At 46.0% G+C, this 144,179-nt stretch overlaps 1 protein-coding gene across 1 annotated transcript in view; it reads left to right on the top strand.

Moving 5' to 3' along the window:
* Positions 1-138,665: 138,665 nt before the first annotated feature.
* LOC109768824 (nuclear matrix constituent protein 1b) overlaps positions 138,666-144,179 on the top strand; it is a 6,014-nt gene continuing 500 nt past the window's right edge. The window contains exons 1-8 of the mRNA XM_020327549.4: positions 138,666-139,026; positions 140,116-140,325; positions 140,612-140,865; positions 141,055-141,325; positions 141,415-141,498; positions 141,581-143,259; positions 143,347-143,560; positions 144,121-144,179. The exon at positions 144,121-144,179 is cut by the window's right edge and continues 500 nt beyond it. Coding sequence (XP_020183138.1) covers positions 138,877-139,026; positions 140,116-140,325; positions 140,612-140,865; positions 141,055-141,325; positions 141,415-141,498; positions 141,581-143,259; positions 143,347-143,560; positions 144,121-144,179 — 2,921 coding nt within the window. The 5' untranslated portion in view covers positions 138,666-138,876. The remainder of the gene's footprint in view (positions 139,027-140,115; positions 140,326-140,611; positions 140,866-141,054; positions 141,326-141,414; positions 141,499-141,580; positions 143,260-143,346; positions 143,561-144,120) is intronic.

Genomic DNA, 144,179 nt, shown 5'->3' with positions numbered 1-144,179 from the left:
CACGGTGAGCTCCTCCGCCTCCTGCTCCTCCTCGTTAGGCCCCTCGCGCACCGTAGCTACCTCGTCGCCGTTGTCGTGAGCCCGTCGCCGCGGATCGCCTCGTCGCCATGGTCATGCTCTCCGTCGTGCTCGCCTGAGCACGGCATTGTGTTCCTGGTGCTTCCAGGAACCCAACGCACCAGCGCACGCGCTTCCCCGTGGCCCCTAGCCCCTAGCTCATTGAGTGCCCAAACGCGCCGCCGCCTGCGCTCATCGCCGGCATGCCTCCGGTGACCAAATGGTCATGGGCCAGCGCCCGTTGCGTTCGCCGCCTCGCGTACGACTCGCGTGGCCTCTCAGTTCACTCGCTAATGTGTTGCGTCGCCGTTTCCTCTCGCGCCCGACTCCGGCCGTCCGCCGATGAGCTCGCCGCGCTCGATTCCGGCCACAGCTGCCCGCGAAACCACCACCAACCGACGCGTCGTCGTCTTGCCGTTCTAACGCGCCCGGCCGCGACCAAAATGGTGCCCAGTGGGCGATTTCTGACAATGGCCGAGGACGCGCCGCCGCGAACGAGCTCGCCGGCGTGATTCCGACGAGTCGCCGGCCGTCGCTGAGCTGGCCTGACGCGTGGGCCCCCTTGTGTCGCTGGCGGGTGGGCCCCGTTGAACCATTGACCCGGTCAGCGCTGAGGTGGCTCCCCTGTGTCTACGACATGCGGGCCCCACGCCATAAACGAATAAAAATAAATAGATAAATTGCTAATTAATTAAATTAGTTAATTAAAACCCTAATCTCTCACTGACTACTGGGCCCCGCCCGCTAATTAACCCATTTAGTTAGTCTAAACCCCCCTGTTAGTGCCCCTGACAATGACATGTGGGTCCCACTGGACCCACCTGTCTAGTTTGACTGGTCAACCGACCATTTGACCTGCTGACATCACTCTGATGTCATGCTTGCGTCATCGTTCACTGTTCTGGATAATGTTGGATTTAAATAAATAATTAAAATCAGAAAATGATTAAAACTTTAGAAAATCATTTAAAATAATCCGTAACTCGAATGAAAATACTTTCTACATGAAAGTTGCTCAGAACAACGAGACGAATCCGGATACGCAGCCCGTTCGTCCGCAACACGTCCCTAGCATGGTGAACCTGCAACATTTCACCTCCGGTTCATCTATCCGGAAACGCGAAACACCGGGAATACTTTCCCGGATGTTTCCCCCCTTCGCCGGTATCACCTACTACCGCGATTGGGCACACCTAACACCGCTCATTGTCATGTCATGCATTGTCATGCTTATGTTCGCATTGTATTTACTATTTCTTCCCCCTCTTCTTTCTGGTAGACTACGAGATCGACGCTGCTGCTGCCCAGTTCGACTACAGAGTTGACGACCCCTCTTTCTTGCCAGAGCAACCAGGCAAGCCACCCCCTTGATCACCAGATATCGCCTATTCTACTCTTTACTGCTTGCATTAGAGTAGTGTAGCATGTTATTGCTTTCCGTTAATCCTATCCTGATGCATAGCCTGTCCTTGCTACTACTATTGTTACCTTACCTGCAATCCTACATGCTTAGTATAGGATGCTAGTATTCCATCTGTGGCCCTACATTCTTGTCCGTCTGCCATGCTATACTATCGGGCCGTGATCACTCGGGAGGTGATCACGGGTATATTACTTATATACATCACATGTGATACTTGTGGTGACTAAAGTCGGGTCGGCTCGTTGAGTACCCGCGGTTGATTCACGGATTGGGGGATGAAAGGACATACTTACCCGACGGCCCTCTGTGTGGATCTTTGTGGTGGAGCGACAGGGCAGGTTGAGACCACCTAGGAGAGTGGTGGGCCTGGCCCTGGTCGTCGTCCGCGGTTACTTCATAATAACACACTTCACGAGATCTTGGTATTTGATTTGAGTTGGGTCGTTGACCTTACACGCTCTAACCGCCACGTGGGACAAGATATGGGCAACCGGCGTCGTGGTATCAGCCGAAGCCTTCGTGACGTCAGCGACTGAGCGGCGCGCGCCGAATTGGACTGGAACGCCTGCTCTTGTATTAGGGAGGCTAGGTCTGCTTCCGGCCGCCCACGCAACATGCAGGTGTGCAATGGGCGATGGGCCCAGACCCCTGCGCGCATAGGATTTAGACCGGCGTGCTGACCTCTCTGTTGTGCCTAGGTGGGGCGGCGACGTGTTGATCTTTCGAGGCCGGGCATGACCCAGGAAAGTGTGTCCGGCCAAAGAGGATCGAGCGTGTCGGGTAATGTGGTGCACCGCTGCAGGGAAGTTTATCTATTCGAATAGTCGTGATCTTCGGTAACAGACGACTTGGAGTTGTACCTTGACCTTATGACAACTAGAACCGGATACTTAATAAAACACACCCTTCCAAGTGCCAGATACAACCCGGTGATTGCTCTCTCACAGGTCGACGAGGAGAGGATCGTCGGGTAGGATTATGCTATGCGATGCTGCTTGGAGGAATTCAATCTACTCTCTTCTACATGCTGCAAGACGGAGGCTGCCAGAAGCGTAGTCTTCGATAGGACTAGCTATCCCCCTCTTATTCTGGCATTCTGCAGTTCAGTCCACCGATATTGCCTCTTTACACATATACAAATGCATATGTAGTGTAGATCCTTGCTTGCGAGTACTTTGGATGAGTACTCACGGTTGCTTTGCTCCCTCTTTCCCCCTCTTTTCTTTTCTTCTCGGATGCCGCAACCAGACGTTGGAGCCCAGGATCCAGACGCCACCGTCGACGACGACTCCTACTACACAGGAGGTGCCTACTACTACGTGTAGGCTGCTGACGATGACCGGGAGTAGTTTAGGAGGATCCCAGGCAGGAGGCTTGCGCCTCTTTCGATTTGTATCCCAGTTTGTGCTAGCCATCTTATGGCAACCTGTTTAACTTATGTCTATACTCAGATATTGTTGCTTCCGCTGACTCGTCTATGATCTAGCACTTGTATTCGAGCTGTCGAGGCCCCTGGCTTGTATTATGATGCTTGTATGACTTAGTTATGTTTTAGAGTTGTGTTGTGATATCTTCCCGTGAGTCCCTGATCTTTATCATACACGTTTGCGTGCATGATTAGTGTACGATTGAATCGGGGGCGTCACAAGTTGGTATCAGAGCCGACTGCCTGTAGGAATCCCCCTTCCACACTCCTTGGCCGAAGTGGAGTCTAGACATTGCAAAACTTTTTACTAACATGGATGTGTGTCTTACTGGCCCACGTCGCCATTGGGTGGTACTAGGATCTTTTACTCCTCGACCTTTACTCTGGGGCTCTGGACTCTCTCCTACTCGGGTTAAACGATTTTACTAACTCTAACATTAGGATCCCGTTACCACGTTCACCCCAAAGTTGGATAAGCCATAGTTATTCTGTAGGATAGTATTTTGAATAATACCCACATTGTCATTTGACTCCATTGAAACATCTTTGTTTTCAGATGGAACCCACGAGGCAGGTCGTGCGCCACACGACGGCCATTGGTGCCTCGGGATCACCTGTTGTGCTAGCTGGGATGATGACCTATCTAGGTTATTGCTGGCACCCTGAGTACACCGTCTACGAGGAGTACCAGGAGTTTAACCAGGAGCAGTATCGTGCCATCGTCCACCTCTACTCTCGGGAGTATGACTCCACTACTGTGCTGCACACCGCTCATGGTGTTGGAGTGAACATCGATATGGTAGTCCACGATGCTGCTTATGCTGCTTTGACACGTCTTCGTGGAGAGTATCAGGCGTTGGACACTTCCCCTTTTAGGCACATTGCTATCGCATCTGATGTTGGTGCGGAGGGATACTACATTGCTGCCTACTCCACTGTCACCCGCGAGCCCTTCTACCATCAGAACCTGGTTCTGCATGCTAATGGGCTGGATCGAGCTAACCGAGCTCTTCGCCACGAGTTGTTCACCACCCGTCAGCACCTTTACCGTGCTCTGACGCTGTTGCACCCCTTTGTCCGATCTAGACAGCTACCGCGTTCTGCGATCTACCCAGCCAGGACCGTGATGCCCCACGGTGTCGGTTGGTCAGAGGTGGGAGGCTACGCTCCCGCACTTGGTCCTCTTCTGCCCCCTGAGCGTCGGGTTCTACACCAGAGTATCCGCGGCCCCCAGGCCACTGACGTGGAGGACTATCTGTTGCCTCACTACCAGCTGTCAGGCTACGACTACCTCCACAGTTCCTCCTGGGACTGATGTAGTCTTGCTTATTAGTATTAGATGCATTCTCCGCGAGCCTGCGTGCCGCCTATGATGACTTAGTCTATGTACTGAACTCTGTGTACTGAACTCTATGTCCGACCCCTTTTGTAAGTTATGCCAACTACTATGTAATATATATCATGGTCCTTTCATTATGCATGTTCCATCATGAATGATTCTTGTCTATGCAAATTTCTCAATGCTGAACTACCCCTGTTATATATTAGCAGGATGGTTAGACCAGGTGGTCGTGGTCGTGGCGGCAACGCCCCACCACCGCCTGAGTACATGGCTGGTATGATCCAACAGCTCGAGATGAATCGCCAGTTCATGGAGAATATGATGGCTCAGTTCCCTCGCCCTAATATGAACCAGCAGCCAGCCCAAGTGACTCTGCAGGATTTCATGCGCCTCAACCCATCTGTGTACCACAGCTCAACTCAGCCTCTGGATGCTGATGACTGGTTCCATGACATCACCTATGAGATGGAGTCCCCTGATGTAGCCCCTGCCCGCTATGTCACCTTTGCTTCCTTCTTCCTGAAGGGACCCGCAGCTCAATGGTGGGACAGCCACAGGCGTACTCTGCCAGCTGGAACAATCATCACCTGGCCAGATTTCCAAGCTGCTTTCCGGGCCCGCTTCATTCCTCAGGGAGTCATGGACCGGAAGAAGCGTGAGTTCCGCAACCTCACCCAGGGTAACAAAACTGTTGAAGCTTATCAGCGGGAGTTTCTGGACTTGTCCCGCTATGCTGAAGAGGACATTGCAACTGATGCACGCAGACAGGAGAAGTTCCGTGACGGCGTTCAAGCTGACATCAAGCTCGCACTTCTAGTGCATGACTTTGCTGATTTCGCCACCTTGGTGAACAAGGCCATCAATGTCAAAACTGGTCTGCAGGAACACCAGAGCTCTCACAGGTGCAACCGTGACGCGGGCTCATCTTCGGGGCCGCCCGCACAGAAGTGTAGGATATGGATTCCCAACAGTATGTACCAGCCAATTGCACCTGCTCCAAGACAGTCCTATGCTGCACCATGTCTGCCTCCCCCACCATCTAGGCAGCCAAGGCTTCCAGCACCACCACCCCGAGCTCCTGCTCCCGCTCCCAATAATGGTCTGTGCATCAGGTGTGGTCAACCAGGACACCGTGCTAGGGAATGCAACCAGAACCAGAACCAGAATCAACTGGCCCTTCCAGCAACTGGCCGTGGAAGCAACCAGCCCCGCAACAACAATGCCAAGCCTTATGGTCGTTTTCATGCCAACCATGTTGATCTGAACGAAGCTCAAGACCAACCTGCTACTGTGATGGGTACACTCCTCGTAAATTCAGTACCAGCATCCGTTTTATTTGATACAGGTGCATCACATTCATTCATGTCAGAAGATTTTGCATGCTTGCACGACATTAAATGTGAGGACATGAACGCTTCGCTATTAGTGCACACCCCTGCGGGCCAATGTCGAACCTCCATGATTTGCAACGACGTCCCCGTTGAAATCGAAGGACTGGAATTCCTTGTCTCTCCCGTCGTACTGAAGTCCTGTAGCATTGATCTCATTCTGGGAATGGATTGGTTGAAAGCGCATACTACTTCTATAGTTTGCGCCACTAAGACCGTTCATCTGCTACACCCTTCCGATGAAATAATAAGTTACAATGCTCGTCTGGTTCAGAATGCCGAGGCAAGGCTTTATGCGTTGAAAGCATTGAACGCTGCACCCCTCGAGGGCATTGAAAACATTCCTGTCGTTCGCGAATTCCAAGACGTCTTCCTTGAAGAACTTCCAGGGATTCCCCCTGCTAGAGCTGTCGAATTCATCATCGACTTGAAACCAGGCACCACTCCTATAGCCAAACGCCCCTACAAGATGCCGCCACATGAACTCATTGAGCTTAAGGAGGAAATCGACAAATCTCTACGAAGTGGTTTCATTCGCCCAAGTTGCTCTCCTTGGGGGGCACCTTCTCTCTTTGTTAAGAAGAAGGATGGGACAAACCGATTGGTCCAAGACTACCGCCCTATTAACCAAGCTACCATTCATAACAAATATCCTCTTCCTCGGATCAATGATCTATATGATCAACTGGCTGGTTCATCAGTGTTCTCCAAACTCGACTTGAGGTTGGGTTACCACCAGATCTGTGTTCGTGAAGAGCATAACCCAAAGACCGCCTTCGTGACTCGATATGGTTCATACGAGTACACCGTCATGTCTTTCGGCTTAACCAATGCTCCAGCCACCTTCTCTCGTTTGATGAACTATATATATTCATGGAATACCTTGACAAGTTCGTCGTGGTTTATCTGGATGATATCCTGGTATTTTCCAAGAATGAAGAAGAACATGCTGAACATCTTCGTCTTGTTCTGGAAAAGCTTAGAGAGCATCAACTCTATGCCAAGTTCTCCGAGTGCGAATTCTAGCTTCCCGAAGTAACCTATCTTGGGCATGTCATCTCCAAGGATGGTATCGCCGTCAACCCCGAGCGAGTTGAGGCTATTCTCGATTGGACTCCTCCGAAGAATGTCAAGCAAGTCAGAAGTTTTCTCGGAGTCGCCAGCTATTGCTGTCGATTCGTCGAGAACTTCTCCAAGATCGCTAGACCTCTGACTAACCTGCTTCATAAGGGCGTCAAGTTTGAGTGGACAGGAAAGTTTCCAGGCGCTCAAAGACAAGTTGACTTCTACCCCAGTGCTTGCTCCTCCAGATACTAAGAAGGACTTCGTCATTTATTGTGATGCTTCACGTCAAGGCCTAGGCGCTGTCCTAATGCAGGAGCATAAAGTGATTGCTTATGCCTCTCGACAATTGCGCCCTCATGAAGAGAACTATCCAGTTCATGACCTCGAGCTTGCTGCTGTTATACATGCACTGAAACAGTGGCGACATCACCTTCTCGGTAATCATTGCGAGATCTTCACCGACCACCAAAGTCTGAAGTATCTATTTACTCAACCAGACCGAACCTCCGTCAGCAGAGATGGATGGAGATTGTTGCAGATTTTAACTTGGGTATCTCCTATACTCCAGGCAAGGCTAATGTAATGGCTGATGCCTTGAGCCGCAAAGCTTGCTGCAACCACCTCCACGTTCACAAAGTTCAGCCCTCGCTTGTTGAAGAATTCAGAAAGCTGAACCTCCATATTGTTCCTCCGGGTGCACTCGCTCCCCCTCCCGAAGAATTCCCCAAACTGAACCTCCATGTTGTTCCCGAGGGTTCTCTCAATACCCTGGTTGCGGAACCAGATCTTGTGGACACCATCAAATGGATACAGAAATGTGACGATGAAGTGGAGAGGATTAAACGTTATCTCGCAGAAGGAAAGACCTCATTCTTCACTGTTGCTGATGATGGCACTTTATTCTTCAAAGGTCGCCTAGTGGTTCCGAGTAAGAGGGAAAACCTGGATATGACTTAGAAAGTTATGAAAGAAGCTCAGGATACGCCTCTGTCTATCCATCCCGGTAGCACCAAGATGTACCAAGACATTCGTCAGAGATTCTGGTGGTCTAATATGAAGCAAGATATTGTTCGATATGTTGCTGAGTGTGACGTCTGTCGTCGTATCAAAGCGGAGCATCAAAGGCCTGCTGGAACTCTGCAACCTATCTCTATTCCTGAATGGAAATGGGACCATGTTGAAATGGACTTCGTCACTGGATTCCCCAAATCGCAGAAAGGTAATGATGCTATTCTAGTCGTCATTGACCGGCTTTCTAAGGTTGCGCATTTTCTGGCTGTCGAAGAAACGATCACTGCTAGTCAGCTGGCAACCCTCTACATGTCCAGAATTGTCTCACTTCACGGTATTCCATTGGTAATCTTCAGACCGTGGCAGCTTATTCACTTCAAGATTCTGGGCAAGTTTCCAAGAAGCTATGGGAACTCATCTGTCATTCAGTACCGCATTTCATCCTCAGTCGCAAGGGCAAGTTGAACGCGTCAATCAAATTCTCGAAGACATGCTTCGAGCTTGTGTTATTTCCTTCGGCAAGAAATGGGAGGAATCTCTACCGTATGCTGAGTTCTCTTATAATAATAGCTATCAAGCTAGTCTGAAGATGGCCCCCTTTGAAGTGTTATATGGATGAAAGTGCCAAACCCCTCTGAACTGGTCAGAAACTGGGGAACGTCCACTCTTTGGTCCGGATATTATCCAACATGCCGAAGAACAAGTCCGCATTATTCGCGAGAATCTCAAGACTGCTCAGTCACGTCAGAAGAGTCAGTATGACCGTCATCATAAAGACATGGTCTATCAACCTGGCGAAAAGGCCTATCTTCGAGTTACACCAATGAAGGGTGCTCACCGCCTCGGGATCAAGGGCAAACTAGCTCCTCGCTATATTGGCCCATTCACTATTCTGGAAAGTCGTGGAAAAGTGGCATATCAACTGGAGCTTCCGCCGAACCTTTCTCAGGTTCACGATGTGTTCCATGTGTCACAGCTCCGCCGTTGCTTCAAGGACCCAATCCGAGCAGTGGATCATGAAGTGCTCGAATTGCAACAGGACCTCTCCTATAAAGAACATCCGGTCCGCATTCTCGACCAAGCTGAACGCCGCACACGTTAGAAGGCGATCACGTTCCTCAAAGTCCAGTGGTCGCACCATTCTGAAGATGAAGCCACTTGGGAACGCGAGGATCGCCTACGTGATGAATACCCCGCACTGTTTCCTTCTACCTCCTAAATCTCGGGACGAGATTTCTTGTAGTGGAGGAGATTTGTAACGCCCAGATAATTAGGCTACAGTAAAACTCTCCTAATGATGCCATGTCATCTCTGTTACTGTTGCTAATCAAGTGTTAGTTCAAAACATTTCAGATTCAAAAATCAATTCAAAATATGGCAAACAACAAAAGTTTTCAAACATTGAAACAAAAATGTTCGGTGGGTGCCAAATATTGCACTGGTAATTATTGTGGAGAAAACATTTTTTTTGAAAGCGCCTAAATATTTTAAAGTGAAATAAAACAGAAAAGAAAATAAATAAAAGGAAAAAGTGAAAATAAAACCAAAGGAAAAGAACCCCCCCCACTAGACCAGGCGGCCCAGCTCACAAGCTAGACCGGCCCACCTGGCCCAGCTTACCAACAGCCGGCCCAGCCCCTTGCCTCGTCTCCCTTCCCTGTTCCCCCGACCCGGGTCGGAACAGGGGCGCGTCGCCACCGGACCCCCTCGCCGGCGTCGGGGAGGGGATAAGATCGCCAGCGCCCCCGCCTCCTCGGGCCCCTCTCCCACTCACCCTGCTCTCCTCCCAGATCTCCGCCTCTCCCTCTCCCCTCAGATCCACCTCGCTCTCCCCCTCGTTCCCCACCGCGTTCGAACGCCGCCATGGAACCGCCGTCGTGAAACGCGCGGCCACAACCACCGCCTCGCCTCGCCAGCGTGTCCGTCGTCTCTGCCATCGTCTTCCTCGTCGACCGGTGGCCGTAGCTGGAGCTCGGAGGCGCTGCTGCGACGGCCCCCTTCTTCCACATCTCCGTTCGGCGCCGTTCTTCACCAACTCCGGCAAGCCCCCTGCTGCTACTAAACCACCACGGGCCATCTTGCGTGCCGCACGGTGAGCTCCTCCGCCTCCTGATCCTCCTCGTTAGGCCCCTCGCACAGCGTAGCTACCTCGTCGCCGTCGCCGCGGATCGCCTCACCGCCGTGGTCATGCTCTCCGTCGTGCTCGCCTGAGCACGGCATCGTGTTCCTGGTGCTTCCAGGAACCCAACGCACCCATGCACACGCTTCCTCGTGGCCCCTAGCCCCTAGCTCGTTGAGCGCCCGAACGCGCTGCCGCCTGCGCTCGTCGCTGGCGTGCCTCCGGTGACCAAATGGTCACGGGCCAGCACCCGTTGCGTTCGCCGCCTCGCATACGACTCGCCTGGCCTCTCAGTTCACTCGCTAACGTGCTACGTCGCCGTTTCCTCTCGCGCCCGACTCCGACCGTCCGCCGATGAGCTCGCCATGCTCGATTCCGGCCACCGCTACCCGCGAAACCACCACCAACCGACGCGTCGTCGTCTTACCGTTCTAACGCGCCCGGCCGCGACCAAAATGGTGCCCTGTGGGCGATTTCCGACGATGCCCGAGGACGCGCAGCCGCGAACGAGCTCGCCGGCGTGATTCCGACGAGTCGCCGGCCGTCGCTGAGCTGGCCTGACGCGTGGGCCCCCTTGTGTCGCTGACTGGTGGGCCCTGTGGAACCATTGACCGGTCAGCGCTGACGTGGCTCCCCTGTGTCTATGACATGCGGGCCCCACGCCATAAACGAATAAAAATAAATAGATAAATTGCTAATTAATTAAATTAGTTAATTAAAACCCTAATCTCTCACTGACTACTGGGCCCCGCCCGCTAATTAACCCATTTAGTTAGTCTAAACCCCCCTGTTAGTGCCCCTGACAATGACATGTGGGTCCCACTGGACCCACCTGTCTGGTTTGACTGGTCAACCGACCATTTGACCTGCTGACATCACTCTGATGTCATGCTTGTGTCATCGTTCACTGTTCTGGATAATGTTGGATTTAAGTAAATAATTAAAATCAGAAAATGATTAAAACTTTAGAAAATCATTTAAAATAATCCGTAACTCGGATGAAAATACTTTCTACATGAAAGTTGCTCAGAACGACGAGACGAATCCGGATACGCAGCCCGTTCGTCCGCCACACGTCCCTGGCATGGTGAACCTGCAACATTTCACCTCCGGTTCATCTGTCCGAAAACGCGAAACACCGGGAATACTTTCCCGGATGTTTCTCCCCTTCGCTGGTATCACCTACTACCGCGATTGGGCACACCTAACACCGCTCATTGTCATGTCATGCACCGTCATGCTTATGTTTGCATTGTATTTACTGTTTCTTCCCCCTCTTCTCTCCGGTAGACTACGAGACCGACGCTGCTGCTGCCCAGTTCGACTACGGAGTTGACGACCCCTCTTACTTGCCAGAGCAACCAGGCAAGCGCCCCCCCTTGATCACCAGATATCGCCTATTCTACTCTCTACTGCTTGCATTAGAGTAGTGTAGCATGTTACTGCTTTCCGTTAATCCTATCCTGATGCATAGCCTGTCCTTGCTACTACTGTTGTTACCTTACCTGCAATCCTACATGCTTAGCATAGGATGCTAGTATTCCATCTGTGGCCCTACATTCGTCTCCGTCTGCCGTGCTATACTATCGGGCCGTGATCACTCGGGAGGTGATCACGGGTATATTACTTATATACATCATATGTGATACTTGTGGTGACTAAAGTTGGGTCGGCTCGTTGAGTACCCGCGGTTGATTCATGGATTGGGGGCTGAAAGGACGTACTTTCCCGACGGCCCTCTGTGTGGATCTTTGTGGTGGAGCGACAGGGCAGGTTGAGACCACCTAGGAGAGAGGTGGGCCTGGCCCTGGTCGGCGTCCGCGGTTACTTCATAATAACACGCTTAACGAGATCTTGGTATTTGATCTGAGTTGGGTCGTTGACCTTATACGCACTGACCGCCACGTGGGACAAGATATGGGCAACCGGCGTCGTGGTATCAGCCGAAGCCTTCGTGACGTCAGCGACTGAGCGACGCGCACCGGATTGGACTGGAACGCCTGCTCTTGTATTAGGGAGGCTAGGTCTGCTTCCGGCCGCCCACGCAACGTGTAGGTGTGCAATGGGCGATGGGCCCAGACCCCTGCGCGCATAGGATTTAGACCGGCGTGCTGACCTCTCTGTTGTGCCTAGGTGGGGCTGCGACGTGTTGATCTTTCGAGGCCGGGCATGACCCAGGAAAGTGTGTCCGGCCAAAGGGGATCGAGCGTGTCGGGTAATGTGGTGCACCGCTGCAGGGAAGTTTATCTATTTGAATAGCCGTGATCTTCGGTAACAGGACGACTTGGAGTTGTACCTTGACCTTATGACAACTAGAACCGGATACTTAATAAAACACACCCTTCCAAGTTCCAGATACAACCCGGTGATCGCTCTCTCACAGGTCGACAAGGAGAGGATCGTCGGGTAGGATTATGCTATGCGATCCTACTTGGAGGACTTCAATCTACTCTCTTCCACATGCTGCAAGACGGAGGCTGCCAGAAGCGTAGTCTTCGATAGGAATAGCTATCCCGCTCTTATTCTGGCATTCTGCAGTTCAGTCCACCGATATTGCCTCTTTACACATATACCCATGCAGATGTAGTGTAGATCCTTGCTTGCGAGTACTTTGGATGAGTACTCACGATTGCTTTGCTCCCTCTTTCCCCCTCTTTTCTTTTCTTCTCGGATGCCGCAACCAGACGTTGGAGCCCAGGATCCAGACGCCACCATCGACGATGACTCCTACTACACAGGAGGTGCCTACTACTACGTGCAGGCCGCTGACGATGAGCAGGAGTAGTTTAGGAGGATCCCAGGCAGGAGGCTTGCGCCTCTTTCGATCTGTATCCCAGTTTGTGCTAGCCATCTTATGGCAACTTGTTTAACTTATGTCTATACTCAGATATTGTTGCTTCCGCTGACTCGTCTATGATCGAGCACTTGTATTCGAGCCCTCGAGGCCCCTGGCTTGTATTATGATGCTTGTATGACTTAGTTATGTTTTAGAGTTGTGTTGTGATATCTTCCCGTGAGTCCCTGATCTTGATCGTACACGTTTGCGTGCATGATTAGTGTATGATTGAATCAGGGGCGTCACAATGATAGTGCAACATATTTGTGGCACTGCCATTTAGGTAATATTAGTGTAAAGTGCATGAAGAAACTCCATGCTGATGGATTTTTGGAATCACTTGATTAATGAATCATTTTGATGCTTGCGAACCATGCCTCATGGGCAAGATGACTTGAACGCCGTTCTTCAGAACAATGGAGCAAGCTACTAACTTATTGGAAATAATACATTCCGATGTATGCAGTCCAATGAGTGTTAAGGCTCACGGCAAGTATCGTTATTTTCTGACCTTCACAGATGATTTGAGCAGATATGGGTATATCTACTTGATGAAACACAAGTCTGAAACATTTGAAAAGTTCAAAGAATTTCAGAGTGAAGTGGAGAATCATCATAACAAGAAAATAAAAGTTTCTACGATATGATCACTGAGGTAAAATATTTGAGTTACGAGTTTGGCCTTCAGTTAAAACAATGTGAAATAGTTTCACTACTCACGCCACCTGGAACACCACAGTGTAATGGTGTGTCCGAACATCGTAACCATACTTTATTAGATATGGTGCGATCTATGATGTCTCTTACCGATCTACCACTATCATTTCGGGGTTATGCATTAGAGACATCTACATTCACGTTAAATAGGGCACCATCTAAATCCGTGGAGATGACACCGTATGAACTGTGGTTTGGCGAGAAACCTAAGCTGTCGTTTCTTAAAGTTTGGGACTGTGATGCTTATGTGAAAATGTTTCAACATAATAAGCTCGAACGCAAATCGGAGAAGTAAATCTTCATAGGATACCCAAAAGAGACTGTTGGGTACACCTTCTATCACAGATCCGAAGGCAAGATCTTTATTGCTAAGAATGGATCCTTTCTGGAGAAGGAGTTTCTCTCGAAAGAAGTGAGTGGGAGGAAGGTAGAACTTGATGAGGTAATTGTACCTTCTCCCGAATTGGAAAGTATTTCTTCACTGAAATCAGTTCAAGTGATGCTTACACCAATTAGTGAGGATGTTAATGATGATAATCATGAAGCTTTGGATCAGGTTACTACCGAACCTCGTAGGTCAACCATAGTACGTTCCGCACCAAAGTGGTACGATAATCCTATTCTGAAGTTCATGTTACTTGACCATGACGAACCTACGAACTATGAGGAAGCGATGATGAGCCCAGATTCCGCGAAATGGCTTGAGGCCATGAAATCTGAGATGGGATCCATGTATGAGAACAAAGTGCGGACTTTGGTTGACTTGCCCGATGATCGGCAAGCCATAGAAAATAAATGGATCTTCAAGAGGAAGACGGACGCTGATAGTAGTGTTACTATCTACAAAGCCAGACTTGTCGAAAAAGGTTTTTGACAAAGTTCAAGGTGTTGACTACGATAAGGTTTTCTCACTCGTAGCGATGCTTAAGTCTGTGCGAATCATGTTAGCAAATTGCCACATTTTATGAAATCCGGCAAATGAATGTCAAAACTACATTCCTTAATGGATTTCTTAAAGAAGAGTTGTATATGATGCAACCAGAAGGTTTTGTTGATCCTAAAGGTGCTAACAAAATGTGCAAGCTCCAGCGATCCATCCATGGACTAGTGCAAAGCATCTCAGAGTTGGAATATACGCTTTGTTGAGTTGTCAAAGCATATAGTTTTATACAGACTTGCGATGAAGCCTGTATTTACAAGAAAGTGAGTGGGAGCACTACAACCTTTCCGATAAGTATATGTGAATGACATATTGTTGATCAAAAATGATGTAGAATTTTCTGAAAGCATAAAAGGAGTGTTTGAAAGGAGTTTTTCAAAGAAAGACCTCGATGAAGCTGCTTACATATTGACCATCAAGATCTATAGAGATAGATCAAGACGCTTGATAAGTTTTTTCAATGAGTACATACCTTGACAAATTTTTGAAGTAGTTCAAAATGGAACAGTCAAGGAAGGAGTTCTTGACTGTATTGCTAGGTGTGAAATTGAGTAAGACTCAAAGCCCGACCACGACAGAAGATAGAAAGAGAATGAAAGTCATTCCCTATGCCTCAGCCATAGGTTCTACAAAGCATGCCATGTTGTGTACCAGATCTATTGTATACCCTACAGTGAGTTTGGCAAGGGAGTACAATAGTGATCTAGGGGTAGATCACTGGACAGTGGTCAAAATTATCCTTAGTGGAATAAGGATATGTTTCTCGATTATGGAGGTGACAAAAGGTTCGTCAAGGGTTACGTCGATGCAAGTTTTGACACTGATCCAGATGACTCTAAGTCTCAATTTGGACACATATTGAAAGTGGGAGCAATTAGCTAGAGTAGCTCCGTCCAGAGCAGTGTTGACATAGAAATTTGCAAAATACATACAAATCTGAATATGGCAGACCCGTTGACTAAACTTCTCTCACAAGCAAAACATGATCACACCTTAGTACTCTTTGGGTGTTAATCACATGGCAATGTGAACTAGATTATTGACTCTAGTGCAAGTGGGAGACTGAAGGAAATATGCCCTAGAGGCAATAATAAAGTTATTATTTATTTCCTTATTTCATGATAATTTTTTTATTCATGCTAGAATTGTATTAACCGGAGACTTAGTACATGTGTGAATACATAGACAAAACAAAGTGTCCCTAGTATGCCTCTACTTGACTAGCTCGTTTGTCAAAGATGGTCATGTTTCCTAACCATAGACATGTCTTGTCATTTGATGAACGGGATCACATCATTAGGAGAATGATGTGATGGACAAGACCCATTCGTTAGCTTAGCATTATGATCGTTACAGTTTCATTGCTACTGCTTTCTTCATGACTTATACATGTTCCTCAGACTATGAGAGTATGCAACTCCCGAATACCGGAGGAACACCTTGTGTGCTATCAAACGTCACAACGTAACTGGGTGATTATAAAGATGCTCTACAGGTGTCTCCGATGGTGTTTGTTGAGTTGACATAGATCGAGATTAAGATTTTTCACTCCGTGTATCGGAGAGGTATCTCTGGGCCCTCTCGGTAATGCACATCACTATAAGCCTTGCAAGCATTGTGACTAATGAGTTAGTTGCGGGATGATGCATTACAGAACGAGTAAAGAGACCTGCCGGTAACGAGATTGAACTAGGTATGAGGATACCGACGATCGAATCTCGGGCAAGTAACATACCGATGACAAAGGGAACAACATATGTTGTTATGCGGTTTGACCGATAAAGATCTTCGTAGAATATGTGGGAGCCAATATGAGCATCCAGGTTCCGCTATTGGTTATTGACCGGAGACGTGTCTCGGTCATGTCTACATAGTTCTCGAACCCGTAGGGTCCGCACGCTTAACGTTCGGCGACAATCGGTAATATGAGTTTATGTGTTTTGATTTACCGAAGGTAGTTCGGAGTCCCGGATGAGATCGGGGACATGATGAGGAGTCTCGAAATGGTCGAGACGTAAAGATCGATATATTGGACGACTATATTCGGACATCAGAAAGGTTCTGAGTGGTTCGGGTATTTATCGGAGTACCAGAGAGTTACGGAAATTCGCCGGGGAGTGTAATGGGCCTCATGGGCCTTGGTGGAGAGAGGAAGGGGCGGCCAGGGCAGGCCACGCGCCCCCTCCCCCTCTAGTCCGTATTGGACAAGGAAGGGGGGGCAGCGCCCCCCTTTTTGCCTTCCCCCCTCTCTCCTCCTTCCTTCCCTCCTATCCTACTCTTGGAAGGGGTGGAATCCTACTCCGGTGGGAGTAGGACTCCCCTTAGGGCGCGCCTAGGAGGCCGGCCTCCTCCCCCTCCTCCACTCCTTTATATACGGGGGAGGGGGGCACCCCATAGACACACAAGTTGATCAGTTGATCTTTTAGCCGTGTGCGGTGCCCCCCTCCACCATAATCCACCTTGGTCATATCGTAGTGGTGCTTAGACGAAGCCCTGCGTCGGTAGCATCATCATCACCGTCATCACGCCGTCGTGCTGACGGAACTCTCCCTCGAAGCTCTGCTGGATCATGAGTTCGAGGGACGTCATCGAGTTGAACGTGTGCTGAACTCGGAGGTGCCGTGCATTCGGTACTTGGATCGGTCAGATCATGAAGATGTACGACTACATCAACCGCGTTGTCATATCGCTTCCACTTTCGGTCTACGAGGGTACGTGGACAACACTCTCTTGCGTGTGCATAGGAAATCTTTTGAAATTACTACGTTCCCCAACATTAGCCCCCAAGTGCCAAGTACTCTTTGAGGGAGTCCTGGACTAAGGGGTCCTCGGGCGTCCGGCCTGTTAGCCATGGGCCAGACTGGTGGGCTGTGAAGATACAAAGACCGAACACTCACCCGTGTCCGGATGGGACTCTCCTTGGCATGGAAGGCAAGCTTGGCGACGGAATATGAAGATTCCTTTCTCTGTAACCGACCTTATGTAACCCTAGGTCGCTCCGGTGCCTATATAAACCGGAGGGCTAGGTCTGTAGAGGCAAAGACTCATAACCATAGTCATACAGGCTAGACTTCTAGGGTTTTAGCCATTACGATCTCGTGGTAGATCAACTCTTGTAATACCCATATTCATCAAGATCAATCAAGCAGGAAGTAGGGTATTACCTCCATAGAGAGGGCCTGAACCTGGGTAAACATTGTGTCCCCTTTCTCTTGTTACCATCGACCTTAGACGCACAGTTCGGGACCCCCTTCTCGAGATCCACCGGTTTTGACACCGACACTCTTGCTTTCAAAGTGCTTGGGACTTATTTATATTTTTCCATTTGTATGAAGAATGTTTCCGTACGCATTAGCCCCCAAGTACCAAGCATTGTTGCTTGCAAAAGGCTTGGGACTTTATTCTTGTAACCCAAATATGAATATGACTTCAATTCTGTGCATACACAGGACGCCACTGCTCAACTTCAATCAGAATTGGCTGATGTGAAAACTCGACTGGAACATCGAATCTGAGACCCGGAAAGCCGACTCAAAGTTCAAATTTAGTCTGGAGGAGACAGAAAAACTGAAGACCAGTTTTGATGCTGAAAGAACCGCCTGGGCTGAAGAGAAGACTGCTCTTACGCACCGGGCTGAAAAAGCGGAAGCTGATCTTCAAAAGGTGACCATTGAGCTTACCGGTTTAAAACACCGTGTATCCCAGATGGTTTCTGCTATCTTTGGTGAGTCGCCTTGCCAGCATCAACATTGAATCTCTTCCTTAACGGTACAAACCGCCTCTAGTCAATCCATAATTATTACTCAGGTCCCAGGAGCATCAATCTTAGCCAAGAAATGCTTGTGAAGCTCAAGGCTGTATATACACTTGTTGAACAGTTATATACTGGAACTCAGTGCACGCTGGCCACGATTTCTCCAACTAATAAGGCACCCACTCTTTTGAGTGATGTCTTGAAAAGGCTTTCTGTTTTGCCTGCTAGGATTGAAGAAATGAAGTGGTCCTTTGCAAGAGCCGGTGCCATTACGACTTTAAGCTGGGCCAAGGCATGGCTAGCAGAGCTAGACCCGGCCGAGCTAGCTACTGGGTATCCAAGTTTAAAAGAGGATGGCACTCCCTTTGATAAGAAAGACTTCGCGGCCTGCGTGAAGGAGATACGTCCCCTGGCCAGTCTGATTGCAAATGAGACGGATCTTTCCAGATATCAACCGGCTTAGGACATGGAGAATCAGAAGATGCCTACGCCGGCTTATAAAGTGATGGATCTGATCCCCCCAATCCGTAAGCACACTTTCGCCCCTGAAGTTGATCCGTCCGAACTTATAGATGATGAAGCTGAATTCCAAGCCTTGTGTGGCATCGATTGGTCATCACCAAACTTCCAGACGGCGGAGGAGGACGAAGAACCGGAGAAGGATGATCCAGAAGCTTCAAATCGTCAAGGCCAAGAAGATTGATCCGCTGGGCGGTTCATATATTTGATCTTCTGAAAACACTTGATCTTTTTGGCTCGCCGAGTCATGTAATAGACTTAATGAAACTTTGATCTGTTGTGCCATCGTGCACGTTTTTTGTTTTGCTCAACACTGCTTGATCCGCCAGTGAAAAAGCTACTTTATGCTTATCATAACGTCGATTTATGCAGATGAGATTTAGCATTACCCTGCACATAAACAAATCACAAGTGTCCTGGCGGTTTACCGCTGGACGGGTCATAATACCCCATATAAAACCACTGGTAACTAAAACAGTTCATAACCAGGGCCGATTTAGTCATAACGAGATATAATCAAAAAATATCATACCTGTGATATTTGATCATACTGCCGGTTTATTATACCAGTGCAGTAAAGGTGGCAACCCAAGGATTGAATATATAATGCCCAGTTTAATTGTCACATACATAACCAGGGCCGATTTAATCATAACGAGATATAATCAAAAAATATCATACCTGTGATATTTGATCATACTGTCGGTTTATTATACCAGTGCAGTAAAGGTGGCAACCCAAGGATTGAATATATAATGCCCAGTTTAATTGTCACATACTGCCGGCTTACAACGCTTTATACAGTGAGGGGTAATATCCGAAAACTTATAATGCAATGCTTCCAAGTATCATATACTGGCGACTTATAGTCTGCCATCATGGCGGGTTATATAAAAAACCCAAAAGATGCTCAAATATGAGACAGACAGGGCTGCTTGGCCCGATTTATGAAAACCATACGGTGAGAAAAAAGGAGTGATATAAATCCAAGATAAAACCCATAAAAAGCAAGGCTGTCGTAAATTGCCAAAACCAAACTTTAAACATAAAACTTCAATGAAACTAGCATGATAGCCACTGGAGTATCCTCGCTTTCTGTAAGCTGTCTCTCATGTGACCCAATCGATGTTTTAACCTGGATAAGTTCAGGGTCTTTTTTAAAGATTGACTTATCGAGAGTACACGAGGTCAGAGTAGCATCAAACGAACAGGCAGGTTTAACCAAGTTTCAATGAAGGCGACTTAGTAGCATGGGTTCATCCTTGCTATCTGTAAGCCGTGCCCTCACATGACAATCCGGCGTTTTAACCTTAACGAGTTCATGGTCTTGTTTTAAAAGATTGACTGTTAAAAGTTTGGCGGGTCAATCAGGATTACCTGATGGAGAAGAAGCTGACCTATAGGCAGGATGACCCGAAAGGGTTACATCCTCTTTGGTGAATACACCTATGTTTGAACAAGATAACCCCGTCAAGAGGGTAGTAATGCTATGTTCTCTTTGGTGGATACACCTATGTTTGAAAAGAAGCCCCCAAGGGACATATTCGGCCAAGAGGGTAGTAATGCTATGTTCTCTTTGGTGGATACACCTATGTTTGAACAGGAAGCCCCCAAGTGACTAATGTGTGAGCTATGCTCGCCGGTTACCTATGTTTGAGATGTGCTTGTGCAACAAAACTCTCTTTGGTCCCGGTAAACCGGGCGTCAAGCCGCGGAAGTTAATCATATGTCATGACAATAATGACTCGGATTCTGAGATTTGAAGACAAGAGAGGCCCTGAATTATCAGGGGTGCTCATTTTATAATATTTCTCATAGTATATACACTGATATAAATATGTACATCATGAGAGCCGGTGACTCAAGTGTAGTAAGGCCGAAGATGAGCAATATTCCACGGCCGCCGGGTCTCCTCCTCCGATTTGCGTGAGTCCTTATGGTCTCGAACAATGATAAGATAATATGACCCATTGTTTAGATTTTTGCTGACCATGAAAGGCACTTCCCAAGGTGGGGATAGCTTGTGCATATCAGTCTGACCCTGGATAAGCCGGAGGACCAAGTAACCTTCTTGAAAGGTTCTGGCCTTAACCCGGCGGCTGTGATAACGGCGCAGATCTTGTTGATAGATCGCTGAACGAGCCGCCGCAAGGTCACGCTCCTCATCTAACAGGTCAAGTGCATCCTGACGTGCTTTTTCATTGTCAGCTTCAACATAAGCCAGCACACGGGGCGAGTCGTGACAGATGTCACTCGGGAGAACCGCTTCTGCTCTGTAAACCATGAAGAAAGGCGTGTAACCTGTAGATCTGTTGGGGGTAGTATTGATACTCCATAATACTGAGGGTAACTCCTCCACCCAACAACCCTGCGTCCTCTGCAAAGGAACCATAAGCCGGGGTTTGATGCCTCTCAAGATCTCTTGATTGGCTCTCTCAGCTTGACCATTAGATTGGGGGTGCGCCACTGATGACACGTCAAGCTGGATATGCTCACGTTGACAAAATTCTTTAATAGCACCCTTGGATAAATTAGTGCCATTATCAGTGATGATGCTATGGGGAAAGCCAAAACTTTTTGATAAACTGAACCGCCATCGCTGCATCACACTTACTAACCGGCTCTGCTTCAACCCACTTTGTAAACTTGTCAACTGCCACCATAAAAAGCGAGGCTGTCATAAATTGCCAAAACCAAACTTTAAACATAAAACTTCAATGATACTAGCATGATAGCCACTAGAGTATCCTCACTTTCTGTAAGACGGCTCTCACGTGACCCAATCGATGTTTTAACCTGGATAAGTTCAGGGTCTTGTTTAAAGATTGACTTATCGAGAGTACACGAGGTCAGAGTAGCATCAAGCAAACAGGCAGGTTTAACCAAGTTTGAATGAAGGCGGCTTAGTAGCCTGGGTTCATCCTCGCTATCTGTAAGCCGTGCCCTCACATGACAATCCGGCGTTTTAACCTTAACGAGTTCAGGGTCCTTTTTTAAAAGATTGACTGTTAAAAGTTCGGCGGGTCAATCAGGATTACCTGATGGAGAAGCAGCTGACCTATAGGCAGGATGACCCGAAAGGGTTACGTCCTCTTTGGTGAATACACCTATGTTTGAACAAGATAACCCCGTCAAGAGGGTAGTAATGATATGTTCTCTTTGGTGGATACACCTATGTTTGAACAGGAAGCCCCCAAGTGACATATTCGGTCAAGAGGGTAGTAATGCTATGTTCTCTTTGGTGGAAACACCTATGTTTGAGTAGGAAGCCCCCAAGTGACTTATCTGTGAGCTATGCTCGCCGGGTACCTATGTTTGAGATGTGCTTGTGCAACAAAACTCTCTTTGGTCCTGGCAAACCGGGCGTCAAGCCGCGGAAGTTAATCATATGTCATGACAATAACGACTCGGATTCTGAGATTTGAAGACAACAAAGGCCCTGAATTATCAGGGGTGCTCATTTTATTATATTTCTCATAGTATATACACTGATATAAATATGTACATCATGAGAGCCAGTGACTGAAGTGTAGTAATTAAGGCCAAAGATGAGCAATATTCCACGACCGCCGGGTCTCCTCCTCCGATTTGCGTGAGTCCTTATGGTCTCGAACATCGATAAGATAATATGAGCCATTGTTCAGATTTTTGCTGACCACGAAAGGCCCTTCCCAAGGTGGGGATAGCTTGTGCATATCAGTCTGATCCTGGATAAGCCGAAGGACCAAGTCACCTTCTTGAAAGGTTCTGGTCTTAACCCGGCGGCTGTGATAACGGCGCAGATCTTGTTGATAGATTGCTGAACGAGCCGTCGCAAGGTCACGCTCCTCATCTAACAGGTCAAGTGCATCCTGACGTGCTTTTTCATTATCAGCTTCAACATAAGCCGCAACACGGGGCGAGTCGTGACAGATGTCACTAGGGAGAACCGCTTCTGCTCCGTAAACCATGCAGAAAGGCGTGTAACCCATAGATCTGTTGGGGGTAGTATTGATACTCCATAATACTGAGGGTAACTCCTCCACCCAACAACCCGGCGTCCTCTGCAAAGGAACCATAATCCGGGGTTTGATGCCTCTCAAGATCTCTTGATTGGCTCTCTCAGCTTGACCATTAGATTGGGGGTGCGCCACTGATGACACGTCAAGCCGGATATGCTCACGTTGACAAAATTCTGTCATAACACCCTTGGATAAATTAGTGCCATTATGAGTGATGATGCTATGGGGAAAACCAAAACGGAAAATCACCTTTTTGATAAACTGAACCGCCGTCACCGCATCACACTTACTAACTAGCTCTGCATCAACCCACTTTGTAAACTTGTCAACCGCCACCAAAAGGTGGGTCTTCTTATCCTTTGACCTTTTGAAGGGCCCAACCATAGCAAGCCCCCAGGTCACAAACGGCCAAGCAATTGGAATCATCCTTAACTCTTGAGCCGGCACATGAGCTCGTCGTGAGAACTTCTGACAACCATCACATTTACTGACTAGATCCTCAGCATCAGCGTGAGCCGTCAGCCAATAGAACCCATGACGGAAAGCCTTGGCTACGAGAGATTTAGAACCAGCATGATGACCACAATCTCCTTCATGAATCTCTCATAGAATCTCACAGCCTTCTTCAGGAGAAACACAACATTGAAACGCCCCTGTAACGCTGCGATGATGCAACTCCCCATTGACAATAGTCATTGACTTAGACCACCGGGTTATCTGCCTGGCCAAAGTTTCATCCTCAGGTAACTCGCCCCGGGTCATATAAGCCAAATATGGAACCGTCCAGTCAGGAATAGCGTGAAGAGACGCCACCAATTGTGCTTCCGGGTCAGGAATAGCGAGATCCTCCTCTGTAGGAAATTTGACAGAAGGGTTATGCAAAATATCCAGGAAAGTGTTAGGTGGGACCCTAACCGGCTTAAGGCATCAGCCACCTCATCTTTCCTGCAATCAACGTGTTCGACGTGATAACCCTTGAAATGCCTAGCAATAGCATCAACCTCTCGACGATAAGCCGCCATGAGTGGATCCTTTGAATCCCAAGTGCCAGAAACTTACTGAGCTACCAGATCTGAGTCGCTGAAGCACCTCACCCGGCTTAAGTTCATCTCCTTAGCCATCCGAAGATCGTGGAGCAAGGCCTCATACTCAGCTGCATTATTAGTACAAGGGAACATCAACCGGAGAACATAAGAAAATTTATCACCTCGTGGGGAAGTCAATACAACTCCAGCCCCCAAGCCTTCCAACTGCCTGGACCCATCAAAGTGAATAGTCCAATATGTGTTATCCGGCTTCTCCTCAGGCATCTGCAACTCTGTCCAATCATTGATAAAATCCACAAGTGCTTGAGACTTGATGGCTGTACGAGGCACATACTTCAAACCATGAGGTCCAAGCTCAGTGGCCCATTTGGCCACCTGACCTGTGGCTTCTCTGTTTTGAATGATATCCCCTAAAGGGGCAGAACTGACCATAGTGATAGGATGACCCAGAAAATACTGCTTAAGCTTCTGGCTAGCCATAAAAACCCCATACACGAGCTTCTGCCAATGCGGATACCTCTGCTTGGTCTCAATAAGTACATCATGATGTAATAAAACGGCCGTTGAACCGGATACTCCTTGCATGGCTCCTTTCTTTCCACCACAATGGCTACACTGACAGCTTGGCTATTGGCAGCCACATATAACAACAAAGGCTCCTTATCAATGGGAGCAGCGAGAACGGGCGGCTCAGCCAACTGCATCCTCAAATCCTCGAACGCTTGATTAGCAGCATCACTCCAAACAAAGTGATCTGTCTTCTTCATCATCTGGTAAAGAGGGATAGCCTTCTCACCCAACCGTCTTAGGAACCAGCTTAAAGCTGCAATACGTCCCGCCAAGTGCTAAACATCGTTAATACATGCCGGTTTAGCCAGAGAGGTGATAGCCTTTATCTTCTCCGGGTTAGCTTCAATCCCTCGTTCAGAAACCAGAAAACCCAAAAGCTTACCAGCTGGTATGCCAAAAACGCACTTGGCCGGGTTAAGCATCATCTAATAAACCCGAAGATTGTCAAAGGTCTCCTTCAAATCATCAATCAGTGTCTCTTTCTTCTGGGACTTCACCACAATGTCATCCACATAAGCATGAACATTACGCTCGATTTGATTATGAAGGTAATTTTGCACACACCGTTGGTAAGTCGCCTGGGCACTCTTGAGCCCAAAAGGCATGGACACATAGCAGAAGGCTCCAAACGGAGTAATGAAAGTTGTCTTCTCCTGGTCCTTAACTGCCATCTTGATCTGATGATAACCAGAATAAGCATCCAAAAAGCTCAAACACTCACAACCCGCCGTAGCATCAATAATTTGATCAATACGAGGGAGAGCAAAAGGATCAACCGGACAAGCCTTGTTTAAGTCTGTGTAGTCCACACACATACGCCAGGTGCCATTCTTCTTAAGCACCAGCACCGGGTTAGCCAACCACTCAGGATGAAAAACTTCAACAATGAACCCAGCCGCCAAGAGCCGGGCCACTTCTTCACCGATGGCCTTACGCCTCTCTTCATTAAAACAACGAAGGAATTGCTTGACTGGCTTAAACTTTGGATCAATATTAAGAGTGTGCTCAGCGAGTTCCCTCGGCACACCTGGCATGTCAGAAGGTTTCCATGCAAAGATGTCCCGGTTCTCACGGATGAACTCGATGAGCGCGCCTTCCTATTTCGGATCCAGATTAGCACTGATGCTGAACTGCTTGGATGAATCGCCAGGAAAGAAATCAACTAGCTTAGTGTCATCTGCTGACTTAAACTTCAAGACCGGATCATGCTCTGTAGTTGGCTTTTTCAAAGATGTCATATCCGCCGGGTCAACATTGTCTTTATAAAACTTCAATTCCTCTGTCGCGCAGACAGACTCAACATAAGTAGCGTCACCTTCTTCACACTCCAAAGCTATCTTCTGCATTCCACGCACCATGATGGTCCCTTGTAACCCAGCATCTTGAGCTGCAGATAAAGATAACAAGGCTGTGCCATGAACTTGGCATAAGCCGGCCGTCCAAACAAAGCGTGATACGGGCTTTGAATCTTGACCACTTCAAAGGTTAGCGTCTCGGCCCTGGAGTCATGTTCATCCCCAAAAGCCACTTCCAAAGCAATCTTGCCTACAGGGTACGCCGACTTACCAGGCACTACTCCATGGAAAACAGTATTGGACGGCTCAAGATTTTTATCAGTTAGCCCCATATGACGGAAAGTATCGTAGTAAAGGATATTAATACTGCTGCCTCCATCCATGAGCACCTTAGTGAACTTATACCCTCCAACCTGAGGTGCCACCAACAAAGCCAATTGACCCAGATTATCAACCCGAGGCGGGTGATCCTCACGAGTCCACACAATGGGCTGCACAGACCATCGCAGGTAACGGGGAACCGCCGGCTCAACGGCGTTGACAGCTCTTTTACGGAGCTTTTGATCCCGCTTGCATAAACTTGTGGTGAAGACGTGGTATTGCCCACTATTCAGCTGCTTCGGATTATTTTGATAACCAGATTGGTGCTGCTGATTCCCCTGACTAGACTGTTGATTATAACCACCTTGACTGCCCTGATTGCCTTGGTTGCTTTGGCCTTGGAAACCGGAATTAGAATTGCCACCACCGTAACCCGGACCATGAGAGCTGGAACCTGAGCCGCCATTCGGCCCATGATTGTTCTGGAAAAGATGGGATTTCCTGATTTCTTTCATGATATTGCAATCCTTCCATAGATGCTTGGACGGCTTCTCACGAGATCTGTGCTTCGGACACGGCTGATTCATCAACGCTTCGAGGTTGATGTTTGACCCTTCAGCCTGAGCCGGCCCTCCTTTGCGCTGCTGGTTATAATTCCGCACGCCTGTGTTAGCCACGAAGTCCAAACTCCCCTCAGCTCTGCGCTTACCATTGCCACCTTGCTGCCCTTTCACACCGCTACTCTTTTTCCCCTTACCCGGCCTTTCCTCATCAGACTCGGGGTCCTTGGTACTATCAGAGTCGGCATATTTGACAAGAGCCGCCATGAGCTCCCCCATATTGTTACAGTGGTGCTTAAGCCGCCCAAGTTTCTGCTTAAGGGGCATAAAACGACAATTCTTCTCTAACATTAAGACTGCAGAGCCAGCGTTGATGTGATCTGATGAGTGCAGGATAGCCGAGACCCGACGCACCCAATGTGTTGTTGACTCGCCTTCTTCTTGGACACAGGCATCCAAATCCACAATTGACATAGGCTGCTTGCACGTATCATTAAAATTCTGGATAAACCAGGCTTTTAACTCGGCCCATGATCCAACGAAGTTAGCTGGCAGCCCTTTCAACCAAGTACGGGCCGTTCCTTCCAACATCATGGTGAAGTACTTAGCACATGCATCATCATCAACATCCAATAGCTCCATCGCCATCTCATAGCTCTCAACCCACGCTTCAGGGGGTAAGTCAGCTATGTAGTTGGGCACCTTACGAGGACCCTTGAAATCCTTGGGCAAACGTACATTACGTAGAGCCGGCACTAAACATGGCACTCCCAAGGTTCTGGAGGTTACACCTATGTCCACCGAAGTCGCCGGATAAACTGGAGGAGGCTGATGAGCCGCTTGTTGAATCTCTTGCTGAGCTGCCAGCTCAGCCTCTCGACGTGCTCTGCCCTGGTCCACCAAATCCTGAGCACCATCACGCGCCGGGTCATGCCCACGAGGCTGGTTACGGTGCCTGTCACTGCTTGAAACGGCCGGTTAGTCAATGTGTCTGCTATAGCTCCGGCTTGGGTGAGGGGTCGAGTGAATCCTTTCACGACTGTAAGAATAAGCCTCCCGCTGCACCAATGCTATCTGAAGAAGCTCTCTAGCCCTCCTTGTTTCAATTGCAGCTGGAGACTTGCCTTCAACTAGAAGAGTCGCCAATCGTGTCGCCGCAGCGATCATATTATCCAAAGGGTTAGAATAATGACCCGGTGGCGTCGGCACATATTGTGGTGGGATAGTATTCAGACGAGGCGGATCCGTCTTGCGTGGTTGAAGAGGTTCCTGCACCAGGCCCAGGCACGGCTGCCACCCGATTTACCCCTGGTGGGTCACTAGTTCCTGCACCAGGTGTGTTGAAGAGGTTCCTCGCCTTGTAAACCGGAGGCAGACGACTCCGGTGCCTTCTCCTCATGACTTTGTTTGAAGCGTTCTGATCCAACGAGAGCCGGAAGGAATCAGCCTGGATCCGTTGTGCCTGAGCATCCAGAGCCGCTCGCTCAGCAGTCATCCTAGTGTTCTCAGCCGCCAGATCTTCCTTGGCTTGCGCTATCTCGTCACACAATTTTGCAACCTCCGCGTTATGCTGATCTTGATTTACCGGGTTAACATTTGCTGCTAACAATGTTGTCAGATTGTCCAGCAAGTTATTCAAAACCTGAGCTGGTGGGCGCACAGGGCCTCCTGCCCCGGCCGCCGTTGCTGTTGCTGACCCGGAAATCATCGCCGCTGCACTCGTAGAATTCTGCGCTGGCTGTGTACCGGCCATGAAAATTGCGACCCTATTCGGCGGCTCATAGGGGTTCGGAATACTGTCGCCATTGGAACAGCCCCCAAGCCGGCCGTCTTGCAGCTGATACATTGAATTAGTCTCGCCTGTGGACGAGTCGCCATCAGAATAGATGGCTGTCTCACCGCCAGACACGGATCCTTCCTCCAATTCCGCCCCATGGATGAATCCAACGAAGGCGCGCTTCATGGCGGGTTGAACCCGGGCAGGTCGTGCACGCTGAGCCATCTCGATGATGTCGGTGTAGATGTCCGGCTCAGGGCCTGGTTCGCCAATCTTGCCGATGAAGACGTGGATTCCGCTGAAGGGGACCCGGTACCGTACTCGATTGAGCCGGCCTCGGGGCCCCAGCCCGCATCGTCGATGTAGAGCTTGCCACGACGACTCTTGGTCATCCGGCCCACAGTGTATCCCTTGATCCCTTCGAAGTTGCCCTCCAAGAACTCGAAACCGCCGTGCGATAGCCCCACTGTGGGTGCCAACTGTCGTGGAATTGTCACGACATATGTCCTAGTGTGAGGACTTAGTCGTGGAGCCGTCGCAACGAGGTTAGCTTAAAGGGGTTAAACGGGATAAAGGACACGAGGAGTTTATAATGGTTCGGCCCCTTGCGGTGAAGGTAAAGGCCTAATCCAGTTTGAGGTGGTATTGCTGATGTTTCGATTACCAGGGAGCGATTACGCTTGACCTAGCTTTCGATCTGTTCCCTCTTGCCCTAAGCCGCCGCCGGGTCGTCCCTTTATATACACAGGTTGATGCCCAGCGGCTTACAGAGTCCCGGCCGGCTCATCAACAACGTGTCCGGCCTGGTGACTAATTATGCTTGCCTTACAATGCAAGTTATACATACATGGCGGTTTACACTTATGGGCTTTAAGCCGCCTTTGGGCTCTGGGCCCTTTAACAGGTCTGCTTCATGAACCACCATCTTAACATCTTCGTGGGCTTCGTATTGATGAACCGCCATTGGGATAACCTGGCCCCTCCTGGGCGGGTCATACCCAATAGTCATATCCCCAACAGCCGTGATTCCACTATTGGTGCCCTTGGAGGCAGCGACCATTTACAAACATGGTTGGGGCAATCTCCACAACTTAATTGGAGGCTCCCAACGACACCATGAAGCTTCACCACAATGGAATATGCCTCCGCGGTGGCCTCAACCGTCTAGGGTGCTCAAACACCTAAGAGTAACAAGATCCGCAAGGGATTAGTGGGGGAATCAAATTTCTCTTGGTGGAAGTGTAGATCAGGGCCTTCTTAACCAATCCCTAGAAAATCAACAAGTTTGACTGGCTAGGGAGAGAGATCGGGCGAAAATGGAGCTTTGAGCAACAATGGAGCTTGAGGAGGGAAGAGGTGGTCAATTTGGGGAAGAAGACCCCCTTTATATAGTGGAAGGAAGGATCCAACCGTTACCCACTTATTCAGCCCGCGACATGCGGTACTACCACACATACCCACGGTACTACCAGAAGGGCATGTGGTACTACCGCTAGGCAGTGCGGTACTACCGCTCGCACGGCAGGGGCCAGACGAGGCCCTGTTGTGAAAAGCAATGAGCGGTAGAACCGCCGGAGCGGTACTACCGGGCGCCCTTGCGGTAGTACCGCAAGGCAGGGTTCAACTGGGCTGAGAAGGCACAGACTAATAAAATTACATCCATGGCTACTTCTGTTGAGTTTCGGTCTGTGCAAAAATCCGGCATGGTACTACGGCTCACAGGGAGCGGTACTACCGCGTAGGGCGCGGAAGTAAAAAATTACTTCCGCACCTACTTCCGTGAGTGCCAACGTTCTGGGCTAGAGGCCACGGTACTACCGCACGCGAGGAGCGGTACTACCAAACCATGCGGTACTACCACTGCCCTGGGCGGTACTACCGTGGCCTGCTGCGGTAGTACTGCTCCCTTGAGCAGTACTACCGCACGCCACAGAACGATAGCACTTGGAGGCCCTCATCTCCGCAAAGACAAGGGAAAATGACTGGTGCTCCAATGAAGTGAAGGAAAGGTGGTGCAAAGGAACAGATGTGTATGTGTTGATTCCGCGCTAACCTTTCCGAAGCGGACCCCCTCTTAATAGTACGGCTTTCATATGACTGAAATCCACTGAAAAGAAACGTAGAGAAACACCGTCTTCGATAGGCTCCGAGGGGCACCGAATCGTCTTGTGCCAAGACATGAGATATCTGAAATACTCAATGCACACGATTAGTCCACAAAAGCATTGTGATCAATCACCAAAACCACATAGGGAGAAATATGCTCTTACATCACTGTTATCATGGTTTATGTGACATAGGTGCTAGCGTGAGTGGTATTCCCTACTCCTCATACCAAGAAATTATGAATGACATAGCACCCACAGAGATAGAAGACATAGATGCTACTATTAATCTTGCTAATAGAGATACTTCATCACCAATTGGGTTTGTTAGAGATGTTGAAGTCTTGTGTGGGAAAATAAAGTACCCTACTGATTTTCTTGTTCTTGGTTCCCCACAAGATGACTTTTGTCCCATTATCTTTGGTAGACCTTTCTTGAACACCGTTAATGCTAGAATAGATTGTGAGAAACAAACTGTCGGTGTTAGTTTTGGTGATGAGTCTCATGAATTTAATTTCTCCAAGTTTAGTAGAAAGCTTCATGAAAAAGAATTGCCTAGTAAGGATGAAAAAATTGGTCTTGCTTCTATTGTTGTGCCTCCTACTGATCCTTTAGACCAATATTTGCTAGACCATGAAAATGATTTACATATGAATGAAAGAAATGAAATAGATGATATTTGCTTTGAACAACGTCCTCTGCTTAAACACAATTTGCCTGGTGAAACTCTAGGAGGTCCTCCTCCACCTAAAGGTGGTCATGTGTTTGAATTAAAACAATTGCCAGACACTTTGAAATATGCTTATCTTGATGAAAAGAAGATATATCCTGTTATTATTAGTGCTAACCTTTCAGAACATGAAGAAGAAAGATAACTGAAAGTTCTAAGGAAGCACCGAGGTACTATTGGGTATACTCTTGATGATTTAAAGGGCATTAGTCCCACTCTATGTCAGCATAAGATTAATATGGAACCTAATGCTAAACCCGTTGTTGATCACCAACGTCGGTTAAATCCGAAGATGAAAGAGGTGGTAAGAACGGAAATATTAAAACTTCTGGAAGCAGGTATAATCTATCTTATAGCTGATAGTAGATGGGTAAGTCCTATTCATTGTGTTCCTAAGAAGGGAGGTATTACTGTTGTTCCTAATGATAAGAATGAACTTATTCCACAAAGAATTGTTACAGGCTATAGAATGGTAATTGATTTTAGAAAATTAAATAAAGCAACTAGAAAAGATCATTACCCTCTGCCATTTATTTGTCAAATGTTAGAAAGATTATCTAAGCACACACACTTTTGCTTCCTTGATGGATACTCTGGCTTTTCACAAATACCTGTTTCTCAACCTGATCAAGAAAAGACCACTTTTACTTGTCCCTTTGGAACTTATGCTTATAGACGTATGCCTTTTGGTTTATGCAATGCACCTGCTACCTTTCAAATATGTATGACTGCTATATTCTCTGACTTTTGTGGAAAGATTGTTGAAGTTTTCATGGATGACTTCTCTGTTTATGGGAAGTCTTTTGATGATTGTTTAAGCAATCTTGATCAAGTTTTGCAGAGATGTGAACAAACAAATCTTGTCTTGAATGGGGAGAAATGCCACTTTATGGTTAATGAAGGTATTGTCTTGGGTCATAAAATTTCTGAAAAAGGTATTGAAGTGGACAAAGCTAAGGTTGATGCAATTGAGAAAATGCCATGTCCTAAAGACATTTAAGGTATTCGTAGTTTCCTAGGTCATGCTGGTTTCTATAGGAGATTTATCAAAGACTTCTCTAAAATTGCTAGGCCTCTCACAAACCTTTTGCAAAAGGATGTCCCTTTTGTTTTTGATGATGATTGTTTTGAAGCCTTTGAAACACTCAAGAAAGCCTTAATTTCTGCACCTATTGTTCAACCACCTGATTAGAACTTGCCTTTTCAAATTATGTGTGATGCTAGTGATTATGCTATTGGTGCTATTCTAGGACAAAGAGTTGGTAATAAATTGAATGTCATTTATTATGCTAGTAAAACTCTAGACAGTGCACAACGGAATTATGCAACTACTAAAAAGGAATTTCTAGCAGTGGTGTTTGCTTGTGATAAATTTAGATCTTACATTGTTGATTCAAAAGTTATTGTTCACACCGATCATGCTTCTATTAAATATCTTATGGAAAAGAAAGATGCGAAACCTAGACTTATTCGATGGGTTCTCTTGCTACAAGAATTTGATTTGCATATCACTGATTGGAAAGGAGCTGAGAACCCCGTAGCTGATAACTTGTCTAGGCTTGAAAATGTGCTTGATGACCCACTACCTATTAATGATAGTTTTCCTAATGAGCAGTTAGCTGCAATAAATGTTACTCATAATACTCCTTGGCATGCTAAATATGCTAATTATATTGTTGCTAAATATTTACCACCTAGCTTTACATACCAACAAAAGAAAAAATTCTTCTATGATTTAAGACACTACTTTTGGGATGACCCACATCTTTATAAAGGAGTAGATTGTATTATTAGATGTTGTGTACCTGAGCATGAACAGGGACAAATCCTTCGGAAATGTCACTCCGAAGCATATGGAGGGCATCATGCTGGGGATAGAACTGCTCACAAGGTATTGCAATCTGGATTTTATTAGCCTACTCTCTTCAAGGATGCCCGTAAGTTCGTCTTATCTTGTGATGAATGCCAAAGAATAGGTAATATCGGTAAGTGTCAAGAAATGCCTATGAATTATTCACTTGGTGTTGAACTATTTGATGTTTGGGGATATGAATACATGGGACCTTTTCCTTCCTCTAATGGGTATACACATATTTTGGTTGTTGTTGATTATGTTACAAAATGGGTAGAAGCTATTCCAACCAATAGTGCTGATCACAAAACCTCTATTAAAATGCTTAAGGAAGTTATTTTCCCAAGGTTTGGAGTCCCTAGATATTTAATGACTGATGGTGGTTCACCCTTTATTCACGGTGCTTTCCGTAAAATGCTTGCCATGTATGATGTTAACCATAGAATTGCATCACCTTATCATCCTCAGTCTAGTGGTCAAGTTGAGCTTGGCAATAGAGAAATAAAATTAATTTTGCAAAAGACTGTCAATAGGTCCAGGAAGAATTGGTCTAAGAAATTAGATGATGCACTTTGGGCTTATAGAACAACATATAAAAATCCTATGGGTATGTCTCCTTATAAAATGGTTTATGGAAAAGCTTGCCATTTGCCTCTTGAATTAGAACATAAGGCATACTGGGCAGTCAAAGAACTCAATTATGATTTCAAACTTGCCGGTGAAAAGAGGTTATTTGATATTAGCTCATTAGATGAATGGAGAACCCAAGCTTATGAAGATGCCAAGTTGTTTAAGGAAAAGGTTAAAAGATGGCATGATAAAAGAATCCAAAAGCGTGAGTTCAAATTTGGAGAATATGTTCTTATGTTCAACTCTCGTTTCAGGTTCTTTGCAGGAAAACTCCTTTCCAAATGGGAAGGACCCTATGTTATCGAGGAGGTTTATCGGTCTGGAGCTATCAAAATAAATAATGCTGAAGGTACTAACCCGAAGGTTGTTAATGGGCAACGAATAAAACATTATATCTCAGGTATGCCCATTAATGTTGAAAGCAATATTATCCAAACTTTGACACCGGAAGAACACATAAAAGAGTCCTTCCGGAACACTCCAGAATCGTGAAAATAAGGAGGTACGTGATACGGTAAGTAAACGGACTCCGAAAAATCCACAAAAATATTTTTTGTCAGTTTTGGAATATTTAGAAAATTAGGAAAATAAGAAAATTCCAGGAAGCGTACCCTGGTGGGCACAAGACACCAGGGTGCGCCTAGCTTGTGAGGCACGCCCAGGTGGGTTGTGCCCACCTGGGGCACCTTTCGGACTCCGTTTTTCTTCCGTTTGCTTGTCTCCCAAGATAAAAAAAATCTTTATATACTCCCCGAACCTGTTAACCACCGTATCACGGAGAAATCTTCGGTTCTCTTTTCTTGTTGTTTTCCTGTCAGATCTGAAATTATGTCATCCCAAGACTCCGAGGGTGAAAGTTATGCTGCTGATTTCATCTCGAACCCCAAGTCCTATGGGGATGTAGAGCACTATGGCTGGACCATGGAGGAAGAGGAAGATTATTATCCTAGGGAAAGGGAGGAGACGAGCTCAGATGAGGACGAACCTCCATTACCTCAACCTGGGGACATGCATGTGGAATTGAAGAAGTCAAGCCTCCCAAAGAAACCAAAGAGGCCTAAGATTCAGTTCATACCTTACCGTCTTTTGCAGGAGAATAAGCAAGATCTATGCAAAAAGGTACTGGAGCTTGAACAGGAGGTCGGTGGATTGAAGGAGGAAAATTCCATCCTCAAGCATAAGCTAAGAAAGAAGGACAAACCCTCTACATCATCACCCACCATATTCTTCACCACCAAAAGAAAATTGAGTTTCGGGTATGGGCACTCCCCTTGGCTTTCGCCAAGCTTGGGGGAAGTGCCGCGGTATCGTATCATCCCCACTATCTTTTTGCCTTTACTATTTTTAGTTCGATCTTTTGCTTTAGAATGAATAAAAGTTTAGTTCGATCCTTTCTTTTCAAGCGCTTGCTTAGTGATCTATCCTTGTAATCGTGTGTAAGATATATAATAAAGTTTAGTTTGAGTTTTTGCTTTCTTTACTTTCATGATGCAATAAAAAGAAAGGATATAAATAAAAAGAAAGGATATAAATAAAAGGAAAAGATCATATGCTAATCTTATGGTAGGTGATGGCACCACATAAGGAAAAGTATAAGTAGAAAATTTTATTAGAGATTGACAAACATAGCATGGGTCAATGATGCAACTCATGAAAGAATTAATAAGGGAAGAGAAGATTCACATATAAATATACTATCCTAGAAATCTTTTGTGATTGTGAGCCCCCATCAATATATTATATGCCAAAATTGTTGACGTTGGACAAGGAAGACAACTTAAAGGTTCATGTTTGTTCATATTCACATAGAAGTCATATTGTCATAGATCCTTTAACACGTGGTGCTTGCCCCTATCTTTGCTAGCCAGAAATTCTGCACTAAGTAGAGATATACTTGTGCATCCAAAAACCCTTAAACCCAAATCTTATTTTCAAGAGTCCGCAATACCTACCTAGGGATTGAGCAAGATCCCTCAACTAAGTTGTCATCGGTGTAAAAGGGCAATAAAAATTGCTTCTAAATGTGTGAGATCATTTAGTGTAAGAGAAAATTGAGCATTGCATGAACTTGTGATGGTGAAGAATAAAAATGACAGACTGCATAATAAAGGTTGCTATCACAAGGGGCAATGCAACGTGACGTTCTTTTGCACTAAGGGGTTGAGCATACAAACAAATAAGTGCATGGCAACCTCTGCTTCCCTCTGCGAAGGGCCTATCTTTTACTTTTATGTATTTACTTTTATGCAAAGAGTCAAAGTTTCTTCTCTCTATTCCTTTTTATTTTCTCCTTTGGCAAGCATCATGTGGTGAGGAAATATCTAGGCACATATGTCCAGTTGAATATGGGCGGCATGAGTTATTATTGTTGACATCACCCTTGAGGTGAATACGTTGGGACGCAAAACTATAAGCCCCTATCTTTCTATGTGTCCGGTTGAAATGTTTTGCTCATGTGTATGCGGTGAGTGTTAGCAATCATAGAAGACTATATGATGGTTGAGTATGTGGACTTGCCTAAAGGCTCCGATATGTGACCCTTCTTGAAAAGACGATGAATTGTAGCTGTAAAGTTGACCGAGAACACAGTTTGTTGGTTTCTAATAGAGTTTATGCTTTATACTTCGATTGTGTGATGAACTATTACTTATTCATGAGAAGTTTATGATAAAAGCTCTATGATAAAAGTCTTATGTTTAAAGTTGTTGTTGTTATAATAATCTACATGATGCTACCTTGTCCGTATTGTGTTTTTATCGACACCTCTCTCTCAAAGCATGTGGACATGTTTTACGATTTCGGTTTTCGCTTGAGGACAAGCGAGGTCTAAGCTTGGGGGAGTTGATACGTCCATTTTGCATCAAGTTTTCTTACTGTTATTTATGATGTTTTTATCCATAATAATGCTTTTTGGAGTAATTCTAATGCCTTTTCTCTCATAATATACAAGGTACACACAAAGAGGGAGAATTCCGGCAGCTGGAAATCTGGACCTGAAAAAGCTACGTCAGGCTACCTATTCTGCACAACTCCAAACAAGCTGAAACTTCACGGAGAATTTTTTATGGAATATATGATGAATATTGGAGCAAATAACTACTAGAGGGGGCCCACCAGGTGGGCACTGTTGGGGAACGTAGTATTTCAAAAAGAATCCTACGATCACGCAAGATCTATCTAGGAGAAGCATAGCAACGAGCGTGGAGAGTGTGTCCACGTACCCTCGTAGACCAAAAGTGGAAGCGTTTAGTAACGCGGTTGATGTAGTCGAAAGTCTTCGCGATCAAACCGATCAAGTACCGAACGTATGGCACCTCCGCGATCTGCACATGTTCAGCTCGGTGACGTCCTCGAACTCTAGATCCAGCTGAGACTGAGGGAGAGTTCCGTCAGCACGACAGCGTGGTGACGGTGATGATGAAGTTACCGGCGCAGGGCTTCGCCTAAGCACTACGACGATATGACCGAGGAGTAAAACTGTGGAGGGGGGCACCGCACACGGCTAAAGATCAACTTGTGTGTCTATGGGGTGCCCCCCTCCACCGTATATAAAGGAGGGGAGGAGGAGGCCGGCCGGCCACAAGGGGCGCGCCCAAGGGGGGGGGATCCTACTCCAAGTAGGAATAGGTTCCCCCCTTTCCTAGTCCAACTAGGAGAAGAAGGAAGGAGAGGGAGAGGGAGAGTGAAAGAGGGGTCGCGCCCCCTTCCCCTAGTCCTATTCGGACTCCGCTTGGGGGGGCGCGCGCCACCTCTTGGCTGCGGCCCTCTCTCTCCCCTAAGGCCCACTAAGGCCCATACCTTCCCGGGGGGTTCTGGTAACTCTCCGGCACTCCGGTTTTATCCGAAACTATCTGGAACACTTCCGGTGTCCGAATAACATGGCCCAATATGTCAAGCTTTATGTCTCGACCATTTCGAGACTCCTCGTCATGTCCGTGATCACATCCGGTACTCTGAACAACCTTCGGTACATCAAAACACATAACTCATAATACAAATCGTCATCGAACGTTAAGCGTGCGGACCCTACGGGTTCGAGAACTATGTAGACATGACCGAGACACATCTCCGGTCAATAACCATTAGCGGAACCTGGATGCTCATATTGGCTCCTACATATTCTACGAAGATCTTTATCGGTCAAACCACATAACAGTATACGTTGTTCCCTTTGTCGGTATGTTACTTGCCCGAGATTCGATCATATGTATCCTCATACCTAGTTCAATCTCGTTACCGGCAAGTCTCTTTACTCGTTCCGTAATGCATCATCCCGCTCATTAGTCACATTGCTTGCAAGGCTTATAGTAATGTGCATTACCGAGAGGGCCTAGAGATACCTCTCCGATACACAGAGTGACAAATCCTAATCTTGATCTATGCCAACCCAACAAACACCTTCGAGACACGTGTAGAGCATCTTTATAATCACCCAGTTACGTTGTGATGTTTGATAGCACACAAGGTGTTCCTCCGGTATTCGGGAGTTGCATAATCTCATAGTCAGAGGAACATGTATAAGTCATGAAGAAAGCAATAGCAATAAAACTATACGATCATTATGATAAGCTAACGGATGGGTCTTGTCCATCACATCATTCTCCTAATGATGTGATCCCGTTCATCAAATGACAACACATGTCTATGGTCAGGAAACTTAACCATCTTTTATTAACGAGCTAGTCTAGTAGAGGCATACTATGGACACTTTGTTTTGTCTAAGTATTCACACATGTATCAAGTTTCCGGTTAATACAATTCTAGCATGAATAATAAACATTTATCATGATATAAGGAAATATAAATAACAACTTTATTATTGCCTCTAGGGCATATTTCTTTCAATCTCCCACTTGCGAGTCAATAATCTAGTTCACATCGCCATGTGATTTAACACCAATAGTTCGCATCACCATGTGATTAGTTCACATCGCCATGTGACTAATACCCAAAGGGTTTTACTAGATTCAATAATCTAGTTCACATTGCTATGTGATTAACACCCAAAGAGTACTAAGGTGTGATCATGTTTTGCTTGTGAGAGAAGCTTAGTCAATGGGTCTGTCACTTTCAGAGCCGTATGTATTTTGCAAATTTTCTATGTCTACAATGCTCTGCATGGAGCTACTCTAGCTAATTGCTCCCATTTTCAATATGTATCTAGATTGAGACTCAGAGTCATCCGGGTTGGTGTAAAAGTTTGCATCGACGTAACTCTTTACAGCGAATTGTTTATCACCTCCATAACCGAGAAATATTTCCTTAGTCCTCTAAGGATATTTTTTGACCAATGTCCAGTGATCTACTCCTAGATCACTATTGTACTCCCTTGCCAAACTCAGGGCAGGGTATGCAATAGGTCTAGTACACAACATGGCATACTTTATAGAACCTATGGCTGAGGCATAGGGAATGACTTTCATTCTCTCTCTATCTTCTGTCATGGTCGAGCTTTGAGTCTTACTGAACTTCACACCTTGCAACACATGCAAGAAATCCTTCTTTAACTGTTCCATTTTGAACTACTTCAAAATCTTGTCAAGGTATGTATTCATTGAAAAATCTTATCAAGCATCTTGATCTATCTCTATAGATCTTGATGCTCAATATGTAAGCAGCTTCACCAAGGTCTTTCTTAGAAAAACTCCTTTCAAACACTCCTTTATGCTTTCCAAAAAATTCTACATCATTTCCGATCAACAATATGTCATTCACATATACTTATCAGAAAGGTTGTAGTGCTCCCACTCACTTTCTTGTAAATACAGGCTTCATTACAAGTCTGTATAAAACCATATGCTTTGATCACACTATCAAAGCATATATTCCAACTCCGAGAGGCTTGCACCAGTCCATAAATGGATCGCTGGAGCTTGCACACTTTGTTAGCACCTTTAGGATTGACAAAACCTTCTGGTTGCATCATATACAACTCTTCTTTGAGATATCCATTAAGGAATGCAATTTTGACATCCATTTGCCAAATTTCATAAAATGCGGCAATTGCTAACATGATTCGGACAGACTCTAAGCATCGATACGAGTGAGAAAATCTCATCGTAGACAACACCTTGAACTTGTCAAAAACCTTTTGCGACAATTCGAGCTTTGTAGATAGTAACACTATTATCAGCATCCGTCTTCCTCTTGAAGATCCATTTATTCTTAATTGCTCACCGATCATCGAGCAAGTCAATCAAAGTCCATACTTTGTTCTCATACAGGGATCCCATCTCAGATTGAAGGAAATATGCCCTAGAGGCAATAATAAAGTTATTATTTATTACCTTATTTCATGATAAATGTTTATTATTCATGCTAGAATTGTATTAACCGGAAACTTAGTACATGTGTGAATACATAGACAAAACATAAGTGTCCCTAGTATGCCTCTACTTGACTAGCTCGTTTATCAAAGATGGTTATGTTTCCTAACCATAGACATGTGTTGTCATTTGATGAACGGGATCACATCATTAGGAGAATGATGTGATGGACAAGACCCATCCGTTAGCTTAGCATTATGATCGTTGATTTTTATTGCTATTGCTTTCTTCATGACTTATGCATGTTCCTCTGACTATGAGATTGTGCAATTCCCGAATAACGGAGGAACTCCTTGCGTGCTATCAAACATCACAACGTAACTGGGTGATTATAAAGATGCTCTACACGTGTCTCCGAAGGTGTTTGTTGGGTTGACATAGATCGAGATTAGGATTTGTCACTCCAAGTATCGGAGAGGTATCTCTGGGCCCTCTCGGTAATGCACATCACTATAAGCCTTGCAAGCAATGTGACTAATGAGTTAGTTGCGGGATGATGCATTACGGAACGAGTAAAGAGACTTGCCGGTAACGAGATTGAACTAGGTATGAGAATACCGACGATCGAATCTCGGGCAAGTAACATACCGATGATAAAGGGAACAACGTATGTTGTTATGCGGTTTGACCGATAAAGATCTTCATAGAGTATGTAGGAGCCAATATGAGCATCCAGGTTCCGCTATTGGTTATTGACCGGAGATGTGTCTCGGTCATGTCGACATAGTTCTCGAACCCGTAGGGTCTGCACGCTTAACGTTTGATGACGATTTGTATTATGAGTTATGTGATTTGATGAGAGAAGTTTGTTCGGAGTCCCGGATAAGATCACGGACATGACGAGGAGTCTCGAAATGGTCGAGAGGTAAAGATAGATATATTGGAAGGCTATGTTCGGACATCGGAAAGGTTCCGAGTGATTCGGGTATTTTTTGGAGTACCGGAGAGTTACGGGAATTCGCCGGGGGAAGTAGTGGGCCTTAATGAGCCATACGGGAAAGGAGAGAAGGGCCTCAAGGGGTGGCCGCACGTCCCCCCATGGGCTGGTCCGAATTGTACTAGGAGGGGCGGCGCCCCCCTCCTTCCTTCTCCCCTCTTCCTCCTTCCCTTCCTTCTCCCCTCTTCCTCCTTCCCTTCCTTCTCCCCTCTTCCTCCTTCCCTTCCTTCTCCTAGTTGGAATAGGAAAGGGGGGCCGAATCCTACATGGACCGGGAGTCCAAATAGGACTCCCCCCTTGGCGCGCCCCCTCTAAGGCCGGCCTCCTCTTCCTCCCTCCTTTATATATGTGGGCAGGGGGCACCCCAAAGGCACTCCAAGATTTGTCTTAGCCGTGTGTGGTGCCCCCCTCCATAGTTACACACCTCGGTCATATCGTCATAGCGCTTAGGCGAAGCCCTGCGCCGGTAACTTCATCATCACCGTCGCCACGCCGTCTTGCTGACAGAACTCTCCCTTGGCCTCAACTGGATCAAGAGTACGAGGGACGTCATCGAGCTGAACATGTGCTGAACGCGGAGGTGCCGTATGTTCGGTACTTGGATCGGTTGGATCGCGAACAAGGTCGACTACATCAACCGCGTTACTAAACGCTTCCGCTTTCGGTCTACGAGGGTACCTGGACACACTCCCCCCTCCGTTGCTATGCATCTCCTAGATAGATCTTGTGTGATCGTAGGAATTTTTTTGAAATTACTGCGTTCCCCAACACGGATTTCATGGCCTCAAACCATTTCGTGGAATCTGGGCTCATCTTTGCTTCCTCATAGTTCGTAGGTTCGTCATGGTCTAGTAACATGACTCCCAAAATAGGATTACCATACCACTCTGGTGCGGAACATATTCCGTTTGACCTACGAGGTTCGGTAGTAACTTGATCTGAAGTTTCATGATCATCATCATTAACTTCCTCACTAATTGGTGTAGGCATCACTGGAACTGCTTTCTGTGATGAACTACTTTCTAATTTGGGAGAAGGTACAATTACATCATCAAGTTCTACTTTCCTCCCACTCACTTCTTTCGAGAGAAACTTCTTCTCTAGAAAGGATCCATTCTTAGCAACGAATATCTTGCCTTCGGATCTGTGATAGAAGGTGTACCCAACAGTTTCCTTTGGGTATCCTATGAAGACGCATTTCTCCGATTTGGGATCGAGCTTATCAGGTTGAAACTTTTTCACATAAGCATCACAGCCCCAAACTTTAAGAAACGACAGCTTAGGTTTCTTGCTAAACCACAGTTCATATGGTGTCGTCTCAACGGATTTAGATGGTGCCCTAATTAATGTGAATGTAGCTGTCTCTAATGCATAACTCCAAAACGATAGTGGTAAATTGTTAAGAGACATCATAAATCGCACCATATCTAATAAAGTACGGTTACGACGTTCAGACACACCATTATGCTATGGTGTTCCAGGTGGCGTGAGTTGCGAAACTATTCCACGGTTTTAAATGATGGCCAAACTCGTAACTCAAATATTTGCCTCCGTGATCAGATCGTAGAAACTTTATTTTCTTGTTACGATGATTTTCCACCTCACTTTGATATTCTTTGAACTTTTCAAATGTTTTAGACTTGTGTTTCATCAAGTAGATATACTCATATCTGCTCAAATCATCTGTGAAGGTCAGAAAATAATGATACCCGCCGCGAGCCTCAACATCATCGGACCGCATACATCGGTATGTATTATTTCCAATAAGTCAGTGGCTCGCTCCATTGTTCTCGAGAACGGAGTCTTAGTCATCTTGCCCATGAGGCATGGTCCGCAAGCATCAACTGATTCATAATCAAGTGATTCCAAAAGTCCATCCGCATGGAGTTTCTTCATGCGCTTTACACCAATATGACCTAAACGGCAGTGCCACAAATAAGTTGCACTATCATTATTAAACTTATATCTTTTGGCATCAATATTATGTCTAACACTGTGATCGAGATTCAGGAAACCATTTACATTGGATGTAAGACCATAGAAGGTATTATTCATGTAAACAGAACAACAATTATTCTCCGACTTAAATGAATAACCGTATCGCTATAAACATGATCCAAATCATATTTATGCTGAACGCAAACACCAAATAACATTTATTTAGTTCCAATACTAATTCCGATGGAAAAAGGGAGTGTGCGATGGTGATTTTATCAACCTTGGAATCACTTCCAACACACATCATCACCTTGCCCTCAACTAGTCTCTGTTCATTTTGTAACTCCTGTTTCAAGTTACTAATCATAGCATTTGAACCAGTATCAAATACCCAGGGGTACTATGAATACTAGTAAAGTACACATCAATAACATGTATATCATATATACTTTTGTTCACTTTGCCATCCTTCTTATCTGCCAAGTATTTGGGGCAGTTCCGCTTCCAGTGACCATTTCCTTTGCAGTAGAAGCACTCAGTTTCAGGCTTGGGTCTAGCTTTGGGCTTCTTCATGGGAGTGGCAACTTTCTTGTCATTCTTCTTGAAGTTCCCTTTCTTTCCCTTGCCCTTTTACTTGAAACTAGTGGTCTTGTCAACCATCAACACTTGATGCTTTTCTTGATTTCTACCTTCGCTGATTTCAGCATCGCGAAGAGCTCAGGGAATCATTTCCGTCATCCCTTGCATATTATAGCTCATCACGAAGTTCCAGTAACTTGGTGATAGTGACTAGAGAACTCTGTCAATCACTATCTTATCTGGAAGATTAACTCCCACTTGATTCAAGCGATTGTAGTACTCAGACATTCTGAGCACATGCTCACTGGTTGAGCTATTCTCCTCCATCTTGTAGGCAAAGTACTTGTCGGAGGTCCCATCCCTCTCGACACGAGCATAAGTCTGAAATACCAATTTCATCTCTTGGAACATCTCATATGCTCCGTGACATTTCAAAACATTTTTGAAGTCCCGGTTCTAAGCCGTAAAGCATGGTGCACTAAACTATCAAGTAGTCATCATACCGAGCTTGTCAAACGTTCATAACGTCTGCATCTGCTCCTGCAATAATTCTGTCACCTAGCGGTGCATCAAGGACATAATTCTTCTGTCCGGCAATGAGGATAATCCTCAGATAACTGACCTACTCCGCATCATTGCTACTATACAACTTTTAACTTAGTTTTCTCTAGGAACATATCATAAATAAAATAGGGAAGCTATACGCGAGCAATTGATCTACAACATAGATATGCAAATACTATCAGGACTAAGATCATGATAAATTTAAAGTTCAATTAATCATATTACTTAAGAACTCCCACTTAGATAGACATCCCTCTAGTCATCTAAATGATCACGTGATCCAAATCAACTAAACCATGTCTGATCAACACGTGAGATGGAGTAGTTTTCAATAGTGAACATCACTATGTTGATCATATCTACTATATGATTCACGTTTGACCTTTCGGTCTCAGTGTTCCGAGGCCATATCTACATATACTAGGCTCGTCAAGTTTAACTAAGTATTCTACGTGTGCAAAACTGGCTTGCACCCATTGTATGTGAACGTAGAGCTTATCACACCCTATCATCACGTGGTGTATCGGCATGATGAACTGTCGCAACGGTGCATACACAGGGAGAACACTTATACCTTGAAATTTAGTGAGAGATCATCTTATAATGCTACCGCCAAACTAAGCAAAATAAGATGCATAAAGGATAAACATCACATGCAATCAATATAAGTGATATGATATGGCCATCATCATCTTGTGCCTTTGATCTCCATCTCCAAAGCACTGCCATGATCACCATCATCACCGGCTTGACACCTTGATCTCCATCGAAGCATCATTGTCGTCTCGCCAACTATTGCTTCTACGACTATCGCTACCGCTTAGTGATAAAGTAAAGCAATTACATGGTGATTGTATTTCATACAATAAAGCGACAACCATAAGGCTCCTGCCAGTTGACGATAACTTTTACAAAACATGATCATCTCATACAACAATTTATATATGATCACGTCTTGACCATGTCACATCACAGCAAGCCCTGCAAAAAAAAGTTAGACGTCCTCTACTTTGTTGTTGCAAGTTTTACATGGCTGCTACGGGCTTAGCAAGAACCATTCTTACCTACGCATCAAAACCACAATGATTTTTCATCAAGTGTGATGTTTTAACCTTCAACAAGGACTGGGCGTAGTCACACTCGATTCAACTAAAGTTGGAGAAACAGACACCCACTAGCCACCTGTGTGCGAAGCACGGCGGTAGAACCAGTCTCATGAATGTGGTCATGTAATGTCGGTCTGGGCCGCTTCATCCAACAATACCGCGGAATCAAAATATGACATGCTAGTAAGCAGTATGACTATTATCGCCCACAACTCTTTGTGTTCTACTCATGCATATAACATCTACGCATAGACCTGGCTTGGATGCCACTGTTGGGGAACGTAGTATTTGAAAAAAATTCCTACGATCACGCAAGATCTATCTAGGAGAAGCATAGCAACGAGCGGGGAGAGTGTGTCCACGTACCCTCGTAGACCGAAAGTGGAATCGTTTAGTAACGCGGTTGATGTAGTCGAACGTCTTCGCGATCCAACCGATCAAGTACCGAACGCACGGCACCTCCGCGATCTACACACGTTCAGCTCGGTGACATCCCTCGAACTCTAGATCCAGCTAAGGCCGAGTGAGAGTTCCGTCAGCACGACGGCGTGGTGACGGTGATGATGAAGTTAGCAGCGCAGGGCTTCGCCTAAGTACTACGACGATATGACCGAGGTGTAAAACTGTGGAGGGGGGCACCGCACACGGCTAAAGATCAACTTGTGTGTCTATGGGGTGCCCCCCTCCATTGTATATAAAGGAGGGGAGGAAGAGGCCGGCCGGCCACAAGGGGCGCGCCCAAGGGAGGAATCCTACTGCAAGTAGGAATAGGTTCCCCCCTTTCCTAGTCCAACTAGGAGAAGAAGGAAGGAGAGGGAGAGGGAGAGGGAAAGAGGGGCCGCGCCCCCTTCCCCTAGTCCTATTCGAACTCCCCTTGGGGGGCATGCGCCACCTCTTGGCCGCGGCCCTCTCTCGCCCCTAAGGCCCACTAAGGCCCATAACTTCCCGGGGGGGTTCCGGTAACCCTCCGGCACTCCAGTTTTATCCGAAACTATCTGGAACACTTCCGGTGTCCGAATAACATGGTCCAATATATCAATCTTTATGTCTCAACCATCTCGAGACTCCTCGTCATGTCCGTGATCACATCCGGGACTCCGAACAACCTTCGGTACATCAAAACACATAACTCATAATACAAATCACTGGTACGCGTCGGTCCTAAACAAACGGTTTTTAACCCCTTTCCGCGACGGCATTTGGAACCGTCGCCAAGTGAGTGTGGGAGATTGGGGGGTCCTTCCCACAGGACCCAGAAATCGTTGGGATAGGCCCTCCTGGGACCCAGGCTGGGGCCGTGTGCAATCGGGCGAGGCATCGAAACCCAATCATTTCCGTAGGTATGTACATCCCACACGGTGAATCCCAGAAATCATTTCCGTAGGTATGTACATCCCACACGGTGAATCCCAGAAATCATTTCCGTAGGTATGTACATCCCACACGGTGAATCCCAGAAAAACATTTCCGTCCGTATGTATATCACACATATTCAATCCAAGGAATACGTTTCCGTTCTTATGTATATCCCACACAGTCAATCCAGGGAAAACGTTTTCGTTCGGACGTACATCCCACACAGTTTTATGTGTAGGCTCATGTGTGAAAGGTGTAACTATCACACATGGTCTGCCTTGGTTAACTATTTGCTTTTATCAACTATATCACACACGATTTGATGAAGAAAACTGTGTGTCATTGGGCTATCCATCGCAAGCGCTTTTACTGCTAGAACCGTTTGCAAAGGTACATGACACATTTAGCAGGTTTATTAGTTTACAATTAATAATTCCAGTATTACACAAATTCACATTTCATATTGAACAACTGTTTGCCAATTTCATATCAGGCACATAAATATATTATAACATCACAGTACGGTAGCTACATGAAAATAGCACAGTACAACATATAGCTAGTTCAACTTAATAAGAACAATATATTCATTTCCCTAATCAAGATCATCCAGACTCGTCTTATCCACCTCTGCTTTCATTTCAGTAAGAACCCGTTTTGCACGGGCCAACTGGGAAAGTGCCTCCTCCTTCGCCAGCACCATCTTAGCAAAGTCTGATTTAAAAAAATCTGAGCTCATTCTCCACCTTCAACTTTTTATCCCGCATCTTGAAATATGCTTCGGCATTGACAACAGTTTCTCTAAGCCTATGTGTGTTCTCTTCCTCATTCATGCTCCAGAGCTTCGCTAGGCACATCTTCAAAGACTGTGGCTACTCTTGATCAACCCACTCCAAGTAAGAACACATCCGTTCATCCGATAATATTTAAAACTAGATCAGTAACAATTGTAGGGGGAATGGGTTTATAGCAACATAGAAAATCACCAATGCTTATTTTGAAAAACTGAAGAAATATGTTAATTATGACATATCTTCTCAAAAAGATCAATGTGCAAATGAAATAATTGGTATTGAGACAACAACCAAATTCTGGAACATCAGAACCTATAATTAACTACAACGACGCTACAAGTTCTTACTCATGTACAATAAATAACAACTTGAACATTTTATGAGGAAGGTAAATATAACTGCAATAGCCTAGCGACAGTGTTTGGATGACAACAAATTGATACTAACAGGTGTGTACATGCACAAATTTAGTAACATAGAACTAATTGCACAAAGGCCGTCCACTATGTATGCCAAAATTGGGGTAAAGACAACTGCTGCTACATCTCGCACCGGTGCCCTGCACTGGCGAGCCGATGCAGCGAAAAAAAACCAGGGACCCGGACTCTAGAGCACGTAGTTGCTCCAATGCCCAGTTCCTTCGTGCCATAAAGATTTAGTATTTTACTAATTGGCTGCTCGGATGTGTGGACCAAAGTTGGCTGCACAAACTACTGAAGCGGTGCCAAATAATTTTCTAATGGCACCGCTGATGAGATGGCAACAATTTAAGATACTAGGTACAAACTGTGACACTGTCTTAGGATGCGTTTGGTTGAAGCTGTGGTATGAATGGATTGGGACCGTGACAGTGTCTGAATCACATCTAACAAATGATTTGTAACAACGAAAGAGGGTCTAACCTTCTCTGCACAAGCCAAAAACTTCCTCCCACTGTCCACAGAATCAAACGCAACTAGCTTCACGCATGGAGATTCATGGTGACAACGAGCAGATAGATCTTCAGCCACCCCGCTCCATTCGTTGCCATTGATGGTCCTAGGGAGCTACAAGAGGAAGAAATGACTCAAATCGACCGCCGGGTAAAAATCCTTCATTCCAACTCATAGCCCAAGAGAGAGAAGAGAGGCATACCCGGGTGGTGAAGGAGTAGTCGCCGGAGGAGGAACCGCTGGAGAGGTCTTTGAAGAAGACCATGGCGACCCCGGCGGTAGGATGCGAGACGGTGAGAGCGAGGAAGCGGCAATAGCTTAGCAAGGAAGGAAGGAAGGAGGAAACAGGGGAAATGTGACTTATGGTCGGGAAGAAAAGGGGGTGGGGAAGGGGGAAGGGGGCGGGGGTAGATATTTTGGCGGCAGGCCAAAATTTTGGAAATATGGAGGGAAACTTTGCACGCGGTGCCGCCGGACCATTCACTTTGAACGATTGTGTGCATCGCAAACTATTCTTCAGCTTTACGCGCATGGGATGAGTTTGATAATTCAAATTTTGGTGGAAATTTCCCCGAGTACGTACAGCGGATAATTTAACATCGCTTGCTAATTTGGGCACACAAAAGAGCGTACAGCGGATAGACCACACTTACTGAATTGAGGAATTTTAGTAATTAAACAAAGCCAGTTGACCTAAACATTGCTCTAACAAAAGACCAGCATTAAAAACAAAGCCTAAGTACGCATAATTTTAACAAATCCGTCGCCGCGCCGGCCTATGCATCGCCGGTGTGAGATGAGACGTCGATGACTTGTCCTGGCGACATGCCGCCGTTGGTGGACTCCGCGTCCCCCCTGCTGAAGTCGACCGCATCCTCGTCCTCGGCGCCGCCCTCTAGGTTGTAGTACTCATAGTAGTGGCTGCGCCAGAGCTCGCGTTGGTACTCCACCGCCGATTCCTCGACGGACAGACTCTTCTCTACCTCGACCTCGGCCACGCGCAACTCCTCCTCCTGGCGCTCCTCGATCTCCGCCGCCTCCTGCATCTCCATCTCCCGGCGCTCCTCGTTCTTGGCATGGATGGCCTCGACCCAGGCCAGGGCGACATCAGCGGCACAGACAGCAGCTCGAGCGCTCTCGGCGTTTGCAGCCGCCGTCGCAGTAGCAACTGCAGCCGTCTCGACTGCTGCAGCTGCCCTGTCGGCTGCCGCAGATGCCCTCTCGGTGGAAGCGGCCGTGCTTAATGCGGATGCAGCGACACTCTCGGTGTAGGCGGTCGCGCTCTCGGCGCAGGCGGCGGCGCTCGGGGGGACGCGGCCATCGTACGGGCCTTCATGAAGCGTTTCCACGGCGTCATCTTCGCAAGAAGGGGGTGCGGGAATGGGGATCGGGATTCATGGATTCGGGGGTTGCTGGCACTAGAGCAGACGAGCTGGCGAAGCTTAAGGAGGGACACTTAAATAGACCCAGATATTTTCATCACAAACAGTTCCTAGAAAACAACTGTGTGTGATGTTGTAGATATTTTTTATTAGCTGTGAAAGACGAATTTGGAGCAAAGTGCCAACGGATGGTGTTTTAAATGAACGAGAAATTTTGTAGTACTAATACAACTGTCATGTCAAATTTTGGAAAATTTCAGGGGTCATTTGACCTTTTAAGACATTTAAGTGATTTTCTAGCCATTTAATGATCGTAATTGAAATTTGAACTACATGTACATGCAACAGCTAACCATAACAGTTTGAAAACTCATACTTCTTGTACTTATGTGCGATTTAATTCCATGTGCAGTAAACTGGAAGCAATTTTCAAACATATTGGTCTAACGGCTATGACACAATTAAGCATGGAGTGACATGGCATTTTAATTCCAAAAACACATGAAACCTTGGTTGATGTAATGTCATGCCACCAAGATGATGTGGTAAAAAAATTCGCATGTTTTACGAAAGTTTGGACACACACCCCTCACAAATCATAGCAACTCACTAGAAGGCTCGTGGTTCCGAGAGGGAACAATGCATGTTTGATGACGAACGGGAGATAGCTTCCTTTTACGGCCTTGAAGTTTTTTCTACGTCTAACGTGCACTACTACAACTGTAATTTGAAATTTTTGAAAATTCTAGGGGTCATTTGACCTTTTAAAGACATTTAAGTGATTTTCTAGCCATTTAATGACCGTAATTCAAATTTGAACTACACCTACATGCAATGCCTAACCAAAACGGTTTAAAAAAAATCATATTTGTGTACTTGTGTGCGAGTTAATTCCATGTGCAGTAAACTAGAAGGAATTTTCAAACATATTTGTCTCACGACATGGACACATGCATGCATACGTATGCATGGAGTGCCATGGCATTTTAATTCCAAAAAAAATCAGAAACACATGAAACCTTGGTTGATGTAATGTCATGCCACCAAGATGATGTGGTAAAGAAATTGGCATGTTTGACGAAAGTTTGGACACACACCCCTCACAAACCGGAGCAACTCACTAGAAGGCTCGTGGTTCCGAGAGGGAACAATGCATGTTTGATGACGAAAGGGAGATAGCTTCCTCTTACGGCCTTCAATTTTTTTCTACGTCTAACGTCCACTACTACAACTGTAATGTGAAATTTTGGAAAATTCTAGGGGTCATTTGACCTTTTAAAGACATTTAAGTGATTTTCTAACCATTTAATGACCGTAATTCAAATTTGAACTACATCTACATGCAAGGCCTAACCAAAACGGTTTGAAAATCAAACATGTGTACTTGTGTGCGAGTTAATTCCATGTGCAGTAAATTAGAAGGAATTTTCAAACATATTGGTCTCACGACATGTACACATGCATATGTATGCATGGAGTGACATGGCATTTTAATTCCAAAAAATAAAAAAAATGATCAGAAAAACATGAAACCTTGGTTGATGTAATGTCATGCCACCAAGATGATGTGGTAAAGAAATTGGCATGTTTGACGAATGTTTGGACACACACCCCTCACAAACCGGAGCAACTCGCTAGAAGGTTCGTGTTTCCGAGAGGGAACAATGCATGTTTGATGACGGACGGGAGATAGCTTCCTCTTACGGCCTTCAAATTTTTTCCTACGTTTAACGTGCACTAATACAACTGTCATGTGAAAATTTGGAAAATTTCAGGGGTCATTTGACCTTTTAAAGACATTTAAGTGATTTCTAACGATTTAATGACCGTAATTCAAATTTCAACTACATCTACATGCAACGCCTAACCATAACGGTTTGAAAAATCATATTTTTGTGTACTTGTGTGCGAGTTAATTCCATGTGCATTAAATTAGAAGGAATTTTCAAACATATTGGTCTCAAGGCATGGGCACATGCATGGAGTGCTATGGCATTTTAATTCCAAAAAATAAAAAAATGATCAGAAAAACATGAAACCTTGCTTGATTTAATGTCATGCCACCAAGATGATGTGGTAAAGAAATTGGCATGTTTGATGAACGTTTGGACACATGCCCCTCACAAACCGGAGCAACTCGCTAGAAGGTTCATGGTTCCGAGAGGGAACAATGCATGCTCGATGACGAACGGGAGATAGCTTCCTCTTACGGCCTTCAAATTTTTTTCCTATGTTTAACGTGCACTAATACAACTGTCATATGAAAATTTGGAAAATTTCATGGGTCATTTGACCTTCTAAAGACATTTAAGTGATTTTCTAACCATTTAATGACCGTAATTCAAATTTGAACTACATGTACATGCAACGCCTAACCATAACGGTTTGAAAAATCACATTTTTGTGTACTTGTGTGCGAGTTAATTCCATGTGCAGTAAATTAGAAGGAATTTTCAAACATATTAGTCTCAAGGCATGGGCACATTCATGGAGTGCATGGCATGGCATTTTAATTCCAAAAACTTAAAAAATGATCAGAAAAAACATGAAACCTAGCTTGATTTAATGTCATGCCACCAAGATGATGTGGAAAAAAATTGGCCTGTTTGACGAAAGTTTGGACACACACCCCTCATAAACCGGAGCAACTCGCTAGAAGGTTCGTGGTTCCGAGAGGGAACAATGCATGTTTGATGATGAACGGGAGATAGCTTCCTCTTATGGCCTTCAAATTTTTTCCTACGTTTAACGTGCACTAATACAACTATCATGTGAAAATTTGGAAAATTTCAGGGGTCATTTGACCTTTTAAAGACATTTAAGTGATTTTCTAACCATTTAATGACCGTAATTCAAATTTGAACTACATCTACATGCAACGCCTAACCATAACGGTTTGAAAATCATATTTTTGTGTACTTGTGTGCGAGTTAATTCCATGTGCAGTAAATTAGAAGGAATTTTCAAACATATTGGTCTCAAGGCATGGGCACATGCATGGAGTGCATGCCATGGCATTTTAATTCCAAAAAATTAAAAAATGATCAAAAAACATGAAACCTTGCTTGATTTAATGTCATGCCACCAAGATGATGTGGTAAAAAATTGGCCTGTTTGACGAAAGTTTGGACACACACCCCTCACAAACCGGAGCAACTCACTAGAAGGTGTGTGGTTCCGAGAGGGAATAATGCATGTTTGATGACGGACGGGAGATAGCTTCCTCTTCGGCCTTCAATTTTTTCCTACATTTAACGTGCACTAATACAACTGTCATGTGAAAATTTGGAAAAATTCAGGGGTCATTTGACCTTTTAAAGACATTTAAGTGATTTACTAACCATTTAATGACTGTAATTCAAATTTGAACTACATCTACATGCAACGCCTAACCAAAACGGTTTGAAAAATCATATTTTTGTGTACTTGTGTGTGAGTTAAAAAATCATCAGACGGTGTAAATATCTAGTGTTCAAAAAAGAAAATGTAAAGATCTGGCAAGACAACCGGCCCCCACACGATTGGCACTCTATCTCGCGGCTCGAGATTTGGTAGGTGATTGGCAGGGATCAATAATCAGACACGGTTCTGTATTGGAAACCGTCAGCTATTATGTTCACACACGGATTTTGCTGCGGGAATTGTGTGTAATTCAAACTACAATACTCGTAAATTCCGGTGACCGGCGTGTGTACTGTCCCCGTTGATCTAGATTCTGACCGCCAATAAATACTACCTTGCTCACGTCATCGCGCATATATTCTCATCTACATCCTCCCCTCGCTCGCCCTCTCTCTCTCTCTATCTCTCTCTCAAATCTCTGCCATGGCGCCGCCGGTCTCCACACGCGCCGAGGAGGAGTCGCCACCCCTTGAGGACGCTCACCCGATTAGCAGCGACGAGGACCCCTACGCGCCGCCTGACGAGGTTGCGCCGGACCCCCCAACTTTGGATTGGTTTTGGGGCCAGTACAATCTTTGTCTATGGAAGTCACTGCCGCCGGCTGAGAAAGCCAGGTAAGTGGTGTTCAAGAAGGAGATGGCGGAGGAGGAAGCCGGGTACTAGGCGGCCTGTGAAGCCCGTGATGCCACCTAGAAAAAGGAGGCGGCGGAGCTTTGGGGGCGGGCGCGTCGCCGTGCCGAGGAGGTGTACGAAGACGGGTACTTCGCGAGGAAGGTCATAGGCGCTGGGCACCTCGTCACTGCGTGGAGGTGGGCCAATAAGCTCCAGCGTGCCACCAACGAGGAGCTCCGGTGGGCGCCCAACGAAATGGCAAGATCGGTCGCGCGCGTCCGCCAGCAAGAGGTAGATTGGTACGCCAAGCGATGCGAGGCGGAGGAGTCGGAGCACTGCCTCTGCACTGGGAAGACGCCGCGCACCAGGGAGCTGCCGGCGAGGGGCTGCCAGAATACTGGCCCCAGGAGGGATTATTAGTTTTAGTATTGTTCGTTTTCAATTTTATGCATTGTACCTAGTAGTTAAGTATCATCACGTATATGTGATGATATTATATATATTCTATGATGAACTAATGAACAATTAATATATATATATATATTATGAATTCCATTTTCTATCTGTTTTTGTATACTAATTTGAATCTAGCTGTTATCATCCAGATATACAAAATGGAAAGCGTATACACACACATTGAAACAGAACATATAAGAATAGAAAACAGAGTACACAAATTGAAACAGAGCAATACTATGATTGTTGTGAATACATAGCTATCCACGTCGAAACGACTTTTCAAAATAAAATGCATCCATGAGACCATGACCAGCAGCCCTTGCCTAGGGTAGCTCTTGGCTCTGTCTGATCTCGTGCAGGCGTTCGTCCAAGCGGTCGACACGCTCGCGGTACATCTAGAGCGCGATCTCGAGCTCCAAGTTGGCTATTACATCGGAGATCACCAGCTCGAGGATGCGACGGCCATGTTCCTCTACTGCGCCCAGGTGGACACCTGGTCCAAGTAGGCGGTCGAGCCTATAGACCAGCGCGTTGGCATCCGGCGGGCCGCGGACAAGGTGAATGGGGCACCCATGCGAACAGCGCGGCGGGCGTCCGGTGCAAGTACGGCACGGCCGGCCTCTGGTGCAAGTACGGCGCTGAGGGCCTCTGCCCACTCCTGGCGAGGAATGGGGGTACTGACGGTACGTGTACCCAACTGCGATGCCGTGTCGATAGCAGGCAAGCGCCGATGGATCCGCTCTTGCTGTGAGGCGCACCGCGCCTCTCGCTCTGCGGCGCTCAAACGGTCTCACCATGTGGCGAGCCGCAGCCTATCAGCGCGGACGCGCCTAGCTTGCTCTGCGGCACGCCATCGATCATGTTGTGCGGCGAGCTGCAGCCTGTCGGCGCTGACATGCCTATCTTGTTCCGCGGTGCTCAAGCGCCATGCGCCAAAGGTCTGCTCAACCCTGGCGATGACACGCATCATGGCGTCGTCCATCGCGTTACCGGGGAGCGCCTCGTGTCGTGGGTGTAACCCTTGTGCCTGAGGAGGGGGTGGCTTATATAGAGTTCACCAGACCCCTCCGGCCCTCAGTTACACAGGGTTCAATGTACATAAAAGCTACCTGAAAACTTTTATCGAGCTTCTACTTGTCATTCTGCATTTTGCGTCTGTACACCCACTGGGTGCTTCTATTTCTGCTGAATAGTTTTTCCACTCGAGTCGACTAGGTTGTGTCGATGGAATCTTGAAATCAGTGGGGGCACGCTGAGTGCACCCATTGGGTGTAGTCCCCGAGACCGCCGTCGAATGTTTGATTCGGCGGCGGTCTTTTGAACGGATTTTATCCACTCGGCCTGAGCAGATCACTTCGAGTGGAACCTGAACCAGTGGGGGCACGCTGAGTGCACCCACTGGGTTTAGTCCCCGAGACCGTAGTCGACTGCGAGCGGTCGGCTATGGTCTGAGAACGAGCAATATCTCTTTTTTCGACTAGACGGACCAAATCAATTAAAAAGTCAAACCAATGGGGGCATGTTGAGTGCACTCACTGGGTGTAGTCCCCAAGACTACTATTGAATGTTTGATTCGGCAGTAGTCTTAGAACTCTTTGAACGTGTTACTTTATTGCTCGGAAGCAACCAATCTTCGCATCTGTCGACTGACAACTCTCTGACCACAGAAATCTTGTGAACTTGGAGCTCGGTTTGCTGACTTGGAGCAGAAGCAGATCCAGCTCAATCTTGATCTGGAGTTGGCTAGGGAGAACTTGCGGAAGGCTAAGGATGATGTTGCTGGTATGGAAACCTTGTCGACTGACTTTTTTCTGAATCCAAGCGTTATTTCCTCCCGCTGAACCAAACGTTATTTCCTTCAGAAAAAATGAACCAGGCTTTGGCGAAGAAGGACCTTGACCTTGTAGCGGCAGAGAAAACAGCAGAAGAGAAAATGGCACTCGCCGACCAAAAGCTGGCATCAGTCGGAAAGCTGGAGGAAGAGAACACCAAATTGAAGGCTGCCCTTGATGAAGCCAACAAAGAGGTGACTCGACTGAAGAAGGACAAAAGGAACCTAGCCGACAAAGTGGACGATATCGCCCGCAAGAGAGACGAGCTGGAGAATTATCTGGGAGGACTCGCCAAGAAGTTATTCCTTATGCTTGAAGGTGCTTTTTCTTTGTCCGATTGACTTGCTGCTGTCAACTCGTTATATAGAGGTTGACTCATCATTTTATTGTGTGTGCAGAATTCTGCCAAAACTTCGACGAAGAGACTGGGCGGATTGAGACGAGCTTGGACCCCATCCTCTCTCCTGTTAAGGATGAAGCCGCCATGAACGTGCTCTGACTGGAATCTCGTCTTGCTACCGTCGTCGATTACCTCGCTCGACTGAAGGTTGCGGTGTCGCGAATCGACATAGTGCTCTGGCCAAGGGTGACGCTCCAGAATGACCTCGAGTCTCTGATGACTCGACTCAATGAGATCCCCGGTCGAGTGCAGGAATGGAAGAAGTCTTCTGCCCGGTGTGGTTCTAATGTGGCTCTATCTCTGGTTCGTGTCCACTGCAAGGAAGCCAAAGAAGAGAAGCTAGCAGCGATCAAGGTTGCCAAAACCAAGAGGCTTGACTTCCAGTCCTTCATGGAGACGTTCATTGTTGCTGCCACTCGAATTGCAGATGGGATTGACTTGGATGAATTCGTCGAGCCTGCCAGTCCTCCTCTTGCGGAGTGAACAAACTTTTATGATCCAATTAAATTTGCCTCGGTATGCCGAGTGGTTTTGTAACCGTTAAACTCCTTCGGGCCTGATGCCCGAGTACTTTAATCTGCGGTCCGGAACCCCGTGGGATTTATCTTAAACTTTGCCTTTCTTTGAATATGCTTGTGTTTGCCTTCGAGTGGAACTTGCTTCTTCACTCGGAACAGTATTTTGTGTTTGTGATGCAGTTCTTAGGAGAGGGTCACGGATGACCTGCAACTCGTCGTCCTTGCGGATCGGGATGGAGCGCACGTTATACTTATGGCGCAGCTCTGAGGAGAAGGTCGCAGTCGACCTGCACCTCGTCATCCTTGCGGGTTAGGATGGAGCATGTGGCCAAGTCTCCAAGGGAGAATATCGTTCTTCACTCGGAACGTGCTTCAAACTTAGGCGAGTACAGAATTGCAGCTAAGCCCCGAGTGAGAGGGTTGCTCGTCACTCGGTAGGATTTTTCAAACTTAGGCGAGTACAGAACTGCAGCTAAGCCCCCGAGTGAGAGGGTTGCTCTTCACTCGGTAGGATTTTTCAAACTTAGGCGAGTACGAGACTGCAGCTAAGCCCCCGAGTGAGAGGGTTGCTCATCACTCGGTAGGATTTTTTAAACTTAGATGAGTACGAGACTGCAGCTAAGCCCCCGAGTGAGAGGGTTTCTCATCACTCGGTAGGATTTTTTAAACTAAGGCGAGTACGAGACTGCAGCTAAGCTCCCGAGTGAGAGGCTTGCTCGTCACTTGGTAGGATTTTTTAAACTTAGGCGAGTACGAGACTGTCGCTAAGCTCCCGAGTGAGAGGGTTGCTCTTAACTTGGTGGGATTTATTTGTGGCGCGGCTCTGAGGAGAAGGTCGTAGTCGACCTGCACCTCGTCATCCTTGCGGATTAGGATGGAGCGTATGTCCAAGTCCTCGAGACAGAAGAGCGTTCTTCACTCAGAACGTGTTTCAAACTTAGGCGAGTACGAGACTGCAGCTAAGCCCCCGAGTGAGAGGCTTGCTCTTCATTCGGTGGGATTTTTTTAAACTTAGGCGAGTACGAGACTGCAGCTAAGCCCCCAAGTGAGAGACTTGCTCTTCACTTGGTAGGATTTTTTATACTTAGGCAAAACGGATTCGTAGCTAAGCCCCCGAGTGAGAGACTTGCTCTTCACTTGGTAGGATTTTTTATACTTAGGCGAAACGGATTCGCAGCTAAGCCTTCGAGTGAGAGGCTTGCTCTTTACTCGGTAAGATCTTCTGTTTTGAAACTTAGGCGAAGCGGATTCGCAGCTAAGCCACCCACTGGGGGATTTTGAATACATATATAAGAAACAACAATCATTTAGGAGACTGTAAAACTATGTCTTTGATAAACAAACTAAAAGGTATTTCTTATTACATCTCAACAGTCTGAATGCTTAAGTGTAAAAATGGCGGAGCAACTCCGCATTCCAAGCGCGTGGCTCGTCTTTATTGTGCTCCACATTGAAGAGGTGGTATGCTCCGTTGTGGAGCACCTTGGTGATGCTGAAGGGGCCTTCCCAAGCGGGGGCAAGCTTGTGCGGCCGTTGCTGATCCACTCGGAGAACGAGGTCCCCCTCTTGAAATGCTTGACCTCTCACGTTTCTAGCGTGGAATCGGCGAAGGTCTTGTTGATAGATAGTCGACTGGATCAAGGCCATCTCTCTGTTCCTCCAGAAGATCAACGGCGTCCTGCCAAGCCAGTTCTGCTTCGGTCTCTGAAAAAAGTTCCACTCGCGGTGCATTATGAAGCAAGTCACTCGGAAGCACAGCTTCAGCCCCGTAGACCAGGAAGAACGGAGTTCGACCAGTCGACCGATTTGGAGTTGTTCTCAATCCCCAAAGTACTGATGGTAGCTCATCCACCCAAGCACCTACTGCATGCTTGAGGTCGCGCATCAGTCGTGGTTTCAACCCTTTGAGAATCAAACCGTTTGCTCTTTCCGCTTGCCCATTCGACTGTGGGTGGGCGACTGAAGCGTAGTCGACCCGAGTACCTTGGGAAGCGCAGAAAGCTCCGAATTCTTCTGAATCAAAGTTTGACCCATTATCTGTGATGATGCTGTGCGGAACTCCATATCTGAATGTTAACTCTCCGATGAAGCTGACAGCAGTACTTGCTTCAAGGTTTTTGATAGGTTTAGCTTCAATCCATTTAGTGAACTTGTCGACTGCTACAAGCACATGGGTGAACCCACTCCTGCCAGTCCTCAGGGGTCCGACCATATCTAATCCTCAAACAGCAAATGGCCAGACAAGTGGAATGGTCTTCAAAGCTGAAGCAGGTTTATGGGACATGTTGGAGTAGAACTGACAACCCTCGCATTTGTCAACTATTTCCTTTGCCATTTCATTCGCCCGTGGCCAGTAAAACCCCGCTCGGTATGCTTTGGCCACGATGGTCCGAGAGGACGCATGGTGACCACAGGTCCCCAAGTGGATATCATTGAGGATAATCCGGCCTTCTTCTGGCGTGATGCATTTCTGAGCGACTCCAGTAACACTCTCTTTGAACAACTGTCCGCCTATCACAGTGAAGGCTTTGGATCGACGGACAATCTGACGAACCTCTTCTTCATCCTCTGGGAGCTCTTTCCTGAGAATATATGCAATATACGGTACTGTCCAATCAGGGATGACGACTAAAACTTCCATGATCAAGTCGACCACGGCTGGGATTTCAACTTCAGTCGGATCAGTAGGCTCTTAGGCTGTGGGGGCTCTTCAGTGAAGGGATCCTCTTGAACGGATGGTGTGTGAATATGTTCCAAAAACACATTGCTGGGAATGGGCTCCCTCTTGGAACCTATCTTTGCCAGGTCATCGGCTGCCTAGTTCTTCAGTCGGGGTATATGGTGAAGCTCTAACCCCTCAAACTTCTTTTCCAATTTCCTCACTGCATTGCAATAACCAGTCATAGCTGGACTCCTGACGTCCCACTCCTTCATCACTTGATTGACCACCAAATCTGAGTCGCGTAGACCATTAGGCGACGGACGCCGAGTGAAATGGCCATACGCAACCCATACAGAAGTGCTTCGTATTCAGCTTCATTGTTGGAGGAATCAAAGTGAATCTGAAGAACGTAACTGAGCTTGTCTCCTCGGGGGGATACCAGTACTACCCCAGCACCAGAACCATTCAGCATCTTGGATCCATCAAAAAACATAGTCCAATGCTCCGAGTGAATCTGAGTCGGTTGTTGCTGCTCAACCCACTCGGCGAGGAAATCTGCTATGGCTTGGGACTTGATAGCCTTCTTTGCCTCAAACTTGATATCCAATGGAAGGAGTTCAATCGCCCATTTTGCCACTCGACCAGTTGCATCTCTGTTGTTCAGAATTTCTGACAATGGGGCGTCGCTGACGACTGTAATCGAATGATCTGAGAAATAATGTGCAACCTTCTTCGTGGTCAAGTAGATTCCATAAACAAGCTTCTGATAATGCGGATATCTTTTCTTGGATGGAGTCAAGACTTCAGAAATATAGTACACTGGGCACTAAACTTTATAGGCTTTACCTTCTTCTTCCCGCTCGACCGTGAGTACTGTACTGACAACTTGTCCAGTGGCTGCAATATAAAGCAGTAAAGGCTCTTTGCTGATTGGAGCAGCAAGCACCGGCTGGGTGGAAAGCAGGGCTTTGAGCTCTGCAAACGCTGCGTCAGCTTCAGGACTCCACTCGAACTTATCAGATTTCTTCATCAGTCAGTAAAGAGGCAATGCCTTTTCGCCGAGACGAGAGATGAATCGACTCAAAGCGGCCAAACAACCAGTAAGCTTCTGAACATCGTGCACGCACAGGGCGTTTCATTCGGAGGATTACACCAACCTTCTCCGGATTTGCATCGATCCCATGTTCGGAAATGAGGAAACCGAGTAACTTGCCACCTGGAACTCCAAATGTACACTTCGACGGATTAAGCTTGATATCATATCTCCTCAGATTGGCAAAGGTTTCAGCGAGGTCAGTCAGCAGGTCGGAACCTTTACGCGACTTAACCACGAGGTCATCCATGTATGCCTCCACATTCTGACTGATTTGAGTGAGCAGGCACTTCTGTATCATGCGCATGAATGTGGCACCAGCATTCTTGAGACCAAAGGGCATGGTGACATAGCAAAAGCACCCGAATGGGGTGATAAAAGCTGTTTTTATTTCATCGAGTCAATACAGTCGGATCTGATGATACCCGGAATATGCATCCAGAAAAGACAAACGCTCACACCCCGCAGTTGAGTCGACAATCTTGTCGATGCGGGGGGAGAGGGAAATGATCTTTTGGGAAGGCCCGATTGATATGCTTGAAATCGATGCACATACAGAGTGAATCGTCCTTCTTGGGGACCATGACAACATTGGTGAGCCACTCGGAGTGGTAAATTTTGCGGATGAACTCAGCTGCCAGAAGCCGAGCCACCTCCTCGCCGATTGCCTTTCTCTTCTCCACCGCGGACCAACGGAGATGCTCTTTAACAGGTTTTGCTTTCGGATCGACTCGCAAATGATGCTCGGCCAGTCCCCTGGGTACACCTGGCATGTCAGAAGGTTTCCATGCAAAGATGTCCCAGTTCTCATAGAGGAACTGGATGAGCGCTTCTTCCTATTTGCTGTCGAGTGTTGTTGAGATGTGAGTCGGAGCAGCATTGGGATTGGTCGGGTGAATATGACCTGCCTTTGTTTCACCGGACGACTGAAATGTAGAATCTGTGGCAGGTTTCTTGGCTCGCAACAAATCACTTGGATCTTCATTCTTCTGGTATTCTTGCATTTCAACTGCTGCCATCTGTTCATCAGCAATTTTCCAGCCCTTCTGGAGGCACTCTTCTGCTTTTTGCCGATTACCAGTAACTGTGATCACACCTCTGGGATCGGGCATCTTCAGCTTTAGATACAAGTAACATGGTCGAGCCATAAAACGAGCATATGCGGGCCTGCCCAGAATAGCATGATAAGCACTTTGAAAATCCACCGCTTCAGATGTCAACTTTTCCTTACGGTTATTCTTCGAATCACCGAAAACCATGTCAAGAGTGATCTAGCCAAGTGATTCAGCTTTCTTTCCAGGGATAATGCCGTGGAAACTCATGCTGCTATCACTAAGCTTGGACATCGGAATGCCCATCCCCTTCAGGGTTTCAGCGTAGAGAATATTCAGACCACTGCCTCCATCCATCAATACTTTGGTCAGTCGAGTGCCTCCAACAACTGGGTCGACTACCAACGCTTGCCGCCCTGGAGTGGCAACATGTGCTGGGTGATCGGACTGGTCAAATGTGATTGTTGTTTGTGACCACTTCAAATATGTCGTCAATGCCGGGGCAACCATTTTTACTTCTCTGTTTATGACTTCAGTCGACTTTTGCTCTCAATGTCAGCAAAAATCACCAAGGTGGAATTGACATTGGGGAAACCGTCATCCACCTCTTTATCCTCGTCCTTATCAGATTCCTTCTCTTTCTCGCTGGGTTGTTTCCCTCGGAATTGCTGGATAAGGAGTCGACACTGTCGAGTGGTATGCTTGGGATAAATCAGATTTCCTTCTTCGTCTTTCTTGGTGTGAATGTGACATGGCAAATCCAACACATCATTCCCTCCTTGATCTTTCACTTTCTTGAGGGTCCAGGGCCCTTTAGGTTTTCCCTTAAATTTTCGTTGGATCACAGCTGCAGTTTCACCAGGTCCTGCAGGCTCAGCTTTGCGTTTCTATTTCCGATTGGAATTACCTCCTCCGGCGTCTTGGCCGACTGGTTTGCCCTTTCCACTGCGGAGTCGATCCTCTTCTTATCCATTAGCATACCGAGTGGCTATTTCCATCATCCGAGTCAGAGACATGTCTCCTGTCCGACCGAATTTCAGGTTAAGCTCACGATACCGAACGCCCTCCTTGAAGGCGCACACTGCTTGATGCTGAGACACATTCTCCACTGTGTGATGCAAAGTGGTCCACCTCTGGATGTAATCCCTCAAAGTTTCATTCGGTTTCTACACACAATGTTGCAATTCTGCCAACCCTGTTGGTCGTTTGCAAGTGCCCTCAAAAGTTCTGACAAACACTCAGGCTAGCTCTTCCCAACTGAATATACTGCCCGGGGCCAACTGATTCAGCCATGCTCTGGCCGATCCTTCTAACATCAGAGGAAGATGCTTCATCGCCACCTCATCATTACCACCATCGATCTGCCAAGCCACTCGGTAGTCCTCCAGCCAAGTGTCAGGCTTCGACTCACCGATAAACTTGCTAACTCCAGACGCCAATCTAAAGTTGGGAGGGATATCTGCAGCTCTGATGGCTCTGCTGAAACATTCTGGACCGGAAACATGAACTCTACTGCCAGTCGGACGATCTCTGTCAAGTCCTTCTCTGTGTGCTCTATTCCTGTCGACCAGCCCTTGGACGGGGATCGACCTCGCATCAAAACCTGGCTCTCTTAGGTTAACTCGTACCCTCCGTTCACCACTGTGCGGGTGCATGTCATCATAGTGCCGGGGCACATATGATCCACTCCTCGGAGGAGGTGTAGGCACTCGGCGGCGATCATCGCGGCCGAGTCAGTGATCATACTGCTTGTGGTTCTAACCCACGTACTGCTCTTGGCGATGCCCACATCCCTCACGCCGCAGGGGTGACCTTGGGCTGTGAGCCGACTGAACTGTGTCAGCCATCACAGATCTGCTGTGTATTCTGTTACGCGACTGAGATACTGTTGTGTTCTGCTCTCCTGCCGCCTGCAGCAACGCTCTGATTTGCATCAAACCTCTTCCAGCCTCCGACTGAGATGGCTGAATAGACTCTGCTATACGGGCAGCAGCTGTAAGCAAGGTTGGAAAAAGCGGTAGGCGTAAGCGAGGCGGTTGCCCTTCGCCTAGTGCCTAGGCATTGCTTAAGCGCCCTAGGCGCCGCCTAGGCGGTAAGATAATTTTTATAATTAGGGTATATATGTGATTATTATATGTGTATCGATATTAATTTATGGCATATTTATATGTTAACTACCAACTACTGCCATTGGAATATGGTCAGTTTGGCATATCGGTGCAATATAGCAAGATTTCCCGATTAGGTTGACAATCTCTTGCTTGCCCTGCCTAGACTTTCATGAATGCCCTAGGCGAGGCGTTTGGTCATCGCCTAGTGCCTAAGTGTGCCTAAGCGCCTCCTAGGCACTGCCTTTTCCAAAAGAGGTTGTAAGATTCTGAACCGGAGTGCAGTATACCTGTGGTTCGGGCGGAAACAGTTGTCGTTGCCATCGACTGGACTCAGGGATCTGCCGTCGAGCACGCTCGTCGAGTGCATGCTGAAGGTTCTCCTGTCGAGTGCGCTCAGCCAAAGTGGCCAGGCACGCCGCCTCCAAGGCCCGAGCCTCAGAGGTCTCTCTGACGATGGGCATGTGGATCGCCTCCATGTTGCGGCGGTGAAGTTCCTCCCTCTGCTGTGAGGTGAGGGCTTCGAGATGATACTCCTCATGAACACGCGATGGATCGACACCGCCATCGCCACCATCGCCGTGACGGAAACCCGGCGGGCTGTGCGGCGCATCGACCACCAAGACTTCCACCGCAGGATCGCTGTTGTCACACTCGGAAAGGGTCTCAATGGAGCCAGTCGAACATGCCATTGAGGGATTCGTTGGGCTCGATTGCCACGACTTGAGGGGTGGCCGATGTATGCGCCACTGCATGCTTTACCGACCGCTGAAGCCGTGACCGGCCGGATCGCTTGCACCGGCGAACAGCGAGGAGCGAAGACATCACGGGAGCCGATCGATACTGGGTCGACGGCTGCCGCAAAAGGACACCGCAAAAGTACGCCCGAAAGTGCGTCGCCCCGCAGACGGGGAGCGTCTCGACGTCCAGGGGGGCCTCCTGGAGCCAGGCGGAGTCATCGGCGACGAAAACGAGCGCGCCGAGACGGATCTCGTGGCCCTCAGCCAATCCACCACCGGAAACCATGATGATGGGAATCGGAAAAAATCGCAACCTCACCGAAAAGTCACTAAGACACCTGCCCCACGGTGGGCGCCAACTATCGTGGGTGTAAACCTGACAATAGAATAGGGGGTATGTATGGAGAGGCAAGATCCTAGCTATGGTGAAGTTGTGCACGCAAGATTTACAAGTTCAGGCCCTTCGCGGAGGAAGTAACAGCCCTACGTCTCGGTGCCCGGAGGCTCGGTCGATTGGATTATGCGTGAAGTTACAGGGGGTGCGAACCCTTGTGCCTGAGGAGGGGGGTGGCTTATATAGAGTTCGCCAGACCCCTCCGGCCCTCAGTTACACAGGGTTCAATGTACATAAAGGTAGGAATGCTACTGGTAACGCCAGCATTAAAATCACATAAATGATCATTAAGACTACGGAGTGAACGTTCGACCGTTGTCATTCAGAGTGACCTTAGATCTTCTGCTCTCCGAGTGGTTTCTATTATGGTCGAATGAATATATCTCAGTCGAATGGAATTGGGTTATCCGAGTGGAACTCACAGTCGAGTGGGTTGCATCCCTTGATGATTTCAGTCGGTAGAACTTGCTATCCTTTGAGTGTCCTTGACTATAAGGCAGTGTCCTTGGGAAGGGTGCTTAGATCAGGTCTATTGCCCTACCCTAGGTACATGTCATCGTCACCTCGGCCTCGACGGGCCTTGGCGCCTGCTCGTTTTCCTTGTCGACGAGGTTGATGGCTGATGTCTACTACACAACCTTCTTCTTGTAGACGTTGTTGGGCCTCAAAGTGCAGAGGTCTGTAGGACAGTCGCAAATTTCCCTCAAGTGGATGACCTAAGGTTTATCAATCCGTGGGAGGCGCAGGATGAAGATGGTCTCTCTCAAACAACCCTGCAACCAAATAACAAAGAGTCTCTTGTGTCCCCAACACACCCAATACAATGGTAAATTGTATAGGTGCACTAGTTCGGCGAAGAGATGGTGATACAAGTGCAATATGGATGGTAGATATAGGTTTTTGTAATCTGAAAAATATAAAAATAGCAAGGTAACTAATGATAAAAGTGAGCACAAACGGTATTGCAATGCTAGGAAACAAGGCCTAGGGTTCATACTTTCACTAGTGCAAGTTCTCTCAACAATAATAACATAATTGGATCATATAACTATCCCTCAACATGCAACAAAGAGTCACTCCAAAGTCACTAATAGCGGAGAACAAACGAAGAGATTATTGTAGGGTACGAAACCACCTCAAAGTTATCCTTTCTGAACGATCTATTCAAGAGTCCGTAGTGAAATAGCATGAAGCTATTCTTTCCGTTCGATCTATCCTAGAGTTCGTACTAGAATAACACCTTAAGACACAAATCAACCAAAACCCTAATGTCACCTAGATACTCCAATGTCACCTCAAGTATCTGTGGGTATGATTACACGATATGCATCACACCATCTCATATTCATCTATTCAACCAACACAAAGAACTTCAAAGAGTGCCCCAAAGTTTCTACCGGAGAGTCAAGACGAAAACATGTGCCAACCCCTATGCATAAGTTCACAAGGTCACGGAACTCGCAAGTTGATCACCAAAACATACATCAAGTAGATCACGTGAATATCCCATTGTCACCACAGATAAGCACATGCAAGACATACATCAAGTGTTCTCAAATCCTTAAAGACTCAATCCGATAAGATAACTTCAAAGGGAAAACTCGATCCATTACAAGAGAGTAGAGGGGGAGAAACATCATAAGATCCAACTATAATAGCAAAGCTCGCGATACATCAAGATCATGTCGAATCAAGAACACGAGAGAGAGAGATCAAACACATAGCTACTGGTACATACCCTCAGCCCCGAGGGTGAACTACTCCCTCCTCGTCATGGAGAGCGCCGGGATGATGAAGATGGCCACCGGTGAGGGATCCCCCTCCGGCAGGGTGCCGAAACAGGGTCCCGATTGGTTTTTGGTGGCTACAGAGGCTTGCGGCGGCGGAACTCCGGATCTAGATTTCTTTCTGGAAGTTTGGGTATATATAAGAGGTTTCGGCGTCGAGAACAAATCAGGGGGGGTCTCCAGGCTGTCCACGAGGTAGGGGGTGCGCCCAAGGGGGTGGGCGCGCCTCCCACCCTCGTGGGCAGCCAGGGACTCTTCTGGCCCAACTCTTTTACTCCATGGCCTTCTTCTGGTCCCAAAATAAGCTCCATCAAGTTTCAGGTCAATTGGACTTCGTTTGGTTTTCCTTTTCTGCAAAACTCATAAACATGGAAAAAACAGAAACTGCCGAGTATTCCCGGTTTGATGTGTTTTAAAAATGTACAGCCCATTTCTGGGCAAACCGAATGAAACTTTCCTCGTCTTGAAAGATTTGCAGCCCAGCAGGGCCGATAAAGCAAGTAGGCCTTGTTTGGGTATTTCTTTAAAAAAAATAGAACTGGGCTAGCCATTTTCAGCAAGAAAAAAACACAACTGGGCTCATGATGTGGTAAACATAAATAAAACCCTGGCTAGACGGGCCACAGCCCCCGCACAGCCCCGTTGTTACCCTGATCCGTCGCTAAAACTAGTATAAATAACAACTGCTTGTTCCTCAAAAAAACTGCGTGACCTGCTGGGTCCCTGGTGTCAGCCGCTCGTAGTGTAATTCTCTCGTTTATTGACTACGTTGACAATGGCGTGAGCCCCAGATGTCCAACCATTAGGAGGAGCCATATTTTTGGGCTTGTAATATAGAGGCACTTGCTTGCGTACTGCCATGACGCTGGTGGGTCCCTACTGTCATCCTCTCCACGTACAGTCATCTCCTTGTTCCTCTCGGTTGTTGACGACGTTGACAATGCAAGAGGGCGGCGCACCGCGCACGGCGAGCGAACCAAGGCCGCAAGGGGGAGGACGACGGCGAGGCCTCGGACGGAACGAACAGGAGTCGTGGAAGATGCGCCGGTCCAGTCACAGGCGGAGGGGAGTATGAGGGTTGACTGGTTCGGGCGCGGGTGCGTGTTGGGGCTGACGTCGCCGGAGAATAACAGGACGTGTGGGGGAATAGAGGGAGGGACTGGCCAACATTGGAGGGTACGTACGGTAGGGCGGCGGAGGCGCGGCCAGCCATGGGAGGCGGGAGCAGGCGGAGCCGACGGGGTGGTTTGGTTTGGGCGGCTGGAGGAAGAAGAAGACAAGAGATAGAAGATACACGACAGATGTTGGATGTCAATCCAACGGCTGGTAGGCAGAATCGTTTGTTGACTGGCTAGTAAGTCGACACCACCTTGGATAGGCTATTTCCTCGCGGGTCCCAAATGTCAGAATCCAAATCTGTCACGGTCATGCAGCCTTTCCTATGAAAATTTACAGCCCATTTGATGTGCTAGTTCGAAATAAGTTTGTGGGTGCTGGTGGGGGCTAATCACTTGGCTTCTGTAATGCACAGTGAGCTCAAGCAGCCGGCGAGAGTGATGTTATTTCCCTTGGTTGGGATTTGTTACAATATTTCACTCTAAATTAAATGAATGACAAGCCATTTGCCTTGTTTCAAAGAAAATATGACAGTCACAGCCGAGTTGAAAAGGGCAGGAACATCTAACTCCAGCTTACAAACTGTACAAAAGCACGAGGGTTAATTGTTCATCAGGTTTACAAAAAAACCCAGGTTGAAAAGGGCAACAACATCTAACTCCAGCACTGTTTTCGGCAGTCACAGTCAAAGGATCGGTCAGGTCCATACAATGAACATCCTAGGTCGTAAAATTTACTGGATTATGACCACAATATGTTGTAAATAGAAGCCCGGCACGTTCAGAAGCTCTTTTGCCCACCTGAAACTCCTTTTTTTGCTCTTCGACATACCCATCCGTCAAAACCATGCTGCTGATAAACTTAAGCCTGATGGACAATAGTAACCTCACATTCGGCAGGAAGAATGTGACAAATCTAGTGTTTGCATGGTTGGCTACATATCGTTCTAGCGTTATTGTCTTCAATCGAATCTCATGAGAAGTGAGAAAATCCCGATGCTTACGAATCCACCGGTTGGTTATAACTTTCTTACCCCATCCTGTTGCCTAAATAGACATGAAGATTGAAAACAGTTAAGGTCCAAAAAAAGAGTGTCGAAAGAGCAACAGCTGAACGGTTAATTCTAGTACACTATATGCGGGCTTCCAATGTGCGTGAAATTATCACCTTTATATACAACTTCTCTAGACATGGAAAGCATTGCAGCAAGCCAATAATCTTGTTCAGATCAAAACTATTCATTTGGATATATAAGATCTTGACAGAATCTAGCACCATTGATAGGCCATCCATGGAGAAACTCTTCATTGAGTATAGAACATAATATTAGTACAAAATGTGTACTACAAGATGATATATAACTTATGCGCAGAAATTTAAAATGCAGCTTATGGTTACAAGTGTAGATGATAATATAAAGTACCTGAAGAACTGTGGAGCCAAACACCATATTGAAATGAGCACAGGGATCATGTGTTACACCCAAGGTCTCCAGTTTAGGCGTAGAGAGGACGGTTATTTGCAACGGTGAATAACTAGAATCAAGGATCAACCTTTGAAGTGAAGGGGCATCTTGGATGATGAGCTGCCTTCCATCAAAAGAAATTCCAATTCTTACAAGGTTAGGCGACTTTATTTGGAGACAACCGATTCTAACTGTGAAAACAAGCACCAAGCACTCCAGGGCAGGGCAACTGGAGTAGATGATGCTGTGCAATGAGGCCTCCGATATACGAACCCGCACAAGTGAAAGTTTCTTGAGAAATGGGAGTCGAAGGTTTAGTACCAGATTGTCTGGTAGGTAGCACAGCGCAAAGGTGGCGGTGTGGAGAGAGGAGGAAAACCGCGAGATGGACATCGGTGCTGAGGGCACAAGTTCATGGCGTTCGGTATGTGGTATGTGATTTCCAGGGGAATAGTAGAACTCAAGCAGCTGTAGTTCTGTGAATTTAGGGGATTTTAGCCAGGCGTCCACCGTGCAGGGCATGGTATGCTTGCTCAGGTAGCATGACGGGATGCAGAGGCTTTGAACGAAGCCCTGGTGGGAGGAGATGATGGATCTGGGGATTTCAAAATCATTGAAGAGAGATAGCTGACGACACTCGAGATTAAGGGGCACGGCGCGCCATAGAGGGCACCACCGAATTGAGAGGACTTGGGTGCGGCAGCAATCTTTGGTGGGGAGAAGCGAGATGATCTCCCCAAGGACGGCGTCCGGGAGATCGCTGATGCGGTCCACCCGAGATTCTACGGGTTCCTGGGATCCGGTGGGGGTGGGGTCGCCGCTTCTCCCCGCGCTGCCGGGCGCGGGATCTACAACAGGCGTCGCCACTGGCGGGAGCCTCATCTTCTTGGCGCTGGGGTCAGGCGACTCCATTTTCCTCGAGGGCGTCGCGTCGCACTCACGGATTTGAGCAAAGTAACGAATGACGAGCCTAGTTGTAGTGCGAGTGAAGAAGAAGGGGAGTTGGGGGTTTTCTGTAGGAGTGAGGAAGAAGGGGAGCTGGGGTTTTCTGTAGGAGTGAGGTGAGGAATTTGGGGGTACGAGTGGAGCGAGCTGACGTGAGGTTGGTGGGAGCGAGGAGGAAGAAGAGCACCCAGGTTTTTTGGGGGGCGGTGTGCTGGGTGTGGGTAGCGCCTCTCATTCAGTAAATATATGGGCTTTTGAATTGATTTTACTATTTACTAGTGTGGATGGGCTGTTTTGTCTTGGGCCCAGAGAAACAATTACTACTAGTACAGTGGAGACACTCTACCGCTTCTAGCTCTTCCTAGGTCATTAAAATGTCTCCCTCTACTGAATGTCGTTATACTTTTGTTCACCGACATGCGGGCCATGCAGCGCGCGGGCCCAAATGCCATCCACCAAATTAGAAGGCAGTATGTAGGCGGAGAATCACCCCGGTCGTAGCGCGGCAGCAACGAGCCGTCGTATCACAAAACCCCACCTCCCCGCAGTCTTAGTTTGACGGACGAAGCAACCATCATTTCACTCTTCGCTGAATCCCCTTCTCCCTCACCGTCTTCAAGAAAGGAAACACTCGCATCTGCCACTATTCTTCTCTCCCAACGAAGGGAAGGCAAGCGGATCCGTGATGTTGGTATATTTTCGTTCAGAGAAAAAAAAGAACTTTTGCAAAGCAGTAACCGATCCTCACTCTCTTTTTTGTTTCATTGTCATTGCGATTGTGTTTTCCTTTCAGTGGTCTCCTAGTATTCGTCAGTTTCATGATGGACCAAGGAGAACCAGGCAAAGATCTGCCAATATTGGAGCAGACGCGGGAGGCTGATCCCCACGAGACAGAGAGCTCCAAGAAGATGGAGGCAGCCACCGAGCCGACCCCAGATACGCTCACGGCCACTACTGAGATAGTCAACACCCCGTTTGAGGTTATAGCCCCCATGGCACTGCAGGAGCAGTTTTCCCCTTTCGAGGATGTGTCCCCCCCCCGCTGAGCTGCCCAAGGTGATTTTCTTCTTTGCCGATATCGATTGTGGTTTTTCATCTAAGTATGTGGTGATTAATAATGCAAAATTTTATTAGCTTCGATGCCATGCTATACATAGTGGTTTAAATAACTTGTGTTTCTTATACTGAAAAGTAATTCAAAATTTGTTTCTGTTTCAATTAGAGCCCTGATGCAGACAAGGATTGTGTGGTTGTACATGTCACTCGCTATGAGGCGGATGACCTGAATATACGCACTGGGAAAACAGAGTTCTTAGGCTGTTGGATCCTGGAAGCCATTTTCGGTTATACCAATGAAGAGTTGTATTCCAGCCTCACTGTTGTCAGGCGTGTTGTCCAGGGTGTACTGAAGCACAAGAAGTTCAAAGCTACTCCTTCGTTTGTGAGGCATACTGTTCTTGTCAAGCTTACGCAGGAAGATGACGTGGCATGCCTCCACAAACAAGTTTATCAGTGGCAAGGCCACAAGGTTGTCTTCATGAAGGTTCACAGGATTGAGCTGCTGCGGGACGTCCTCGATGATGTTCATGGCAAGGTCCGTCTTGTGTCCAGCCCAAATTAGATCGAGGCATGAAATAGTTGCCCTGGCTAGTGTTTAATAGTTTGGATTGTGTCTAATTATCCGAACCTTGCCTGTTATCGACCCCTCTGGGGCTAGTACTCTGTTTGAATCCGTCTATGGGAACTGCTGCTACTTTTGTGTGCCCGTGAATCATGTGAGAACCATCGTAATTGTTGCCAAAACAGATGCGTCCTCGCTAGTTTTTTCATGAATATGGCATGGTAAGACATAAGTTGACACGGTTTATCATACGAGCAGTGTGTGTTTTGATGAAATAGAGCACTCGTTCGAGAACTGTGCGCTGACGTATACATAAGTACTTGTAAACATTGTTGGTGCTACCCCACTTGTAAGCAGTTGTGCAAAACACGGCACATTGGCTCAGCTTGCTTCAACACTAGGCTATCGACCAGCTAACAATCAACAATCTGTTGTCTGACATATAAGCAACTATGTATCTTGTTACAGTGGTTCATGCAGTTAACTGAGGCCACAATGTAAATTCCAAACGTTCACACGCTAGTCCAGCGCTCATGTGGAACACTCACATTAAACTCGTCTTCATAAAAAACTTGAAAAGCATAAGTTAAGAAATTTTATACATCTCAATGATTCATAGAACATAACAAACATATACTAGTTCACAGCAAAAGACAAAGTTGTGAGAAGGTTTACAAATTAGGAAAAAACAAGCAAGGCTTCTCTGAGCAAAGGGCCTCCCGACAGGCTTAAATTTCCTGGAGTTCACTCTGGTTTTTTCTTGTTGCCACCATCCAGGGTTAGGTTCTCTCATTCCAGAATAACCAATTATAATTGTGGTCTCAGCTGGAATGCTAAACTGAACCATGCAGTGTACTGACCAGGTGAAATTCTTGTGCATTCCACTAAATTTAAGGACCGCTATTTGCAGAAATAAGCAGACCACAATGCCTCTTGTCCGCGCACCTGTCCAAAAAACCGCCGTGCAGCCGTGCCAGCTAGTCCTCGGTCCATGGATGAACTGGTAGAAAGTGCATTCCGGACTAGGATGCAGTTGTTTTCGCTCGTCCCTGCACTGCAATCAGGAAGTAAAACGTACGAATCAGCTTCTTTTAGATTGCGTTGGTCATTCTACCTTAGTTACTACCAATGTAGGAATACCTTGAAGACTGGAGGTTAGACGACGGCAACGAGGGATAGCCATCTCATTTTGCGCAGTTGTACTAAAACTGAGGTGTGTGCTTTTGATTGCGCGGATAGAAACAATACGGAGACAGACATCCCGAAACGATATGGAGACACACACCCCTGTTTGCGCAAATACGAAATACAGTTATTTAAATAGTGACAGATATTTGCAGTGGCGTATGATTAACAGCAGCATCTATTGTGTTATAATTGGCACTAGATTGATAGTATGAAGAGTCCTTAAGTAAGTAGCATCACATCAACAATGCCACTAGATTAACATGCAGAACAATAGCATTAGTATTACTGTCATGAGAGTAGCACAGTAAATGTGCAATCAAATTTGTGCAGTTCCACTGGGATGAAGCAATGTTAGCGGTGTGAGATTTAAGTGTAACTGCAAAAACATAATTCATGGGAAATAAAGCAAGATGGAAGCACTTCATAAAATGGTAGTGGCATTGCTTCAATTTATCAACGGTACTAGACCATTAGTTATAGTGACATTAGGTGGCATTGCTTAATGCTTCATGTGATTTTACATTAACGGTAGCGATATGGGCATAGGGAGAGCAGGGGCATAAAGTGGTGAGGCAGATGTGGCTGCCGAGAGCGGCAAACACTCAGGCAGCATGTCTGCATTTGTCCCATTTTTTATCTCCTCGGCGACATTTTCCTATGTGAGCACAGGAAATCTAGACCTGCTCATTCTCATTTGCGTTGTCCCCCAACACCCGTCACTTTCTTTCCTTTCTCAACCAAGAGATAGGTCCACTTCCCCCCACCCTTCGCCATCCACCATGCTTTCTTCGTCTTTTCAGCCAAGAGACCGGTTGGGTAGCCAGTATCTACTACTTTCCCCCGTTTCCTCTTAGAACCAAGTCCCAGATTCATGCTACAGCTTTCCCACTTTCTTCCCTGTTTGAAGCAACTCTTAGAGTCGACTGTATGAACTAGCTTTACCTCCAATAATAGTAAAGGTCTAGGTGGTTTTGGAACAGCGGACGAAAGTAGAAAAAGATCCACACGAAGGGAGCTGGGGCAGTAGATCAAGGCAGGTGTTCCGTTTCGAAGGAATATATACCTGAGGGTCGTCGGCATGTGGCAAAGACGACGTCGGGAGGACGCATCTTGGCCAAAATACCGCAGGGAGGAAGAAGGGGTCAGAGGCCCTCCCGAGACGGCGCTCTCTCGGAGAGAACGACATGGCCGCGGATCGGGATGCGCCGGCAGCCGTTGGTCTCCTCCCTCGCTGCCGACGACAGCGTGAACGATGCACCTACACCCCTGCCCCGGTCGAGGTTGTCCGGCCGGATTTGTGACCAGCCGTGAGCTGAGAGAGAGTGTGTCCACCTATGTCTTGCTTAGATCTGGAGAGCATGAGAGAGTGAACGAGAGGAACCCTAGTAAAGCAAGCGCTAAGGCTCCTGCTTATTATAGTGGAGTGATTTTGTTGTACCAGCTTCAAAAAAATGCGCTACTACGTGTACCCGCGAGTGGGTGTGAGAGAACTAGTGCGTGCGTGCACCGCTTCTCTTCGTGAGAGTACAATATACTATGCCCAAAGAACGTTCGCCGCAAGAGTAATAGTATAAGTGTGTGACGTGTGAGCTAAAATAAAATGTGCGCAACGTCTTTTGTTTTTTAGAAGTTCTGAGGGTAGGGTGTGAAGAGCACATATGTGCGTGACGTCTACCTGCAGATAGACGGTGGGTGCGACGTGCGAGTCTGCGAGAGGACTCGGGAGAGTCGTGACTCATGAGGGTGTGTGTGCGTGAGAGAGAGAGAGGGGGGCACCTATCAATGCAATGCATGTGTCCGTAAATCATTATCCGACAAACGTTCGCCACGAGCCTTTTCCTGACGAACGCCGTAAGAACCGTTAGATCGGCATCCGATAGTGTCAGTTTTGCCATGTTATTTAACAGAACAGCCACTCCTCCTACACACAAATCTTCCACGTGAGTGTTAGCAACTGCCGTATGCTCCCTCCGTTCCGAAATGCAGTGCATATAGCTTTATTGAAAATTCGAACCTCGCAAACTTTTACCGAGTTTTCGTGTACCAAATTGCACATGTAGAATACCCTGTATATATCATTTCATTCATCTTCGAGAGGTAACTATAAAGATGGGGGAGGAGTCTACAAAGAAAGACCATCGTATCACCCGCAGCAATTTCAACCATCCTTTGGTGTTGAGGAATATCATAGGAACTCTATATTATATGATTTTTATAGGATTTTTTCCTTTAGAGCCAATTGGTTCATAGGAATAGATTCATATACTCCACATTTCAAAGGAAATAAACATGATATCATTTCTATAGCTTTAGAGCCACTTGGTTCATATGAATGGATTCCTATACTCCCTTAATTTCAAAGGAAAATAAACATTAGCGTATATTCAATAGAAAAGTTCCTATGATATGAACCAAATTACATCTCTTTTCTAATCCCTCCTCATAGGAATTGAGATACATGTCATCTCTAGATTAAATAGAAATATTCCTATGATGTGAACCAAATGACATATCTTTTCCAATCCCTACTCATAGGAATTGAGATGCTCCATGTCATCTCTTTCCCTACAACTTCCATGTATACATCTTCTATTCCTAAATAGATAGTACAACCCACTAGTAGCTTTTTTCCAAAACATGCAACTATGGCACAAGAACTGTATAGTGTGCCAATAACTTTGAAAGATGGTCGCTGGATGAAGCTAATCCGACAGTGTAGAGATGGCAAATCCGAGCACTACTGGCCGTTGGATACCATCAACATTCCACCAGATCTGCCACATGCACAATTTAGAAGACTCCATGGTTGAACTTAAGCATAATGCACAAACCTCAAAACACAAGCACTTCTCCTTTGTTCTAGAATCTTTTGTATCATAATTGATTTTTTTTTCTAAATGAATTGCCATTATTTGTTTTTTACTTTATGCTTTACAATTCACAACCCCATGAAGCTTAACATTTTTATAAAACTAATTGATTTTGAATGAGATGAACTATAAGAACTAAACGAACATCTACATCATGCATATATGACTCAAAGCTTTACATGCTATAGTGTGTATTTATTCATAATTTGGTTTCGAAATCTCATGCGTTCAATGCATGTGTACCTTACTAGTTTTGAGTAGAGTAGCAAATTTCATGCGGCCCCGGGTATATCAAAATGCAGGGCCCATGCATCATTGCCTTTCGGTCGAACCTACGTCCACAATTTTTTGTACGTACTATATCTCCACTGGTCCCCGAACCCAAAATGTTGCCTCGTTCCTGTAAAACCAAGCGGCCCACACATATTTAAGGCGTCGACTCGAACCCGTTTACTACGATGTGGCCCCGCACGCCGTAGTACTCCTTCAAACCCTACAGCCGCACTCATCATCGGTTTTCTTCAAGAGGATGAGGGAGAAGCCGATTTATAGTGGAGGCGCTTTCAAAAAAAAGAGGATCTGTAGTGGAGACCCCTACCCTAGGGTGCCCTAGGTAGCTGCCGCACGCATCATTGTTTTCTCTTTTCTTTATGCTCTTGCGCCCTAGAGTGAAATGATGGTTGCTTCGTCCGTCCAACTTAATGTGGGAAAGGTGGGGCTTTGTGATTTGACCCCTCATCGCTCATTTTCTACTACTCCGGCGCTACGACCTGGGTGCCTCCAATTCCAACCGCTACTCCGAACTGTAATTTGGTGCATCGCACGTGGAACAAGACGGTGGATGAGCCACATGTCGGCCAAAGGGGTCCTGCTAAGTGTGTCGCCATTTCGTGTGCGGACTGACCCTTCTAGAGTTGCTACGCCAACACGACAGGAGCAGCCTACCACTTGGTTTTGCTCCTTGGTGAATCCCGACTATATTGATCTAAAAAGATACGTGCTGAACTACCCTCTCCGTCTCGGTTTTTTATTTTTAGGCGTCTCGGTTTATAGGGTGTGCACGTAGTTCTAGGTCATCCATTTGACTAACTAAATATGAGTTACTATGTCACAAAAAGTATATTATTGGATTCTTAAGCGGATGTAGTTGTATTTAAAAGTCGAGGGCGGGGCTTTTCCTACGCGGTAGGCGGGGCAGTTCCGCCTAGTGGGCTCGACAGAGACACGAGAATTTGAGGGAGTAGGCTGCTGCAAACGTAGGGCTGTGTGATTTGACAGCGAGTTACTACTGGACAGGTGGGGCCCCGTGATTTGACTTGCCATTATCATTTTAACTGCGGCGCTACGACCGGCGTGAGTCTCCCGATTCCTGACCACCTCCATACAGGTGCCTCTCCCAATGCTCCACCATGTAGTAGAGGCTAGCTCTTGCATGAGAGCCCACTTCTCCACTTTTTCCTTGCCTCTCTTTCCTCCACATATGCAAAAATGCCATGTAAAGCGCACTATTGTACTTACTTGCTCCTACAGGTGCTAAGCTTGCCACATAGGCATAAAGTCTGATGTGGAAAGTTAATCAAGAAGAGAGAGACTAGTTTGGTGACCCAAGGAAGAAATGGTGCTAAGCGCGTGTACCTAGGTGAAAAGACAATTTTGAGTCTATAGCTAATTAAATGAAGCAAACTTAGCAACAAAAAACTAATAAGCAGACCATTTCATTGGAAGAGGTCACTCCTTGGCAAATGCAATAAATACTAGTACTCCCTGTGTCCCATAATATAAGAACGTTTTTGGCACTACACTAGTGTCAAAAACGTTCTTATATTATGGGACGGAGGGAGTACGAAGAAAGAGATAGAGAGAAGTAAAAAAATACACTTATAGCCAACCTTATAGCTAACCTTGTTGTAGTATGAGTGACTAAGTGATGACTATGTATGACATGCCAACATCAGATAGCCTAACGCACCGTGTTAAATCTCCAAGGGCGCGACCGCGCGAGCGACGCGACAGTCGTGGTAGGCGCGACCATGATACGGGCTGCTGGCAGCCTTTGGATCTGAGATCAAACGGTCGCATGCTAAGTTGCTAAAAAAATTGCAGAATAACCCTCCAGGATAGGATATTCACCCATAGGTCTAGAATCACGCCATGCAACCGTTCGATCTCAGATCCAAGGGCTCTCGGAAGCCCGTATCATGGGAGAATGGAAAGCCACTACCCTGCCGTTCCAAGTGTGCGGTTCAAGCAAAGAAGTATCGGCCAAGAGGAAGAGGGACAAGGACGAAGTCGAGGACGTGGACGAGGACTCCGAGTGAGTAAGGTGTCAGTATCGTTGCTCATGGTGGTTCTAATGCAGTGTCTGCCGGATTAGTTGCATAGTTTAATTTCAGGTGTGCTTAGTTTAATTTGAGGGGTGTGTTGTGCTGAGCCCCCAGCAGAACTATGTTATGTTTCTTCTCGTTACTTTAACTCTTCAGTATGTACTACATACTACTAGTATTTCTTTAATAGAATTTAGCACCCCAATTAAGCATGTACTAGCTTTTTAAATAGTACTATATGCATAATTTGGCGACGAGCGCTCTCTACATGTACCACCTTTTTTTAATTTCAATTTTTGCTCCATGGCGCAATCCATCGATACTACTACTGTACAAAATTATACATTTTTTAAAAGGCTAGAGTATTGTTCATCACATATATAGCCAGTTCAATTCTCAACCTAGAACGACGTGCATGCCATGTAGTAAACCGATACGGAGGAAGTATAGTAAAAATGAGGTGATTTTACCGAGCGATCAGCGGGGGAGCATGGCCTGTCATGCGGTCCCACGTGTCATGATGTACCAAGGCGATGCGCGTGTCCCTCTTGAGGCAGAAGCAATACTACGTGGTTTGAGATGATGGCGAACCGAAGTGTGAAATAATGGTTGCTTCGTCCGTCTGGGAAGGTGCGGCATTGTGATTTGACGTATCATTGCTCATTACTACTACTGGGCCGGTACGAGTGGGGTGCGTCCCCTCCCCCCCCCCCCCCCCCGCTGTTCTGCACTGTTATTTGGTGCTTGACACGTCGAACCGGTTGCTATATGTCCCACATGTCAGCGACAAGAAGTACAGAATTCATGAAAGGGAGCGTCAACGGAGGAGTATACTACAGAATTCATGAAAGGGAGCGACTTAGTTTTGGAAAAATCTGTTTTTACGGAGTACGTACCCACTAGGGTTTATAGGGCTCATCTAAAAACATTCGTTTTTCCGTTTGGTAAGTCTCAATTCTACTACTAGTAGTAGTACCATTACATGTTGGATTTCGAGGTGCGTTAGATCACCCGATGCAAGCAGTGTCAAGAGGAAACTAACCAATTTAGTGGTCATTCATGCATTCGTTCTAATTAATGCCTCGGTAAACATAACTTCTTGAGAAAAACGAGCGTACTAATTACTTGTGCAAACTACGAAATTAATTCGACCACTCACCGTCTACCTTGGTTGGAGAGATTTTGAAATTGAGCCATAAACTGGAAAGGTGGGAGTAGTAACTTTTGTCTCGATTACTATTTGTGGCCTTGTATAGATGCAAAATGTATTTTTAATAGTGGCCTTGTATAAGTAAATGGAGGGTGTACTAAAGGACATATATATTCCAAACAATATGACAATCTCTCTAACCAAGGTACGTAGTAGGGACGAGGAGTAAATGGAGGGAGTAGTAAAATTTTCTCCGCGTGCTGCGAGCCACCGCGCGCGTGGGCGAGGGAGCGGGCGTAAGGCGTATAGTAGTACTACTACTACTCATAAGCAATCTTCACCTCATCCTGCGAGCCACCGCGCCCGTGGGCGGGGGAGACGGCGTACTAAGCAAGCTTCTCCTCGTTCTGCGAGTTGACGGGACACATCAAAAGTACTCCAGTGTATAGAGCCTTGCCTCTAAGGTACGCCCCACATGGTTTGCCTCTTTTTTAACATAACACGTCAAGTCGCAATTTGTTTGTTCACCCGTGGTAGACGATCCTCCCTCCACCAAAAGTGGACAACCAGTACACGTGTCAAATTACCACATGGGCTGCCTTTTCGTACAGAAATGAGCTCCATCGTGTACCCGCGCGGGTGTGGTTGGGAAAGAGACGGGAGTACGTGCGCCGTGCGTGCACCTCTTCTCTTCGTGCACGTCCCCCACCTACGTGGGTGTGTGAGAGAGAGATACAAACCTAGACATAATGCGCCGTCCATCCCCATGCCTCCGCCCAGTCCGACCACCAGTCACCACCACGCCCTACTCCTCCTCACCTTATCTCTCATCTTTCTCCCTCCATTTTTATATACAAGGGGCCACTATCAAAACTACAATTTGCAGATATACAAGGCCACTAACACTAATCGATGCAATATTAATGGTGTTTGCCTCGTGGTACTAGCAAAGGAGGGCATTAATTATCCCTTGCATGCATGCGGGAGTTTGTAAAAAAATGCATCTTGATGTTCCGTGCAATGCACGGGCATCTTGCTAGTCCATGAAAACAACACATGGCAAAATTCCACGGCGAACGAGGGATTTGAATCTGTTGGGAGGGGCTGTTTGGATCTTGCCCGGGGTAGCCAAAATATTGGTGACCCTTTTGTCCACCGGTGCCTTTGCCACCGATGAACGAGGAATGGCTCGGGTGCTCATGCTGTCATGCACGCGCACGTTGGAGACGAGCTCGCACGAGCTGTGTTTTTTTGTCCCACAACACCGCCCGAGCCGCCCGCAGACCGACCGGCAACCCGCAAATTACGCCATCCAACCGTAACCACACACATTATGACAGCAACTCAACCAACCGGACAAAATTCACGCAAACACGTAGACAAACTAATATTTCATATAAACAATGACGGAAATCATATAAAATACCGGATTTTCATACAAACATGATGGATTTCATTACATTCAAATGAACTACGCGGTGCTAGTTCTGGACAGCACAGGTATATAATACCTGGCCTAAATGGTCGCCCGCCGATCGATTTGTGTTCCTCATGTCCGGCAGCACGATCACCGGACTGCCGGGAGCCCCGGAGGTATATGCTTCAGCGCAAAGGATGGCTCGCTTCCCCACTGCCCAACTGATATCATTGGCTGATGCCAAAGATGATGGTGGCCGGCACCGGTTTGAGTTCATCACCGGCCACTACTTTGCCATGGCCGGCACCGGCTCGAGTTCATCCTAACATTCCCCTCTTCCGTGGAGCCCATGCGGGGTCGACGAAGGTCCTCGCAACAAAAGGATCCGGCAAGACACCTGTTGTGTACGCCGGTGTCGCCTCCGCGGTGGCCTTCATGGGACCCAAGCGTCGACGGCCTCCCGTGTTCTACTTCTCCTCGATGATGGCGGCGGACGCGAAGGCGCTGGCCACCGACTCGTCGCTCTCCGCGCACCCGGCTTCTGTTGCTGCTTGCATGGCGCGGCCGCCGGCATGGGAGTCTCGGCCACAGAAACGGGAGACGCGGTACGAGGCGGCAGCGTGGACGGAAGCAATGACGCCCGTGCGCCGCTCCTCGTCGAGCTGGCCTGGAGCGGCGAGTTGCTGAACCGCGTGCCAGCTTGGGGCGGCAACTGGCTTCATCGGGCGAGGGGAGGGAGGTGGATCAGCGAGCTGCATAGCTCATATCCGGTGGGCTACCCAGCCGGCTTGGATGCGGAATAACTACTCTTCGTAAGCCATTGTAAGAGTGGACAAAATGGTGAAGGAGGAGATAGGGGAGCGGTGGAGGTGTGTGATTCTTGGCCGGCGTTTGGCCTCGTTTAAATAGGAGATAAAATAGACGGCGGGCGGGAGGAGCTTGGCCGGCGTTGCGTTTAATGTCGTCCCGGTCATGAACGGACGTGTGTCCAAAGTGGGTTTCTTGGCTTCCACACGGGCGGGTTTCATGGAGGCATCTGAATGCGGCAAGGAGGCGTGTTCAGCCGGGCGTGCAGCGAGTGGCGCCCTCGACTCTGACCAAGGACACCGCGCCGTTCTTCCACTGACGTGTGGGCTCTTTGGGTACATGGCCTGCATGTCAGTGACCCAACGCAGGCAGCGCATAGCAGAGGAACCTTTGGTGGGCCAGGGCGGTCAGAAGCGGGCATTTCATAAACCGATGATTGTTCATTGAGTGTGACGTCATCTTTTTCATGTAGATAAGCCTACTATGTTGATAGCCCGTTCGATACGTTGTGATTCATAAAGACCGCTGCAAACATCAATGTTCTGCTTATCGCAGATAATATTGATTAATACCCGTAACAATTCATGTCCTTAACAAAGGGTGCATGCACGTACAGGTTGAGCGTGTGTCTTGCGTCGTGTGTTGTGTGCATGCAGGCGTGCGAGTGTTGCGTGCGTGCAAGGGTACGTTTCAGTGTTGCTTGCATGGGTGCGCACGTGCGTGTGTTCGTGAGTGCATGTGTACGTGTCAGTGTTGCACGCCAGCATGCGTGCGTGTGTACGTTATGTGTACGTGTCGGTGTTGCACGCCTGCATGCGCGCGTGCATGTGTACGTGCGGGGTGAGGCTACACGTCAGTCGGCTGACTTTTTCATCTCTGGTCATTAGATTTTCCAGCCGTTGGATACGAAATCAAGGGCCTCCAGTTTATCATCAAACTCCACCCCCCTGAGCCGCCAGCCACCACCGGCCGAACCGCCAGCCCCCACCGCCCACGGCCGGCCCGCGCTGCCACGCCCTCCCCGAAACCACTCCCCACCGTCGGTCTGCCGCCGCACCAGCCATCCCTCTAGCCCCCCCCCCCCCCCGCGCCGAGCTTTTTCTCCGGCGATCCCCACCCCACCGCCCAATCAACGCCCCCCAACCGCCGGCGACTGCCAACCAGAGGTCTCACGACTTCGAATACCCACTGACCACTAATTTATTACCATTTCTGTCCTTCATATACGCGCTGACGGGTGGGCCCTATGGTAATGTGTGCTGTTGAATGTGGACCGTTTGACTGGTCAATTGATCGTGTTATCAACAAATCACGGAGCTGTATGGTGAGTCAGTGACCGTATAATCACCCTAAAATGTACTCCTATTTTATTAACACAGTACAGACTCAAACTACCATTTCTTTCTTTCATATACGGGCTGACAGGTGGGCCCCATGGTTACGAGCCCCGATGGTGCAACACTAGTTGCGCCGCGTGGAATGTTTGACTGGTCAATTGATTGTGTCATCAACAAAATACGGAGTTGTACGGGTGAGCTAGTGACCGTATAATCATGACATGTATTTGTTTAACACGGTACAGACGCAAGGGCTCATATATACGCGCAAGCACTCACCGCTATAAGCGCACACACGCGAACCCTACCCCTATGAGCACCTTCGAGAGAGTGGGCCAGCATATTTGATCTTGAGATTTTACGAAGTCACCATAGGTGCCTCGTAGTCGAGTGGAACGTCTCCTCCCACTGAACGCACATCGCCGGAAAATACTGAAATTAACTCAAGATAAATGCGAGCACCGGGACTTTAACCTTGGTGGGCTCGAGAAACCACTGTCCTCCTAACCATCCAACCACATGTTGGTTAGCACGACAAAATGTATGTGGTGATCGTGATGAGCTTATTCTGAAGTCCAGTGACCATATCGTGCTTTCGCTTCAAATACAATGACCGTAAGTGTCGTCAACAAAATACGGAGCACGCATCAAATGCAAAGTCTGTCAGTGTCATCAACAAAATATGGAGACGTATCGTGAGCTAGATACCGTTGTACTATTGTATATGCTTATTTTCTTAGTGGGCGATTGCATGTGTGGTGTGGTGGGCACATCATTTCTAGTTGTGGTGGGTCAACATGAAGACTCATGGGTCGGTTCCATCCTGCACCACATATTGGTTGGACCGAGATGCGTTATACGAACACCCATGTGGAGGACTCGACGTACAACACGAAGCTACCAGAGTCGCGGAGGAATCTATCCCCACTTGTGATAAGCCGACTATATATGATTTGTAACCCTAGGCCCCCAGTATGTTATAGAAGCTTGGGGGCTAGTTCGTCGATAGTATACACACACGCACAATGCTTGGTATTCACGTGTACTTTGTACACACCCCTATCACTAATATACACTACCAGGAGTAGGCTCTTTCTTCAACTGCAAGGGTCTGAACTAGGGTAAAACTTTGCCTCGTATTACCATCCAGCCTAACAGCCAGGGATATCCTAATGAATGATATGATGAAATCATATCTGCCAACTACTAAGAGAGACGTGTGTCTGGGGGGCAATGTGTGCGAGACAGGCCTAAAGATAATGTGCGTGCGGGAGACACGTAGGCACATATATGTGCGTATAGAGGGCTAGTAGAGACCATGCGTGTGTATATATGCATGTGAGAGAAATAGTGTTTTCCAACTTAGATTAGTGAAAAGAGTGGTACATAGTAGTCAGAAAGAGAGAGAGAGAGAGAGAGAAGCAGAGAGAGCATGTGCGTGAGACACCCCGACACCCTGAGAGAGATTGTGAGCATGTGTGAAAGAGAAATGCCGATGCATATAAAGTGTGTGCACTTATGCGTTAGATAGAGAGAGATATAATGCGTTTGTGAGAACGAGCCGAGGCATAGTGCGTCTACGTATAAAAGGCGGTTCTACGCATTAAATTAAAATATAAATGGCATTATTATTTTTGGATGAGATCATGAATTTTGCAAATTGCGTATGGACGAAAATCGGTCTATCAGACACCCATACTCTATTGAATTCTAGCATGTGCATGTGTTTATTTCATATTATCGATCCATAGAGTGAGAGCGGTTTGAAATACAGGCAATGGATGCTTTTGCAATTCATATATAAACATTAATTAGTGCACTCCATGTTGTTAGGGTGAAGCACTTTATACATTTGTCACTTGCATGGATACATTCCAAATTGCTAGCTACGAAATAGAATACATGTCGAATTCAATATAAAGGGGGTTTCGAAGTTTCGAATTCATAGGAAGTGCATTCATCTATTTGAACCCGAGATAATAGCATTTGTAAATCAGATGTAAAAGGGGGCATCAATCTTTGTTGTGAGTTTGAACATGCTATATATATTCATACGCATATCTAACTTTTTTTTGCAACCAAAGAGATTATATCTGGAACCATGCATGAACTGAGGTAAGTTGCATATTTTTTAATATATACTCGTGTACAATGTATATTCAAATGTACCCCCTCCATTCAAAAATAATCGTAGCTTTAGGATTTTCAAGAGTAAAGATTTGTGAAGTTTGACAAATCCTGAAAGTTCAATTCAAGAGAACCGAAAACGTTAATGCTTCTGCTCCCAAATATTGAACGAAGCGCCAAATAGGCCTCTGGTCACCCGAAACCGCGTGAGACTAATGTTTGGTGGTAGGAAATTACTGTCCTGACTCTGGCCCATGTAGCCTATCGGCCCGATGTCCAAAGGTCTAAACCGGGGTAGGTTTGTAACTTCACCAAGGCGCTAGTCTCAACCGCCTCTGAGAAGCATTCATACGTCGTGGGCACCTAAACACCCATGCGCTCGGCTGAAATCTATCCCGCCCACATTTGGGACACCTGACATGACTGTCCTACCCCCAACCCGCAATATGTCCGAAATTTTAGATGGGGGCAAAGTTTGTAACTTTCCCCAAATTTCAAACAAGCGCGTCTCAAATCGAAACATTGTTCCCCCTTAGTTCCTCGCCTCCCTCCGTTTCCCCATTCATACTCCGTGGGCGCGAAAACGCCCTCTCCACCAGCCGCGAAACCCCAGCCTCCTCCGTCCTCCACCCCATAGCGGCCAATCCACCGCCGCCCTCCTCCATCACGCTGGAGCCGGTACCCCGACGTCGTCGTCCAACGCAACCGCAAGCACAACGCCCTCAAGGACTTAGCAGCTGAAGCCGAGGCAGAGCTGCCTCCACGACGCCGATGCCGACGTGCGCCGTACCAGAACCACTCCGACCACGCCGTCCTGCGCCTCACTGCTGCGGCTCCACTGTCGCAACCGTCCACCGCACCGGAGTTGTTCCCGCTACACCGTCGTTCGCCGCCTCGGATCTGCTTCCCCGCCGCCGACAGACGGCCACCGCACCACACTCAACAACTTGGCCATGGGTTCGTCCAAGGCTGCACCGTCCTCCACAACTTCTGGTTTCCGGCGAACAACAAGAAGATCATCGGAAAAACAGAAGGAGGACACAGCACTGCCAGCAGAAAGAGGTACTCTTCTTCCCTTATTCGTGCAAATCTTACGTCTCCGCTCACACCGTATTCATCCCATGAAAGAAACTAGTTGAGCGCTTCTTACTGCATCTTCTTCGTAATACTAAATGCACAAGGTTTCCTCCCTTTTACTATTTCACCTTTGCTAGAGGTCAGTAGCCCGCCTGGATTTCAATTCAGGGTCAGTCGAACCGCAATTAAAAGAAGCAGCACCCGCTTAGGCGCGCGGAGCACATAGTCCGCCTGTTCCCCGGGGAAGCGGCGCATCGGTATCTATCATAGGGGTGTGGGGGTGCAGGAGCTGCTTGCGCCCGATCTGGAGGTCGGCGGGGCTTGAATGGATGGCTGGGGGGGGCGGTGCCAAGCACGGCGGTGCGGTGAGGTCGAGGGGAGGGCGCATGCAGGGGAGGAATACTGGGCCGGTGGTCGCTGGCGTTTCGAGGAAGATCGTCAACACTGACTGGCTGGAGGTAGATGAAGGCGATCTGCCCGTTCTTTGTACATCGGACGGTGCAGAAAAAATGGACTGACCTATTTGCTTTCAGTCGACTGTTATTTTCATAGAATCCTGTAGTAATTTAGTGTGCCATGCATGTTGTAGAGCTATCATATGTCTCCCGTCATTTATTTCTCACTGACCTGCTATCTGCTACCTTTACACTGTACTAATTGTGCACACACTTCACCCATACTCACACTATTGTTTTTTTATGCATGGGTATTTCAGACTCTGACGCAGTGTTGATGAATGCAGAAAAGAAAAGACAGAAGTCGCTCCAGTGTAATTCGAAGATAAGCACTAAGCGTTTCAGCGCTCTAATGGGTGCAGTGTCAGCAGTTGGAGACAGTAAACGTAGCTCTGCAGTTGATGATCTCAATTGCCACACACAACCATCCCAGGTGCTTGCTTTAACTTCGCGCTGTCAAATGTGGTTGCATGTTGCATATGGTGTCTAACTTGTATTGCTTCCAATTTGGTTAAATTGCATCTGCTTACTTTACACATTATACCTTTGATAATGACATGCCTTCCTGTTTTTGATACATACTACATATGTCTATTAACCATGTTCGTACATCAAACTAATGCTCTTTTGTATCACTCGTCAATCACTTATGATGAGACAGTCACCCGAGTGGGTTACTGTGAGACGCCCTACTCGTTTAAAGAGTGCAGTGTCATCCTCCCCACATGATTCTCAAGAAACAGCAAGGCTAAATGAAGAGAGTCAACGTAGCTCTCTAGTTGATCACTGTAATTCCCCCACACCACCATCGTAGGTGCTTGCTCTTACTTGGCAGTGTGATATGTGGTTGCATGTTGCATATGGTATCTACCTTGTAATGCTTCTAATTAGGGTAAATTGCATCTGCTTAGTTAACACATTATACCTGTGAATATGACATGCCTTCCTGTTTTTGGTACATACTACGTCTTTCTATTAACCATGTTCTTACATCAAACTACTTTTCTTGTGTATCCCTCATCAATCACTTCTGACGATACACCTTCAAGTTGACAGTGTAATATTGGTTGCATCTTGCATATCATTTCAAACATGTATTGCCTCTAATTTGTTGAAGTGCCACTTATAATGAGACACATCTAACTTGGTAGAGTCATTTTGGTTGGATCTTTCATATGGTGTCTAGATTGCATTGCTTCCAATTTGTTGAAATGCCTTCTGCTTAGCGTTTTTCATACATATTCCATCATCCTACAATGTGGTTGCCATACATAAAAGTTGTGTTCGTCAGTATCATGCACCAACGAATTTGGAAGTGCGAATTTCATTCCTTTTTCTTGTGTGTTTACTTGACAAGGCAAAATCTGAAAGGACGAAGGCACGGAATGATGGTGGTCCTCTGGAGCAACCGAAACAGATGATCTCTGCAGATTCTCCTGCTACTCATACTGCAGTGCTAGTTCCAAATCTCATCTCCCCTACTCCACAACCCAAGGTGCTTGCTCTAACATGGCAGTGTGATATCTGGTTGCATGTTGCATATGGTGCCTAGCTTGTATTGCTCCTAATTTGTTAAATTGCATCTCCTTGGCTTACACATTATACATGTGAATATGACACGCCTTCCTGTTTTTGGTACATACTACATCTGCCTATCACACCATGTTCTTACATCAAACTACTGTTCTTGTGTATCCTGCATCTATCGCTTATGATGAGACAGTCACGCCCGTGGGTTAATATGAGACGCAATACTCTTATAAAGAATGCAATTTCATCCTCTCCACATGATTCTCAAGAAACAGCAAGCCTAAATGAAGATATTGAACGTAGCTCTGTACTTGAAGACCGCACTTCCCCTACACCACCATCACAGGTGCTTGCTCTAACTTCGCAGTGTGACATGTGGTTGCATGTTGCATACGGTGTCTAGCTTGTAATGCTTCTAATTAGGGTAAATTGCATCTGCTTAGTTTACACACTATACCTGTGAATATGACATGCCTTCCTATTTTTGGTACACAATACATCTATGTGTTAACCTTGTTCTTACATGAAACTACCTCTCTTCTGTATCCTGCATCAATCACTTACGATGAGTCACCTTTATTCGTTGCATATTGCATATTATTTCTAGCCTGTTGCCATGTATTGCTTCTAATTTGGTCAAATACATTTGTTAGGGCACCCTTTTAATTTGGCAGAGTGATATTGGTTTCATCTTTCATATGGTTTCTAGCTTGCATTGATTCTAACAAGTTCAAGCACCTTGTGCTTAGTTTACACTTTATACATCATACATGTCAATATGTCACGCCATCCTGTTTTTCATACTTATTCCATCCTCCTATCATGCGGCTGCCTTACATGAAAGTAGTGTTCGTCAGTATCATGCATCAATGAGTTATGAAGAGAAAATTTTATTCCTTTTTCTTGTGGGTTTGACTTGACAAGGCAAAATCAAGAAAGAGGAAGGAAAAGAGTAAGGAAGGCGATGATGGTGGTCCTCTGCAGCAACGTAAACGGGGCATATGTACCGATTCTCCTTGTACTGATAGTGCATTACAAGGTCCAAGTCTCCGCTCCCCTACTCCACCATCCAAGGTGCTTGCTCTAACTTGGCAGTGTGATATCTGGTTGCATGTTGCATATGGTGTCTAGCTCGTATTGCTCCTAATTAGTGTAAACTGCATCTGCTTAGCTTACACATGATACATGTGAATATGACACGCTTTCCTGTTTTTGGTACATACTATATCTGTCTATCACACCATGTTCTTACATGAAACTACTCTTCTTGTGTATCCTGAATCAGTCACTTATGATGGGACACCTTTAAGTTGGCAGTGTGATATTGATTTGCGTCTTGAATATGTTTTCTAGCATGTATCGTTTCTAGTTTGATGAACGCCACCTATGACGAGACAGTTTTAACTTGGCAGAGTGATATTGATTGCACCTTCCATATGGTGTCTAGTTTGTAGTGCTTCTAATTTGTTGAAGTGCCTTCTGCTTAGTTACCACATCATAGGTGTGAATATGTCAAGCCGTCCATTTTTTCGTACATATTCCATCCTCGTATCATGACTTTGCCTTTCATCAGAGTAGTGTTCGTCAGTATCATGCATGAATGAGTTCTGAAGAGCGAATTATATTCCTTTTTCTTGTCGGTATGACTCAAGCAGGGGGTCTCTACAGATTCTACTCTGCCATCCTCCCAACAAGATTCGCAAGACAACGCAAGGCTAGACAGTCAACGTAGCTGTGTAGATGATGAGCACATCTCCCCTACTCCACCATCACAGGTGCTTGCTCTAACTTGGCACTATTATATGTGGTTGCATGTTGCGTATGATGTCTAGCTTGTATTGCTTCTAACTTTGTTGAATTGCATTTGCTTACTTTACACATAATGCCTGTGAATATGACCGTATGATGTCTAGCTTGTATTGCTTCTAACTTTGTTGAATTGCATCTGCTCACTTTACACATAATGCCTGTGAATTTGACATGTGTTCTTGTTTCTACATCAGACTACTGTTCTTGCATATCCCGCATCAATCACTTATGATAAGGAACCTTTAAGTCGCCACTGTGACATTGGTTGTGTCTTGCATATGATTTCTAGCATGTACTACTTCTAATTTGTTGAAACGCCATACAGTTTGAACTTGGCAGAGTGATATTGGTTGCATCTTTCATATGGTGTCTAGCTTGTAGTGCTTCTAATTTGTTGAAATGCCTTCTGCTTAGTTACCACATCATAGGTGTGAATATGTCATGCCATCCTGTTTTTCATGCATATTCCATCCTCGCATCATGTGTTTGCCTTTCATCCGAGTAGTGTTCGTCAGTATCATGAATGAATGAGTTCTGAAGAGAAAATTTTATTCCTTTTTCTTATCGGTTTGACTTCACCATGCAAAATCATTACAGCTGAAGGAAATTAGTCCGGCAGTGAATGATGGTGGTCCTTTGGAGCAACTAAAACAGGGGGTCTCTACAGATTCTACTCCGCCATCCTCCCAACAAGATTCGCAAGACAACACAAGGCTGGACAGTCAACGTAGCTGTGTAGATGATGAGCACATCTCCCCTTCTCCACCATCACAGGTGCTTGCTCTAACTTGGCACTATTATATGTGGTTGCATGTTGTGTATGATGTCTAGCTTGTATTGCTTCTAACTTGAGTTGCATCTGCTTACTTTACACATAATGCCTGTGAATATGACACGTGTTCCTGTTTCTAGAACATACGTGTACATGATGAGCACATCTCCTCTACTCCACCATCACAGGTGCTTGCTCTTACTTGGAACTGTTATATGTGGTTGCGTTTTCCGTATGATGTCTAGTTTGTATTGCTTCTGATTATGTTGAATTGCATCTGCGTAGCTTACAACTTATACCTGCAACGATCACTTACCCATAAGACACATTTAACTTGGGACTGTGATGTAGGTTGCATCTTGCATTGTCTTCTAGCTTGTACTGCTTCTAATTCCTTGAAATGGCACTTACGACGAGACACTTTTTACCTGATAGAGTGATATTGGTTGCATGTTCATATGGTGCCTAGCTTTCATTTCTTCTAATTTTGTTGAAATGCCTTCCGCTTACTGTTTTTTCATACATATTCCATCCTCCTATCGTACGTGTGAATATGAAACGTTGTCTTTTTTTGTATATATTCCATCCTCCTATCCTGCGCTTGCCTTACATCAAAGTAGTGTTCGTCTGTATCATGCATCAACCAGTTATGCAGAGCTAATTTTATTCATCTTCTTGTGGTTTTGACTTCATAAGGCAATATCACAAAATAGGAAGGAAAAGAGTAAGTTAGGGGACGTTGGTGGTCCTCCGCACCGACGGAAACAGAGATTCTCTAGATTTGCCACTGCTACTGCTAATGAAGTTAAAGTCCCAAGTCTACATGATGAGTTCATCTCCCGTACTCTCCACCATTGCAGGTGCTTGCTCTAAGTTGACAGTGTGATAATTGGTTTCATGTTGCATATGTTGTCTAGCCTGTATTTCTTCTATTTTGATTAAATTGCACCTGCTGAGTTTATACGTTATACATGTGCATATGACATGGGTTTCTGTGTCTAGAATACACTGCATCTATCTATCATACCATGTTCTTACATCAAAGTACTGCTGTTGTGTATCCCGCATCAGTCACTCATGATAGGACGCTTTTAACATGGCAGTTTGATAGTGGTTGCATCTTGCATTGATTTCTATGTTGTACTGCTTCTAATTTTTCGAATTGCCACTTGTGACAATACACTTTTAACTTGGCAGAGTAATATTGGTTGCATCTTTCATATGGTGTCTAGCTTGCATTACTTCTATTTTCTTGAAAATCCTTCTGCTTAGTTTGCACATCGTAGCTGTGAATATGTCATGCCGTCCTGTTTTTCTTACATATTCCATCCTCATACGATTGTCTTACATCAAAGTATTGCTTGTCTGTATCATGCATCAATGAGTTCTGAAGAGCGGTTTTATTCTTTTGTGTTGTGGGTACGGCTTGACATGGCAAAGTCAAAAAAGAGCAAGGAAAATAATATAGTAGGGAGTGATATTACTCATCGGGTGAAACGGAAAAGGATCTGCTGTCGAGATTCTGCTGGTACTTATAGTGCAGTAGAAGGTCCAAGTCCACCGGCTAAATCTACAAACACAGTATCACCTGCTCCACCAGCTGCAGCATCCGCTTCAACTGTACCAGCATCTCAACGAGTTACTCGTTCGTTTGCTCCAAAACTGGCCAGTTCCCAAGCTGCCTTCACACCTAACACTACTTCCGAAGCACTGCTGACACAACAGGATTTGGCAAGATCAGATGAACCTCATGAGCATCAACACCAAGACGGTACCTGACCGAGTCAAGTTGCAGTTGCATGCTCCTTTATATGTACTCTCACAGTTTGATGTACACTAACACTTTCCATATTTGTTGTTGAACTAGCACCACGGCGCAAGCGGAAACAGACATCAGGGATAATGCTTGACAGATTAACAAAATCTAAAGGAGGAAGAATGGAGATCCATTTTGAGGCAGGTTTAAAAAGGCCACGTGATGCTACAAAGTCAGCCAAGTTAGTATCAGAGGCAGCCGTTGCCGTTAGGTGTCATGCACGTATCCTCCCAACATGGATCCAGTACAGGAATGAGAAAGACAATACCCAGTTTAACACCTTCCTTGACCATTTATCCGTAAGTAATGTTATTCATCGCAATTAGTAATATTGTCTTGCTCTGTCCCATACTTTCTAGCTTCCTCCTAATAAGACTCACATTCTTTTTTCAACAGTTGAGGTTCAAGTTGGATCCGAAAGATGATGCAACTAAACAAGCATGCACTCATGTTTTTCAGTCTGCTCTGCGACAGTATCGGTACCACCTTAGAAAATCTCACTTTGAAGGCAAGGCTGACAATGAAATCGCCCAAACATCTCCAGTGGGATATATTACAGATGAAGACTAGACAGCCCTCGTTAAACACTGGTCTGATCCAAAGTATCAGGTAGGCTATATATATTTGATCAGACCACATATTGAACTTGTATTTATGTATGTGCCTTACAAGTGTATCTTCTTCTAGGCTAACTGTTTGAAGAACAAAACCAACCGTTCTAAAGTGAAATTCCAACAGACAACAGGATCTCGTAGCTATATTGCACACTGCGAGGCTCTTGTAAATAGCTGCTACTTCCTTTTTTTGTGCCATATTATCGTATTTATATTGACTTGTTCCAAATACAGAGGAAAGCCCGTGCGGACCAAAAAGAACCTGAATCGAATGCAGTGCAAATCTTCAAGGATTGGCACACCAGCAAGATGAAGGGCATGAGCACACCAGTTCAAGCCGTTGTTGTAAGTCCTTACTCCTCCTGCCTTTGAACTGATTGGTACTGTGATGTGTTCATTTAACTACTTGGTTTGCAGCCAATGTCAGTTACTCTGTTCACTTTTATACATAGTTGTCTTAACGTATCATTCACCTTACATGGTTTAAAATAGATGAAGGATATTCTTTTGGTCTTGATCTGTAATCTAGTTGTTATGTTCATGTGCGCACACAATGATAAAATAGCCTGTTTGTTTTATATCTGTTTGCCCATGATATGAATGATGTCATACTATGTTCATCCTACTTTAAACCATGTCTCTTTATCCTTAGATGTCAATGAATGTGAGGAAATAAACAATACAGTAGGCATGCTACATGGACATATGTTCCGAAAGTGATTTTATTATGTAGTTGGCACTACAATACATGCTAATGTATTACAGTAGTTCACCAAAATAAGTTATGTATAAACGTTTAACCTACTTTGTTTGTTTTTGTCTCATTAGTAACTTATCTGGTACACTATTCTACAAGTTCAGACTTTCAGGAAGCTATGGAACAAATGATTGAACAGCCACAACCACCTGAAGGTGACGAGGCTACCACACGCACAATGACACCTCTTGCTGCAGTGCGTCAGTATCTCTCCACTAACAGTGCAAAAAGCACCTTCCTGCGTAATTCTGGGTTGGTTGTCAAGGTAACCTCGTCCAAATCGCCTACTTAACAAAATCTTCCTGCTAGACAGAGTGATATATCTGTGCTCTAGACACAAGTCCAATCCCTAATGGACGTCGTTTCAGAAACAAGAATAGTGGTTGACAAATGTCATCAAGATATGAATGGTTTTGAAACCAGACTATCAGACATTCGCTTTGTTGTTCAAGAGCAATGGCGGAAAAAGGTGAAGATCGTGCTGCTCCATCAAATTCTACAGCCTAAAACATTAGCACTAAGGTCAAATGATCTGTGCTTCTATACATCTGATGGTGCTTTTATCTGGAAGGACTGTAAACGTTATGCCAACAGGCCTTTTGTTGTATGGTTGGAATTTATTTTGTTGTGATACAACATTTATGATGCTGCCACGGGCTGCAGTAATTACGACGCTATTTTTGTATAGTGTAGGTTTATCTTAGTAATGTATTCGGCCAAAAGCTTCGTAGGAGCCCAACATGCCAACATTCGTCGGGCCCATTCCAATTGGGCTAAAAACGATTACGGGCCGAAATTGGCATGTAGCCCACTAAAAATATCTAGGCCTAAATCAGCATAAGCTTTCATATTTTTCTGGTAGGCATGTGCCCATAGTGGGCTTTTAACAGGCCTAAACATAATTTGGGCCCTCGGTAAAAATAGGCCGTTTACAGGTGTAAATATCTCGAGCCCATAAAAAACATGGGGCTTTAATAGACCGAAAGTGAGATTGTGCCCTGATAGTGCCAAATAACCCACTGGTCTTAGCAGGCCGAAATGGTGGCCCATTTACGATGCGGATCTTTGACAGGCCGAAATTCGGACGGGCCGTAAATGCGCCGACCTAATACATGGGCCTTTAACAGGCCGGAACTTCGGTCGCGCTAGATTATCATCATTTTTATATGGGCCGTTAATGGGCCCGATATGACGTTGGGCCACATATGGCCCATGGTTTTCATCCGGCGTTAACAGGCCGAAAATGACAACAGGCCGAAAGTGGCCCAAATCTATAGTGGGCCTCTAACAGGCCGAATGTTAGACATGGCCGAATATGACCCAAATCCTTCACGGTCGTTTATGGGCCGAAAGTTTTGATGGCCTGTAAATGGGCCCAAATGAAGCAGGACCTTTAACAGGCCGGAAATACACCGGGCCGTAATTCGGCCCAATTACTTAGCGGACTGTTAACGGGCCAGAAGTGACCATGGGCCGCGTTGATGACAAGTTTAGGACAGGCCGTTGACGAGCCGATTTGACAGAGAATATTGGGCCTTTAGCTGGGCTGGCCCATTATGGTCTGCAAAATCTTGTGGGCCTTTAGCTGGGCCGGCCCATTGTGGTCCGCTAAATCTTGTGGGCCTTTAGCTGGGCCGGCCCATTATGGTCTGCAAAATCTTGTGGGCCTTTAGCTGGGCCGGCCCATTATGGTCCGCTAAATTTTGTGGGCCTTTAGCTGGGCCGGCCCATTATGGTCTGCAAAATCTTGTGGGCCTTTCGCTGGGCCGGCCCATTATGGTCCGCTAAATCTTATGGGCCTTCGGTTGGGCCGGCCCATTTAAACTTTATGGGCCAGTTTTGGGCCGGTCCACGTGTCAACATGTCATAGGCCCATCTCGACCGTTGGATGAGTGACACCTGTGCCAACGCGGAGCTGACGCGTGGATCCGTCAGCCAATGATGATTTTACACGTGGAAAATCCCCATTGGTCGGGGCTGTTAACGGGTTATCGGATCCAAAACCCGACCCGATAGCTTAACGGTGTTCCGTTACGGTGGATGCCACGTGTTGGTCACCCTTGACGAAAGCACTTCTGTGACGCGCGATTTATCGTTATGGAAGTGGACACTTCCGTGATGATAATTTTGGTAATGTCATGGAACACTTCTATGACAGCACAGGTATGACTATCTTGATTCTGTCATAAAATTGTCATGGTTGTACATGCATGACAAAAAATGCGACCTACTGTGACAAACACGTATCATCACGGAAGTGTATTTTTTTTTGTAGTGTGAGCACACTTAACTTGATAGTTTTCTTACATGAGCTACTGGTGGAATAGCTAGTCCTTGCTGATAGGAATGCCTCTTCGCATCCTTATGGCGTATCCGGATGACCGCCCGTCCCCCAATGGCCAATAGATGTTTTGTAGACAGAGCATATCACATACGTCTTATTAGAAGCAATCGTGTGTGTTATTATCGGTCTTCGCACACATTTCTGATTACAGACCCGTTAGCCGCGTATCACACACATCTTGTTATATTGAACCGTTTCTGTTCTCTTGCCTAATCACAAACAGTTCATCCGAGTGAACCGTATGTTGTACATTGCACACACCTTGATCGGGCTGACCGTTTCTTTTGCGTTGCCTAATCACAAACAGTTCATCCGAGTGAACCGTATGTTGTACATCGCACACACCATCGTCTGGCTGCCCGTTTCTTTTGTTCCTCCTCATCGCAAACAGTTAATTGAGCTGAACCGTATGCCCTGCATCGCACACGCAACTAAAATCTGAACCGTGTTTCATGCATCCTCCATCGCAAATGTTTTGCACCTTTTGGACGGTTATTTTACACCATCGTTTGCGATTATGGCATCGCACACAATTTCGTCGAAGGGTCTCTAATCGTAGTGTCGCGTTAGTAGCAACCTGCAGTAGTGAATCGTCATCGAACGTTAAGCGTGCGCACCCTACGGGTTCAAGAACTATGTAGACATGACCGAGACACATCTCTGGTCAATAACCAATAGCGGAACCTGGATGCTCATATTGGCTCCTACATATTCAACGAAGATCTTTATCAGTCAAACTGCATAACAGTATACGTTGTTCCCTTTGTCATCGGTATGTTACTTGCCCGAGATTCGATCATCGGTATCCTCATACCTAGTTCAATCTCGTTACCGGCAAGTCACTTTACTCGTTCCGTAATGCATCATCCTGTAACTAACTCATTAGTCACATTGCTTGCAAGGCTTATAGTGATGTGCATTACCGAGAGGGCCCAGAGATACCTCTTCGATACATGGAGTGACAAATACTAATCTTGATCTATGCCAACCCAACAAACACCTTCGGAGACACGTGTAGAGCATCTTTATAATCACCCAGTTACGTTGTGATGTTTGATAGCACACAAGGTGTTCCTCCAGTATTCGGGAGTTGCATAATATCAGTCAGAGGAACATGTATAAGTCATGAAGAAAGCAATAGCAATAAAACTATACGATCATTATGCCAAGCTAACGGATGGGTCTTGTCCATCACATCATTCTCCTAATGATGTGATCCCGTTCATCAAATGACAACACATTTCTATGGTCAGGAAACTTAACCATCTTTGATTAACGAGCTACTCTAGTAGAGGCATACTAGGGACACTTTGTTTTGTCTATGTATTCACACATGTATCAAGTTTCCGGTTAATACAATTCTAGCATGAATAATAAACATTTATCATGATATTAGGAAATATAAATAACAACTTTATTATTGCCTCTAGGGCATATTTCCTTCAGGCACAACCCACCTGGGCGCGCCAGGGAGCCCAGGCGCGCCCTGGTGGGTTGTGCTCACCCAGGCCCACCTCCGGTGCCCATCTTCTGGAATATAGGTCATTTTTACCTGGAAAAAAAATAAGGAGAGGACTTTCGGGACGGAGCGCCGCTGCCTCGAGGCGGAACTTTGGCAGGAGCACTTTTGCCCTCCGACGGAGTGATACCGCCGGGGGAACTTCCCTCCCGGAGGGGGAAATCGTTGTCATCATCATCACCAAAAACTCTCCCATCTTGGGGAGGGCAATCTCTATCAACATCTTCAACAACACCATCTCATCTCAAACCCTAGTGCATCTCTTGTGTTCAATCTTGTTACCAGAACTATAGATTGGTGCTTGTGGGTGACTAGTAGTGTTGATTACGTCTTGTAGTTGATTACTATATGGTTTATTTGGTGGAAGATTATATGTTTAGATCCAATATGCTATTTAATACCCCTCTGATCTTGAGCATGATTATCATTTGTGAGTAGTTACTTTTGTCCTTGAGGTCACGGGAGAAATCATGTTGCAAGTAATCATGTGAACTTGATATGTGTTCGATATTTTGATAGTATGTATGTTGTGATTCCCTTAGTGGTGTCATGTGAATGTCGACTACAAAACACTTCACCATATTTGGGCCTAAGGAAATGCATTGTGGAGTAGTAATTAGATGATAGGTTGTGAGAGTGACAGAAGCTTAAACCCCAGTTTATGCGCTGTTCCATAAGGGACCATTTGGATCCAAAATTTAATGCTATGGTTAGAATTTATTCTTAATACTTTTCCCGTAGTTGCGGATGCTTGCGGGAGGGTTAATCATAAGTAGGAGGTTTGTTCAAGTAAGAACAGATCCTAAGCACCGATCCACCCACATATCAAATTATCAAAGTAGCAAACACAAATCGAACCAACATGATGAAAGTGACTAGATGAAATTCCCGTGTAGCCTCAAGAACGCTTTGCTTATCATAATAGACCGTTTTGGCCTGTCCTTTGCCTCAAAAGGATTGGGCTACCTTTCTGCACTTTTGTTACTACTATCGTTACTTGCTCGTTACAAATTATATTGCTATCAAACTACTCTGCTACTCACAATTTCAGCACTTGCAGACATTACCTTGCTGAAAACCACTAGTCATTTCCTTCTGCTCCTCGTTGGGTTCGACACTCTTACTTATCGAAAAGAGCTACAATTGACCCCCTATACTTGTGGGTCATCAACCTTGCTAATGCTCATAGTAGTGCCTGGGTATTTTATATCGGTTCGGTTGCTCATATTTGTAACTCGAAACAGGGGCTACGGATTAAACGTAGATTGGCTAAGGACGAGGTGACGATGCGCGTCGAGAATTCTAGCATGAACCTGTTGGGGATCGTTGCAGAAATCAAAAAAATTCTACGCATCACCAAGATCAATCTATGGAGAGACTAGCAACGAGAGAGAGGGGAGTACATCTTCATACCCTTGAAGATCGCGATGCAGAAGCGTTACAAGAACGCGGTTGGTGGAGTCATAAACGCAGCGATTCAGATCGCGGTCGACTCCGATCTAAGCACCGAACAACGGCGCCTCCGCGTTCAACACACGTACAGCCCGGGGACGTCTCCTCCTTCTTGATCCAGCAAGGGAAGAGGAGAAGTTGAGGGAGAGCTTCGGCAGCATAATGGCGTGGTGGTGGAGCTTGCAGTTCTCCGGCAGAGCTTCACCAAGCACTACGGAGGAGGAGGAGGTGTTGGGGAGGGAGAGGGCTGCGCTAGGAAAAGGGTGCGGCAGCCCTCCCACCTCCCCTCTATTTATAGGGGCAAGGGAGAGGGGGGCCGTCCCCCTCCAGATGGATCTAGAGGGGGGTGGCGGCCAAGGGGGGGAGGCTTGCCCCCCAAGCCAAGGGGGCGCCCCCTTTAGGGTTTCCCCCCAACCCTAGGCGCATGGGCCGTAGGGGGGTTTGGCGCCCAGCCCACCTAGGGGTTGGTTCCTCTCCATATTCAGCCCATAGGGCCCTCCGGGGCAGGTGGACCCTCCCGGTGGACCCTCGGAACCCTTTCGGTGACTGAATAAGGACTTCCCATATATAAATCTTTATCTCCGGACCATTCCAGAACTCCTCGTGACGTCCGGGATCTCATCCGGGACTCCGAACAACATTCGGTAACTGCATACTAATTCCCATAACAATTCTAGCGTCACCGAACCTTAAGTGTGTAGACCCTATGGGTTCGGGAACCATGCAGACATGACCGAGATATCTCTCCGGCCAATAACCAACAGCGGGATCTGGATACCCATGTTGGCTCCCACATGTTCCATGATTATCTCATCGGATGAACCACTATGTCGGGGATTCAATCAATCCCGTATACAATTCCCTTTGTCTACCGGTATGATACTTGCCCGAGATTCGATCGTCGGTATCCCTATACCTTGTTCAATCTCATTACCGGCAAGTCTCTTTACTCGTTCGTAACACATCATCCCGTGATCAACTCCTTGGTCACATTGAGCTCATTATGATGATGTCCTACCGAGTGGGCCCAAAGATACCTCTCCGTCACACGGAGTGACAAAGCCCAGCCTCGATTCGTGCCAACCCAACAGACACTTTCGGAGATACCTGTAGTGTGCCTTTATAGCCACCTAGTTACGTTGTGACGTTTGGCACACTCAAAGCATTCCTACGGTATCCGGGAGTTGCACAATCTCATGGTCTAAGGAAATGATACTTGAAATTAGAAAAGCTTTAGCAGACGAACTACACGATCTTGTGCTATGCTTAGGATTGGGTCTTGTCCATCACATGATTCTCCTAATGATGTGATCCCGTTATCAACGACATCCAATGTCCATGGTCAGGAAACCGTAACCATTTATTGATCCACGAGCTAGTCAACTAGAGGCTCACTAGGGACATGTTGTGGTCTATGTATTCACACATGTATTACGATTTCCGGATAACACAATTATAGCATGAACAATAGACAATTATCATGAACAAGGAAATATGATAATAACCATTTTATTATTGCCTCTAGGGCATATTTCCAATAGTCTCCCACTTGCACTAGAGTCAATAATCTAGTTACATTGTGATGAATCGAACACCCATAGAGTTCTGGTGTTGATCATGTTTTGCTCGTGGAAGAGGTTTAGACAACGGATCTGCGACATTCAGATCCGTATGCACTTTACAAATATCTATGTCTCCATCTTGAATATATTCACGAATGGAGTTGAAGCGACGCTTGATATGCCTGGTCTTCTTGTGAAACCTGGGCTCCTTGGCAAGGGCAATAGCTCAAGTGTTGTCACAAAAGAGAGTCATCGGGCCCGACGCATTGGGAATTACTCCTAGGTCGGTGATGAACTCCTTCATACAGACTGCTTCCTGTGCTGCCTCCGAGGCTGCTATGTACTCCGCTTCACATGTAGATCCCGCCACGACGCTTTGCTTGCAACTGCACCAGCTGACTGCCCCACCATTCAAAATATACATGTATCCGGTTTGTGACTTGGAGTCATCCGGATCTGTGTCGAAGCAAGCATCGACGTAACCCTTTACGACGAGCTCTTCGTCACCTCCATAAATGAGAAACATATCCTTAGTCCTTTTCAGGTACTTCAGGATGTTCTTGACCGTTGTCCAGTGTTCCATGCCGAGATTACTTTGGTACCTCCTTACCAAACTTACGGCAAGGTTCACATCAGGTCTGGTACACAGCATGGCATACATAATAGACCCTATGGCTGAGGCATAGGGGATGACACTCATCTTTTCTCTATCTTCTGCCGAGGTCGGGCATTGAGCCGTGCTCAATCTCACACCTTGTAATACAGGCAAGAACCCCTTCTTGGACTGATCCATATTGAACTTCTTCAATATCTTGTCAAGGTATGTGCTTTGTGAAAGACCAATGAGGCGTCTCGATCTATCTCTATAGATCTTGATGCCTAATATGTAAGCAGCTTCTCCAAGGTCCTTCATTGAAAAACACTTATTCAAGTAGGCCTTTACGCTTTCCAAAAGTTCTATATCATTTCCCATCAATAGTATGTCATCCACATATAATAGGAGAAATGCTACAGAGCTCCCACTCACTTTCTTGTAAACACAGGCTTCTCCATAAGTCTGCATAAACCCAAACGCTTTGATCATCTCATCAAAGCGAATGTTCCAACTCCGAGATGCATGCACCAGCCCATAGATTGAGCGCTGGAGCTTGCATACCTTGTCAGCATTCTTAGGATCGACAAAACCTTCCGGCTGCATCATATGCAATTCTTCCTTAAGGAATGCCGTTTTGACGTCCATTTGCCATATATCATAATCATAGAATGCGGCAATTGCTAACATGATTTGGATGGACTTCAGCTTCGCTACGGGTGAGAAGGTCTCATCGTAGTCAACCCCTTGAACTTGTCGATAACCCTTAGCGACAAGCCGAGCCTTATAGATGGTCACATTACCATCCGCATCAGTCTTCTTCTTAAAGATCCATTTATTGTCTATGGCTTGTCGATCATCAGGCAAGTCTGTCAAAGTCCATACTTTGTTTTCATACATGGATCCTATCTTGGATTTCATGGCTTCAAGCCATTTGTTGGAATCCGGGCCCGCCATCGCTTCTTCATAGTTCGAAGGTTCACCATTGTCTAACAACATGATTTCCAGGACAGGGTTGCCATACCACTCTGGTGCGGAACGTGTCCTTGTGGACCTACGAAGTTCAGTAGTAACTTGATCCGAAGTTTCATGATCATTATCATTAACTTCCTCTCTAGTCAGTGCAGGCACCACAGAAACATCTGCCTGAGCTGCGCTACTTTCCGATTCAAGAGGCGATACCTCATCAAGTTCTACTTTCCTCCCACTTACTTCTTTCGAGAGAAACTCTTTCTCTAGAAAAGATCCATTCTTGGCAACAAAGGTCTTGCCTTCGGATCTGAGGTAGAAGGTATACCCAATAGTTTCCTTAGGGTATCCTATGAAGACGCATTTTTCCGACTTGGGTTCGAGCTTTTCAGGTTGAAGTTTCTTGACATAAGCATCGCATCCCCAAACTTTTAGAAACGACAGCTTAGGTTTCTTCCCAAACCATAATTCATACGGTGTCGTCTCAACGGATTTCGACGGAGCCCTATTTAAAGTGAATGCGGTAGTCTCTAAAGCATAACCCCAAAATGATAGCGGTAGGTCGGTAAGAGACATCATAGATCGCACCATGTCCAACAGAGTACGATTACGACGTTCGGACACACCATTACGCTGAGGTGTTCCAGGCGGCGTGAGTTGTGAAACAATTCCACATTTCCTTAAGTGTGTGCCAAACTCGTGACTCAAATATTCTCCCCCACGATCTGATCGCAAGAATTTTATTTTCGTGTCACATTGATTCTCAACCTCACTCTGAAATTCCTTGAACTTTTCAAAGGTTTCAGACTTGTGTTTTATTAAGTAGACATACCCATATCTACTTAAGTCATCAGTGAGGGTGAGAACATAATGATAACCACCGCGAGCCTCAACGCTCATTGGACCGCACACATCAGTATGTATGATTTCCAATAAGTTGGTTGCTCGCTCCATTGTTCCGGAGAACGCAGTCTTGGTCATTTTGCCCATGAGGCATGGTTCGCACGTGTCAAATGATTCATAATCAAGAGACTCCAAAAGTCCATCATCATGGAGTTTCTTCATGTGTTTTACACCAATGTGACCAAGGCAGCAGTGCCACAAGTATGTAGGACTATCATTATCAACCTTACATCTTTTGGCATTCACACTATGAATATGTGTAACATCACGTTCGAGAATCAATAAGAATAAACCATTGACCAGCGGGGCATGACCATAAAACATATCTCTCATATAAATAGAACAACCATTATTCTCAGATTTAAATGAGTAGCCATCTCGCATTAAATGAGATCCAGATACAATGCTCATGCTCAAAGCTGGCACTAAATAACAATTATTGAGGTTTAACACTAATCCCGTAGGTAAATGTAGAGGTAGCGTGCCGACGGCGATCACATCGACCTTGGAACCATTCCCGATGCGCATCGTCACCTCGTCCTTCGCCAGTCTCCGCTTATTCCGCAGCTCCTGTTTTGAGTTACAAATATGAGCAACCGCACCGGTATCAAATACCCAGGAGCTACTACGAGTGCTAGTAAGGTACACATCAATGACATGTATATCATATATACCTTTGGTATTGCCAACCTTCTTATCCGCTAAGTACTTGAGGCAGTTCCGCTTCCAGTGACCATTTCCCTTGCAATAAAAGCACTGAGTCTCGGGCTTGGGTCCATTCTTTGACTTCTTCCCGGCAACTGATTTACCGGGCGCGGCAACTCCCTTGTCGTCCTTCTTGAAGTTCTTCTTATCCTTGCCCTTCTTGAAACTAGTGGTCTTATTCACCATCAACACTTGATGTTCCTTTTTGATCTCCACCTCCGCTGATTTCAGCATTGAATATAACTCAGGAATGGACTTCTCCATCCTTTGCATATTGTAGTTCATCACAAAGCTTTTGTAGCTAGGTGGAAGCGACTGGAGGATCCTGTCAATGACCGAGTCATTCGGGAGATTAACTCCCAGCTGAGACAAGCGGTTGTGCAACCCAGACATTTTGAGTATATGCTCGCTGACAGAACTGTTTTCCTCCATCTTACAACTGTAGAACTTGTCGGAGACTTCATATCTCTCGACCCGGGCATGAGCTTGGAAAACCATTTTCAGCTCTTGGAACATCTCATATGCTCCGTGCTGCTCAAAACGCTTTTGGAGCCCCGGTTCTAAGCTGTAAAGCATGCCGCACTGAACCAGGGAGTAATCATCACTACGCGACTGCCAGGCGTTCATAACGTCTTGAGTTGCTAGGAAAATGGGTGCTTCACCTAGCGGTGCTTCAAGGACTTATGCTTTCTTGGCAGCTATGAGGATGATCCTCAAGTTACGGACCCAGTCCGTATAGTTGCTACCATCGTCTTTCAGCTTGGTTTTCTCTAGGAACGCGTTGAAGTTGAGGGCAACATTAGCGTGGGCCATTTGATCTACAAGACATATTATAAAGATTTTTAGACTAATTTCATGATAATTAAGTTCATCTAATCAAATTATTTAATGAACTCCCACTCGGATAGACATCCCTCTAGTCATCTAAGTGATACATGATCCGAATCGACTAGGCCGTGTCCGATCATCACGTGAGACAGACTAGTCATCAATGGTGAACATCTCCATGTTGATTGTATCTACTATACGACTCATGTTCGACCTTTCGGTCTCTCGTGTTCCGAGGCCATGTCTGTACATGCTAGGCTCGTCAAGTCAACCTAAGTGTTTTGCATGTGTAAATCTGGCTTACACCCGTTGTATTCGAACGTTAGAATCTATCACACCCGATCATCACGTGGTGCTTCGAAACAACGAACCTTCGCAACGGTGCACAGTTAGGGGGAACACTTTCTTGAAATTTTAGCGAGGGATCATCTTATTTAAGCTACCGTCGTTCTAAGCAAATAAGATGTAAAAACATGATAAACATCACATGCAATCAAATAGTGACATGATATGGCCAATATCGTTTTGCTCCTTTTGATCTCCATCTTCGGGGTGCCATGATCATCATCGTCACCGGCATGACACCATGATCTCCATCATCGTGTCTTCATGAAGTTGTCTCGCCAACTGTTACTTCTACTACTATGGCTAACGTTTAGCAATAAAGTAAAGTAATTACATGGCGTTTTCATTGACACGCAGGTCATACAATAAATTAAGACAACTCCTATGGCTCCTGCCAGTTGTCATACTCATCGACATGCAAGTCGTGATTCCTATTACAAGAACATGACCAATCTCATACATCACATATATCATTCATCACATCCTTTTGGCCATATCACATCACACGGCATATGCTGCAAGAACAAGTTAGACGTCCTCTAACTGTTGTTGCAAGTTTTTACGTGGCTGCTATAGGTTTCTAGCAAGAACGTTTCTTACCTACGCCAAAACCACAACGTGATATGCCAATTTCTATTTACCCTTCATAAGGACCCTTTTCATCGAATCTGATCTGACTAAAGTGGGAGAGACAGACACCTGCTAGCCACCTTATGCAACTAGTGCATGTCAGTCGGTGGAACCTGTCTCACGTAAGCGTACGTGTAAGGTCGGTCCGGGCCGCTTCATCCCACGATGCCGCCGAATCAAGATAAGACTAGTAATGGCAAGTAAATTGACAAAATCGACGCCCACAACAACATGTGTTCTACTCGTGCATAGAAACTACGCATAGACCTAGCTCTGATACCACTATTGGGGATCGTTGCAGAAATCAAAAAAATTCTATGCATCACCAAGATCAATCTATGGAGAGACTAGCAACAAGAGAGAGGGGAGTACATCTTCATACCCTTGAAGATCGCGATGCGGAAGCGTTACAAGAACGCGGTTGGTGGAGTCGTACACGCAGCGATTCAGATCACGGTCGATTCCGATCTAAGCGCCGAACAACGGTGCCTCCGCGTTCAACACACGTACAGCCCGGGGACGTCTCCTCCTTCTTGATCCAGCAAGGGGAGAGGAGAAGTTGAGGGAGAGCTCCGGCAGCACGACGGCGTGGTGGTGGAGCTTGCAGTTCTCCGGCAGGGCTTCGCCAAGCACTACTACGGAGGAGGAGGTGTTGGGGAGGGAGAGGGCTGCGCCAGGAAAAGGGTGTGGCAGCCCTCCCACCTCCCCTCTATTTATAGGGGCAAGGGAGAGGGGGCCTGCCCCTCCAGATGGATCTAGAGGGGGGGCGGCGGCCAAGGGGGGAGGCTTGCCCCCCAAGCCAAGGGGGCGCCCCCTTTATGGTTCCCCCCCCCAACCCTAGGAGCATGGGACCTAGGGGGGTTTGGCGCCCAACCCACTTAGGGGCTAGTTCCCCTCCATATTCAGCCCATAGGGACCTCTGGGCAGGTGGACCCTCCCGGTGGACCCCCGGAACCCTTTCGGTGACCGAATCAGGACTTCCCATATATAAATCTTTATCTCCGGACCATTCCGGAACTCCTCGTGACGTCCGGGATCTCATCCGGGACTCCGAACAACATTCGGTAACCGCATACTAATTCCCATAACAACTCTAGCATCATCGAAATTTAAGTGTGTAGACCCTACGGGTTCGGGAACCATGCAGACATGACCGAGATATCTCTCCGGCCAATAACCAACAACGGGATCTTGATACCCATGTTGGCTCCCACATGTTCCACGATGATCTCATCGGATGAACCACAATGTCGGGGATTCAATCAATCCCGTATACAATTCCCTTTGTCTACCGGTATGATACTTGCCCGAGATTCGATCGTCGGTATCCCTATACCTTGTTCAATCTCGTTACTGGCAAGTCTCTTTACTCGTTCGTAACACATCATCCCGTGATCAACTCCTTGGTCACATTGAGCTCATTATGATGATGTCCTACCGAGTGGGCCCAAAGATACCTCTCCGTCACACGGAGTGACAAATCCCAGTCTCGATTCGTGCCAACCCAACAGACACTTTCGGAGATACCCGTAGTGTGCCTTTATAGCCACCCAGTTACGTTGTGACGTTTGGCACACCCAAAGCATTCCTACAGTATTCGGGAGTTGCACAATCTCATGGTCTAAGGAAATGATACTTGACATTAGAAAAGCTTTAGCAGACGAACTACATGATCTTGTGCTATGCTTAGGATTGGGTCTTGTCCATCACATCATTCTCCTAATGATGTGATCCCGTTATCAACGACATCCAATGTCCATGGTCAGGAAACCGTAACCATCTATTGATCAACGAGCTAGTCAACTAGAGGCTCACTAGGGACATGTTGTGGTCTATGTATTAACACATGTATTACGATTTCCGGATAACACAATTATAGCATGAAAAATAGACAATTATCATGAACAAGGAAATATAATAATAACCATTTTATTATTGCCTCTAGGGCATATTTCCAACAGAACCAACACAAGGTCGGCGTGATCGCCGTCGGCACGCTTCCTCTACATCTACCTTCGGGATTAGTTTTAGACCTGAATAATTGTTATTTGGTGCCAGCGTTGAGCATGAACATTATATCTGGATCTTGTTCAATGCGAGATGGTTATTCATTTAAATCGAATAATAATGGTTGTTCTATTTATATGAGTAATATCTTTTATGGTCATGCACCTTTGAAGAGTGGTCTATTTTTGTTGAATCTCGATCGTGGTGATACACATATTCATAATATTGATGCCAAAAGATGCAAAGTTGATAATGATAGTGCAACATATTTGTGGCACTGCCGTTTAGGTCATATTGGTGTAAAGCGCATGAAGAAACTCCATGCGGATGCACTTTTAGAATCACTTGATGATGAATCATTTGATGCTTGCGAACCATGACTCATGGGCAAGATGACTAAAACTCCGGTCTCCGAAACAATGAAGCGAGCCACAGACTTATTGGAAATAGTACATACCGATGTATGCGGTCCGATGAGTGTTGAGGCTCGCGGCGGGTATCGTTATTTTCTAACCTTCACAGATGATTTGAGCAGATATGGGTATATCTACCTAATGAAAAACAAGTCTGAAACATTTGAAAAGTTCAAAGAATTTCAGAGTGAAGTGGAGAATCATCATAACAAGAAAATAAAGTTTCTACGATCTGATCCGGAGGCGAATATTTGAGTTACGAGTTTGGCCTTCATTTAAAACAATGTGGAATAGTTTCACAACTCACGCCACCTGGAACACCACAGCGTAATGGTGTGTCCGAACGTTGTAACCGTACTTTATTAGATATGGTGCGATCTATGATGTCTCTTACCGATTTACCACTATCGTATTGGGGTTATGCATTAGAGACAACTGCATTCACGTTAAATAGGGCAGCATCTAAATCCGTTGAGACGACACTGTATGAACTATGGTTTGGCAAGAAACCTAAGCTGTCGTTTCTTAAAGTTTGGGTTGTAATGCTTATGTGAAAAAGCTTCAGCCTAATAAGCTCGAACCCAAATCGAAGAAGTGTGTCTTCTTAGGATACCCAAAATAAACTGTTGGGTACACCTTATATCACAGATCCGAAGGCAAGATCTTTGTTGCTAAGAATGGATCCTTTCTAGAGAAGGAGTTTCTCTCGAAAGAAGTGAGTGGGAGGAAAGTGGAACTTGATGAGGTAATTGTACCTTCTCTCGAATTGGAAAGTAGCTCATCAAAGAAAACCATTCCCGTGATGCCTACACCAACTAGAGAGGAAGCTAATGATAATGATCATGAAACTTCAGATCAAGTTACTACCAAACCTCGTAGGCCAACCAGAGCACGTTCCGCACCAGAGTGGTACGGTAATCCTGTTCTGGAAGTCATGTTACTAGACCATGACAAACCTACGAACTATGAGGAAGCGATGATGAGCCCAGATTCCGCAAAATGGCTTGAGGCCATGCAATCTGAGATAGGATCCATGTATGAGAACAAAGTATGGACTTTGGTTGACTTGCCCGATGATCGGCAAGCCATAGAGAATAAATGGATCTTCAAGAAGAAGACTGACGCTGATGGTAATGTTACTGTCTACAAAGCTCGACTTGTCATGAAAGGTTTTTGACAAGTTCAAGGAGTTGACTACCATGAGACCTTCTCACCCACAGCGATGCATAAGTCTGTCCATATCATGTTAGCAATTACTGCATTTTATGATTATGAAATCTGGCAAATCGACGTCAAAACTGCATTCCTTAATGGATTTCTTAAAGAAGAGTTGTATATGATGCAACCAGAAGGTTTTGTCGATCCTAAAGGTGCTAACAAAGTGTGCAAGCTCCAACGATCCTTTTATGGACTGGTGCAAGCATCTCGGAGTTGGAATATACACTTTGATGAGGTGATCAAAGCATATGGTTTTATACGGACTTTTGGGGAAGCCTGTATTTACAAGAAAGTGAGTGGGAGCTCTGTAGCATTTCTAATAATATATGTGGATGACATATTGTTGATTGGAAATGATATAGAATTTCTGGATAGCATTAAAGGATACTTGAATAAGAGTTTTCCAATGAAATACCTCGGTGAAGCTGCTTATATATTAGGCATCAAGATCTATAGAGATAGATCAAGACGCTTAATTGGACTTTCACAAAGCACATACCTTGATAAAGTTTTGAAGAAGTTCAAAATGGATCAGTCAAAGAAAGGGTTCTTGCCTGTGTTACAAGGTGTGAATTTGAGTCAGACTCAATGCCCGACCACTACAGAAGATAGAGAGAAAATGAGAGTCATTCCATATGCCTCAGCCATAGATTCTATCATGTGTGCTATGCTGTGTACCAGACCTGGTGTGTGCCTTGCTATAAGTCTAGCAGGGAGGTACCAAAGTAATCCAGGAGTGGATCACTGGATAGCGGTTAAGAACATCCTGAAGTACCTGAAAAGGACTAAGGATATGTTTCTCGTTTATGGAGGTGACAAAGAGCTTGTCGTAAATGGTTACGTCGATGCTAGCTTTGACACTGATCCGGATGACTCTAAGTCACAAATCGGATACGTATTTATATTGAATGGTGGAGCTGACAGTTGGTGCAGTTCCAAGTAGAGCGTCGTGGCGGGATCTATCTGTGAAGCGGAGTACATAGCTGCTTGGGAAGCAGCAACCGAAGGAGTTCATATCTGATATAGGTGTAATACCTAGTGCATCGGGTCCAATGAAAATCTTCTGTGACAATCCTGGAGCAATTGCCTTAGCGAAGGAATCCAGATTTCACAAAATAACCAAACACATCAAGAGATGCTTCAACTCCATCCATGATCAAGTCAAGGAGGGAGACATAGAGATTTGCAAAATACATACGGATCTGAATGTGGCAGTGTTGGGGAACATAGTATTTCAAAAAATTTGCCTACAATCACGCAAGAGCTATCTATGAGAAGCATCGCAATGAGCGGGGAGAGTGTGTCTACGTACCCTCGTAGACCGAAAGCGGAAGCGTTTAGTAACGCGGTTGATGTAGTCGAACTTCTTCGCGATCCAACCGATCCAAGTATCGAACGCACGGCACCTCTGCGATCTGCACACATTCAGCTCAGTAACGTCCCTCAAACTCTTGATCTAGTTGAGGCCGAGGGAGAGTTCCGTCAGCACGACGGCATGGTGACGGTGATGATGAAGTTACCGGCGCAGGGCTTCGCCTAAGCACTACGACGATATGACCGAGGTGTGTAACTGTGCAGGGGGCACCGCACATGGCTAAGACAACTCTTGGTGTGCCTTTGGGGTGCCCCCTGCCCACGTGTATAAAGGAGGGAGGAAGAGGAGGCCGGCCTAGGAGGGGCGCGCCTATAGGGGAGTGCAACTAGGTGTCACGACCGGTTTTTCAATAAAATATTTATTGAGAGACCAATCCCTTTTTCGGACCAGTAGAGAAGAATTCCTTCTCACTGGTAGACAATACCTTGGTCACAGAAGAAAAATACCAGGAGTACTGAATATAATACAAGGTTGAGCGGAGACTGCTCAACAATTTATTACAAGCGCGCCGATGGAACATAACGGCGGATAGGGTGGCATAACTACTAACTCACGATAACAACGGTGGTGGAAATATCACCGCGAAATGGGTGATATGACTCCTGAAAACTACAGCTCTTCGAGCGTCGGAGTGAGGCTCGAGGAGACTTATTGCCGGTGGCGGAAGCGTATATGATACAAGTGACCAATATCCAGGATCGCACGGGACTGACTGGGATTCCTCTAGGCGTCGGACTCACTATCAAACTCTTCATCCATGAGATCGCCTTCGTCAACATCTGGCCAAATCAACAAGCCAGGTGAGTACTATGAAAGTACTCGCAAGACAGTTCGGACATAAGATATAACAAATGTAAACATGAAGCATATGAACAGAATAACAAGTGCGTTCAGACATAGAGACAATAATGCATGGGGAAATATCAGAGAAGTCGGGCGGTAGTCCTCCCGAAATCCCAAAATAAATACTGGGTGCCAAACGAGGGTCTGAATGACTCCTTGAGAGGAAACTGCAAGGATAATAATGCCGCAGTCGGGCGTCGGGGCGACACCACATAAAGGGCTTATAACAGAAAATAAAATACAGTGCGTGCCACAGTCGGACGTCTGAGCGACATCACATAAAGGGCTTATATTGAAAATAAGAGACAAACATGCCACAGTCGGACATCTGAGCGACATCACATAAAGGGCTTATATTGAAAGTAAGAGACAAACATGCCACAGTCGGACGTCTGAGCGACATCACATAAAGGGCTTATATTCATAACTTAGTAACTCATGAATCTTAAATCATATCAAGAGAATAATCAGACATGAGATAAACAACAGGGTTAGTCCATCCACAGGAATAACGTTCAGCTAAGTTTACTACTCATGCTCGCTTACCGGAAAGAAGAATATACCACGAGGCTACGACATAGACATGGATACGCTGATCACGTTACTGGACCATGGATACGATGACTCGGAAGGATTTGACTATGCAGAGTTTGTACTTTAACCACAGCCAACGGATTTCAGTAGTCACGGGGACTAGTTCCGTTTACGGTGTTTTGGAAGAAACACGTCTAACCAGTACACACCCATTCAACATTCCGAAGCCAGGAATCACCCTCGGCAACGTTCAAGAAAAACCTTGAGACGGGGAGGCTACAACCTCGCGTAGCATGGGATCAAATTTATATACGCGCGCTCTAAGGGGTGCCCCCCTCTCGGTCCCAACCGGAAACACCCATGCCCCCTGACCGGATGACTGGCTTTAATCCAGGGCCATGGAACCCTCATCCCGGCCCCTCTATTTGGTGTGTACACGGAAACAGGTTACCAACTTACTACACCGCATTCTTGGCAGAAAACATGCGGCGGCACGGAAAGGGGAAGAACGATAACGTGACTCAGTTCACGTTAACGTCGGAATTTATCGGATATCGTAAGGCTGGCATGCTACAACAACACCACCTTACTGCCCTTCATGTCACCACATGACTAGGCCATCTCTCATCAGAGATCACAGTAACTTTGGAGCACACGGATAGTTGCCTTACCTGCAACGAGATGCTCACCGATGCTCATATGCCATGCACAAACCATTCAAGCAAACATGCAAAACACCCGTCATATCAAAGGTTCAAACATGCTTTCCTGGTTCGGAGAAGTCGGAGTCTAGCTCGGCGAAGTTCGCGGCTCCGTCACCTCTCCCGGAACCTACGGTATAGCGAAAAATGAATACTAACGTGAAAACCAACGCGTGCATAAAAGTTGTTCCAAAAAATTTCCAAATAAATCCCATAAAAAACTAGACAAAATTATAAGACTGTCAGAAAAAGAATCACTCAAAAATCACTTTTTATTAAAAAGTTATAAGGGTTTCTGTCCAGGGACTCATCTGTAATGAAACAGAAAAGTTCCAGGGGTTTAACTGAGAAAACAGAAAACGGTTCGAATAGAAACGCGCAAGCCCAAAGAGAAAACGTATTTGCCCAAAGGCGCCAACAGAAAACGTTTCGAGGGAGAAGAGAATAGAGGCTGACAGGGGGGTCCACATGTCAGGTTTAAAAAGTTCGCCGGCGCCCGAAGACTGCGGTGGTCGCCAGCGTCGAACCACGGCGAGACAGGGGGATCGGAGTGTACCAAGAGCTTCAGCGTGTCCTTCCGCGTCGGTGGGTGGTGGACTTGGGCGTCGGGGAGCACCACGTCGACGGCGACACTTTCTCCGGCGGACGGCGGCTCGGGCGATGGTGGGGAACTCCGGTGGGTGCTGCAAACTCCGAATTGAAGCGCGGGTCAGGAGAAGGGATGCACTAGAGAGCTACTGGCAAGAGATGGGAGGCAGAGGTGCACGCACGGGAGCGAATCGAGCTGGATCCCGTGGCGGGTCGCGGCGGCCGGAGTTGAGGAAGGAGACTCCCTCGGGGCTCTTCCAGTGGCTAGGCAGGGTCTTGGTGGAGTGCAGAGGTGGTGTGGGTACTAGCTGGAGCTCGGGGCCTCTATTTATAGGCGGCTCGAGGGGGTGGCCGTGAACAGAGAATCTCCGGCGAGCAATTACGGCGAGGCAGTGGATTGGCAGGGGGTTTAGGTGGCCAGGCAGCATCAGTGGGAGTTACTGGTCCCGTTCCACTGCTAAACTCGGTCGGGCATGGCGTAATGGCGCCGGTCCACGGTGGGGTGGCCGCACGGGCACAATGGTGGCAGAGAGCGCGCTCCGCGCCCAGCGGTTCACGACGAGGGTGGCAGCGCGCACTGGGGAGTGGAAGACCACGCGGCGATCTCCGGTGGCTTGGGCGGCGCTGGGTGGCACCGTCTGCGCTACGCCTCTCTCTGGCGGCCGCAAAGCCGCCGCTGGCGTCGGTCACGGGGCGGCGCACCTCCTCCTGCTCGTCGCCGACGTCCGCAAGGTTCCAGGGGATCGTGCGGCGCAGGAACAAGGGGGAGGGGACGGGGAGCAAGGCGACACCGGGGCACTGGCGAGATTGAGATCGAACACTGAAGAAAACGACAGTGGTTTCAGCCACTGTTAACTGAACTTGATAGCAACAGTGCCCAGCAGGTGTTCGATGAAATGATTTGGCAAGCAGAAAATTTTTCCTGGAGCTGGGACTTGGTGAGGTGACCTCTCAATGCACCCAGAGGCTGCCTGATTTTTCTCAGAATTTTTGGAGAAGGATTTGAATGAATTTCATCAAATTTGGCAAATCTGGTCCAAACTTGCAGCAAGTCTAGTTTGAAAAATTTGAACTGAAGACCAGTGGATCTTCATGGATCTTGGTTGAGGGTTCAAAGGACTAGGAAGGGAAATTGGTTTGGGGGCAAAAATCAAAACAGAAAGGGTAGCTCCTTTGTAAATCTCCAAGGATCAAGATATAAGGTAGAAATTGTTTTGATAAGAAATAAGTGGAAAAATAAATATATGGAGAGGTTCAACTTGCTGTAGTTGAGGTACATCATGATCCAAAGGTGGGGAAAGGTTTATGGAAGAGGATTTGTACATAGGTCATGGCAAGGGAGATTTGTTGAAAGTGGGAAAAGATCATTCCAAAAGCTATAGGGCTTTTCAAGAAATTGTCAAAAGACATTTTTCCAAGAGAGAAGTATTTTGGTTTGAGTCCAAATAAAAAGAAAGAATCTCCAAGACCAAAATCAAGTCTTGGGTGAAACCAAATAAAACTCTTGCCATAAAAATATTTTGAAAGGGAGGGTTCTTTTGAAGGAAAAACTTGAATCACCTCCCTTAAGTCAAATAATTTTTTTTGAAAAATACAAATGAAATTTTGGGTGTCACAACACCTACCCCCTTAGGAAAAATCTCGTCCTTGAGATTACTGCTGATCCTCAAATAGATATGGATACTCTGCCTGAAGGAAATCTTCCCTTTCCCATGTCGCTTCATCCTCAGTGTGGTTGCTCCACTGAACTTTGAAAAATTTAGTTGTTTTCTGTCGGGTCCTCCGTTCAGACTCTTCCAAAATCTTTACTGGCCGCTCTCTGTAGGTGAGATCTGGTTGCACATCAATGCTTCCATGTGACACATGCTTTTCCAGGTTACTCATACATTTCCTTAATTGATAGACGTGGAACACATCGTGGACGTCTGACAGCTCCATGGGTAGGTCTAGTTGGTAGGCTACCGTGCCTCTTCGTGCAACTATACAGAATGGTCCAATAAATCTCGGGGCTAGCTTCCCCTTAATTTTGAACCGTTGCAGGCCCCTCATAGGTGACACTCGTAGGTATACAGAGTCACCGGGTTCAAAGCTGACCTCACGATGCTTTTGATCGTAATAGCTCTTTTGTCGGCTTTGAGTTGTCTTGAGTCTGTCCCTGATCTGTTTAACCTTCTCCTCGGCCTCCTTGAGCATGTCTGGGCCAAAGATACGACTGTCTCCTGTCTCTGACCAATTTAGTGGGGTACGACACCTCCGTCCGTACAATGCTTCGAAGGGTGCCATTTGCAGGCTGGCCTGGTAACTGTTGTTGTAAGCAAACTCGGCATACGGCAAACTTTCTTCCCAACTGGATCCATAGGTGAGCACACAGGCTCTCAGCATGTCCTCTAAGATTTGGTTTACGCGTTCCGTTTGTCCATCAGTCTGAGGGTGGTACGCTGTACTGAATGCTAGTTGCGTGCCCCGAGCTTGTTGCAAGTGATCCCAAAATTTTGAGACAAATTGAGTACCTCAGTCGGATATTATAGTTTTTGGGACTCCATGTAGACAGACTATACGAGAGAGATATAGCTTGGCTAGCCTTTGTGTGGAGTAGGTCGTCTTTACGGGAATGAAATGGGCTACCTTGGTTAGCCTATCTGTGATGACCCATATGGCATCATTTCCGCGTTGCGATCGAAGTAGTCCGACGATGAAGTCCATCCCAATCTCATCCCATTTCCACTCAGGTACCGTGTTTGGCTGGAGTAGCCCTGCTGGCTTTTGATGCTCGGCCTTGATGCGCTGACATGAATCGCAACAAGCAATAAATGTGGCTATATCCCTTTTCATACCGTGCCACCAAAGTCTTTCCTGAATGTCCTTGTACATTTTGGTTCCTCCAGGGTGGATCGAGTATGGAGCGGTGTGGCTCTCGGTTAGGATTTGTTGCTTGAGTTCCTCAATGTTCGGGACGCAAAGTCTGTCCCCGTACCATAATATTCCTTCACTGTCTGTGATGAACTCTGAAGCCTTGCCAAGGCTCATTTTTCTCTTTATTCCTTCGATGCTGGGGTGCCCTTGCTGTGCCTTCTTAATTTGCTCCATTAGGGTGGGTTGTATTTCCAGATTCGATACGGTGCCTTCAGTGACCAACACCATGTTGAGTCTTGCGAACTCCTGCTGAAACTCGGGCCTCAAGTTTTGCGGACCGTCGTTGTCCGGGCTGGGGTTTCGACTAAGGGCATCAGCCACTACATTTGCTTTCCCTGGATGGTAGTGAATGCCGACATCATAGTCCTTGACCAATTCCAACCAGCGTCGTTGGTGTAAATTTAGCTCTGGCTGTGTGAAAATATATTTGAGGCTCTTATGGTCCGTATATATTTCACAGCGATTTCCCAACAGAAAGTGCCTCCACTCCTTGAGTGCATGTATGACTGCTGCTAGCTCCAAGTCATGTGTTGGGTAATTTTCCTCATGTTTTCGCAGCTGCCTGGAGGCATACGCGACAACTTTGCCATCCTGCATTAGTACACATCCGAGGCCTTTTCGGGACGCGTCACAATATACTTCAAAACTCTTGTGTATGTCTGGCACGGTTAATACCGGGCTTCTTCTTAAGTTCTTGGAAGCTTCTCTCGCATGCTTCCGTCCATACAAATTTCTTGTCTTTCTTGAGCAACTGTGTTATTGGTTTTGCCACAGTGGAGAATCCTTCAATAAATCTTCTGTAATATCCGGCCATTCCCAGGAAACTCCGCACATCTGTAACGTTGGCGGGTGGCTTCCAGTCAAGTATGGCTTTGACTTTTTCTGGGTCTACGGCCACGCCTTCTTGGTTCAATATATGGCCTAGGAAACCAACTTGCCTTAGCCAAAACTCACACATGCTAAATTTGGCGTACAATTGATGTTTCCTTAACTCTCCCAAAACAATTCTGAGATGCTCAGCATGCTCTTCTGGTGTCCTTGAATATACCAGAATATCGTCAATGAACACCACAACAAATTTGTCCATGAATTTCATGAACACTTTGTTCATGAGGTGGACGAAGTATGCGGGGGCGTTCGTTAGTCCAAAAGGCATCACTGTGAACTCATATAATCCGTATCTGGAGGTGAATGCTGTTTTAGGGATATCTTCCGTCCGTACTTTCAATTGATGATATCCCGATCTCAAATCAATTTTTGAGAACACCTTGGCTTGTGCAAGCTGGTCAAACAAATCATTTATCCGTGGCATCGGATATTTGTTTTTGATGGTGACCATATTGAGAGCTCGATAGTCTATACACAGTCTCAGTGTCCCATCCTTTTTCTTGGCGAATAAAACTGGCGAACCCCATGGTGAGGAGCTGGCTCGAATAAAGCCTTTGTCCAATAATTCCTTTATCTGCTTCTTCAACTCTACCAATTCTGAGGGTGCCATTCTATAAGGTTTCTTATAGATGGGAGCGGTGCCAGGTGCTAGTTCGATGCTGAATTCTATTTCTCGGTCTGGTGGCATGCCTGGTAGTTCTTCAGGAAACACGTCAGGAAACTCGCATACCACTGGAACTTTTCTCAGTTCTGACATGTCCACTTTGTTCAGCTTTGGTTGCCGTGACCGTGGTCTTTCTTGAGCTGTGACCTTTATTGTCTTGCCGTGATGATGAGTGAGGATCACAGTCCGATTGAAACAGTCAATAAATCCCTTGTTGGTGGTCAACTAGTCCATCCCTAAAATGACATCCAGTCCTTTATTTTCCAACACGATGAGATTAGCTTGGAACTTTAGTCCTTCGAACTCAATGATCACTCCTTGGCAGTAACTCTGAGCGATCTGCTTATTTCCGGGGGACTTGATGATCATAGATTTTTCCAAGGGAAGTGTCGGAAAACCATGTTGCAAAACAAAACTCTTCGAAACGAACGAATGGGAAGCTCCAGAATCAAACAAAACCGTGGCAGGTACTGTGTTGACAGGGAACGTACCGAGCACGATGTCTGGGGCATTCTGCGCTTCTTCCCTGGTCACACGGTTCAGGTGACCCTTCCTGTGGTTGTTGTTGGGGTTGAAATTGTTGCGCTTGGGGGCTGGATTGTTCCCACCATTGTTTGGCTTGGGGGCCGCGTTCCTCGGCTTTGGGCACTGTTTGGCATAGTGCCCCTCTTCACCACAAGCGTAGCAAGTGACCCCTGGACGGTACGTGAAGTCCTTGTCCCTTGAATGGAACTGTCTGACGGGCCTTAGATCAGTAGTCGCGGATTTCCTTGCTTCTGTCCTTGGAACCTCAGTCTTGCTTCGGTTGTTGCAAGCAAGAGTCGTCTTGTCCCTCTTTCGCTTACGGAGATCTTCCAGACTACTGCGCTCATTCTCCAAGGTAATGGCCTTGTCAACCAGAGTTTTAAAATCCGGGAAAGTGTGTACCACCATTTGGCATCTTAGAGCTGGTGCCAGGCCGTCCAAGAATTTCTCCATCCTCTTGTTCTCAGTCATATGCTCGTCGTAGGCATAACGAGATAGCTGGGTAAACTGGCCGTTGTATTCTGTCACTGACATGCCTCTCTGCTTGAGGTCATCAAACTCTCTCTTCTTGATTTTTATGATGCTCCTGGGGATGTGTGCCCCACGAAAGCCTTCCTTGAACTCTTCCCAGGTGATGTTGTGTTCACTGGGATGCATGTGTAGGAAGTTTTCCCACCATGCTGCAGCTGCTCCAGTAAGGTAGTGGGGTGCATAAAGCACCTTCTCATGATCTGAACACTTAGCAATAATCAGCTTCCTTTCGATGTCACGAAGCCAATCATCGGCTTCTAGCGGCCTATCGGTGTGAGCAAACGTTGAAGGGCGAGTCTTCTGTAACTCAGATAACTTGGAATGTGGTTGATAGGGTTCACGGTGGTTTCCCATATTGATGACGTGATTCATCATCTCTTGGTGCTGTTGCTGGCTTTGTTCGAAGAGACGGCATACTTGAGACAGGGCTGCTTCGCTGTCCTGTTGACTGGACTGACACTGAGTGAAGTTGTTGCTAGTCTGTGTCCCATAAGCTTCTTCTGGCTGATTGGGCATGGAACGAGTCCACGGACGAGACATTTTTCCAGTCTGGGGTATTATTTTGCAAAACTCATGAGAAGAACTGTGTGGCACAAGGAAAATCTTGCAAAGGCAAAAACTTAAAAGACCTCAAGATTTTTCAAGAAAGCATAAACGATTTTGCATGGAGGCGAACTGTTTAACCCAAATCTTACACGCGAAAAGCAAACACACGATACAGCACTCAGGATGTGCGTACACAATCCTGACATGTTATTTAGACTAGCATACTCCTCCGGAAAGCAGCGAACACACTAATACAAACTAGCGTACAGATAAAACACATCATACAAGCAGACATAACGCGCGGCTACTCGGCGCTCTCAGTCAGAGATGGTGACGATGTCCTTTCCCTTGCCGAGGGCAAGACTCGGCGGTGCAGGAGAATCAACCTCCACCTCCTCTCTAGCAGGCTCCTGGCGCGTAGCACTGCGCTGCGGTGATGGTACGGGGGCGACAGGCGGCAGAGCGGGGAGGCAGGTGGTGCAGCTCTGACTGGAGTAGGAGCGATGACTCGGTCGAACTCCTCAGTGGTAGGCAGACGGCGAGCAGTGGCCAAAATGGCCGGTGCATAAGATGCTGAGGATGAGACAAATGTCAAAGGCGGTGCCGTGTGGAGAAGCTCCTTCCTGCTGGCAGGACCGCCCCGGACTAAGTCCATGCGGGCAGCCAGAAGATCATCTACGAGGTTGTCGAAAGATTCTTCCAGAGCCTTGAGGTACTCCACAAGCATCTCGATGGCTTCATCTCGTTCTCCCCTATGGCAGGCGAATGCATAGTGACAAGTATATGGCACATGGCATGGGAGGTAGCGGTAGCAACGAGTCTTCATCATAGGAAGAATGTCCCGAAGGCGAGCTATCGCCTCACGGGCGGCCATCTGCATGGCATGCCTCTCCGTAGGCATGGCCCTTCCCACAAAACGGAAGTGGCGAGACGCAGAACGTCCTCCCTTGAATTGCACCACGGCCTGTGCATAGACACGTCGTCGCTGAGCTTGTGCTGATAGAGTGTGAACTCCGGACGAGTCGCTGGCCCGATCGCGAGCTTGGTGATGGAGACGAGGAGTTTGACAAACCCCTCGGGCACGTTCGTGAACACTCGAGTCTCGCAGTTGCTGCCAGCCATCTACAAAAGTAGGCAAAAATTCGGAGTAGTCAAGTCATAAATTTATGATGACCAATAGAAAATAGCTACAATTGCAAAATGCTGAAAAAGCACAAAAGACGCTAATAACCGATTAGCGATCGCACCTAGTGGCTTCCTACAGTCAGCCTGGCTCTGATACCAAGCTTGTCACGACCGGTTTTTCAATAAAATATTTATTGAGAGACCAATCCCTTTTTCGGACCAGTAGAGAAGAATTCCTTCTCACTGGTAGACAATACCTTGGTCACAGAAGAAAAATACCAGGAGTACTGAATATAATACAAGGTTGAGCGGAGACTGCTCAACAATTTATTACAAGCGCGCCGATGGAACATAACGGCGGATAGGGTGGCATAACTACTAACTCACGATAACAACGGTGGTGGAAATATCACCGCGAAATGGGTGATATGACTCCTGAAAACTACAGCTCTTCGAGCGTCGGAGTGAGGCTCGAGGAGACTTATTGCCGGTGGCGGAAGCGTATATGATACAAGTGACCAATATCCAGGATCGCACGGGACTGACTGGGATTCCTCTAGGCGTCGGACTCACTATCAAACTCTTCATCCATGAGATCGCCTTCGTCAACATCTGGCCAAATCAACAAGCCAGGTGAGTACTATGAAAGTACTCGCAAGACAGTTCGGACATAAGATATAAAAAATGTAAACATGAAGCATATGAACAGAATAACAAGTGCGTTCAGACATAGAGACAATAATGCATGGGGAAATATCAGAGAAGTCAGGCGGTAGTCCTCCCGAAATCCCAAAATAAATACTGGGTGCCAAACGAGGGTCTGAATGACTCCTCGAGAGGAAACTGCAAGGATAATAATGCCGCAGTCGGGCGTCGGGGCGACACCACATAAAGGGCTTATAACAGAAAATAAAATACAGTGCGTGCCACAGTCGGACGTCTGAGTGACATCACATAAAGGGCTTATATTGAAAATAAGGGACAAACATGCCACAGTCGGACGTCTGAGCGACATCACATAAAGGGCTTATATTGAAAGTAAGAGACAAACATGCCACAGTCGGACGTCTGAGCGACATCACATAAAGGGCTTATATTCATAACTTAGTAACTCATGAATCTTAAATCATATCAAGAGAATAATCAGACATGAGATAAACAACAGGGTTAGTCCATCCACAGGAATAACGTTCAGCTAAGTTTACTACTCATGCTCGCTTACCGGAAAGAAGAATATACCACGAGGCTACGACATAGACATGGATACGCTGATCACGTTACTGGACCATGGATACGATGACTCGGAAGGATTTGACTATGCAGAGTTTGTACTTTAACCACAGCCAACGGATTTCAGTAGTCACGGGGACTAGTTCCGTTTACGGTGTTTTGGAAGAAACACGTCTAACCAGTACACACCCATTCAACATTCCGAAGCCAGGAATCACCCTCGGCAACGTTCAAGAAAAACCTTGAGACGGGGAGGCTACAACCTCGCGTAGCATGGGATCAAATTTATATACGCGCGCTCTAAGGGGTGCCCCCCTCTCGGTCCCAACCGGAAACACCCATGCCCCCTGACCGGATGACTGGCTTTAATCCAGGGCCATGGAACCCTCATCCCGGCCCCTCTATTTGGTGTGTACACGGAAAGAGGTTACCAACTTACTACACCGCATTCTTGGCAGAAAACATGTGGCGGCACGGAAAGGGGAAGAACGATAACGTGACTCAGTTCACGTTAACGTCGGAATTTATCGGATATCGTAAGGCTGGCATGCTACAACAACAACACCTTACTGCCCTTCATGTCACCACATGACTAGGCCATCTCTCATCAGAGATCACAGTAACTTTGGAGCACACGGATAGTTGCCTTACATGCAACGAGATGCTCACCGATGCTCATATGCCATGCACAAACCATTCAAGCAAACATGCAAAACACCCATCATATCAAAGGTTCAAACATGCTTGCCTGGTTCGGAGAAGTCGGAGTCTAGCTCGGCGAAGTTCGCGGCTCCGTCACCTCTCCCGGAACCTACGGTATAGCGAAAAATGCATACTAACGTGAAAACCAACGCGTGCATAAAATTTGTTCCAAAAATTTTCCAAATAAATCCCATAAAAAACTAGACAAAATTATAAGACTGTCAGAAAAAGAATCACTCAAAAATCACTTTTTATTAAAAAGTTATAAGGGTTTCTGTCCAGGGACTCATCTGTAATGAAACAGAAAAGTTCCAGGGGTTTAACTGAGAAAACAGAAAATGGTTCGAATAGAAACGCGCAAGCCCAAAGAGAAAACGTATTTGCCCGAAGGCGCCAACAGAAAACGTTTCGAGGGAGAAGAGAATAGAGGCTGACAGGGGGGTCCACATGTCAGGTTTAAAAAGTTCGCCGGCGCCCGAAGACTGCGGTGGTCGCCGGCGTCGAACCACGGCGAGACAGGGGGATCAGAGTGTACCAAGAGCTTCAGCGTGTCCTTCCGCGTCGGTGGGTGGTGGACTTGGGCGTCGGGGAGCACCACGTCGACGGCGACACTTTCTCCGGCGGACGGCGGCTCGGGCGATGGTGGGGAACTCCGGTGGGTGCTGCAAACTCCGAATTGAAGCGCGGGTCAGGAGAAGGGATGCACTAGAGAGCTACTGGCAAGAGATGGGAGGCAGAGGTGCACGCACGGGAGCGAATCGAGCTGGATCCCGTGGCGGGTCGCGGCAGCCAGAGTTGAGGAAGGAGACTTCCTCGGGGCTCTTCCAGTGGCTAGGCAGGGTCTTGGTGGAGTGCAGAGGTGGTGTGGGTACTAGCTGGATCTCAGGGCCTCTATTTATAGGCGGCTCGAGGGGGTGGCCGTGAACGGAGAATCTCCGGCGAGCAATTACGGCGAGGCAGTGGATTGGCAGGGGGTTTAGGTGGCCAGGCAGCATCAGTGGGAGTTACTGGTCCCGTTCCACTGCTAAACTCGGTCGGGCATGGCGTAATGGCGCCGGTCCACGGTGGGGTGGCCGCACGGGCACGACGGTGGCAGAGAGCGCGCTCCGTGCCCAGCGGTTCACGACGAGGGTGGCAGCGCGCACTGGGGAGTGGAAGACCACGCGGCGATCTCCGGTGGCTTGGGTGGCGCCGTCTGCGCTGCGCCTCTCTCTGGCGGCCGCAAAGCCGCCGCTGGCGTCGGTCACGGGGCGGCGCACCTCCTCCTGCTCGTCGCCGACGTCCTCAAGGTTCCAGGGGATCGTGCGGCGCAGGAACAAGGGGGAGGGGACGGGGAGCAAGGCGACACCGGGGCACTGGCGAGATTGAGATCGAACACTGAAGAAAACGACAGTGGTTTCAGCCACTGTTAACTGAACTTGACTGAACTTGATAGCAACAGTAACCAGCAGGTGTTCGATGAAATGATTTGGCAAGCAGAAAAATTTTCCTGGAGCTGGGACTTGGTGAGGTGACCTCTCAATGCACCCAGAGGCTGCCTGATTTTTCTCAGAATTTTTGGAGAAGGATTTGAATGAATTTCATCAAATTTGGCAAATCTGGTCCAAACTTGCAGCAAGTCTAGTTTGAAAATTTTGAACTAAAGACCAGTGGATCTTCATGGATCTTGGTTGAGGGTTCAAAGGACTAGGAAGGGAAATTGGTTTGGGGGCAAAAATCAAAACAGAAAGGGTAGCTCCTTTGTAAATCTCCAAGGATCAAGATATAAGGTAGAAATTGTTTTGATAAGAAATAAGTGGAAAAATAAATATATGGAGAGGTTCAACTTGATGTAGTTGAGGTACATCATGATCCAAAGGTGGGGAAAGGTTTATGGAAGAGGATTTGTACACAGGTCATGGCAAGGGAGATTTGTTGAAAGTGGGAAAAGATCATTCCAAAAGCTATAGGGCTTTTCAAGAAATTGTCAAAAGACATTTTTCCAAGAGAGAAGTATTTTGGTTTGAGTCCAAATAAAAAGAAAGAATCTCCAAGACCAAAATCAAGTCTTGGGTGAAACCAAATAAAACTCTTGCCATAAAAATATTTTGAAAGGGAGGGTTCTTTTGAAGGAAAAACTTGAATCACCTCCCTTAAGTCAAATAAATTTTTTTGAAAAATACAAATGAAATTTTGGGTGTCACACTAGGATTCCCAATCCTAGTTGGAGTCCCCTTGCTTTTCCAAGAGGGGAGAGAGGGAAGGAGTAGGAGAGGAGAAGGAAAGAGAGGGGGGCGCCGCCCCCTCCCTAGTCCAATTCGGACTTGCCATGGGAGGGGGGGGCGCGGCCACCCCTTGAGGCCCTTCTCTCCTTTTCTGTATGGGCCATTAAGGCCCACTACTTCCCCCGGCGAATTCTCGTAACTCTGCGGTACTCCGAAAAATACCCGAATCACTCGGAACCTTTCCGATGTCCGAATATAGCCTTCCAATATATCGATCTTTACCTCTCGACCATTTTGAGACTGCTCGTCATGTCCGTGATCTCATCCGGGACTCCGAACAACCTTCGGCACATCAAATCACGTAAACTCATAATACGAATCATCATCGAACGTTCAGCGTGCGGACCCTACGGGTTCGAGAACTATGTAGACATGACCGAGACACATCTCCGGTCAATAACCAATAGCGGAACCTGGATGCTCATATTGGCTCCTACATATTCTACAAAGATCTTTATCGGTCAAACCGCATAACAACATACGTTGTTCCCTTTGTCATCGGTATGTTACTTGCCCGAGATTCGATCGTCGGTATCACCATACCTAGTTCAATCTCGTTACCGACAAGTCTCTTTACTCGTTCGGCAATGCATCATCCTGCAACTAACTCATTAGTCACACTGCTTGCAAGGCTTATTGTGATGTGCATTACCGAGAGGGCCCAGAGATACCTCTCCGACAATCGGAGTGACAAATCCTAATCTCTATCTATGCCAACTCAACAAACACCATCAAAGACACCTGTAGAGCACCTTTATAATCACCCAGTTATGTTGTGACGTTTGATAGCACACTAAGTGTTCCTCCGGTATTCGGGAGTTGCATAATCTCATAGTCAGAGAACATGTATAAGTCAGGAAGAAAGCAATAGCAAGAAACTAAACGATCATAGTGCTAAGTTAACGGATGGGTCTTGTCCATCACATCATTCTCTAATGATGTGATCCCATTCATCAAATGACAACACATGTCTATGGCTAGGAAACATAACCATCTTTGATAAACAAGCTAGTCAAGTAGAGGTATACTAGGGACACTATGTTTTGTCTATGTATTCACACATGTATCAAGTTTCCGGTTAATACAATTCTAGCATGAATAATAAACATTTATCATGATATAAGGAAATATAAATAACAACTTTATTATTGCCTCTAGGGCATATTTCATTCAGTCTCCCACTTGCACTAGAGTCAATACTCTAGTTCACATTGTCATGTGATTTAACACCAATAGTTCACATCACCATGTTATTAGTTCACATCGTCATGTGACTAATACCCAAAGGGTTTTACTAGAGCCAATAATCTAGTTCACATTGCTATGTGATTAACACCCAAAGAGTACTAAGGTGTGATCATGTTTTGCTTGTGAGAGAAGCTTAGTTAATGGGTCTGTCACTTTCAGATCGTATGTATTTTGCAAATTTTCTATGTCTACAATGCTCTGCATGGAGCTACTCTAGCTAATTGCTCCCACTTTCAATATGTATCCAGATTGAGACTCAGAGTCATCCGGATTGGTGTAAAAGCTTGCATCGACATAACTCTTTACGACGAACTCTTTATCACCTCCATTACCGAGAAATATTTCCTTAGTCCTCTAAGGATAATTTTTTGACAAATGTCCAGTGATCCACTCCTGGATCACTATTGTACCCTCTTGCCAAACTCATGGTGAGGTACACAATAGGTCTGGTACACAGCATAGCATACTTTATAGAACCTATGACTGAGGCATAGGGAATGACCTTTCATTCTCTTTCTATTTTCTGCCGTGGTCGGGTTTTGAGTCTTTACTCAATTTCACACCTTGCAACACAGGCAAGAACTCCTTCTTTGACTGTTCCATTTTGAACTACTTCAAAATCTTGTCAAGGTATGTACTCATTGAAAAATCTTATCAAGCGTCTTGATCTATCTCTATAGATCTTGATGCTCAATATGTAAGCAGTTTCATCGAGGTCTTTCTTTGAAAAACTCCTTTCAAACACTCCTTTATGCTTTCCAGAAAATTCTACATCATTTTTGATCAACAATACGTCATTCACATATACTTATCAGAAAGGCTGTAGTGCTCCCACTCACTATCTTGTAAATACAGGCTTCACCACAAGTCTGTATAAAACCATATGGTTTGATCACACTATCAAAGCGTATATTCCAACTCCGAGAGGCTTGCACCAGTCCATAAATGGATCGCTGGAGCTTGCACACTTTGTTAGCACCTTTAGGATCGACAAAACCTTCTGGTTGCATCATATACAACTCTTCTTTGAGATATCCATTAAGGAATGCAGTTGACACCAATTTACCAAATTTCATAAAATGCGGCAATTGCTAACATGATTCGGACAGACTCTAAGCATCGATACGAGTGAGAAAATCTCATCGTAGTCAACACCTTGAACTTGTCGAAAACCTTTTGCGATAATTCGAGCTTTGTAGATAGTAACACTACTATCAGCGTCTGTCTTCCTCTTGAAGATCCATTTATTCTCAATGGCTCACCGATCATCGGGCAAGTCAATCAAAGTCCATACTTTGTTCTCATACATGGATCCCATCTCAGATTTCATGGCCTCAAACCATTTCGCGGAATCTTGGCTCATCATCGCTTCCTCATAGTTCGTAGGTTCGTCATGGTCTAGTAACATGATTCCGAGAATAGGATTACCGTACCACTCTGGTGCGGAACATATTCTGTTTGACCTACGAGGTTTGGTAGTAACTTGATCTGAAGTTTCATGATCATCATCATTAACTTCCTTACTAATTGGTGTAGGCATCACTAGAACTGATTTCTGTGATGAACTACTTTCCAATTTGGGAGAAGGTACAATTACCTCATCAAGTTTTACTTTCCTCCCACTCACTTCTTTCGAGAGAAACTCCTTCTCTAGAAAGGATCCATTCTTAGCAACGAATATCTTGCCTTCGGATCTGTGATAGAAGGTGTACCCAATAGTTTCCTTTGGGTATCCTATGAAGACGCATTTCTCCGATTTGGGTTCGAGCTTATCAGGTTGAAGTTTTTTCACATAAGCATCGCAGCCCCAAACTTTGAGAAACGACAGCTTAGGTTTCTTGCTAAACCACAGTTCATATGGTGCCGTCTCAACGGATTTAGATGATGCCCTATTTAACGTGAATGCAGCTGTCTCTAATGCATAACCCCAAAACGATAATGGTAAATCGGTAAGAGACATCATAGATCGCACCATATCCAATAAGGTACGGTGACGACGTTCGGACACACCAATACGCTGTGATGTTCCAGGTGGCGTGAGTTGTGAAACTATTCCACATTGTTTCAAATGAAGACCAAACTCATAACTCAAATATTCATCTCCACGATCAGATCATAGAAACTTTATTTTCTTGTTACGAAGATTTTCCTGTTCACTCTAAAATTCTTTGAACTTTTTCAAATGTTTCAGACTTATGTTTCATTAAGTAGATATACCCATATCTGCTCAAATCATCTGTGAAGGTCAGAAAATAGCGATTACCCGCCGCGAGCCTTAACACTCATCGGACCGCATACATTAGTATGTATTATTTCTAATAGCTCAGTTGCTCGCTCCATTGTTCCGGAGAATGGAGTTTTAGTCATCTTGCCCATAAGGCGTGGTTCGCAAGTATCAAGTGATTCATAATCAAGTGATTCCAAAAGTCCATCAGCATGGAGTTTCTTCATGCGCTTTACACCAATATGACCTAAACGGCAGTGCCACAAATAAGTTGCACTATCATTATTAAACTTATATCTTTTGGCATCAATATTATGTGTATCACTGTGATCGAGATTCAGTAAACCATTTACATTGGATGTAAGACCATAGAAGGTTTTATTCATGTAAACAGAACAACAATTATTCTCTGACTTAAATGAATAACCGTATCGCAATAAACATGATCCAATCATATTTATGCTCAACGCAAACACCAAATAACATTTATTTAGTTCCAATACTAATCCCGAAGGAAAAAGGGAGTGTGCGATGGTGATCTTATCAACCTTGGAATCACTTCCAACACACATCATCACCTCGCCCTTAACTAGTCTCTGTTTATTTTGCAACTCCCGTTTCGAGTTACTATTCTTAGCACCTAAACCAGTATCAAATACCGAGGGGTTGCTATAAACACTAGTAAAGTACACATCATAACATGTATATCAAATATACCTTTGTTCACTTTGCCATCCTTCTTATCCGCCAAGTATCTAGGGCAGTTCCACTTCCAGTGACCATTTCCTTTGCAGTAGAAGCACTCAGTTTTAGGCTTGGGTCTAGCTTTGGGCTTCTTCATGGAGTGGCAACTTGCTTGCCATTCTTCTTGAAGTTCCCTTTCTTTCCCTTGCCCTTTTACTTGTAACTAGTGGTCTTGTCAACCATCAACATTTGATGCTTTTCTTGATTTCACCTTCGTCGATTTCAGCATCACAAAGAACTCGGGAATCGTTTTCGTCATCCCTTGCATATTATAGTTCATCACGAAGTTCTAGTAACTTGGTGATAGTGACTAGAGAACTCTGTCAATCACTATTTTATCTGGAACATTAACTCCCACTTGATTCAAGCGATTGTAGTACTCAGACAATCTGAGCACATGCTCACTGGCTGAGCTATTCTCCTCCATCTTGTACGCAAAGTACTTGTCAGAGGTTTCATACCTCTCGACTCGGGCATGAGTCTGAAATACCAATTTCAGCTCTTGGAACATCTTATATGCTCCGTGGCGTTCAAAATGTTTTTGAAGTCCCGGTTCTAAGCTGTGAAGCATGGTGCACTAAACTATCAAGTAGTTATCATACCGAGCTTGCCAGACGTTCATAACGTCTGCATTTGCTCCTGCAATAGGTCCGTCACCTAGCGGTGCATCAAGGACATAATTCTTCTGTGCAGCAATGAAGATAATCCTCAGATCACGGACCTAGTCCGCATCATTGCTACTATCATCTTTCAACATAGTTTTTCTCTAGGAACATATCAAAAATAAGCGGGGAGCTACATCGCGAGCTATTGATCTACAACATAGTTATGAAAATACTATCAGGACTAAGTTCATGATAAATTAAAGTTCAATTAATCATATTACTTAAGAACTCCCACTTAGATAGACATCCCTCTAATCATCTAAGTGATCACGTGATCCAAATCAACTAAACCATGTTCGATCATCACGTGAGATGGAGTAGTTTTTAATGGTGAACATCACTATGTTGATCATATCTACTATATGATTCACGCTCGACCTTTCGGTCTCAGTGTTCCGAGGCCATATCTGCATATGCTAGGCTCGTCAAGTTTAACCCGAGTATTCCGCGTGTGCAAAACTGGCTTGCACCCGTTGTATGTGAACGTAGAGCTTATCACACCCGATCATCATGTGGTGTCTCAGAACGAAGAACTGTCGCAATGGTGCATACTCAGGGAGAATACTTATACCTTGAAATTTTAGTAAGGGATCATCTTATAAAGCTACCGTCCTACTAAGCAAAATAAGATGCATAAAAGATAAACATCACATGCAATCAAAATATGTAGCATGATATGGCCATTATCATCTTGTGCCTTTGATCTCCATCTCCAAAGTACCGCCGTGATCTCCATCGTCACCGGCATGACACCATGATCTCCATCATCTTGACCTCTATCAACGTGTCGTCACATGCTTGTCTCGCCAACTATTGCTTTTGCAATTATTGCTATCGCATAGCGATAAAGTAAAGCAATTATATGGCGCTTGCATCTTATGCAATAAAGAGACAACCATAAGGCTCCTGCCTGTTGCCGATAACTTTAACAAAACATGGTCATCTGGTACAACAAATTATATCACATCATGTCTTCACCATATCACATCACAACATGCCCTTCAAAAACAAGTTAGACGTCCTCTACTTTGTAGTTGCAAGTTTTACATGGCTGCTACGGGCTTAGCAAGAACCGTTCTTACCTACGCATCAAAACCACAACGATTTTCGTCAAGTGTGCTGTTTTAACCTTCAACAAGGACCGGGCATAGTCACACTCGATTCAACTAAAGTTGGAGAAACAGACACCCACTAGCCACCTGTGTGCGAAGCACTGCGGTAGAACCAGTCTCATGAATGCGGTCATGTAATGTCGGTCTGGGCCGCTTCATCCAACAATACCGTTGAATCAAAGTATGACATGCTGGTAAGCAGTATGACTATTATCGCCCACAACTCTTTGTGTTCTACTCGTGCATATAACATCTACGCATAGACCTCGCTCGGATGCCACTGTTAGGGAACGTAGTATTTCAAAAATTTACTATGATCACGCAAGATATATCTAGGAGAAGCATCGCAACAAGTGGGGAGAGTGTGTCTATGTACCCTCGTAGACCGAAAGCGGAAGCGTTTAGTAACGCGGTTGATGTAGTCGAACGTCTTCGCGATCCAACGATCCAAGTACCGAATGCACGGCACCTCCGCGATCTGCACACATTCAGCTCGGTGATGTCCCTCGAACTCTTGATCCAGTTGAGGCCGAGCGAGAGTTCCGTCAGCACGACGGCGTGGTGACGGTGATGATGAAGTTACCGGCGCAAGGCTTCGCCTAAGCACTATGACGATATGACCAAGGTGTGTAACTGTGGAGGGGGGCACCGCACACGGCTAAGACAAATCTTGGTGTGCCTTTGGGGTGCCCCCTGCCCATTGATACGTCTCCAACGTATCTATAATTTATGAAGCATTCATGCTATTTTATTATCTGTTTTGAATGTTTATGGACTTTATTATACACTTTTATATTATTTTTGGGACTAACCTATTAACCGGAGGCCCAGCCCATATTGTTGTTTTCTTGCCTATTTCAGTGTTTCGAAGAAAAGGAATATCAAACGGAGTCTAAACGGAATGAAACCTTCGGGAGCGTTATTTTTGGAACGGAAGCAATCCAGGGAACTTGGAGTACACGTAAAGGAAGCAACAAGGAAGCTAGGAGGGTGGAGGGCGCCCCCCCCCTACTGGGTGCGCCCCTGTCTCCTGGGCCCCTCGTGGCTCCCCCGACCGACTTCTTTCGCCTATATATTCCAAAGCTATTAGTGGCTTTGGAGTGACTCTTTGTTGCATGTTGAGGGATAGTTATATGATCCAATTATGTTATTATTGTTGAGAGAACTTGCACTAGTGAAAGTATGAACCTTAGGCCTTGTTTCCTAGCATTGCAATACCGTTCGTGCTCACTTTTATTATTAGTTACCTTGCTGTTTTTATAATTTCAGATTACAAATACCTATATCTACCATCCATATTGCACTTGTATCACCATCTCTTCGCCAAACTAGTGCACCTATACAATATTCCATTGTATTGGGTGTGTTGGGGACACAAGAGACTCTTTGTTATTTGGTTGCAGGGTTGTTTGAGAGAGACCATCTTCATCCTACGCCTCCCACGGATTGATAAACCTTAGGTCATCCACTTGAGGGAAATTTGCTACTGTCCTACAAACCTCTGCACTTGGAGGCCCAACAACGTCTACAAGAAGAAGGTTGCGTAGTAGACATCAAGCTTGTTTCTGGCGCCGTTGCCGGGGACGTGAGTGCTTGAAGGTATATCTTTAGATCTTGCAATCGAATCTTTTAGTTTCTTGTTTTATCACTAGTTTAGTCTATAAAAGAAAACTACAAAAAAATGGAATTGAGTTTGTCTCATACGCTTCATCTTTTTAATATCTTTCGTAAGTATGATGAAAAGGAAAATTGTGCTCAAGTGCTAGAAGAAGAAGTCTATAAAATGTTTGGTACTAAATCTTTGAATGATGAGCATGATTGCAATGTTGTTAGTATGAATTCTTTGAATACCCATGATGCTAATGATATGCAAAGCCACAAGATTGGGGATGCTATGTTTGATGAAGATGATATTTTTTGTCCCCCAAGTTTTGATGAGCAAATTTATTATGATGATAGCATGCCTCCTATTTATGATGATTATATTGATGAAAGTGGGTTTGGAAGAGTGTCAACTTTAGGAAGTAGTGATTCCACTATTTTGGAGGATGTTGAATCTTATTGTGATGAATATGAAAGTGGATTTGGAAGAGTGTCAACTTTATTTAGTGATGATTCCACTATCTTGGAAGAGGTCTCAATCGATTATGATGAGAACAAAGTTGCTACTTATGATAATTATTGTGATGAAACTTATGCTATAAAAAGTAGTGATGATTATATTTATAAAACTTGTCATGATTACCTTTTTTCTGAACATTACTCTTTTAATGTGGAAACAATTTTTAGTATTTGAGTCTTTTATGATACTCCCACTATTCCGAATGAGAGGAATTTTGCAAATGTGGAGAGTAGTAAATTTTCTATGCTTGTAGATCATGAAAAGAATGCTTTATGTGATGGTTATATTGTTGAATTCATTCATGATGCTACTGAAAATTATTATGCTTGTAGTAATTGCCATAATATTAAGTTTCCTCTCTATGTGTTGAAAATCTTGAAGATTTGCTTGTTTTACCTTCCTATGCTAGTTGTTTCATGTTCTCATAAGTTGTTTGCTCACAAAATCCCTATGCATAGGAAGTGCGTTAGACTTAAATGTGCTAGTCATATTCTTCATGATGCTCTCTTTATGTTTCAATTCTTATCTTTTATGTGAGCATCATTGTCATCATCATGCCTAGCTAGGGGCGTTAAACAATAGCGCTTGTTGGGAGGCAACCCAACTTTATTTTTGTTCCTTGCTTTTTGTTTCTGTTTAGTAATAAATAATTCATCTAGCCTCTGGTTATATGTGGTTTTATGTTTTAATTAGTGTTTGTGCCAAGTAGAACCTATAGGATAACCTATGGTGATAGTTAATTTGATTCTGCTGAAAAACAGAAACTTTGCGCGCACGAGATTTTTTTGTAAATCACAGAAAAGTGATTTTGCGTTGATTCTTTTTCTGTAGATCAATAGACAAATTGCCTAGGACTTCCTATTTTGGTAGATGTTTGGAGTTCCAGAAGTTTATGTTAGTTACAGATTACTACAGACTGTTCTGTTTTTGATAGATTATGTTTTTCGTGTGTTGTTTGCTTATTTTGATGCATCTATGGCTAGTAAAATAGTTTATAAACCATAGAGAAGTTAGAATACAGTAGGTCTAACACCAACATAAATAAAGAATGAGTTCATTACAGTACCTTGAAGTGGTGTTTTGTTTTCTTTCGCTAACGGAGCTCACGAGATTTCTGTTGAGTTTTGTGTTGTGAAGTTTTCAAGTTCCGTAATGCATCATCCCGCAACTAACTCATTAGTCACATTGCTTGCAAGGCTTATTGTGATGTGCATTACCGAGAGGGCCCAGAGATACCTCTCCGACAATCGGAGTGACAAAAACCCAATCTCGATCTATGCGAACTAACTAGCAACGTAACCGAGTGATTATAAAGATTCTCTACAGATATCTCCGAAGGTGTTTGTTGGGTTGGCATAGATCAAGATTAGGATTTGTCATTCCGAGTATCAGAGAGGTATCTATGGGCCCTCTCGGTAATGCACATCATAATAAGCCTTGCAAGAAATGTGACTAATGAGTTAGTTGCAGGATGATGTATTACGGAACGAGTAAAGAGACTTGCCGGTAACGAGATTGAACTAGGTATGAAGATACCGACGATCGAATCTCGGGCAAGTAACATATCGATGACAAAGGGAATAACGTATGTTGTCATTGCGGTACGACCGATAAAAATCTTCGTAGAATATGTAGGAACCAATATGAGCATCCAGGTTCCGCTGTTGGTTATTGACCGGAGAGGTGTCTCGGTCATGTCTACATAGTTCTCGAACCCGTAGGGTCCGCATGCTTAACGTTCGATGACGATTTTGTATTATATGAGTTATGTGATTTTGTGACCGAATGTTGTTTGGAGTCCCGGATGAGATCACGGACATGACGAGGAGTCTCAGAATGGTCGAGAGGTAAAGATTTATATATAAGACGATGGTATTCGGACACCGGAAATGTTTCGGGGGTGCCGGGTACATATCGGGTCACCGGAAGGGGTTCCGGGCATCCCCCCGGCAACTACATGGGCCTAATGGGCCAAGATGGGACAAACCAGCCCCTAAGGGGCTGGTGCGCCCCATGTAGGCCGAAATAGGGGGGAAGGAAAGAGGAGAAGAGAGAAAGGAAGGGGAGGGATTCGGCCTCCCCCTTCCTTCTCTCCCCCTCCTCCTTCCTCCCCCTCCGGGAATTATGGTAAGGGGGCGGGGGGGGGGGGGCGAATAGGATTAGGTCCCCAAGTAGGATTCCTTCTACTTGGGCGCCCCCTTGGCTGCCCCCTCCCCCTCCCACCTATATATATGAGGGGGGAGGCGCCTAGAATACACAACAACATCTGTTAGCCGTGTGCGGCGCCTCCCTCCACAGTTTACGCCTCCGGTCATATTCACGTAGTGCTTAGGCAAAGCCCTGCGCGGATCACTTCACCATCACCGTCACCATGCCGTCGTGCTGACGGAACTCTCCCTCGACACTTTGCTGGATCAAGAGTTCGAGGGACGTCATCGAGCTGAACGTGTGCAGAACTCGGAGGTGCCGTACGTTCGGTGCTTGATCGGTCGAAACGAGAAGAAGATCGACTACATCAACCGCGTTGTCAAACGCTTCCGCTTTCGGTCTACGAGGGTACGTGGACACACTCTCCCCCTCTCGTTGCTATGCATCTCCTAGATAGATCTTGCGTGAGCGTAGGATTTTTTTTGAAATTGCATGCTACGTTTCCCAACACTTTGTGCCATTTTGAACAATCAGCATATCATCAACTTATCTTCCTCGATAATAAGAATACGCTCCTTCACCCTCGTCTCCCTCTCCCAGCAGTTGCCACCATCATCAACATATCCTCAACCATTTGCATGTGCTTATTGTCTCTCTTTCGTACGATCGCCAACATCTCTCTGCCACCTGTTCCGCCCCTAGTTCCATTGAGAAGTTAAGGTCTTCAATGTCAAATTTGATCTTCATTCAACCTTTGCATGGACTCTTCCCACCTTTAGGTCATGGTGCACATAATGTCCAAGTCCTCAAACTACACCTCAACCACTATTTCTTATACTCCCTCTGTTCCACTTTATAATGCGCCTTTGTGTGTAGCGTTTATACCAATGCGTGAGTGGCGCTCTCATTTGGACAGGAATTGCCCTCCGCCTGCTTGCTCTGTCACATCACGTGGGTGTGTGGTGTTGCATTCCTGTGAACCGGTCGAGGGCTACTTTTGTGCAAAGCAACTTATGCGAGCTACATTTTGGAATCTAGGTCAAAACACTATACACATTAGAATATGGAATGGAGGGAGTACCTTGGAGTTATTTTCTCAAACACTCGGTGTGCGCCCTTAGACGGTGTTAGAGGTTGGGATATTGGAAGCGGGTGGAGGCTTTGCGAGGGTGGAAGAGCCGTCGACGGCTCCACCAATTTCCTCTTCTTGAGTGGTGGCGTCGGCGACCCGTCCTTGAGCTAAAGGTTTTATGGGTGTCGGACAACCCAAACGTTTGACTGGCTTCGGGTTTGATTGAGATACGTTTTCCGATCCAGATTGTGCGTCCAATGTTTTGGGAAAGCGAAAATCCGACTAAAGATGCTCTTAAGGCCTCCTTTGATTTGTAGGAATTTCATAGGATATGATTTGTATAGAAAAAATTCTTTTAGAGCCCTTTGGTTTGTAGGAATAGAATTCTATTTCTATGAAGGAATTCTTCCTATCCTCCGCATTTCGTAGGAAAAAAATCTTAGCGTAAACTCAATGAAAAAAATCCTACGATGTGAACCAAATGACATTTCCTTTTCTATTTCCATTCATAGAATTTTAAATACATTTATCTCGTTTTCTATGACTTTCCTGTCCCGTGGATAAATTATTTTCCGGGAGTGCGTGCTTTCATTTCCTCCGTCCACTTTTTCAGCTTGGAGAGGCATCCTAGTCAAAAGAGTCCAATTGCCAAGCAGCCGTCAGAATCGGAGCTCACCGTACCTTCGGCGCGACGCGACTGGCGCCCGCGCGTAGGCGGGCCCTCAGCAGCCTCGGATGCGGCTTCGGGTGGCGCCACTCCCGAGCCGAGCTCATCTCTTCATCCAGATACTCATCATATCCGGTCCACCGGACGGCCAGGCGGGCGGGCAGCCTAGCACGGCGCCGCACCGGCCAATTTCTTGGGCCCTCCCTCCCCACTTCCCACAGCTCAAACGCGCTGGGCGCCACCCCGAAATCCCAGACCTCCCACCCACCAGCTCCCAACAAGCGCCCATGTCACTGCTCCCCCGGCCCGCGCAACCCGTGGCCCGCATGTCGGCGGGACGGCCTCAGGCTGGCTGGCAGATTGCAGGGCGAAAGCGTCCGTGGAGGGAAACGTCGGTCGCTGTTTTTGAAAGCGGCAGCGCTGCGCTGCCTTTTTCGGAGCTAGCCGCCGGGAACGATGCCGAAAGTCCACACTGACGTGTGGGCCATGGTGAGTACTTGACCCCACGTGTCATGGCTATCCAAAACACCTGCCAATGAGCTGGTTTACTGGTCTTTTTAATTCGCAGCCGAAAAGACCCCTTTCCTCGGACGCTTCCGTGGACCAAGCCTATGGTTTGGATATGTTCCATGGTCACGGGCTACCAGCCAAACCCTACTTTTGGGCAAAGTTGCTATAGCCAAATGTGTACTTGTACTGACTTCCTTCGTTTTGAAATACAGTGTGTATTAGTAGATTTTATAATGTCCTCTTTTGCGAGTAGATTCTATAATATCAAACCTCTTAAAAATTGATCAGGTTTATAGAATAATCAACCAATATCTACAGTATCAAATCAATACTGCTGGATTCACGTTCAACATTGTAGATATAAATAATTTTTTCTATAAACAATCAAAGTTTACGAAGCTTGACTTTTGAAAAAAAAACAATGCCAACTATAATATGAAACCAATGGAGTAGTAAACTTATCTCTGCCTCCAATATTGTTACTTTCTCGACTCCTAGGTAAACGAATGCCAGACTACGGTCCTCATCTCAAATGTATATTTTTATATCTATTAGATGTTTACAATTTTTGTCCAATAAACTGTTTATATCAATACAATTTTTTGTTCAATTGTGCAATGCATGTAACACTTAAAGGAGCGCACACCAAACATAGCTTGCCGAGTGGTTTGGTTCAAGAAGCGGAGGCTGATGGCACTTATTTTCGGATGTTCGAGTCAATCACAGGCACGAGTGTAATAGAGCACCACGCGAACTTGCATTTTTTTTTGCTAAAATGAACTTGCACAATGTATATGTGGTTAATACTTGTACTGACACGAGTGTTGAAGTTACTCTCTCATACACTTTTTTAACTCATCAACAAAGCTCTCTTGTTTGCTCTTCGCAAAAAAGCTCTCTTTCTAGCTGTATACTCATATTAATTGAACTTTGCCCAAAAATGAAATCAACATTGTTACACTGAAAATTATTCGGTAAAAAGATGTAGAATATTCAAACCAAGTCAAAACGGTATAACAAGGGTACGTGTGGCTAGCAACTTAACTCATGAATTTACTACTCTGCTTCAGTGTTACAAAAAAAGTTATTGTGCGTTGAAACTTAAAAGTGAAATTTTTTGATGAAATTTTCAGGAATTGTCAAAATTAGTTCTGGATCACAACAGAAGGTGTGTTGTATGCGATACTCTCTCTGTCCCATATTTTTTTAGGAACAATGTGAGAAAAATTATCCATAAATAATGGAAAGTATAATAGAAAAAAATGTATATCCATTATTGAAGCATCACAACACATCATCATCCCTACAAAGGGTAGACATGTTCAAGGCAACATAGCTGGCAAAATATGATCAAAGAAACATGCCCGATTATTATAAAAAATATAAAGGATAAAGTCTGAAAGTAAACAAAGCAAAGAAATAAGGAAAGAATCCGCTGCCAGTAATCAAAATCCCCATCCAGCTAACGGACGGCCAGGCCAGTCTCTCCGTGCACCGGGTCCATCCAGCCCCCCTCGCTCGATCGTCTCCCCTCCCCTGTCTCTCCTCCACCCATCAAACCAAACCCTCCCTCCGCCCACGCACCTAGGACAGGTAAAAACCCCGGACACGCCCATCCCGCCGTGAGCACCCCACGAGACCGAGTTGGAAAAGCCAGAGAGGAAAAGGAGACAGAGACGAGGAGGAGGGAGACAGAGAGAGGGACGGCGGCGGCCTCCACTTGCCCGGAAAGCGCCGCAGCGCCCCCGGGGATCGCGTGGCCCGCCGCCGCCGAGATCTAGGGTTGCGGCCGGCATGGCCAGCCCGCGGTCGCCCGCTGCCGGCGCCCTCGCCGGGGACGAGGCGATCTGGAGGAAGCTCCGCGAGGCGGGCTTCGACGAGGAGTCCATCAGGCGGCGCGACAAGGCGGCGCTCATCGCCTACATCTCGCGGCTCGAGACCGAGGTACCTCGCTCCCTCCCCTCCTCTCCCCCCGCCGCGTCGCGTTTCATGGGCCGGGCTCTGGTTCTGCCGTTCTTGGCATGCCGGGGCAGTCTTTCTGGGGCTTCTTTCGGAGCGGAGAGAAGGAGCGTTAGTTGGAAAGGATTAGCGAAGGCGCTGCCCTGCGTGGTTTCTTGGCCTCGTCAGGCCAACGGTGGCGGCGTTCTGTGCGCAGATTGGTGGGAAGACGGCTTCTTGGTTTCTGCTCGCAAGCCTCGTTTCTTGGTTCCTTTGGTACCGTGGTGCGTGAATGGGTTGCCTAGCGATGAAATGCGTCGTTTTGGCTCATTGCCCAGTATCTGTAGGGAGGAGTTGACTGTCGTAGGCATGTATTTTGCAGATTAGGTTTCTTTGTTGTTGACTTGGGATTGCGTAAATTTTACACTTCGTGGTTCTTCTTCCTTGGCACAACGCGTTTCAACTGCTGCAACTATTGTGTCCTTCGTATTGTTAAGTGCATTGTAATAGTATTTCCATAACGAGTTCGTTTGCAGTGAATGGTTCAACAGTGGTCCGCCTGTAGCTCGGTAATAGAATTAGATTCAACAGAAAGGCTGGAGGGCATTACGCTGATCACAATAGAACTGGCATTTGCATAAATCTTTTGTATTTTATTGGTCTCAGCATCGACCCGTGCAGATTTGGTGCAACTTTTCGGCAAACATTTTCTTAGTCTTACTCTTATAGAGAATCAAATCAGGTTATTTGGATTAATCAAAGGATGTACATTATACTTAGGTCTACCTTTGTCTCATAGACCTAACTGCAGCAACATTGTACCAAAGTTTCCTACGAACAGGATACTTTCATCCCCTGCATCTGTGTGGAGGCTGATGTTTTTTCAACTGTACAGGTTGCTAATCTGGTTGCTCAATATGTTCTAGGAAGTAGGAATCATTAAGTTAGATAATTTTATAATACACAAACCCCCCTCCTGATCCATGTCAAAAGGCTAATGTTCACTATATGCAGTAAGCTATCCTGTTTGGCAACCGTCACATACCTCTGACTCTCTCTCTTATCTCTTTATTTTGTGCACTTATTTGGCTGTAGGTTTATGATTACCAGCACAACCTCGGGCTAATGTTATTGGAGCGAAAGGAATTGGTATCCAAGCATGAACAACTCAAAGCTTCTATGGAGTCTGCTGAGATCATGCACAAGCGTGAACGAGCTTCCCAGCAATCTGCTCTAGCTGAAACAAGGAAGAGGGAAGAAAACCTGAAAAAGAATGTAGGCATTCAGAAGGAGTGTGTTGCTAATGTAAGATTGCTTTTCAATTAAGCTTGTAGAAGCCCAATTCTTTTTGTTCTGTAATAACCTGTCACAACTAAATGCTTGCACTGTCCATGGATTCGTCAAAGATGGACATTAAATTGAACATGGAAAAAACGAAGAATGTGAAACCTTGAGTTATCATCAACATCATGGTCTCCATTGATGATTATTTTACAACTATTCTTATGCCAACATTACACTTCTATGTTAAGTTTATGTTCCACTTCATATATCTGCTTAACCTGCCTCTGATTCCATGTTTTTCATGTAGCTTGAAAAAGCACTGCATGATATGCGTGCGGAAACAGCCGAAATAAAGGTTTCCTATGAAACCAAATCAGCTGAAGCACTTGAAATGATGGATACTGCTCAAAAGAAATTTGATGAGGCAGAAGAGAAGCTTCTTGCAGCAAAATCTTTGGAAGCAGAGTGCACTCGTGCTCGTAATGCTGCATTGAGAAGTTTACAAGACATGGAAGAACGTGAAGATCAGCTTAGAAGATACCGCCTTTCTAGTGATCATGAGTGAGTATTCAATATCTTGTGGAATTAAGCTGGCCTTTCTAACCAATATCAATGTAGTCTCTCAGTATATAAATTGGGGTGTATTATGTTCTAGTAAATTGTGATGTATGCTGTATGTCCATTTCTTGAATATGGTGGTCCTGTGGGCATCTCTCTTCTTTGCTATCTTAATCGAGTATGTCATTGCAGATACGAGGCCAAAGAAAAGGATATTAGCTTACAAAGGAAATCGTTGAATGATATGAAGAAAATGTTGCATGAAAAGGAGCAGGTGCTACTGAAAGAACAATCGCTTCTTAATCAGAGGGATGAAAATATCGTTGAGAGGTTAGCACGTGTAACTCAGTCGGAGAAAAAGTTAGAAGAGGACAAGGTGATTCTCGAAGCTGAACGGATGGCTCTAATGGAAGAGAAAAACAAGCTGGATCTTAAAATGGAGGCAGTAGCATCAAGGGAGGAAGTATGTGTTGTTTTTACTGATCGTTTTGTTAGCTGCTTTATTTATTGCTAAAATGGCGGAATTTTATATCACAACTGCTTTGCTCACAGGCTATAATTCAGAAGGAATCCTTGCTTGACAAACGGGAGAGTGAGCTGTTGATTTTGCAAGAAACAATTGCAAATAAAGAACGGGTAGGTTTCTCTAGTTTACATTATAGATGATGTATGCAAATGAGTTTATACCTCTTCTAAATCATCCTGACTCCCATTGCAGGTTGAGATTGAAAGGCTGAATCATGAACAAGAAATGGCCCTGGAGAGGAGAAAGCTTGAGTTTGAAACTGAGATGGAGAATAAGCGCTTGTCTTTTGAGGCAGAAACGGAGACGAAGAGGACATTGCTGGATCAAAGAGAAAGAGCTCTCAGTGAGCAAGAATTGGCATTTGCTCAAAGGGACCAAAATGTTGACCTTCGGCTTGCTGAACTAGCAAGCAAGGAAGAGGCCATAGCAAGGAGAACAGATGAGTTGAAAGACGAGGAAGGAAAGCTCCTCTCTCAAAGAGAAGTGTCATACATTGAGCTGCAAAAAGAAAGAGAGGAAGTACAGAAGATGAAATTATATTTGGAGAAGGAAAAGGTTTTCTTTGAAGAGGAGAAACGGGAAGCAATCCAAGCCCAGCAAAATCTTGCAATAACCCAAGCAGATAGAGATGATTTGCTTACTTTGCAGATCAAACTTAAAGAAGAAATTGACAATCTTAGAGCCCAAAGAACGGAGCTCGTGGCTGATGCTGATAGGCTGCAAGCAGAAAAAGAAAGGTTCGAGATTGAATGGGAGCTGTTTGATGAAAAGAAAGAGGAACTACAAAAGGAAGCTGCCAGAATTACTGAAGAGAGAAGAGTAATGACAGAGTATCTCAATAATCAGTCAGACATCATCAAACAAGAGAAGGAAAATTTGCGTGCTGAGTTCAAGAAGAACTCAGAAACCCTAACCTGTGAACATGAAGAGTTTATGAGTAAGATGCAGCAAGAACATGCAAGTTGGCTGAGTAAGATTCAACATGAGAGGGAAGATCTTACAAGAGACATTGATAACCAGAGAATGGAATTACTGAACTTGGCCAAGGCAAGGCAGATGGAAATCGATGCTGATTTAAGGGAAAGAGAAAAGGAGTTTGAGCAGAAAAAATCCATGGAGCTTGAGCACATAAATTCTCAAAAGGTGATGATCATGTCAAAACTAGATCATGTTGCGCTTGAATTGCAGAAACTTGAGGATGAGAGGAAAGAGGCTAATTTGGAGCGTGAAAAGAGAGAGCAAGAGCTGTCTGAGATAAAGAACACCATTGAAGCCCTTAATAATCAACGAGAGAAGCTGCAAGAGCAAAGAAAGCTCCTACATTCAGACCGAGAATCAATAACAGAACAAATTCAGCAACTTGATGTGTTGAAAGAACTGAAAAGCGATTCTGAGAACAAGCAACTGTCTTTGATAGAGTCTGAAAAGTCAAAGATGAATTATACTGTCCTCCTTCCTTGTGGCGAAGTTCATAATTCAACTCCTAAGAATTGTTCTCCACCAAAGCTTCTTGAAAGGAAACTAGAAGTGTCACCTTCAGTCTCAACACCAGTATCTTGGGTTCGAAAATGCGCTCAGGTGATATTCAAACGCTCTCCTGAGAAGAGTTCTGGTCATGATAATGGTAGACTTATTCAGAATGGTGTACCAAAAAACCGTCGGAAAACTGCTGACATCAATGGATCACTTGCTGATGAGCTAGGTGACCAAGCTGGAGAAATACCTCAAGTTGTTGATGGTGCAAAAGTTAGTAAGAAAAGGAATTATTCGTTCTCATATGATCCAAGTGAAGTTTTTGTAGAGCCAAGGCGGAAGTACCAAAGGAGCACTATTCAGACAGTAATTGGAGGGGAAGTTACTTTGAACAACTGGTATGCTTTATTCTAATCAACTATAGTATCTTTATGCTAATCCTGTGAATATTTTTTTTACTGCATTAACACGTCCTATGTTGCCAGCCCATCAGTTCTAGAGGAGAAGTGCTCCAAAAATGAACATGATGCCGCCCCACTTGGTGTATTATCTGGCATCAGCAAGGATGGCAATAAAGGGCCACAGAACCTGAGAATACCAGTAGACTCAGCTTCATCTGATGATCTGGCCTTTGCAAATGGGAAAGCGGATAATTCAGATTTTGCTGATGAGGATGAACCTTCAGAAGAGATCACAGTGGTAACTGCTCTTTCCTGATGTGTTTGCTCCTCTTCAGTTAATAAATATTGTTGAGTGTTGTAATAAACTTTGCTTACTCCCTCCGTTCCAAAATATAAGTCCTTTTAGAGATTCCAGTATGGACTACATACAGAGCAAAATGAGTGAATCTACACTCTAAAATATATCTATACATCCGTATGTAGTCCCTAGGGAAATCTCTAAAAAGACTTATATTTAGAAACAGAGGGAGTATGTTATTCTAGCTCTTACGTCTTGAATGTTATGTATTTAGATTTCTGTTTATTTACCTAATTTTCTGCTGAACAAGATTAACTCTAAACTCCAAGTCTATCCTGCCAGCTTGTTTAACTTGCTGATTGTTTAGCTTACATTTTTGGATCTTATATATCACACTGCTCTTGTTGTTAATTGCTTTAGCTTACAGTTTTGAATCTTATATAATGTTGCTGCTAATTGTTTAGCTTATCAACTGTCCGGTGCCCTTGTATTTTGGATCTTAAATGTCACTGCCAGCGTGCCCTTGTGCCTTACTGTTTTTGATGCTTTATCCTTTGCAGTCCGCAACCGAACCAACCACTGGAGCACTTGAAGGCAGGGATGAGCATGATGAAGATAC

This window comes from Aegilops tauschii, chromosome 3, assembly GCF_002575655.3.
Source record: "Aegilops tauschii subsp. strangulata cultivar AL8/78 chromosome 3, Aet v6.0, whole genome shotgun sequence".
Lineage (NCBI taxonomy): Eukaryota > Viridiplantae > Streptophyta > Magnoliopsida > Poales > Poaceae > Aegilops > Aegilops tauschii.
Note: the sequence above shows the minus strand (reverse complement) of the source record. Positions and strands in the feature narration are given on the sequence as shown.